The sequence below is a fragment of the Periplaneta americana genome, chromosome 15 (genome assembly GCF_040183065.1).
Source record: "Periplaneta americana isolate PAMFEO1 chromosome 15, P.americana_PAMFEO1_priV1, whole genome shotgun sequence".
Taxonomy (NCBI): Eukaryota; Metazoa; Arthropoda; class Insecta; order Blattodea; family Blattidae; genus Periplaneta; species Periplaneta americana.
The window spans coordinates 48761227-48904276 of record NC_091131.1 but is presented as its reverse complement, the minus strand read 5'-3'; the positions used below and the strand labels follow the sequence as shown (position 1 = coordinate 48904276).

At 35.9% G+C, this 143050-nt stretch overlaps 2 protein-coding genes across 3 annotated transcripts; both read right to left on the bottom strand.

Moving 5' to 3' along the window:
• Positions 1-41966: 41966 nt before the first annotated feature.
• LOC138714865 (proton channel OtopLc-like) lies at positions 41967-80203 on the bottom strand. Its single transcript, XM_069847084.1, has 9 exons — positions 80068-80203; positions 63212-63337; positions 62969-63083; positions 61428-61551; positions 52786-52863; positions 48729-48892; positions 46611-46758; positions 44484-44890; positions 41967-42774 (listed from the first exon to the last, which is right to left on the bottom strand). The coding sequence occupies exons 1-9, from the start codon at positions 80094-80096 to the stop codon at positions 42205-42207; spliced, it is 1761 nt and encodes a 586-aa protein (XP_069703185.1). The 5' UTR covers positions 80097-80203; the 3' UTR covers positions 41967-42204.
• A 13975-nt stretch (positions 80204-94178) lies between these two features.
• On the bottom strand, positions 94179-128537 carry LOC138714864 (proton channel OtopLc-like). Of its 2 annotated transcripts, none has more exons than XM_069847083.1 (11): positions 128402-128537; positions 119580-119748; positions 117677-117772; positions 113633-113747; positions 110686-110788; positions 106903-106989; positions 102850-103004; positions 101776-101908; positions 99770-100075; positions 97722-97964; positions 94179-95075 (listed from the first exon to the last, which is right to left on the bottom strand). In XM_069847083.1, exons 2-11 carry the CDS (start codon positions 119714-119716, stop codon positions 94600-94602), a joined length of 1851 nt encoding a protein of 616 aa, XP_069703184.1. In that variant the 5' UTR covers positions 119717-119748; positions 128402-128537; the 3' UTR covers positions 94179-94599. The 2 variants fall into 2 exon arrangements, with proteins under 2 accessions (XP_069703184.1, XP_069703183.1); XM_069847082.1 differs by having other exon boundaries at positions 94182-95075; positions 119559-119748.
• Between the last annotated feature and the right edge of the window lie 14513 nt (positions 128538-143050).

Here is a 143050-nt window from a genome sequence, read left to right as displayed (position 1 = left end):
TGTGTCTGTCTTTTGGTTGTGTCTTTCTTTGACTGCAAGGGAGTCAGTCATTTGTTTTTTAAATCACACTTTTGTTCGTAAGTCAGTCTGTATAATAGAATTGTCCTAAAAAAATTCAAGTAAATTAGTGTCAGGAACTGTTATTTCACTCATTATTTATTATATCACCCACAATGCACACTAACACTTCAACTGAACACAACTGACGAAAAGGGATAACTCGGAAATTAGTTATTTTAAATGTTAAAGCTAGCTTATTGCGAGCCTTGCGACTAGGGTAGTTTAGTTAGAAAGGGATGGAAAATCTGCGAGGTGGATTACACAGAAAAAACCAGTCTGCTTGGAAGCTGGTGTGTGCAGGCTTCTTTTTTACTGCTGCATCACAAATCATCCTGAGCTGCCGCATCACAATATTTAATGCGTAAATATAAATTCTATTAAAATTAATAAATAATTTTCTCCATAAACTGCAGGTTTATTATGAAATTATTATTAACTGGGGAAGCTAAGCTTTTTAGCTTACATTGACACTACACCACTGGTTCATATTGAGTTCATTGTGGAGAAAAGTTTTTAACTTAAGAATTACTGACTGAAAGACACGTGATTAATGACACTATTTTGAGAAGATTTTCAAATGAAATGGAATTTTTTTTTAAATGTTGAAAAACATCACACCAATTTTCACCTGTTGGTTTGTCACAAAACTTCTCATTTTTTAACTACTTAAAAATGGACACGTTGCGGCAGTTCTAATGCTTCCGTGCAACGCGAATGAAGACAGAGATGGTATGTTCTTAAAGAGTGCAGAATATCTCATACTGTGCTTGCTGGTTCTTCTGTCTCATACTGAGAACCGTAGAGAAATGTGCATGAATCGCAGCATTTTCATCATGATACTTAAATATTCACGTGTAAGATGTCATTGAAACAAAATCAAAACTTCTGGGGACAAAAAGGGGACATTTGCTCCCTGGAGACAGCAATTCAAAACTGGGAACTGTCCCCGATTTCAGGGATGTCTGGTCAGTCTAAGTACTTGGTTTTTTTCAAATTTAGTATAAGAATAACATAACAGTGTCAGTCCTAAGTACCTGTCACCTAGTACAAGAATTGAACATACAACATGTGGTAAGGAGTTTGAAGTTTAAGTTTCGTCCCTATAAGGTAAAGTGTTGGTGATTTATAAATTGAATTGTTACCGAAACTTGCATAAACACAACTACGACTTCTTCAATAGGTACATTTTAATGAGAAAAATGGGTGTATCTAACCATGTTTAAAACTAAATATTCCTTAGTAGGCCGACAGTTCAGACAACTGGAGATTGTCAATGTAAAGTAACAACAGAATTGGGTCATTAGCTTAGTGCAACAAGTGATAGGAAACCTATGCTTTGTGCCCATTTGTTGGGCTTAACGCAAACAAGAAGCTGGCAAAACCCAGTGCACTGCTCTCATGGCTTGATAAGAATGTCAGTAACTTAGGTTTGACTCGTTCTATATATGCCTAAGTAGACAAAATAATCTTGTGCCCAAAATTATTTGTTAAACTACAGGTTATACTCGATGGTGATGACAATACTTACTGATTTCTTTTGTTGGATTGCGTGAAAAATCCATTTTTTACTCGTGTGACAAAGCTTTTCATCTTTGATTTTATGAAACCTCCTATGTGATAGGAAGGGTGCGAATTAACTGGGAGATTTCCCCCTACCCCTGTTGGACAATTATCCCCCTCTTCATGAATTCATATTAACATCCCTGTCAGGGATAACTTCTATCCCTCTCACAAAAAATAATTGTTTTAACACGAGTATGCTTTATAAAGTATACAATAAGCAAAGAAAATAATATTGATGTGTTATCACCGCAAGCTGACAACAATAATCTAGCAATTACACATCTTAAGCTTGTGCATGGATATAATTATTATTATGATCAAGATGCAAGACAAGCAACTCTGTGCGACCACGCTTTGAGCCATATGGAATGAGGTTGAGGTCGCCTCTGTTGCTCTGTTGTCATCAGTTTGTGTGTATTAAGATAAGAGGAGTGATGCAAATGATGCAATATGTAAATACATTTAGTTCGGAGAAATTCCGATACGGTTGGATGTTGTATTGTTCAGCACACTGCACTGTGAACTTTACCGAGGCTATTGTATGTATGATGATGAATAATGATGGCGAAATTAGTTCGAGGTCCAATGCCAACGAGGTATTCTCTATCTTACGATTCCATTTCCCCCCCTCATAAGAAATCTTAATTCGCACCCTGGGCAGTACAGAGCATAATTTTTCAGGATATCATATTCACCAACATCATCTACCGAATTATCTAATAATTATTCTTATGTAGGCTTACTGATATTTAATTACTTTTTCCTTTCTCCTGAAAAACTTATGCTCTATACTGTCACGTAGGAGGTTTCATAAAAAACGACGTTTTCTAAAATAGAAGGATTTTGTAGTGGCTGATGGCAGATTCATTGTTCAGCTGATGTATTTGTCAAATCATACGAATTGCTAGTTACTTGTAAATGAAAGCTTCCATAATTGCCAGAAAACAGCTCATTGCAAAAGTCTCACTATTGAGTTCTAAGGTGATTTCTTCTAGGTGCAGTTCGCAAAGCACAATCAGATGGCCTCACTAACCGAGGTGAGTCTGATGTCACTGTCAGTGAAATTCATGAAACAAATTGATGCAGTATATATATATATATATACTATCACTCTCACTTTCAATTTACAAATGTTTCAATAATAGCATGTGTGTGAATTGCTATTTTTGTACACATTTTGAACTCATTAACATACATATTTTGACATAGAATATGTTTTTCCCCGCACTGAGTATGAGGACCCATTTCAGGGTACATGGTGTAACAAAAACGGAGAATTTCAAATGCTTGCTGTTACAACAGTGTGAGTCACAGCCAAATGCTAATGTGACTTGTGGGACCATGCCTAATGACTTCTCCTCCCTTGCCTACAGACATGAGAGTGCCAAAGTTGCGTATAAAATTAGCTGTGCTGCACATATTCTTTCATTAATATCTCGATATTAAGAGTAGCTATAGGTCATTTGTTACCTCGTGAAACCAAATGCTAGTGTGCGCTGCAGCTTATTGCGAGAATCTTATGGTGGGGGCAAGTGAGCTAGCTATCTGCAAGTGGAAGTGTAGCGAGGAAGGCAAGCTTCCCAGTCCATTTTTCTTTCCCCTTACGCACAGGTAGCTTTCACGAGATACTGAATGGCCTATACAGTTCTGTACGACCACTCATTTGATTTGTAATCGTGAGTTCTGCAATATGAAAATGATGAAAGACATGTACAATGCTCTTTGAGTGAACCATTGTGAAAAATTTGTTGTGAGCTGGGATTATATGAAAGGAAAACATATTGCATTTTCTTCATTATTTGCTTATGTTTTTATAGGTCCATACTTCCCTTTTGTAAAAAAAAAAAATCAAACCAAGACAACTGTATTGTCTGAGCATCAGCTCTGAAACCATACGGTATGAGGAAGTGAAGAGCAGGGAGATGTGACTCAGCACAGCCAGCTAGGGAGTGTGTGTGGGTGTCACCTCTGTAGGACAAATATTAGCTCTTGAGTCTAATGCCATTACCATCTTATCACTTCCATGCCGCATTTCTGCTGCCATGTATATTTGTAGCCTAATATGGTACAGTCTTCTGTGATCACCCCCTTATCGGTTCCTTGCCATGTTCCTGCCTCATTTTCAGAGTTGCTGCTCAGGCAGTAGTTTCATACCCGAAACTGGGTAATGTATTCTATATGCTGTTGTGGCCCTGATACAGTGCAGAATTTTTTTCGATAGAATTCTGACATTTTAGCTGTGCACTCTGATGACGTCATAGCGGTGGAGGTGTCTCGCTAGAACCCCAGTTCATATATAACAGATTGATCAACCTTATGGCCTTTGAAGGCAACAATTTTATCATGCTGCCATCTAGTGACTGCCAAAGAAGTTACATCTCCCATTTGAATTGCATGGAACAACTGTACCTCCATCTAGTGGTCGTTACCAATTGACAGTGGCGATCCTGGTGGTTGTTCTCTTCTATATGTTACCGTTTTTAACATGGGGATGGCCAAACTGTTATATAATTATGTGACCAGAACTACAAATCACAACAAAAATATATATTCACTTTAGCGTTGATTTCAGAAGAGAGTTGAATTATTTGTAAGAGGTAAGTAGGCTTTATAAATTATTATTATTGTTTCTTGCTGTACTCTAATTTTATTTTAATATACAACTGATATTTAAAAATATAGCTACAATTGTCTTTTTAAACAAATCTAGTCTTTCAGGTAAAGCTTCCTGTAAAGCAGATTTGAATAATTTCAAGGGAAAAATTGTTCCAGGGCCTGGTATCGATCCCGGGACCTCTGGTTGAACGTACCAGGGGGAAGGGTTGAGACGGTGTCGGGTGGAGTTCCCGGGTAGCTCAGTTGGCAGAGCACTGGTACGTTCAACCATAGGTCCCGGGATCGATACCCGGCCGGAACAATTTTTCCCTTGAAATTGTCTTTTTAAAATTTTAACAACAGATATTTCAGGACTCCTTCCATCCAACTCTTTCTTTCTTTCTTTCTTTCTTTCTTTCTTCCCCCCTGGAAGGAGTCAACAAAGGGATGAGAAGGCGAGGTCTGAAAATCAGTGGATGGACAGGAAAAGATGGAGATTTGATTGCTGAAAACGTCGAAGAGCGCTGTGAAACCGACCTGATGATGGTGATGCTGATTCTGGAAATGGGATGTAATATAGAGTGGGAGGAGTGCTGTTCTACGCATGCTTACAATCTTCCATTCCCGTCTTACATAATTATGCACTCTTTTCTCTCCCGCACTAAAACGGTTTCAGGAGGCAGATGAAGTATCACAACTCTAACAAAAAATAGCGTAAAAGTATGTGAATATTATCTTTTGAGCACATTTTTAACTTGTTAACATATTTTATTTATTTGGGGGGGGGGGGAAGAAAAGCAATACGTATTGCGATGGTGGCAGAGTCATACATTCAAATAGCAATAAACACTGGTATAAAATTTTGAGGCACTTTTTTTAAATCAAGAATTACATAATTATAAGATTAGGCTACTTTTAGTGACATCAACCTAATACCGAGGAAAGAATCAACTTTATTTGCATGTGATTGCAATGTATCGTGACGTCTTCCAATGACTGCATTTCCCGCGCTCTCTCTCTCTCTCTCTCTCTCTCTTTTTTTTTTTTTTTTGTAATACAGGTTTGATAGTCCTGTCTGTTTGGTTTATGTTGTGTGTGAATGTGAATCATATTCCTTGTTCAGCTAAAATAACGAAATGTGAAGAGCAGAAACAAGACGCATCGTTCATGTGAGTAAATACGATAAATATTTGATTATTTGTTTGCTAGTATTAAAAGAGAGTGAAACTTTGTATATGAGGATAGCTGATCTAGACACAAAATTAGTACCAGTATCTTGTTAATTCTCTCTCATCAGAGTACTTCATAGATATAGAAATAGTACTGTACTTTCGAGTATCGTGACGAAAAACAATAGGTTAAGTTACGAATTAAAGCAGCATCGTTGTGGGTTTGGGAACATTCCGCGTAAATAAAAGTATTACCTATTTACAGATTATTTAGGTTAGAATTGAGATCTAGTAGTGCTTAGCTACAGTGCTGTCAATCTGTTACCTTAATCTTGTCGCATTCGTGCGTTGGTAGTACTATCATCACTTGACATTGTAACCTAGACATGCTGACAATCCTCCTGTTTTTGTCTTTAGTCCTGATGGCCGTATCATAGCTTTATTATAAATACCCTACTAAAATAGTGGTACTTGCTTAACAAATTTAGGAATAAGACTAGAATACTGCGATTTCTTTTATTCTGTCACTGCGGTCCAACGCACTTCCAATGTTAGACGTAATGAATAAAAAAAAAGTACAGTAAAAACAGGTCCTACGATAATTATGTACTAAGCATCGGCTAGGCCCTCTTTCCGCGACAGAGGTCCAGGACACATACTCGCACATTAAAAAATATATAAGACCTATTATTTTAATTAAATTTCCAAAGTTTCCTTATGATTGACATATTGTCAGATTCTACACTCCACGAAAGTATGTTTCCCTAGACCTCTATATGACGTGAAGATGCCGCCCGCTACTCACTTCGTATTTTTCGTCACCTCTATTACTTTTAATAAAGGTGTCTCAACTGCTGTTAGATGCTTTCTGGATCACTTACGTATTCATAGTAACGGAATGTAGGACATTACGACTAGATCCCACAGATTTAACTTACTCAGTTTATAAGAAACACGTTTATATGATACCGTACATTTTTGGCTATTACAGTCTTACAAGATTTGTTTGTTATTATTAACTAGGGTACAGTATGGTAATTAAAGTTAGTCTTGATTTTCTCTTTCCTTATCACGTTTCGCTTCCTCCTTTCATACTGTCATACTGACTCGGTCCACTACGGGAAGGGTATGTCTTTTGACCAATACTAGTTAGGCGCACATTGTGAACCTCACTAGTCTTGTGATCAGCACGGCACAAGGCCCATTGAGGCAACACACGACAGCATATGGCAAGGGACATTGTACCGTGGACGGAAAATAAATCTCTTTCATTGCGCACGTCGGGAGTGGAACCAAGGACTGCTTGGATGGGAAGTTTATGTAAACATACTAATTTTCAGTTTAGGGTTGATTAATTTCGGTTGGTCGAGGTTAAAACTTCGATTTTCAGTCTGTGTGTGTGTGTGTATGTGTGTATGTATGTATGTATGTATGTATGTATGTATGTATGTATGTATGTATGTATGTATGTATGTATGTATGTATGTATCCAATGCCCACCCACTTTCACTTGCGTGATTCGGGTTCCGCATATTGCGGATATGTGGCGGGACTGCGATTCATTTTTCAAGTTGCACACCACTTCAGCGGACCACGCTTTACATGATATGTATCTGTGGAGAGTTATGTTGTGTAGGAGGGTGACTGTATGTGTAAGTGTTCGTCTAAGTGTAGTGTGTGTAATGGGTGATAATAAGATGAGGAAGGGAGAAGGGGAAAACCATGCCGTCACGTAGCCTACTACTGTCGAGTAGCACCAAGGGGCCGCCAAACTTTAACGCCCCCGTCCGAATCACTATCAACAGTGACGTATGGTTTCTCTTCATCACTGCGAAGAGATTTGGGATTTAACCCAGGGCTACTGGTGCATAATTTAATGATTACTCCTGAGGTAGAAATTTTACACGAAAATACCTTATTCCTCCGGGAATCGAACCCGAGCCGACTTATCTGGAGGTAGACGCGCTACCACGGAGCTAACTCGGCAGACTTTTATCGAAAGTAATATTATACATAATGGATTTTTATATTACCATATAGGTGATGTGATAACATTGCAGCATTCCACAATACGGTAACTTGTTTCTGCTGACAGTTACAGTAAACCCCAATTTTCCGTCACCCTATTAACCGATTGGTGGATTATCCGACTGTCTTTCTTTCGCGCTCTTTTTTTTTCTGCAGAAAAAAATATGAAGTACTGTACTCTACATTACATTAGGACGAATTTTTTCTACAGAGTTTTTTTTACACAAACCTTTACCCTTACACAGTATGATCTAGTCTTCGAGTGGCCGTGGCGTCTAACTTCTATGCAAAATGTCTTCCACAGGTGTCAAAAGAAAACGTGTTGTGCTACGAAAAAGTAATAGTGGTTTGTGAAAAAAACCGTGGTTCACGTCGTATCAGAATATGAGATAGGAATTGCAATTGTGCGCGATTTAATGAAAAACAAATATAAAGTGTATAAAGTATGTAATTCTACTACATGAGACCTGTACTATTCCTATCTTTCCACAGACAGCCGTCATAAGGAATTTCCTTGGCCATTAAAAACTGGTCGTTGAAAACCAGACTTAAATTAGTGAACTTCTGATCCACTACCTAGCGTATTAAAACAAAAGACCACGGAGAAAATTACGAAACTGTATTATGCACTTAATTTATGAAAATCTTTTATGGTACGGATTATCCGATTTTTTCGATTAACCGTTCACTCCGCCCCCTTCATTACCACGGGTAATAGAGGTTCTACTGTACTTAAAAATCAGTCTAATTTCTTATAATCATAATATAATCATTAAAAAATTTGAATATAGCCTGTGGTAGGCTATTTAAAATTTTTGTATAATGTCACGAATGATCGATCTATTTACTCGTATAAAACTTACTTACAAATGGCTTTTAAGGAAACCGAAGGTTCATTGCCGCCCTCACATAAGCCCGCCATCGGTCCCTATCCTGTGCAAGATTAATCCAATCTCTATCATCATACCCCACCTCCCTCAAATCCATTTTAATATTATCCTCCCATCTACGTCTCGGCCTCCCCAAAGGTTTTTTTCCCTCCGGTCTCCCAACTAACACTCTATATGAATTTCTGGATTCGCCCGTACGTGCTACATGCCCTGCCCGTCTCAAATGTCTGGATTTAATGTTCCTAATTATGTCAGGTGAAGAATACAATGCGTACAATTCTGCGTTATGTAACTTTCTCCATTCTCCTGTAACTTCATTCCTCTTAGCCCCAAATAGTTTCCTAAGAACCTTATTCCCATACACCCTTAATATCTGTTCTTCTCTCAAAGTTAGAGTCCAAGTTTCACAACAATACAGAACAACCGGTAATATAACTGTTTTATAAATTCTAACTTTCAGATTTTTTGACAGCAAACTAGATGACAAAAGCTTCTCAAACGAATAATAACAGGCATTTCCCATATTTATTCTGCGTTTAATTTCCTCCCGAATGTCATTTTTATTTGCTACTGTTGCTCCAAGATATTTGAATTTTTCCACATCTTCGAAGGATAAATCTCCAATTTTTATATTTCCGTTTCGTACAATATTCTGGTCATGAGACATAATCATATATTTTGTCTTTTGGGATCGACTGATATGCACATATACAGAGTGTTAAAAAGTATCCAATATTTTGGGAGGTGCTAGTATGCATGAAAACAAGAAAATAATGTCTAATAAACATGGGTCCTGCAACACATACTTTCTGACATCTGTACACTTGTTCATAGGAGTTGCTCAATGTGACGTCCATTCATGGCAATGCATTCCTCTGCCCTTCGGGGTAAGGAATCACGCACTCTTTGAAATTGACCTGGTTGTTCTTGATAACCAAAAATCTAGGGGATTTAGGTTTGGGGAACGAGTAGGCCAAGGTGTGAGGCCTCCCCAATCAATCCAGCAGTCCTGAAATGTCAGCGTCAGGTGTTCACGCTCATTGCGGAAAAAATGTGCTTGTGTGCCATCATGCATGACCCACATCTGTAGTCTTTGCTGGCATGGCACATACTCCAGCAAGGTAGGCAATACGTTAATAAGAAAGTCCTGATAACGAGCCCCATTTAATCTCTGTGGTAACACAAATGTTCCTTAATCTATCGCCAAGAACGCCTGCCCATATTTTGATTGAGAATCGGTGCTGATGCCTTATTTCTTCAACTGCATGGGGATTTTCATCAGTCCACACATGCTGATTACGAAAATTCACAACACCATCTCTGCTGAACCCCGCTCATATTCGCAACCATACTTTTGTTTTCAGTATTCCTTGCGACGTATCATTATTCCATGCCAGGTGTGTCAACTACGGTATGATTATCTGGTAGTCTGCTGTATTGTAGGGCAGAAAAATACATTGCCATAAATGGACGTCACATTGAACACCTCCTATGAACAAGTGTTCAGATCTCAGAAAATATGTGTTGTAAGACCCATGTTTACTAGATATTTTTTTCTTGTTTTCATGCTTATTATCATCTCCTAAAAAATATTGGATACTTTTTTAACACCCTGTATTATCAGCCAGTACATCTCACTTGACGATATGTGTAAGAGAAAGAACAATTGTTTGTATGCATCTGAAGTCTGACTAATGCAATGTGTAGCTAGTCGGCGATGTATGCAATGGAGGGGAAAGGAACTGGCCACCCTACCCCATTACCGCCTGCTCTAGTTTCCTCATAAGTGGTGCCTTCTTGGTATCACTTGTGAGGTTCAAATCTGTCTTCGGACAGTTGACTGAACATCATCAATTTTATTGTAATTTTAAAATTTTTTAATGTAGCTGTGTTCATAGCGTCCATTTTGATGCTTATGATTACAATAAAGAATGAAGAATTCATACAAAATAAACGTCAGCAGAATAAGTTTTTACTTCATATTCTGGGCTGATAGATGGCAGTACAGTTCGAATTCCGCCGTGTTGGAAATGCGGAAACCAGGCGAGCTGCTTATCGTAAGACGAATGGACTGATCTGCAGCAAGAGATGAGTTGGGGGGCCGCACTACCGAAGAAATGGAGATTAGAGGTAGTGAGGTTGAGATGGGAAAAAGCCAGGAGGAGGAGGGATGAGGGAGGAAGTGTAATTTTCTGGCTTGTATAGTGGGATGATGAAAATTGGAATTCATCCGCCATTGTGTTCAGGTAGGAAGACCTTTTTATATATATAAAAACCCACGATAATCCGATCAGGTGGGCTTAAAGCCGACATGTTGACTGGCAGCGTTCACACGTCAGAAGGCGGATCGGTAAAGTGGCTGCCTGCCATCACATAGGTCACAAATCACAGTTATTAAAGCCATTTTTCTAGGATTTGGTTATCGAAATTGTGAGATAATACGGACGAATTAATGCATCTTCACATTATAGTCCCTCTAACTCCTGATTGAGCACTATGTGTGTTTTGGTACAGACGATACGTTGAGAATTGTAGTAATCTGTTGCTTTAGTTTTCTCCTTGGCAGTGTCCCCTTAAGAAGGCCTTTCTGAATATCATTCACCCGAAACACCGGAGTTCGATTCCCGGTAGGTATTCTAGGATTTGTTATAAATTAAGCAAAGTTTGGATGAGTTATCTTCTAATATGTCGATTGTCTGTGCACTTATCATTTGTAATTTCTGTAGCTTGAAGAGTGTCTTGAAAAGAGTTGCATGTCTACCTATTTACACATAGATTGCCCATCTGTCACACGACATTTGAAGGTTAGACGTACTCGAAAGTGGTTGGAAGATGTATTGATAACACAATATTTTGCCAAAGCCCTGTTCGGAAATGAGATCACAATAACGATAATATTCGACATTTCTTAATGCACTGTTTCCCAAAATGTTTCCGTAGGTGCCTCACGGGTTAGTTAAATAATGTTATAGTCTCTGCTGCGAAAGAACAAAGTGATGTAAGTACAGCTGTCAAAAGAAAAAGTGGCCCCTCTCCTGAAACAAAGTTCCCTTCGGGTATCTTCGCTACAATTCGGAGACAGGCGATGTTACATGTTGTTGGACCACGTTGCCTGATATCTACAGTTATAATTGAAGTATACTGTGTGTTATTCGATAGCATAATGGTAGCGTTCACGCCTCTTATTCGTGAGGTCCTGCGTTCGACTACAACCTCGTGCTTTTTATGTCCTTTTTTGTTCTGTTTTTGAGAGAGACAAACTAGACATAATGGCTCCTTTCTCTTTTATGATTATTTTAGTAATTAACATCAGGTTCATTAATATATTATGCCATGACTTTATCATTATCATTATGATATTGTGGCTGCAAATGGAAAGAAAAAAGATTTTATTCTCAATAAAATATCTTTCGTGGCATAAACATAACAAATTTACTGGCGTCGGCCTTAAAACATTCAAACAATTAAGCGTTCAAAAAACAAAACAAAAAGCCACAATTCAATATTTAGTCTATCTTCCTCTTATCTCGATCATCTTGTAGTCGAGTGGGCATGGAATTGACTAGTCTTTGCAAATAGCGACTGTTCTTAGACACGATATTCCAGGCATTCTGAACATACACACATAAATGTTCTGTCCATGGGCAGGTCTTTCATTGCAAACCCAGCAATCTCAAATCTTTCCTATTTTCTGCCTTCCTCTTAGTCTCCGCATATGATCCACGTATCCTAATGTCGTCTATTATTCTTTTCAACCAGAGACCCAACCAATTCCTTTTTCTCTTTCTAATCAGTTTCAGCATCATTCTTTCTTCACTCACTTTTTCAAACACAATTTTATTTCTTATTCTGTCTGTCCACTTTACACGCACCGTTCTTCTCCACATCCACATTTCAAATGCTTCAATTCGTTTCTCTTCATTTCGTCGTAATGTCCATGTTCTTTCCCCGTACAATGCCACACTCCACACAAAGCACTTCACTAGTCTCTTCCTTAGTTCTTTTTCCAGAGGTCCGCAGAAGATCCTTCTTCTTCTATTAAAAGCTTCCTTTGTTCATGTTTGCAGTTTTCTTGGGAAGGATAGGCCTAAATGCGGTAACATCCCGTTGCTTTCCGCACACCACTATCTCTTTCGCATCTTATTAAATTCCAGGGGGCCCAAGCGTGGAGATGAGGAGAGTGGATTTGACTAATTGGGCCCTCCGGACTTCACCGAAAGTCACGGCAAGGGTTAAATATTAATTCTATCAGGATGTTTGACCCGGTCAGAGACCGAGAAATCTCAATTAGCCTTTGCCCCCGCATCCTGGCAAAAAAAACCGGAGCTGATTTCAGAGCCATGTTCACTCCAGAGCGTCGGTGCATATTCCTTGGACCCGAAACCACCTGTGCAGTTGAACAACAGCCACGCAGCTAATTACTGTTTTCGTCCGGTTTTTTTGCCACTACTGACAAAATGTTCATACGCGGCAGTAGTGGCGGTTGCGAGAGTCGTTAAATAAACCATAATTAAGATACTAGGATTACTTATGCAAATTATTGTATTTAGCAATAACATGAAAATGCAAGAATGTACACAAATTCTCGACAGCAATTCGACGGGCTGTAATGTTTGATACATCTTGGTACAGGGACTCGAGGCTTGTTTGTTCGTCATACAATGCAAGTAAAGAGAATCCGCGCATTCCTAGTGGTGGAGAGCGGTTTGTCGCAGTGTACCTTGGCATTACGCAGGCAGCCGGGCGGCGTGCGACCAGTAATCCCGACGTCTACTTAATTTAGCCTCGCTTTTATGTACTGTAATGCCAAAATTGAATTACGTCACAAAACTAGAGCTGCCCCGTGAACTAATTATCGAGCCGGCAGTGCCAGGCGAGAATCGAAAAAGATCGATATACTGAACTCGTTCTTTGTTCGAGTGCTAGGCTTGTGATCTTCTATTCTATTGAATCACTTTTTTCCTGTCTTACTACCTACATAACCTCAAAACAATTGCCTAATGCGGAATTCAATTAAAATGAATCGTACAGTATTCCTAGCCACTATGTATTTTCTCGACCGTCCTCTTATAAGTGAACAATACTTCCTTCTATGTCCTATATATTCACGAACATGTAAATGTCAAAATGTTAAGTCACTGCTATAAGTTGTAGGTCTGTTGTTTACTGAATATTGAAACATTTGTACGTGAAAATATGACTCGAATGTTATTATTTTCTGAATATGTATGCGTATGACTACCGAATTTCAATTGTATTCTGTTGTATGCTGAATACTTTATCTGTAATTATCAAAATATCGTATTTTATTGCCTCGTAAATAAATTTAAGCATTTTATCAACAGTAATCTCACTAGAGGTTCTGATTTATCTAGAGAAAATCAAAACTCGAATGGGATTTAATTGACTGTTACACAATTAGAAGAAAGTATATAAAGATTAGAAGAAATAAAGTAGGCCTACTCTAATACAATAAAATATTAATTGACTTCCTGAAATTTTATTTCACTAATGTTATCTTCACCGAAACGTTTGAATGGGGCCGCCATTTTCAGTTGATTATCTATGCTGTAACAAATGACGATCGCAAAGCATATTTTACAGTACCGTAAAGAATTTGCAGTTTGAAATATTGGCAAACAAAGAAACGAATGGTAGGGAGATAATAAAAACAGAAGAAAGTTATAAAGATTAGAAGAAAGAAAGTACTCTAATACAATAAAATAGATATTAATTGACTTATTAAAATTTTATTTCACTACTGTTACCTTCACCAAAATGTTTGAACTAAGGCGCCATTTTCAATCTACTATCTATGCAGGAAATAAATGACGATCGCAAAGCATGTTTTATAGTACCGTAAAGATTTTGCAGTTTGAAATGTTGGCAAACAACGAAACAAATGCTACGGTAGTGATAAAAACAAACAAATGCTAGGGAAGCGATAAAATTAAACAAATGCAGAGAAGCGATACAATTGTGCGATTAGCAGCCATGATTGGTTGAAAGACGTCCTTTCGTACCGCTTTATTGGTGAAAAGTAGTGTGACGTAGTAGAAGTGAAATAGTCATCGTAATTTAATTTATAGATCCCTATTCAGTTGTTCATGCTTTAATGAACTCTCGACCACGAGGGTTTCCTCATACGGGGGTAAATTGTTTAATTTATATTTCTGTTTTATGTATATCATAGTTTTTAAATATATCTTGTTATATATATATATATATATATATATATATATATATATAATATAATAAAAAAATATATAATAATGAAATGAGTTATGGGCATGTTTGTAAACTAGAAGATTTTCGTTAACAATTGAGAAACTAACATTTTGACTGTGCTAAACGTCAAAAACAACTTTCTGAAATATTGATCAAAAACACACAGCGCATTGCATGTTGGGATACCTACAACACTGTCTTTTGGCACATAAATGAGTTACCTACAGTTGAGCTACGACAAACATAATTTAGTATGATATTCTCATATGGATGATCCTTTCTTAGATTAAATAAAGTGAAATTAAAAAAATTGGCATTTAGCACGCTTAGAATGTTAGATCTTCAATTATTTATCATATGCCAACTTCTCATTTTCTGCGACAGTTCGGCCACCTATCCGAGAAATATCGAAACTGGCTGCATATGTCCTCCTTTGTCGAGATAAAAAAAGTCGGAGTGTGGCTGTGTCAAGGCCACGGCCGTGGATTTTGCGTCAATATGTCTGGCTCAAATTAACAGATCTAGACGAAATATTTCGTTTGGCATTAAAATTAGCGTGCTAGCACGTCGGAGTTGCGAGATATACTGCCCGAAAATTTTCGCCTACTCCCAAAATGGCCGCCAGTCGCCACTCAAGGACATCCTCGCATCGTAGTCGTACACCCGATCGAACGAGACCACATTGACTTCAAAACTTTGGGTGGACGTCAGAACAATTGAGTTTTTCTACTAGCGTCATCCATATTAAGGCACACATTTTTATATCCCTTCATCGAAGCAGTCTGCCACCAAAGTTCCCATCTAGTCTTTAACATGATATTTCACTGTATTATCGCTGTAGATCACTATATCTTCACATTATAATGGAATGGATCTTTGCTCCCAAGGACTTCAATATTTTCTTCCATATGAACGAATTTTGAACAGATGAACATTTAAACAAAATTCACTTCCTGTAGAAAGAAAATTATGCTTTCATTTCACTAAAGTGAATGCAAAAATTTTGTTTGATTATATTGCAATCTAGATAGTAAATTCTAGTTGTCTTGAAGTTGTGAAGCGACTGCAGTTGTAATTTTATTTTATTATCACAAGATTATACAAACTTTCAACTGCTTCTCCATATATTTACCTTTTAAATTGAGGGATTTATCATATCGAAGCACAAGGTTCCGTATTGTCTCATCGAAATACACGGTTTTCCATTCAAACTTCCCTAATTTCAATTAATAATTCCTAACTAGGTATGCGGATTTATGAAATGAGACTGGTACTAAAAGAAAGAGAAACTCAAAGAAATTGTATTTCGTTTGTTTGAAGTTGATTGTTTTGTCACTACGTTGCGCAACAATCGCAAAAGGAAAAATGGCGACTCCACAGCAACGCGGGCAAACGGTGGTGTGGTATGCGGAGACGAAATCTGTGATTTCAACGGAACGAAATTATAGAGTTGTTGGAAGCACATTGAATTGCCTTGATGCCTAGCGAATGGATTTACTCGGGCTTCTCTGAAACCCCGCTCGAATTTCTTCTACCTTTTCTTCTGTCAGGGAACGCCGAGCTCCACCAGATTGTTTTAGGACACTGTAAGCAAATTATTGAACTAGAGCCTAGTTGATTTTGCAACAGGTGCAACTCCTTCGTACACTCGTCTGTAATTTCGTTGCGTTGAAATCACGGATTTCGTCTCCGCATACCACACCAACCTTTGCCCGCGTTGCTGTTAAGTCGCCATATTTGCTTTTGCGATTTTTGCGATTGTTGCGCAACGTAGTGACAAAACAATCAACTTCAAACAAATGAAATACAAATTCTTTGAGTTTCTCTTTCTTTTAGTACCAGTGTCATTTCATAAATCCACATACTTTGTTAGCAATTATTAATTTAAATCAGGGAGGTTTGAATGGAACACCGTGTACTTCGTCACCAGCGTTTCTACCCAATATTTCATGATGTTCTTCACATCTTCATGCTGCTTGTCGTCATAGACTCACGCCTCCACAAATCCTATATTGTGCCCAGATACCTTAATCTTTTTCCCCACTTTCGATATTTAGCGAAACAAAGATCAGAAATACCGGTAAAATCTAATGAATAGATAGATAATTGCTTACAAGTGACATTTTGCGTAATGGTAGTAATAATGTTGTTATTATATCGCATATGTTAAAGTCTTTCCGTGTGATAGCAGCAAGCACGTAATTACCCCACTAAAAACCACGTCCAAGCTCTCTAATACAGTAATGCAAAACGTGCCACGTTCTGAATCCAGAGTCGGGGTTTAACTCTACAGTCCCTTGGTAAGACAACACACGTTCCCCCCCCCCCCCGCCCTGCATAATTTCTTGCAGTTTTCCTTCGCATAACAAACATAGGCGGAGTCTGTTCTTGTGTTAGGGGTAAGTTTCATATGTAAGGCCTAGGGATGTATTGCTCACTATTAGCCAAACGGCTAGAGTATCGTCTTTTTAGGACATAAGCGAATTCATAACCCGACGAGTGAAGTGGAATTTATGATTGGCGAACTTGGATTAGAATTTCTTTGTGTACTTCAATTTCATTGCTGTCGTTTTACAATCTTCATTATTTAGACCTTTCGTCAAGAAGGAGGAACTTCTACAAAGAAATGAAATCCACGGGAGGCATCCATGTTAAATGCTTGAAGATGGCGCAGACACCAGAATTTTCGTGTATAGCACAGTGAAAGCAAGAATATGGAATAGAGAGTTAGAATTTTTATAATGAAACTTGACTTATTGATGTGTGAAAAAATCCTTCTAGATATTTTCACTTCACTACAGAAAGAAAAAAAAACAGTTTATTATTTTCTTTCAATAGGCCTACTTCATAGTCCTCTCATATTTTTATCAAAACTAAGGTAGGATTTTCTCAAGATTTCAGTTTTCTTGCCATTATTAGGTCATGACTAAAGGTGGAAATTTATACCACAACATGAGGATATAGGTTAGTTGTGCTTAGACTATCGTTACGTCATGAATGACATGAAGCCTGAGGTATGGCCAGGTTACAACTGAAATGTATTTTGTATCGCAGCAATTGAATGGGGATATGTTTCTCGTGCGTACAACGAACACTCTATGCATACCTAACCTTGTAGTCTCTGTGGGTAAATTCCTATCTTTAGTCATGATTAAAATAACCATAGTCTCTTGTGAAACCTTTCTTCAGAAATGGGCTTACCACCTTTCCTTTCCCCATACTCTTTGAGTATGTAGTTTCTCATGTGCTATATTTCATAAGTCCTACAAGACCTCGAGTAGAGAGATCGTGTACTTCAACATCATATCACTAGGATTGCATAAGGTCACTTCATTTGGAGTTATTGTATTGGATCATTACAAGGTAACATATCGATCTTCACGGTTGGTTTGTTGTCGTTGGCAGTACAGTGTTGATATGGATATATAATTAGATTATAACAATTGCTAGATAAAGACAAATCTAACGAAACTTGTTAGAAAAAGAATAAATCTAATTTTGTCGACGGAAAAGTCTTTATTTCTGAACCATGTATAGATAATAGGCAGAGGAAATCTAATAACTTGACTCTAAACTAAATATTTCATTCATTTCTGACGGTAAGAAGCTATGATCTTAAAGTCAAATACCCATCTAGGCTCCTGATTGATAAATTCTGATATCGTAGGTCGTATTTTATGGCAGTAATTTCCTTAAAATTTCGCGTGTCAATTTTAAGATTATTTTGTGTGTTTAATAAAATATCAACATTTTCGCGATAATGTCGCAATACAATGTCTGTCATCGTGTAATAACCCACCACATCTCCTCTACCAAATTTTCTTGGGCGCGAAAATCAATTTAAACACATTTACATAAATAGCCTATATAACTTATTAAGAAATGTTTATATACATTATTATTATTATTATTACTCGACGGATTTAATGTAAGATTATTGTAATATTTGATATGCCCTATTATTTAGTTCAAGGACATTATGGATGATAAAATCTAGTGATATTTAACACAATTATTACTTTACCTTACTGTTATCTCCAAATTAATGAAATGGACAAACTGCAACATAACTACAAAAAGTAGCAATATTTTCCGATTTCATCGAAGACCTCTTGTAATAATATATTATCAACAGTAATCTCACTAGAGGTTTTGATTTATCTAGAGAAAATCAAAACTCGAGTCGGATTTAATTGACTATTATACGATTAGAAGAAAATATATAAAGATTAGATGAAATAAAGTACTCTAATACAATAAAATATTATTTGACTTGCTGAAATAATTATATTTCACTAATGTTAGCTTCACTAAAACGTTTGAACGAAGCCACCATTTTCAGTTGACTATCTATGCGGGAAACAAATGACGATCGCAAAGCATGTTTTATAGAGAAAGAATTTGCATTTTGAAATGTTGGCAAACAAATAAAAAATGATAGGGAAGTGATAATAAACAAATGCTAGGGAAGTGATAAAAACAAACATATTCTAGGAAAGTGATAAAAACAAATGCTGCGGAAGTGATAAAATTGTAGCGATAAACAGCCATGATTGGTTGAAACATCCTTTCGTACAGTTTTATTGGTGAAAAGTAGTATGAAGTAGTAAAAGTGTAATAGTCACTAAAATAAAACCGATGACTACAGTATTGCAACACAAGAGAAGACCCACTTATTTCGGTTTTTCTTCCCATCTTCACACCATCACTTTACTTTGGGAACTAATTGCTAAACTTAGCAAAGAGAATGAAAATTGTTTGCAAAGATTCATTGGCTGGAGTACGGTATCGTTAAATTCCCTATTTTTTGCTGAAATATGCGGAGTTGATTGACAAACGCTTATTGTATGAAGTAGGCCTGCAGTTAAAATCCTTCTTTTATGTTCATATATATGCCAAAAAAGCAATGTTCCCAACGGGTAGTCAAGCTAAGTATTAACTGGCAGGCAAAAGTACTTTTTATTAAGTCTTAACGCATATATATATATATATATATATATATATATATATATATATATAATAAGGTAAAGTCAAAAGGTTTGACTATGTACCATCTATTTCTACCAAAACTAGATATCATTTGCTGTTAAAATAAAGAAAATAAGAAAGGCACAATTTTTTTATCACGCAAATTAAGACTCGCAAGAAATAATAAAATTCGCGACAAAAATATTATCATAGATGGACTGTATTTAACACTAAACGTGTACATATGTCTAACCTCAACTACAAATCATTTTATGCTCGACCATGCCGAAATGTAGTAATTATACACCTGGTAGCAGTCCTTTAATGCATGTAATTAAAGTACACCTACTCATTAAAGTACAGGTGTTCAGCCAATGACAACTCAGCTTACAGGTGTTCAGCCAATGACAAGTCAGCTTTGTACCGTTATAAAACCGCAAGTATCGATTATTCTCGGATATGCAATCGAAAGAGAATTAGCGAAAAGTCACGGAGGCTGGAAATCCAATACTGTCGCAGAAGGTTATGTTCTGTTATTATAATAATTAGCGTTAATTGTAAATAATATTCAAATAAATTCAATTTGTCATCTCGTTTTTCAATGTCGAATTCAATAATCAAGGTTATATCAAGTTTAACGGGATTACATCAAGGTCAATGACATTATTGTTCCTCAGAAAAAATCAATACTTTCGCGTCTGCGCACATCTCACAATTCACGACCTAGAACAAGGTCACTTCCGATCTTGTCAGGTACAAATAAAATGTATACATCTGAATAATTTCTAGTTAGAAATATGGTCGAGCATAAAAAGTCGTATGAAACTTGCCTATAATGGTAATTAAAACGCTCGTATGAATATTATGAAACTCGCTTGCTCTCGTTTCATAAATATTCATACTTGCGTCTTAATTACTATCATTATAGGCTCGTTGCATAATGTACTATTTCGAGTTTATCGCTAATAGAAGAAAAAAAAGTCTCTACTGATATCCTACTGAAATCATCCTCCGCTAAGCAAGTCAGCAGCGACGGTGTTAGATTAATTTTCTGGTCGAGAAATTCGTAGACAGCAATATGAACATGTTTCTTTGTAGACTTCGTTTCCTTGGAAAATAACCTGAAATAGATTCAATTCATACGTTTTCTACAAAATATACTCCTGTTTGTACGGAAACGTATTATTTAATTGCTAATTAATATTATGTTTGATCATAAATTGAAACATAATAATTATAATTCAGTTCGTAATTATAGTTCCGAGAGAACTTACGCTAAACTTAAAGGAGTTCTGAAGAAAACTCTGACAAGTTTCGAGGTTTGTAGAGAGGTCAGATTCCTGACGTAGCAGAAAGAGATGAGGTGTACAGGCACCTTCATCTGAGCAGGAATCAACTGTAAGCTCGGGGATTGTAGTCAGGATGAGGTATTACACGGCTCCCACCTTCCGCATTACAACAGCTTAATTACAGCAGAGAACTGCGAGATGTCTCGACTCAGTGGTAAGGTACTTACGCTTCCGTTATAATGCGCGTTTCCACAACTCTCATTGTACATGACGCCACGGATGAACCGGAATACATTGTGCTACAATTTTGTGTCAAAAATGACACGATATATACTTATAATAGGCCTAATACAGTTTTGGGGTACGGTATATTAAATATCCGTAATAAACGAAGAATATGAAAATTTAAGTTAACTACCGAAGAAATTCAGATTTGGTACTACAGTGGATTTATACGTGATATAATATACACCGGACTTTCATTTTAATACTTCCTAGTCTATATAACTTTTTATTTGAATTAGATTTCATTTAAACAAATAATAGTCAATTTAGATATTGAGGGAGAAGTTCAGTGTCAATTGCCTTTTTAAGTTTCACCCCAACACCCCTCATATTTTCCCCTTCGAAATTTCAAATGACACCCATAAGCGTTTAGTTAACTCCTTAATAACAGCAATGTTTCAGTTGTTACCCTTAACAACACGCTAAAACCACGATGTAAATACCAGATCACTTATCTGTGGCACGCTAAGTATACCTCTTCATAGAACGTCTTGTTATTCATCATCTTTTACAGTATCCACCTAGCGTCAATGGAATTCCTTGTCACAAAGTATTAGGGGCTGCAAGACAATAAACACCTTTAAGAACAGTTTAAAAGATAACCTTATTAGCATTTCACTCCAATCATACTGATTTAAACTATCACTGACTACATTGTTAGGGACTACTTCTTTCTTTTAAACATCATCCTGATTGTGCTGTATTTTCAAAATTGTCTCATAATAATCTCTTTCTATTATCTAATATTATTTGAAATATATTAACATTCTATGTATTTTAGCTTAATTCTGCTACACAGTTTATTTCAGTGTTTAATTAATAGTTCATAATATTTTGCTGTTTAATTCGTAAATAACACTTGTATACATATAACTCTCATCTAAATCAAATTGTTGAATTCTTTGTAAGTTCATGCATATGTATATACTCTTTTTGCTGGTTGAGTGAGAGAGAAGGCCTTACGGCCTTAACTCTGCCAGCTAAAATAAATCATTATTATTATTATTATTATTATTATTATTATTATTATTATTATATATCGTCGGTTTACAGGCAAAACACATTAAGTAAAGGCGTGTAGAATGCATATAATGTATGTAGGGTAAAGTTGCTTAATTCCGTGATACTCCTAATTCCGTAATACGTTTTTTTTTCACTGAATGTCATGGAGTAGGGTATTTTGCTAGGAAGTTCAACGATGTCTCAAAAGTAGGCGAAAGATACACTCTTTCGAGAAAGATGTCAGGCGCTATGGTCGAACGGCAAAGCTTTGACTGACATCAATTTTAAAAAAAGTATCACGGGATTAGGGGTATCACGGAAACAGGCATCTTTACCCTACATGAACTTAGAATTGGAAAAATTAAATACCTACACATAAAGAGAAGTAACTTACTAAAAATTATATTTTGAGGATTCAGTTTTGTTAAGAGCTTTTCTCAGAGGTAATATTTTTGACTTAATATATTTTGCTTGTAAGCCGACGATATTTTGATTCAATTGTTTAGACAGTTCATTCATTTTTTTCATATTTTTTTTGTTTTTTTTTTTATCATTGCCTGGCAACCTGGATTGTTGTTATTGTCAGTTGATTATAGAATTGTTATAATTATGTATAAATAATATTGGTAATAATAACAATAACAATAATAAAAATCATAATACAGAGCAATGCAGCTTAAAATTTAAAATACATTTACAGTGGTGTCAAGAAATTCACTAATACTATAGAATGGATGATTGATTAACCAGTTACACAAAACAGATTTAATTGTAGGCCTATATACGTAACTTGCATCGTATGCCTTTTGTGATAACTTATTAAACAATGCTTTAGCAATTGAATTGAACCCTTTTTTTCGACTTACATAATCTAACTCTTGGTTCTGAAAGACAGTCATTATTGTGTGTGTATATATACATACATAAATGCGGTCAAGATAGCGTTCTTCTGATCTCCTCCCACCTGGTACTCTTACACAGAATCTGGACTCGTCTGTAACGAGTACACGGGTCCAGTCTTCATGTGTCCAATGTTGGTGGTTCCTTGCAAATGCAAGGTGATTTATACGTTGTTCTGAAGACAGCAGAGGACCAGTTGGGAGGATATATCCGATTTGCTTCAAGCCTTCTTCTAACTGTCCTTTCACTGATGTTGATGTGCGTGGCCAATTGAAGTCGATTACGGGCTTCCACAGCGGTGGTGTGCCGGTCCTGCAAGATCTGATGCAACAAAAATCGATCATCTCTGACTGAAGTTTTTCTCTTACGGCCTGAACCCGGTCTCCTATTTGTACAGCTGAGTTTCTCGAAAGCGATGCAGTGCCCTATGCACCATTGAGGAGACTGCATTCAACGTCCGGGCAACGTGTCGAAGACTGTGGCCGTTTTCAACGAATGCCACTAGAGCTGTTACTTCATGAGATGAGAGAGGCATATTTGATAAAAACACAAAATGGCTGTCTTATATCAAATGGAAAACGCAACAATGGACTCATAAATTTTACGTTATTAATTTCTTTCCTAGGTCTTCAATTTAACATATTCTGTGCAGAAACAAAGTTTTAATGTTATTATGTAGCAGACATCGCTATTAAAGTTTAACTTAATTTTTTGTATTGTAGAAGTTTAAAATTGACGTAGGCAATTTTCTTACCATAACTGTTGGTAAATGTACAATTGATTTAGTTTGTACTAAAGATTTAAAAGTGTTCATATATATATATATACATATATATATACAGGGTGTATCAAAAATACGTGTACAAACTTCAGGCATGGGTTCCTTACACCAAAAGAAGGAAAAAAGTTCATATGAACATATGTCCCATAATCCTGTTCAACACATTGGTACACTCATAATATGCCAACACACAAAACTCATAACCAATGCTCGAAATGTCCTCCTCTTGCTTCTAGACATGCATGCACTCATCGAATCATGGACTGTCGAACCCTTTCAAATACTCCGGTATGATGTTGAATGGTTTCGCAGGCTTCCGTGACACGTCGATGAAGAGTTTCTTGATCCGGGATGTCTGCTCCATAAATCAATTGTTTAAGGTGCCCCCAAAGATAAAAATCCAAAGGATTGAGGTCGGGAGAACGTGCTGGCCATTGAACTGGTCCTCCTCTGCCTATCCATCTGTCATGGTAGACACCAGTCAGTGTATCTCGAACAAGGCGACTAAAATGTGCTGGAGCCCCATCATGCATGAACCACGTGTTTTGTCTTACGTTCAGAGGCACATCTTCGTACAGTAATTCTGGAAGAGTGTTTTGGATAAAGTCCCTGTAGATAGCACCTGTAAGACGTGCTGGTAGAACGTATGGACCTACCAGACAGTCACCTACAATTCCAGCCCACACAATAATCCTAAATTGTTGCTGATGTCTAGCCTGAAATACAGCACGAGGATTACGATCTGCCCATACGTGTTCATTGTGGAAATTGGTAATTCCATCTCTCCCAAACGTTGCCTCGTCTGTAAACAAAACTGATGAGACAAACAATGGATTGGCTATTTCTGCTAGAAACCATCGGCAAAAGTTCTCCCGTGGTGGATAATCGGCAGGCGAAAGGCCCTGCACACGTTGCGGATACAAGAGCTGCTCGTGAAGTACCCTCCATGCTGTACTGTGTGATGTACCAGTTGCCACAGCCAATTGTCTTGTACTGATACCTGGATCGTCTTCGGCACAGTGTAAAATGTCTTCTTCGAGGTTCGGCGTACGAACAACTCTTGGTCTTCCTCGATCACCAGTCTGTGGTGCAACGGTTCCTGTCTCAGCAACGCGACGGTACACAGCAACAAAGGTTTGATGATTCGGTTGTCTTCGGTCTGGAAACGCCATCTGATACAGCCGTACAGCCTCGCGTCCATTACCATTCGCGCGACCATACATAAAAATGATGTCAGCCTGCCCACGAAATGATTATCGTCCTGCCATGGTTGAACGAAACACGTTAACTCACTCCACGTTCACAATTGCAACGTTGAAGACAGACTAATGACAAATGATACATGTAAACATGTCTCCATGGCAACACTTCGCCATCTGCAGTCCATTTCTGATACAACGAGTCACAGCCTTCTATGAATGAGTGCATAAAGAAATGAAGTTTTGAGGTTGGACCTCGAAGGCCGTTGAACGCAAACTTTTAGTAATAAATGAATAACGGGGAAACAAAGGATTATGGGACATATGTTCATATGAACTTTTTTCCTTCTTTTGGTGTAAGGAACCCATGCCTGAAGTTTGTACACGTATTTTTGATACACCCTGTATATATATATATATATATATATATATATCGGTGATGTATGCATGATATGAATATTAAACCAGGAAGCTGATTCGTGTATCACAAATGTGTTATCTGTCGGAGAACAAGCTCTTATCTGTGTTTTCAAGAAACCATCACTTACTTACTTACTTACTTACTGGCGTTTAAGGAACCCGGAGGTTCATTGCCGCCCTCACATAAGCCAGCCATTGGTCCCAATCCTGAGCAAGATTAATCCAGTCTCTACCATCATATCCCACATCCCTCAAATCCATTTTAATATTATCCCCCATCTACGTCTCGGCCTCCCCAAAGATCTTTTTCCCTCCGGCCTCCCAACTAACACTCTATATGAATTTCTGGATTCGCCCATCTCAAACGTCTGGATTTAATGTTCCTAATTATGTCAGGTGAAGAATACAATGCGTGCAGCTCTGCGTTGTGTAACTTTCTCAATTCTCCTTAACTTCATCCCTCTTAACCCCAAATATTTTCCCAAGAACCTTATTCTCAAACACCCTTAATCTCTGTTCCTCTCTCAAAGTGAGAGTCCAAGTTTCACAGCCATACAGAACAACCGGTAAGGTCGACCTGGTTGGCGAGTTGGTATAGCGCTGGCCTTCTATGCCCAAGGTTGCGGGTTCGATCCCTGACCAGGTCGATGGCATTTAAGTGTGCGACAGGCTCATGTCAGTAGATTTACTGGCATGTAAAAGAACTCCTGCGGGACAAAATTCCGGCACATCCGGCGACGCTGATATAACCTCTGCAGTTGCGAGCGTCGTTAAATAAACCATAACATCTAACAACCGGTAATATAACTGTTTTATAAATTCTAACTTTCAGATTTTTTGATAGTACACTAGATGACAAAAGCTTCTCAACCGAATAATAACAGGCATTTCCCATATTTATTCTGCGTTTAATTTCCTCCCGAGTGTCATTTATATTTGTTAAGTTATTGTTGCTCCAAGATATTTGAATTTTTTCACCTCTTCGAAGGATAAATCTCCAATTTTTATAGTTCAATTTCGTACAATATTCTGGTCATGAGACATAATCATATACTTAGTCTTTTCGGGATTTACTTCCAACCCTATCGTTTTACTTGCTTCAAGTAGAATTTCCGCGTTTTCCATAATCGTTTGTGGATTTTCTCCTAACATATTCACGTCATCCGCATAGACAAGAAGCTGATGTAACCCGTTCAATTCCAAACCCTCTTTGTTATCCTAAACTTTCCTAATGGCATATTCTAGAACAAGGTTAAAAAGTAAAGGTGATAGTGCATCTCCTTGCTTTAGCCCGCAGTGAAATGGAAAAGCATCAGATAGAAACTGGCCTATACGGACTCTGCTGTAAGTTTCACTGAGATACATTTTAATTAATCGAACTAGTTTTTTTGGGAATACCAAATTCAATAAGAATATAAAACTTCTCTCTTAACCGAGTCATACGCCTTTTTTAAATCTATGAATAACTGAGTTATTGGGTTATTTTACGACGCTGTATCAACATCTAGGTTATTTAGCGTCTGAGTGATATGAAGGTGATAATGCCGGTGAAATGACTCCGGGGTCCAGCACCGAAAGTTACCCAGCATTTGCTCGTATTGGGTTGAGGGAAAACCCCGGAAAAAACCTCAACCAGGTAACTTGCCCCGACCGGGATTCGAACCCGGGCCACCTGGTTTCACTGCCAGACGCGCTGACCGTTACTCCACAGGTGTGGACTGAATAACTGATGTACTGTACTCTTATACTCCCATTTTATCTCCAATATCTGTCGAATACAAAAAAATCTGATTACGCCTAAAACTACACTGAAGAAAACATCACTTGATTGACTTTTAGTTACACTTGAGCATACGTCTTGGACGTATGGTGACGACGGGCTTTTGTAATAACGTTGATGAACAAACGAGTTGCATATCGCACAGTAACATAGGGAATGCGGAGGCAAGAGAAGCCACTGTTAGCTTAAATGTCTGCGTATCAGCCAAGATTGGGAAGACTGTAAGAGGACTGTGTCCATAGCAATCAAGAAATGAACTGATGACAGTTGTCAAGTGTATTGGCTGGGATTCCCTGGGGACCAGCTGGGATTGCCAGGGCCTCCGCCACAAACACAGAGAACCCAATTAGAGGATAAACCAGGAATGCGAAGTCCAGTATTGTGATTTCAATTTACCTGTTCTGATGACACAGAAAATATATTGCAAAATTGATTATGCTAGTGAAATTTGGTTAATTTTTATCATTTTCTTCAATTTTTTTTTAATTGTGCCAAAAAATGTACGGTTTCTTCGGGAATACTATAGTGGAGATTTTATCGCGATATCTTTATTCTCAGTCAGAAATTCAGTTTATCCCATGTAAGTGGTTATTATATCCAGAATGCATATTTTAAACTTTAAAGTGATTTTACCGCAAATCAGAGTTTTTACATTTTAACTTGTTTCTAATAAGATATCTACTGAATGGTTATACCTAGAGGAATGAAACTTTGCACACATATTCACAACAGGTCAGTGCAGTGTAATGTTGCATTCATTGAACACATATGATTATCATTAATAAAATTTATTATTATTTTTATTATTTTTTATTATTTCATTATTATTATTTATTGTTAATACAAATTAATAAATATTATTATTAATATTATTATTATTATTATTATTATTATTATTATTATTATTAATAAAACTGTGACTTTTTGTGTCGGGCAGTAAAGTTGAAACTCCAAAAGAGAAAAATCAAATGTTCAAAGTGACTATTTTTACTAATGGAGTATATTAACAAGAGAAAATCCAATGCACCTTTTTGTTATAGAGAGTCGTAGCTGACCTGTCAAGTAGCCTATTTAGAATGTAAGTGTAGTAGGCCTAAAAATTAGTTGCTCTTTCTTGCAGCCGATGCTCGAACAGGTAACCTTTGAATGCGGTCTTCCTGATTGAAGGTCTTGTCTCTTGTTGATGTAGAGAAAGAGTCGGGGTTGGGTAGTAGATGCCTTGCAAGAGGAAGTGGACGAAATTGATCTCACCCTCCCACGTACCTCCTGTTACCCTTTGTCCAATAGAATTAATGTTATCGCGAACGCTAACCTAATTGTGCATGTATACAGAGGTCAAATGAAAGGAGTTTTTAAAAGCTTTTATGCAAGAGTTTTTTAACAACATTTTTAATTAGATTTGCGGCCGGGAACTCCAGAGTTGCCCCGCAAGATTCGAGAGCACGCAAAAACTGAGCGAGGTTTTCATGTTGAAACTATCACCAGAGAGCGATGAGTAAGTTCAACTTTCAGATAGTGCTTCACTCTATTCCCTGAACCAATTATTTCTGTAGTGATACTTTGTGTAATGCAATTACGTATGTTTAAATCACAGATTATATTTAATCCTTTACTTCATTATGTTTTTGGAGCAAGCGAACGGTACATATTGTCACCTACTTTAATATTTATATTGATTGCATCGTCAAAGACACATAAAGGAAATGTCATCGTTTCATATACGAAATATCTTTTAAATACAAAGCTTATCACTACAGCCCGGATGTTTAGGCATTTATAACACTTAAAATCGGTAGAAGAGAGGCAATTAAACATGAAAATGACACTGTATATTAAAAAAAAAGACACGATAGACAGACAGAAAGGCATCTAAAACATGAAAAAGCACTGTAAATTAAAAACAGCATAATATATTTTATAAGGTAATTTATATTTATTAATGCAACACACCTTGGTTGCATATTACTACAAAGTAGGCCTACATATTTACATTTTCTGATATTAAGCTGTACCTTGTAGGCCTATTGGTAGAACAGTCATCACAGATAAATATCGTTGTACATAAATTAACGGAATTGGAGAATGTCCAAAGCAAGCCAGTTTAGACGGACCTCTGCCTACCACAACTGTAGTATCACATTATTTGGCAGTTTATTTTGTAGTAACAGTTTTCTTGTTTGCAATATAGATAGCAATTGTAATTTATTTAAGTTATGACTTCCGTTATTGATGCAACTACAAATACATGTTAATGATGTAACAGGTTTTCTTTGTAAAAAAAGAAGAAGAAAAAAGAAGAAACTTACTTCCATTCTCGGCTTGTTAGTTCCCAAGGTTGTCCAAGGGAGTGATCTATGCCAGAAATGCGTAAAATAAAGGAAATATATTTTAAGCTACGTGTGTGTTACTACTGATGCAAAGTACCAAACGGATATAGCAGTAATTAATATATCAAGTGCCGTTGTATGATGACACTATATTGAAGCTTTTACGAATTTTCAGTTCTCTCTGGCCGCCTGAAAATCATCACTGACGCAGATAGTGTGTCTCACTGTACATTTGTTTGTAAGGTGATTTACTAGCAAGTAAAGTAGGACAAGGACAGGGGTTTCTCCGTTTCCCTCCACTACCCCTTCGTGCCCAGGGCTGAGCTATAAAGTATAAAATATAAATTATTTCATTCTACGAAGCCGAAGAAACAGAGAAAGACTTGCTAGAAGGCGGGGAAAATAATTAGACATGGAGTTGGTGCACACCTAAGGGCATAATCTATGGATAATGATAATGAAAGTGATGATGATGATGATTATTATTATTATTATTATTGTTATTATTATTATTAATTGTTCACAGTTATATAAATAAGTGTTTGTTGTCTGTAGGCTAATTTTTATTATAATTATTTTTGACATCTCTATCAACTTACATACTCAATATGCAAGGTTATAAAATTTTAGACCTAATGGGTGGGTTCATAAGAAGCAATTTGAAAACGAAAGCCCATGTTTGGAAACGTCTCTATTGGAAATTTTTGACTAATACACCAGGAAACTAGACCAACAATGTTGCACACATGAAAATTGTGAATCATATCGCAAAGGCAAACTTTACGGGCAGTTCAGTAGATATATCTCTACCAAAATACTCAAGACTATTGGTGGCATCCCAGCGAGAAACTTCACTCTTTTGCTAGTAAAATCTTTAGAATTTTGGAAGGGTATTCCGAATTGTAGGGAATTTTTCCGTTGCACACATACTAGGGGGTCTGTTTGGATTTCTGATGTGCTAGTGAAAATAAAAATTGCAGGTTGTAAACTCGTAGCCGAGGGACCCTTTTCTTAAATTGCTTCTTGTTATTCTATCTACTAAGCAGAAAAGTAATTACTGTTACATTCTGTGTAGTGATGGCATAATGAATGATAGGGAAAAATACGGTTGCATTGAGTAGGCCTAAGTCACCGCAGTACTCCTTAAATTGAAACTGACGTAATGGTTGTCTTGATAATTATTGTGACAGCGACGTGAGATTCGAACTCACGACCAGCGTCCCGCAAGAGAGCAGACCGCACGTGAGCCGACGCGGGCTTCACGGAGCACTTTGGGATGGCGCGCGGCGAAGAGAAGTAAGGGGAAAGGGCCTACGTGGCGAGGGAGTTCGCGCGCATCTTCTGCTTGCCTAGAGAGGCCGAGAAATCCGTCGAAGTGGAAGAATCGCGAATTCGAACTTTCGAGGCTACGTCGCTGTGGTTATAAATTACGGACGCGAAGGAACGACAGCAGTTTTCAGTTGATTAGTCAGCCAGTCAGTGACTAAGCCAGAGCAAGCAAGCCAGTCTTGTGTACCGGAGTTCGACTCGAGTGTGCGTCCGCGACTGTGTCAGCATCCGAAGGCCTGAGTTCGAGTGCAGTGGACCGCAGTTGGAGGGACCTGAGTTCGAGTGCAGTGGACCGCAGTTGGAGGGACCTGAGTTCGAGTACAGTGAACTGTCTCTGAAGGTCTGTGGTTCGAGATACTGTGAACTCGAGTGACTGAGCTAGAAGAACTGTAAACTGAGAACTGATAGTTCTGATCTGTAAATAGTGCTTTGTAAATATTAGTTAAGATTAACAGTTCATTGTTGTTCGTACTAGTCCAAGTAAATTGTCATTGTCGTCGGTGGAGTGCTATAACGAATACTGTGTTGAGTGAAAATCCAATTGTTGACGAGAGCGTTTAAGGTGAATTGTAGAAAGGAATTATTGTTGGAAGAATAAAATCCATTGTTGTGAGTTAAATAAATTTACAATATTGACTTTTGTGAAAGTTTTTTTTTAAATTACTCCAAAGAATTCGCATGTAGATAACTCGTGCCACTCGCATGTCGGAGAAGTTGCCGTCATATCTAGGCGGTAAAGTTTTTATACGGCACGACTGCTCTTAAGCCGTCGATGACTTCATGTCTTAAGAGTCCTGTTGTGTACGTCTGTCAAGTTGAAAAATCTCAAGAAAGGGGCGAGATACTGCCAACAATAATTTCTGAACGGATTCAATTTGAAATCAGTCAAATATTATTTCTCTTGTTACTTACTGTATTATGTAAGGGGATACTGACTTTTGCGTCATTCTCTATTTATGTAAAAGTACTAGTATGTTTTTTCTTTATTCATATTTTTATATAGGCCTATTCATAAATTATGGATATATGAGTTTTCTGTTTCCACTTGTATATACTTGTAAGCATTTACACGGGATCAAATAATTTTTCTTTTCTTTCCACTTGTACAATTTTAGTTATGAAGTAGAAAATTTACGTCGTTATCTTTTGTTCCCATTTTATTCTAACAGACGTGAGATTCAGGAACACTCTGTACCACACTTTTAATGGCACATGTACATGTGCACTGTTTCTGAGCACAATCCAGACATTTTGAATGCTCTGAGCGCTGCGTGGGCCCACCTAAAGCCATTACCTGCGTCGCCTGAGAGTGCGTCGACAAACAATGAAGTTAATAATGTCGTGTAACTTGTTTATAATCTCATCTCTGCCATTTCCTTCCCTCGCCGAGCTCTCGAATCTGACGTCACAACCTTATTTCCGCTTCCGCGCGGCACAAAACTTGAAAATCGATCAGAGCAACACAGACAGCGCGCAGGTGGGACACTTACCTGTCGTCCTTGGTTCGAAACTTGTTCGCGCGATCTTAATATTCTCACTTAGCATCACGGCAAGCTAGAGCGTCTTACTTTTTGTTCTGAATTTTGTTTTTATAGTACGGAAGTAATTTTAGCTTGATTTTTTCCTGTAATAATTTCATGAATAATCAATTGTATAACACGCGTATTTATTTCCTTCTGACCATCTTACAATGAAAATCACTTGTTCTACAAATGTGAAATATTTACGTCCTCTTCCTTCGGAGTGTTCAAAATGAAAGTTATTTTGGAAATGTTCCATTACGTAGTCATTTTTCAACCATACGAAATTTATTTACGCCAGTCACTATGAAATGTCTTCAAATGGCATTCATTTTTTCAGAAAATTACAAGTGAAAGCCATTTTAGTAGTGGTATATAATATAATTTATAACTATGTTCTTGAAGAAACATGATGTAATTGTTAATAAAAATACAAGTAAAGATTGTAACAAATGAGTTCACATATAATGCTTGCTTTATAAACAAGTAAAATGGACACATGCAGCTACCATGTGGGGCTCCTATATAGGCAAAAGAGGGCAAGGAGGACGGAGACACCGGCGTAGCCCAGTCGACTAAGGCGTTTGACTGCCGATCCAGAGTTGCGCTCGGGAGTGGATTCGATTCCCGCTTGGGCTGATTACCTGGTTGGGTTTTTTCAAAGGTTTTCACCAACCGTAAGGCGAATGTCAGGTAATCTATGCGAATCTTCGGTCCCATCTCGCCAAATACCTTTTCGCTATCATCAATTTCATTGACGCTAAATAACCTCGTAGTTGATACAGCGTCGTTAAATAACCAAGTAAAAAAAAAAGACCGAGGTTCAAATGGGCGGACACGTTTGCTAAGGAGGTAGGGAAGCAGTGATCAAGGACAGCGAAAGGCAAAGGGAAGTGGAAAGAACTAGGAAAGGAACAATATTATTAAGTGAAAAAGTGACTAACAGTTAACATTCCTATACGTATCGTAAATAGTGAAAGTTTAGTGGGAACGTTAAACAGTCATGTAAAAGTAACTATCAGCTGACATAGGTATATATAGTGAAAAGTGCTAGATTAGTGTGTGAGTTAAGATGTCATCTACCTATGAGAATACAGTACAATATTTTAGGAAGTAAGAACTCTTAACCGATATGGCCCAGAGAGTAAGTACTCTAGGGCCACCCCTATTTAGGGAGCCTTAGTTCTACATGGAACACTCACTCACTCACTCACTCACTCACTCACTCACTCACTCACTCACTCACTCACTCACTCACTCACTCACTCACTCACTCACTCACTCACTCACTCACTCACTCGGAGTAATGACGGTTGGAGTAATATAATAATAATAATAATAATAATAATAATAATAATAATAATAATAATAATAATATGGGCGAATCCAGAAATGCATATAGAGTGTTAGTTGGGAGGCCAGAGGGAAAAAGACCATTAGGGAGGCCGAGACGTAGATGGGAAGATAATATTAAAATGGATTTGAGGGCGATGGGATATGATGATAGAGAATGGATTAATCTTGCACAGGATAGGGACCAATGGCGGGCTTATGTGAGGGCGGCAATGAACCTCCGGGTTCCTTAAAAGCCGGTAAGTAAGTAAGTAATAATAATATAACGGGTGACTATACTATTATTAAAATTAATTTACACATATTTCACAGTTAATAATTTACTAATATATATATTTTTTAATTGAAGTTAAATGGGTTATTCTAAGTGGAGCCTTGTCTTCCCCTTAGCGTTAGACAATTGCACATCGACGGATGTAGGACAGGTTGGCCGTGTAGTGTAAACAGAGACCTGACTGCAATAAGATCGGTGTCGATCTTGCTTCTAGACAGCTGCCACTATTCCGAGTTCAAGTGGCCTTGAAGAGATCCCTAATTGCGATGTTACGTCTATCAGGAGGCTGTGGTTCCCTTCTCCGGTAGTAGATATGTTTAGGCGCGGTCACATCACAGAGAATGGACGATTGGATTAATCCCTGGCTTTATATGACGTTACACTATCTATAAAAGGTTTAATATATTTTAGTAGTTTCTCAGAGTGATTTTTAGGAGCCATCTTCGGATATTCGAGAGTGTTTTCTTAACACTTGCTCGCAAAAGCAACGAATGAAGAAATAATATTGAATGGTAAAGTGGGCTAATGCACAACAAAAAATAAAACTAATTGACTTTATTGTTGTTATTTAGTCAACTTCCCCCCGAAGACAGGTGTGAACCTCACAAGTGATACCAACAAGGAACTGCTTATGAGGCAATTAGGTCAGGAGATAACTACTACTGCAATATTTTAATTAGACATGTTCAATGTTCTTTATATTTCTAAATACTCTCACTGACAAAAAAACAAAAGCGAAACATATGGTCTTACTTTTTATTATAAGGTCTAAGTTAATGCTACTAGTAACCAAAATATTTTGGTTACCACAGTAATATACCGATATTGTACAGAAATTTAGTTTAATATTAAGAGGGTTGCGCTAGGGCGTGGATTTTAATTCCACTCTGGCTGATTACTTGATTAGGTTTTTTCGAGGTTTTCCCAAATGTAAGGCGAATGTCAGGTAATCTGTGACGAATCCTCGACCTCATCTAGCCAAATACCATCCAATCATTATTTTGCTCGTTTCATTTCCCTTTATCTTTAATGTTTGTTAATTCCGGATCCCAGTGGTCAACCTCACTTGAGGACGGATGATTTAAAATAAATCTTAGTAGTCACCAATACCATCGAAGCTGAATGACATTGCTGTGAAGATAGATAATTTGTATAAACAAAAGCCGCCCTAAATAAGTGTTCGATAGATCGGCCTACTAATCAATTCATAAAGAATAATAAGTAAACAAAAGAATTTTGTGACACTTGGAAAGAAAAAAAAACATTAAGATAAGAAAACATAGGAAATCATTTACAATAAAAATTTTGTTGGGTACAAATGATTACTAATTTACAGCTAAGGATGATTTTAACACATGAGATCCTATGGCATCAATCGTTGCATCAGAAATTTTATATTGTTTAAGTTGATTTAAAGTTTCACGTGGGATCGTGCCACGGGCACCGAACATGAGCCCAAAAACTGTCCAATGTGTGATGTGGTATTGTGCTCCAAGATGCTGACAACAAGGCTCATAAATGACTTGTTTTTCACGACACACCTCTTGTGGCTGTTGCTCATGCATCTCGAAACGGATTGTGGGATCAAGAATGACACCCTTATCCTTCTGCCGATCAATTATGATGATATCAGCACGTCTAGTAGAGCCATCAGAAGAGATGCAACCAACCTCCTCATAAACCTCATAGGAAGCATTCTGACGGATTGAAGCTGCGATGAGAGAACGAACCGTATTATGTCTGTTGATTTGGAGCAATTCTCCATGATGGCAGAAATCCAAGACGTGAGGAAGCGTTTCTTGCTCGTCGCATCTTCTGCAACGGGTTGAGTCAAGAGTTCTACCAGGTAGAGTACGTAGAGGTATTGTATTACAGTTCATCTTAATGGCTTGCGTCCACTGACTGCTCGAAAGTCCCTTTTTGGTTGAGATCCACGAATTACCTTTCTTCCAGTGAGAATAGAAAACAACTCCCAAACCTTTACTTTTCAATTTGCTCCATTGATGAAAAGAATCTTCACGCAATGCTTTTCTTAGTTTTTGAGAATTTACAATTAACCTTGAAATTGGCAAAATATCATTTCTCACACTAGTTTATTAAATCGTGTCGGACTGTAAAGAAAACAACTATCGCAATGTCCATATTTTATATGTTGTACAATATTATAGTATTGTGAAATTTTAATTTGTGCGAGATCGTGCGTATTTGCTTGGTGTCCGCACAAAACCAATCCGCGGTAAGTCTAAAATTCCACATTCAGTATTCCCAACCTAACACACACAACAATTTCGCTCTTCTTACCGCTTAAGTGACATATTGATTTTACTGCTTTAGGCTTTTAACATATTATTTTTAGAGACGTTCAATATAGTAATAATTATAAATTGGAAACTTACCACTGCAATTTCACCTAAATTGCATTGCTAATTATTGTGTTTAAATATTTGCAAAAATTAAGTAAACTCTACAACTCCACTAAAGTTACTGCATTCGTGATGCAAGTAATATTAAGGAAGCCGTGAAAAAATCAACAAGATTCCAGATGCCGATGTTATTACTGCAATGTGTTATATAAATAATATTGTTAAAATGTTAAAATGAAAAATAAATCATTACATAACCTTACAGTTTGTTTTAAGTTCGCATTTATAGACTGGGGGAAAAAAAAGACAGACGTATATCACGGCCTGCTGGAGTATAGTAAACACAGAAAACATTTTAAAGCAACAATGTTGAAGATAGATATATTTGTTTTGCAAATTTGCCGTCATTGGACAGAAACCAAGATGGAGATTTCATTGCAACTAATTAGAAATTCCTCTTTCAGGTAATAATAAACGATCTTCGCACAAAATAATGTACGATACACGAGCGGTATGTTTTCTTTCAATTCTCGGAAATTAAAAAAGCTCAACTACGTTTCGCTTTTTCAAACCTTTCCTCGAACATGAAAACTTCAACATACCGCTCTTGTAACGCATATTACTATTTCCTACCATTTTTTTCTATTCTATTAAAATTATAGCATATAGCCTATTAACCTGTTGTATCCTATGGGATACTTTGCGAATATAAGGATTAAATTACATTTTGCTCGCAAGCATACTGCCATTTTAAAGAATACTTTAAATTAAAAAATAGAAGTGTTTCGCTTTTTTTTTGTCGGTGAGTGGATAAAAAATAACTATGATAATAAGGCGTTTTATTTTGTAAATCATCTTGCGACCCCCTTCAGCACTTTACACAACCCCTCAGGAGGTCGCCATCTACAGCTTGGGAACCACTGTTATATGCAATGCTCTACTGTTTAAATAAACCCTAATAAATAAATACTATACTACAGCCATATACATGAAGAATATGCAGATTACAGAGTAATCGTAATAGTGGCAATTTTTTTTACAAAAAAAAATAAATTCAGAATTTGTCAATAAACTAAATGGATCTGAGCTTTTATTGGATGTTTAATGAGTAATGGCAGTGAAATGCCGCCTGACAGACTCACAGAAATACTTCACAGTTTTCATACAGTCGTTCTGGTTCAGCTTTCTAAAAAAGTAGAATTTGATTATTCTTCTATTTCCTCTCCTTTCATTTATCGCACTGGTAATGGCTCACCTGTTTCACGGTTTTAAAAATAGATTTGAGCTGTCGGAAGACCCTATGGAGTAGTTTTTGCTAGTATTTTAAATGAGAGCCATACCGAGGGATGAGACTCACAGGCTGCAGTTGTTTCAAGCTATATACTGTAATTATATCGACAACATTTTCGGTATAGTTTTCGTCTCTATTATTAATTGTGAAATATAGAATATATTACAGTAAAACCTTGCTAAAACGTACCCTCTATAAAAAGAAAGCTGCACAAACGAAAAATAAATTTGGGAACGGAATGATTTCCTATGTAGGCCTAAAATAATTCTTTAAAACGGAAAACTTCCTAACGCGAAAACGGAACCATTTTTAGGCACCATTTAGGTAAAAAAAACCTGACAAAACGGATAATTTTAAGCGTAACTGTTGCTAAATTCTTCCAAACCATTTTTAATTTTGCGATAATACTGTACGAATCATGACATAATTTTTTGTGTGACTGCACATAATGATCTGGAAGACTTTCGGTATTCTTTGTCAGGCATTGGGAGTGAAGCGTCTCTAATCATATCACTATTCTGTACTTATTGTCAAGGACCCATATAGGTTACTGACCTCCTGTACCGTTACTTCTTCCAACCCTCTTTCATTTTCGTTCATTTATTTTTAGTTTTGTGCTAACAAGCCAATACAATTATAAAGGACAGTGCGAGTAGAATAAAAGTGTGAATGATTGTAGTGTAGTGTCAATTTAGTTTCATATTTCCGTTTATTTATTCTGAGTTTTGTGTTAATATGCCAATACAGTGTTAAATAATAGTGCGAATAAAGTAAAACTGTGCGATTTATTAAAAAAAACCTAGATGACCAGTTCTATCGTGAAAGGATAGCTTCATAATTTTAATGGAGCAATGAAACGTCAAGGTCATAAGGTCATACGTTTTTAGATAATACTACATGCCATCCAAGGATTAATTTGTCTAACGTGAAGTTAATCTATGTTCCATCAAACACAACTTCGGTTACACAACCGATGGATCAGGGCGCAATTTGCACTCTGAATTTATGCAGGACGCAAAGGAAACCCTACAATGTTCTCTTCAAAAAAAGTCGCGGTAATGCACTTTAAAAGAAATGTGGGGGCCAAGAAACTAGGCCGCAGAGAGAGGGAGAGAGAGAGGCTACAATTACTTAAGTTAATAATTATGAAAATAAAATTCACGTTGCGTGTATTGTAGTAACTTTCACTTCATATTATTTCTTCATTGTGTTCTTCCTACAGTGAACATATTGCAGTAGTCTATTCTTAGTTTTGCCAAAACTCAACCCTTTGTAAAACGAAAACCTGTGAAAACGGAAAAAAATTCTGGAACGATCGCGTTTCGTTTTAGGGAGGTTTTACTGTATAACTATGCTGTTGTCTCGTGTAACATTTAAATAATGATAAAGGAGCAGTTATCGCTAGCATTTGAATTTGAAAATATAGGCCTATTGAATGATACAACTTTACCATGCATTGGATTTTCAAATCGTACAATACATTGACAAACTCAATAGATAAGCTTGGCTCAGCTCTACGAGGGCTGGATCCGGGAAGGTCCTTTGGCTCTTTGGTGGATCCTATATATGCGATATTGTAAAATTACGACAGGTGGCCCGAGTGGTATTGTTTGAATACATTAGAATAATTTCCTACAATTCTCAAGGTCAACTGCAGGATACGTAGACTCTAAAAGCATAAGTCATATGCTTCTTCACATCAGTGATCTGAAGATTGCCGAACTCATACCGATAAGACAGCAAACTTACACAGCTCAAGCGAATACAGAGCCGTTATGTTCTGTGTTTATACGGTAGCTTATTTTTTTCTCACAGGACATGTTCCAAACATTTGACAACAGTTGTAGGTCACTCATTATCTGTCTATAAATCATAGATGACAGTAAAAATAAGAGCTCGCTAGAAGACAAAATTAGATTTATAAAAGAAATTGAGGCAAGAAAACAAAAACTGAAACTGCAAGATTAAATGAATGATGTAAATAATAATAATTAAGATATCTTGAAGTTTGAGTTCATGATTGAAGAAAATATTTCATAGTAAATGTAAGTACCGTAGTATATTTTACGAAACATTGAACTTCTAGTTACTTTATATTGATTAAAATATATTTTGATAAGTTAAAAGAACCCTAAAATGCTCCCAGTTATCTGTGTTCTGTTAAAATGATTGCTAGTCATTACTAAGTTATCTTAATATCGTCGATATACAAGCAAAACACATTAAGTAAAAAATAATACTTTTGAGAAAAAGGTGTATGTAATGCACATAATGTATGTGTATAAACTTAGAATTGGAAAATGAAATGTACACTTAAACAGAGACAACTTACTAAAAATAATACAATTTTGCGGATTCAGTTTTGTCAGTAGAAAAATAATAATATGCGTTACAAGAGCGGTATGTTGAAGTTTTCATGTTCGAGGAAAGGTTTGAAAAAGCGAAACGTAGTTGAGCTTTTTTAATTTCCGAGAATTGAAAGAAAACATACCGCTCGTGTATCGTACATTATTTTGTGCGAAGATCGTTTATTACATACCTGAAAGAGGAATTTCTAATTAGTTGCAATGAAATCTCCATCTTGGTTTCTGGTCAATGACGGCAAATTTGCGAAACAAAAATATCTATCTTCAACATTGTTGCTTTAAAATGTTTTCTATGTTTACTATACTCCAGCAGGCCGTGATATACGCCTGTCTTTTTTTTCCCAGTCTATAAATGCGAACTTAAAACAAACTGTAAGGTTATGTAATGATTTATTTTTCATTTTAATATTTTAACAATATTATTTATATAACATATTGCAGTAATAACATCGGCATCTGGAATCTTGTTGATTTTTTCACGGCTTCCTTAATGTTACTTGCAACACGAATGCAGTAACTTTAGTGGAGTTGTAGAGTTTACTTAATTTTTGCAAATATTTAAAAACAATAATTAACAGTGCAATTTAGGTGAAATTGCAGTGGTAAGTTTCAAATGTATAATTATTACTATATTGAACGTCTCTAAAAATAATATGTTAAAAGCCTAAAGCAGTAAAATCAATATGTCACTTAAGCGGTAAGAAGAGGGAAATTATTATGTGTGTTAGGTTGGGAATACTGAATGTGGAATTTTATACTTACCGCGGATTGGTTTTGTGCGGAAACCAAGCAAATATGCACGATCTCGCACAATAGTAATATGCGTTACAAGAGCGGTATGTTGATGTTTTCATGTTCGAGGAAAAGATTGAAAAAGCGAAACGTAATTGAGCTTTTTTAATTTCCGAAAACATGAAAACAAACATACCGCTCGTGTATCGTACATTATTTTGTGCGAAGATCGTTTATTACATGCCTGAAAGAGGAATTTCTAATTAGTTGCAATGAAATCTCCATCTTGGTTTCTGTTCAATGACGGCAATTTTGGAAAACAAAAATATCTATCTTCAACATTGTTGCTTTAAAATGTTTTCTGTGTTTACTATACTCCAGCAGGCCGTGATATACGTCTGTCTTTTTTTTCCCCCAGTCTATAAATGCGAACTTAAAACAAACGGTAAGGTTATGTAATGATTTATTTTTCATTTTAATATTTTAACAATATTATTTATATAACATATTGCAGTAATAACATCGGCATCTGGAATCTTGTTGATTTTTTCACGGCTTCCTTAATGTTACTTGCATCACGAATGCAATAACTTTAGTGGAGTTGTAGAGTTTACTTAATTTTTGCAAATATTTAAAAACAATAATTAACAGTGCAATTTAGATGAAATTGCAGTGGTAAGTTTCCAATTTATAATTATTACTATGTTAAACGTCTCTGAAAATAATATGTTAAAAGCCTAAAGCAGTAAAATGAATATGTCTCTTAAGCGGTAAGAAGAGGGAAATTGTTATGTGTATTACGTTGGGAATACTGAATGTGGTATTTCACACTTACCGCGTATTGGTTTTGTGCGGAAACCAAGCAAATACGCACGATCTCGCACAAACATCTTTTCCTCAGAAGTAATAATTTTGACTTAATGTGTTTTGCTTGTAAACCGATTATATATTCAAATTTCTGTACTTATACTTAGTCCTGATTTGTGCGTAATTTAAACCATTCCTCTTCCTCTTCAGTTACGTAGAATCCAGGGTTTTAGTGTATATTGTATTCTTCTGCACAGCTGTTTGGTGTTACAGCAATAATCTTTACTATTCTTGTTGATGCGCAATTGTTCGATATACGTATGTTTTTGTTGTAGAGCGGATTGTTGTTTTTTACAGCTATGCGCATACAGATATACTGCATTCTTTTCACCGAGTTCTTGGATGTTCTGGAAATAAACCTACAGTATAGTCTTGTTACTGAAAGACTTTGTAGCGATGCAAGTAATATATTGTTTTATTCTTAATGCACAATTCTTCGACATTACAGCAATGATAGCCTATATTTGTGTTCCTATTCTTTGTTATAATGAACGTCCATACATACTATGTTCTTGTACCTTTTCGACGTTACAGCGATACACCCATAGGCCTACTATATTCAGTTCTCTGCTCAGTTTTATGTTGTAGCAGTACAACTATACTTTATCACGTGATGCAGGTCGAACTATGAATCTTCTTCCGATTTCGTCTTGTACACATGCTTCCATATCTCGTACAAACATACTGATGACTGGAAACGGTAGCATACTACAAGTGGCATGGACGTGTGTGTGATTATTGTCCATGCCCACTCCCCGTAGAACTCTACTTGAAGGGGATAGAACTCGGGGCGGTTGTTTTTGAGCCTGTTGACTACCCACATGGCGAAGTTGGTAATCAAGAGAAATGTTATGAGCTGTTTTCCCGGCTTCCTGGCCATCTGCTCCTTGGTGTTGCAACGTCTCTTCCAGGCGTCTAGCACTAGTATAGTCTGGGCCATGCTCTGCACCAGAGCGGACATCAGAGTCACAATGCGCATTGTGGACCAGCGGGGGCCCTCATCGAGCGAGAAATACGCAGCGACCATCTGGAACAGGATGAACAGGAACAGACCTCCCTGCGTCACGAATAGCAGGATGTGTTCCAGTTCCAGTCGCCTGCCACCTCTGATCAGTCCCACGTTGCGGACTGAGATGATGCACGCCACTGCTGCGACGGTTGCAGAGGCGTAAAGAACTGTCTCCCATATGTTAACCTGAAATAAAATTACATTAAATAGGTACAATTTATTCCTGGTGTCAGTATAAGACACAGCAAAAAATATCGATCGTCCAGTTCAAAAGTGCGACAACTCTAAAATGGCCATTTTTTAGTTATTTATACTACTGAAAGCCCCTTTCGGAGCTCTTTCCGATTCAGTATTGAAATAAGTCATATTTACAACCAAAAAGAAAAAAAAAATAAACTGTTTTAGAAATAATTATAACTATGGACTTTACTAATTCATTATTAGTACATTTCGAAATGTATTAATAATGAACTGGAAGATTGTGATAAACTCGTCCTGAATACCGACTCATTTCTAATTGTCGTGGTTATGAACCAGAACTCTGTTGCTTTCTAAGTGATTTATTTGAAACTTTCAACTGAAGCTATCTCAAAACTTGTTTTTTTGAGTTGTCGCACTTTTGAACCATACGATCGATATATATATATATATATATATATATATATGTTGTAGGGAATGTAGTTTTGAAATTATCACTTTATGTAGGCAGGACAGAACTGTGAATTCATCTTTTCAGTACATAGTAGCAGATTTAATATAGTGATATTTTCAACATTTCTGAACATTTTATTTATGCCCTTAAAAATCCATTGCAAGGTAGTGGGCCCTTTTACCCATAGTATAGTGAAGAAGTCATAGAATCTACAGAAAAGTTTCTGGGCAAAGTTTTTAAATGGATTTCAATCTGTAACGCAACTGTCATCATTAAGGGAGGAGATGGGAGAAAATTCTAACTTCTGCAATTTTTTAACTAGAGACTTCATTTTTGCACTTTTTGGAATAGGCTACGTGTATAGTTATACTACAAAATTCCATTCGTCACATAAGTACAGTAGAATCCTTATTATCCGGACTATAGGGGCCGAGGGCAATCCGGATAAGCATGGATTTATTCCTTTGAAGCTTTTCAATAAAATGGACGGTTTTCTTACAAATTAAATAAAATGGTTAACACGTATCTTTATTTCCTGTCATTAGGAAGTCTGGCAACCCTGCAGCAGTGACTAAAGGGTGGAATGCTGCTATTCAGATCTGACTTCGTGCATTCGTAGGTGAGCCTGCGATGCGCTGTTGCCAAACTACGTAGACTTTTAGACTAATTTTCTAATTAACCATGCACTTAATTATAAAACTCATACCAGTTTTATTTATTTTATCGTATTATATTGGTCACTATAATCTGCAGAGTTACACCACTTACACCCTGCTTATTACATGCCTTTTATTAATTACTACTCTTATAGACCCTTAGGGTGCTATGCATAGACATTTCGCTAGCCCTCACTACGAGCGTGCTAAACTAGCCCTTGCTATCGAGTGATTACTTGTACAGGATTCATATCATATCATGTCGCTGACACTGGTTTATGAATACGAAAAACGTTAGTTCGCTGATCATCCACCGGAAGTCCGCACTAAGTATGTCTATGAATATGGCCCATACTGTCCATTTGTAAACCGAAACAAATATAAAGCGTTCAAACCAACACAAGTGCAGTTCAATTCCTGTTATTGAGTGACGTATTCTAAGTGTCATTGTATCCCTGATACAGAGCAGTACTTTTCCCTAAATGGAGAGTTACATCTACAGCGAATTTCCTGAAAAAGAAACTCGTAATCTCTGTAGAAGAACCATGGAACATTTAGGACACCAATATTGTACCATTGAGCGTTACCTGCAACACAGCCTCGTCGACAAATTCGGGACGTCGTACCAGCTCGAAGAACAAAATAAGGCTAACGATGGAGAGCACCAATACCAATATGCCAGCGAAAAGGCCCTTATGAGCGTTGGTGCAGTCCACCGAGAACTGGCTAACGGAGCGTGAGTAGATAATATTGACGCCACTCTGGCGAGCGTCAGGCGTGATTGGAGTGGTCTGATGAGTTCTGGACGCGTCGGAGCAGGCATTGAGCCACATGACGCCCAGGATGACGGCGCACAGCAGGCTGTACTCCACCGTGCACGGGAACAAGAAGCGGCTCGCACTCCGGACGAGAGGCGCCATGATGTCAGACTGCCAACAATCGGGAGAGATGTCTGGCACGTAGGCTCGCGCCACGTCCCCTGTCTCATTTATCACTGAGGAGAAATGAACAATAGACGATATACTGACTCTGAAATCGGCAAAGTTACTTAACTAACTACATGCAAGTTTTGTCTTCATTATATAGCCGCGTTGCCAAATCTACCGATTTTTGGGGTGCAATGCGTTTGCGCCAGATTTTTTTGTTTATTTGCAATTGAAAAGTACGGTCATATTTAAGGGTACTAATGGGTTTGCGCCAACGACAGTTTTGGGTAAGAATTTTTATTTTTCTTAAGTTGGTAGAGCACGAAATCTACTAGTGCACGATACCCAGGTGGCGTGTTTTGTTTTAGTAGTACCATTGAGTGGGAGGACGTAAACATTGTGAGGGAGACTAGTGATTAGTGAAGGTTGTCATGGAGGTAGTCCAAAGCTGCAGCAATAGATGATAGGACTTATTTGTAAGAGATGGTTTTAATTTTCGCAGCAAGGCGTACACATATGTAGATGGACGTATACGTTGGCGTTGTACAGTGAAGAATTGTCCTGCCAAAATAATACTCTTAAACAGTGAAAAGAAAATTTTAGGCGGCCATAATCACCAAAGTAATGAAAGAGATCTCGTACGGCAAAAAATACGTGCGTCGTGTAAAGGAAAGCGACTAGTGACTTAAGTGAAAAACCAGGCATCATAATAATCTACGACATTCAATGAGAATCCAGAGTCTTGTGCTAGTGTACTGCATTTCACTGACGTTAAACTATTACGAGAAACAATCTACGGAGAACCACGTCACCATATGACGAAACTACCAACAACCTTACTTGAAGTTCACGAAGCTGTAACTGAATTGCAACCAATGTCCTCCACTAACGAAGATTTTGTATCGTATCGTAACATCTTAAATATTTTTTTTGTACCAACCTATGAACAAAAAAGTTGCATATTACGTTTGAATCACTGGCGCAAACGCAATACGGATAAACAGCAACCCATTTGGCGCAATTACAAGTGGCGCAATCATGGTGGCCCGGATTTTTGTGTAGACCTACCGAAATCTCAGTCCACCGCTGCCTACTTCCTGTTGCTCAACAATGCAAGTATTAGATGTATTACATTAACAGAATACCCTGAAGGCTGTTAGAAATTAGACACGATAAAGAATTGGAAGATTGAGAATGAGATAGTCCAAAACCACACTAAAAAAAATGTATCTTTGCCCGAGTTCATTTCTTACATACATGAGGAAGCTACTAGTAAAATATTATAAAAATTACTCAACAAATTATATAAGTATACGTCGAAGAAATTATGATACCGCACCTAATAGCATTGAACTCAAAATCTTTAACACCCTCTCCAGTAAAATTTTGTCTTTGTGGCTTAGGACTATACCATTCTCACCCCTTCAATTGTTTAGCGCAGCCTTAGGCAAAAAGGAGAAGTGAAAGGAAGTAAAGAAACCCCCACCCATGTCCTTTTCGCTTACACCGCCTTAGAAACAAACGCACAGTAAGACACTGTGCATCAGTGGTGGATTTTATACGACCAGCGAGACTCGAAAGTTCGTTAAAGCTACGATGCCTGCCTTATACAACCGTCACTGAGCAATGCTTACCTTCCTGTCTACTCGTACCGACCAAAACATTACTGTCTCAGCCGGGGAAGATGGAGTGGGAGTTAAGGGGTAGTCTGCAGTGACTCGATTGAGTTATTAGCGCCCAGACCCTGACCAGCGTGAAACGCCGATCTGCAGCTAAGTAGAGACTTACCGACGGATATCACCGTGGAATTGAGGACCTTCATCATGTCGTACTTGGTCTCCTCCACTACCACGTAGAGCCACTCGCACACGTTTGTGGCGATCATGTGCATGAGGCCGAAGCGCGCCAGTTCTCGGTAGCTATACTCGTCCAGCAGCTGCAACACAAGAGTAGATTCAAATGTGGAGATTAATGACCGTTTATCGAAGAATGGCTTGATTTATACTTTCTAATTTGAAGAGTATACTACTTCCAAATAGCGACAAATTGCGACAAGTTGCTATCAGCGACTGAATCACATTCATTCAGAACCCGGGTAGCAAACATGTCCAACACCAAACGCTGTCTAAGCCAGAACCATCTTTCACCTCTGGTCAGAATATCAATATTTTCCCCATTATGCCCTCAGAGTTGATCGGGCCATATTTCATAAAGAATCACCATATAACTAATTGGCTAATCTCTAATTGAGAAAACTCATCCTGCCTGTGGTTTTTCGTGGTTTTCCTAAACAGTGAAGAAACTGCTTCTATAGACTACTATCAATTAAATAATGTAGTTCAGTATCTTAACTTCTTGAAATTGTTTCTGGTTCATCTAAATATAATTAATATTATATAATCCAAGATCTTGCTAGTATTTTTTTATATATTTCATTTCTTATTACTATAATATCTACAGTATATCATCTGCTCGAACGGTAACCTGCAAAGCTCGATTATACAAAATGTGCGGAATATTACTTGTAACTTTATTATTTTTAGTTTCACTATAAAGTGTTAGAGATAAATGATGTTGGAAATACATCGAGTTGTATTATACTAATATTAAAAACATATTCAGGTACATTGGTTGTAATAAAACATATTTCTAAAATGATACTCTATACATTAATTTTTTAAAATTATATTCGGAAGAGTCCGCCGGGTTAGCTGTGTGGTAGCATGTCTGCCTCTAGACTAGCCGGCCGGGATTCGATTCCCGGCAGGGTCAGAAATTTTCATGTAAAATTTCTACCTCGGGACTAGGAGAGATGTCGGTGCGCAACTTCTAATCACCAAATTTTGCACCAATATGCCTGGGTTAAATCTCAAATCTCTCGGCAGTGCATATGAAGAGAAGGCATATGTCACTGTTGATTCGTCCGTCGGACAGGGACGTTAAACCTGGTGGCCCCCTTGGTGCTATTCAACAGGCACCGGCACCGGGTTTCCCCTTCTCCCTTCCTCATCTTCATCATCATCACTCATTCCAGACACTACACTTACACGAACACTTACACATACACTCACCCTAGTACACGACATAACTCTCCACAGATACACATAATGTACAATGTGGCCCGCCGAAATGGTGTACAACTATAAAATGGGTCACAGTCCTGCCATCTATCCGCAATGTGCGGAACCCGAATCACGTAAAGTGAAGAACATACATACATACATACATACATACATACATACATACATACATACATACATACATATATGTATTCAGAAGATTGACACATTTAAACACAATGTTGCCTCATCTGAAAATGTGATATGCCTCATAGGATTTAGGTTTTGATTTTTGTTCTAAATTAATCGCTTTGCAGACGAAGAGACGTAAATCCAAAAAATCGATTTTAGAGGTAGGACGCCGGTTTTGAATACGTTCGTATGTAGTTTACATACGGAAGTATTCAAGACGGGCGTATCTCTGGAATCGATTTTTTTACTTACGTCTCTTCGTACGAATTAAGAAGAACTCATTTTTTTTTGTCAAAATCGTCTCCACTTATATCCTGCAATAGCTGAATTTTGTATGACTACTATTTCTCTGATTTCAAAACTTTCTCGCTCTTGGAAGAATAGTGGAAGACTGATAACAATTACAAGGCGAGAAAATGTCCGCATAAATCTACTAATCCAGACAGGTTGATATTTCTGTTTTTTCGGTAAGACGTGGGAAGGGCTTGCATTAAATAAGTACTACTTACGGTTTGGACGTTCTATTTCAGGAGAATAATCTTCGACCATGAATTTGAATCCACGAATCTCAATTTTAATTTGCAAGCTGTTGTAATTTATTATACGCTCAAATGTAAAAATAAAAATATACAAAATAATGCGAAAAGGGACTTGCCTTACTGTTGTCGGAGAATATGAAAATCATTTGCATGATGATGAAAGCAGCCTGAGCCAGGGGAGTTACAGCCACCAGAAAGTCATTGCATTTGTCCGTGTTCTTCAGTTCGAAGTACATTCCGAAGTGGAGAACTGCATGGATCATGGCCCCCACTCCGAACCCTGCACATACACTCATTCTAGTAGCTGTCGAGTAAATGCAAGTTACATTGTTCTGTACTGTTAGTTATTATTTTAATATCGGGAGATACGGCGACAGATTTCCAAAATTATTTATGCCTCTTCATTGAGACAGCGAACATTATTGTCTTACATTCCAAGGGAATTATGTTAAAAAGTAATGTTATTTTCTATGTGATTGACAAGAAATATTGTACACCTCCGTATGTTAATGTTACTTCACAGCTTTATGTAAATATTGTGTATCAGCATTAGCAGCCGGGTTAGTACGATGTGTGTGACAAAGCGGTAATAAGATTAGATTAAGTGATTCTACTAATGTATAATTTTAATAGCTGGTTGAGTGGAAGAGAAGGCCTTAAGGCCTGAACTCTGCCAGCTAAAATAAATCATTATTATTATTATTATTATTATTATTATTATTATTATTATTATTATTATTATTATTATTATTAAGGGAAGGCAGAGGTGAATATTTCAAAATCCACAAAATTTATTCGTTTTGTTTGAAATTGATCATGGATACTAAGTATGTTATTAGCAGGGAAAGGATTTATATGTAAATACATATTTACTTATAAAGCTAATATAATTTATATTTTGCATTATCTTTATGTTTCACAATGTGTAGGGTTGAAAAATCCTACTTTTATTTTCCATATTTTTCCATATTTTAGAGTTTAGTACATATTTTCGTTAATTTCCATATATTTTCCATATTTCATATAAAACAGTCCATATTATATTAGGTTTAACAATAAAACAAAACAAAATTCCATTAACTTTTAAAAATACATTTCAACAATAGAGATTTAAACACATGTTCAGTAATCCCTTTAACATCAGAGTTATTTGAAAATTAGCAGTCCTATCAACAATGGGAAAGTAAGTTACAAAACTGTATTAATTTAATTTAAAATTTTTAACAGACTTCAGTTGTGCAGCTCAACAGTTAAATGCCAGTCAGAGTACACATAGGTTCAGTTTTGTAAATCATACTATAAAGACGGTAAATATGCCAAAAGTACGTCATTCAGTCAATTTAAAATCAAAACTAACAAGTTACATTTCAGAATTTAAAGAAGATGGTTTATCAACTGACAATAAAATATTATTTTGTAATTTGTGTCAGTGTGCAGTATCATCTACACAAAAGTTCCTGGTGCAACAACACATTACAACTAGTAAACATCAGGCCAACAAACAACTAAATTCCAAGCAGAGACAATTGTTTTTAACACAACCAACAACATCGAATGTAAGATCTGAGTTTAACATCGACCTGTGCCGTTCTCTCATCTCTGCTGATATTCCTCTCTACAAACTAAAGAATAAGGTCTTCAGGGAATTCCTTGAAAAATATACTCAACATACAATCCCGGATGAGTCAACACTTAGGAAGACGTATGCTCCATCCATCTACGATGAGACAATACAGAAGATAAGAGATGAAATTAAAGATAGTTCAATTTGGGTTTCCATTGATGAGACTCCCGACAAAGAAGGTAGACTTGTTGGTAATGTAGTTATCGGTTTGTTAAGTGAACAATATTCTGAACGAATTCTTTTACATTGTGATGTTCTAGAAAAGTGCAATAACAAAACTATAGTTAAACTGTTCAACGAAGCTATGGGTATCCTGTGGCCAAAGGGTATTATGTACGATAATGTGTTATTCTTTATTAGCGATGCTGCCCCTTATATGGTCAAAGCTGGACAAGCATTATCTGTTGTATATCCTAAATTGACTCATTTTACTTGTGTGGCGCATGCATTTCATCGTGTGGCAGAAGTGGTCAGAGACAATTTCCCTAAAGTAGATTTGTTGATTTCATCAGTGAAAAAAGTATTTCTCAAAGCTCCCAGTAGAGTTAACGTGTTGAAAGAAATGTACCCTGAAATTCCATTGCCACCAAAGCCAATTTTAACTAGATGGGGTACATGGCTAGAAGCAGTTGAATATTATGCCGAACATATAGACTCTATTAACAATGTTCTCCTTGCATTGGACTCTGAAGATGCAGTCTCAATTGATACTGCGAAAACAGTTACCTGTGACATAAGTGTGAAGAATGACTTAGCTCACATTCAGCATACATTTTCATGCATCATAAAAACGCTCAAAAGTCTCCAAAATAGGCACCTTTCACTATCTGAAAGTTTTGAAATTATAAATAGTAAGTTACTGTGGAACAACTGAATCGTGGTAGAGGTAAAGTTGCAGATGCAGTAAGAGCTAAGGTGGACACTGTACTTTCAAAAAACCCTGGATATGAAGAACTACAAAAGGTTGTTGCTGTGATGAGTGGTGAATCAACAGTGAAGATTAACTTGGACTTATCCCCAGCAGACATTGTGAAATTGAATTATGTACCAGTTACTTCTTGTGACGTCGAACGCTCTTTTAGTCAGTATAAATCTATCCTCAGAGACAATAGAAGAAGATTCACTTTTCAGCACTTGAAAGAAATGTTTGTAACCTATTGTTATGGTAACAGACAATAAAAATTGTGTTTTGTTGAAACTACATTGGAAGATAAGGTACGTCCATTATATTTTTTGTTTAGTTTGATTAAAATGTACCAATATTTAACGTACATAGTCATTTTTTTATAATTTTAAGTCCATATTTAATTCCATATTTTGGTAAAAATCCATATTTAATTCCATATTTTGGTAAAAATAACTACATATATATTTACATATTTCATATATTTTTAGTCCATATAAATCCGTTCCCTGGTTATTAGTAATGAACATACCAAGTTTCAACTTTCTAAGTACAATAGTTCTGTAATTATTAATAATTTTATAAAACTTTATATCGTTTGATATAAAATGCTCCATGCACCACCATATTGTAAGAAATTTTCAATATTTATTTTTATTTATATGTTCATAGGAGGTATATAAATAATGATAAGTATTAGTTTATTATGGGAATAATATAGTAATACAGTTATCTTGGTTTTAATTTCATACTTTTAAGGGCACGAAATCAAAAACTAACGTCGGAATATCAAAATAACGATAATAAAAATGGAAAAAACCAAATTTTCATTTTTTTCTTCAGTTTTGTTCGAAAATTTCATCTCTGTCTCCCCTTAAACAAATTAAGGGGAGAACAAAGTGATTTAAGAGTGTGACGGTCATGTCTTATTAAATTTTGCGTCAGACAACAAGAGAACATAATAAAGAAGAACCAAGAATTGCAATGGTTTCATTGATTTGGAGGAGGGATATGATAATATCACTTGAGAATTATTGTAGTCGGCAATGAGGAATATATCTATACACTATAAACGGATTCATATTTAGAAAATATACACAAATACGAAAACAAAAGTGAAAATTCAGCCTAAATTAACAGAAGAATTTCTTGTAAATAAAGACCTTAAATAGGGATGTGGCCTGTCACCGACCCTCTTCAACATTTACCTATAGGCCTACCAGTCTCTCATTGAATGTTAGAAAAATAACCTTCAATGAGTATTCAATAGATCAGAATATATAACTTTCTTACTTACTGCAAGAATTTGTGTAACTTTTGTTAACTGTTGGGCCAACCACTGATAATTTATTCTACAGGACAATATTTGGCTAATATTAGTAAATGTCGGATGACAAAGTGATAAGCATAGATTACTGCATAATTTTACCTCGTTAAGCTATTACCAGAAAAAGACTTAAGTGCAGGTTAGATTACTTTATATACTATTTTACATTTATTTTATCTGACTAACTTTAGTAGCTGTCTGATGGTTGAATATATTTTTCAATTTTTATCTCTTTCTTTCGCCCATAATAAAGATTAAGGGATGAAAACTTTACCAAACTGAAAAATGAAAAAGCGAATGAATTATTTTCCCACCTACCAGCAACGCCCATTCTCAAGTAGAAGCTGCCATACTGAATCTGTTGCTCAGGATTCGTTCCCGCGCCTGTCATTCGTTCTGAAACATACAGAATTTGGCTCCAATATCTGGACATTTGATAGAACAGAAACATAATATATTAAATTACATTGTGATTCGAGTCTGTATTTTCTTTCAGATATATTACATGTTCATTTTATTTTATATTTTGTGTTCAATTTAAATACCTTTTACACAAAATTTTCAAGATGAATGTAAAATGGACGTACTCACGCACGTATATTGTTCGGTTGTGGCTCTCAAGTTGCGTCCCTTCGGCTTTCTTAATCTTCCTGCATTGTTCGGGTTGTGTAATTGAGGACCGTTTTTGCAAAACTTGCTAACTGCAAAATTTGCAAAATTGAGATTTTGATGGATTCGTTAACATAAGGCAGGCCTCTACATGATGGTCAAAGCTTCTTAGAAAAATTGGGTTATTTCTCTTCATTGTAGTGTGTCAAAGTGTGATCGTTTTTTCAAAACTTGCTTTCTCCTATAAGTAAGACATACAGCAAAACTTGCTTACTATAGTGTTTTATCTCTCCTGTAAAATTTAGTTTTTTTTCAGTTAGCAAGTTTTGCAGAAACGGTCCTCAAGTTTGGATTTAACCGATTCCTTTTGAGCTTTTCTTACATCTGACATGTATTTCTTATATTTCGACTTTGAATTTAGCTATAAATATTTCGACATTTCGATTTTAGCCACTTATTTCTTTTTTCGAGATTCTCACTTATATATTTTCACTATCCGTTTAGGAATTGCACGAGTAGTGATGTGCATTCAATAACCTCTCCTACTCAAAACACACCTCACCTTTCAGTGATGCAATCTGTTTGTAACTAACGAGGCTCTGGGGACCAAGTCACAGCGATATAACTGTTCCATAAAAAATGGTGGAAATGTCATTTCAGCACGCTGACCTGCCGTGGTGTGCATAAGCGTCCCCTAAGTGGTGGAGACGGGATATGGTCCATGGAGTTGTCTGACAATCCTCCCTTCTAGGTCATATGGATGCGCTAACCAACGGCAGGTGTGGTCATTCAAACAGTTTGGTAATTGTGTGTAGGTGATATGACCGCCATACCATAAAGATATGGTGTCTACATTAAAACGGTTGAACCTTTTGCTACGCCACTTTCCTATAGTGGAGAGCAAGAGAAATGGCTTCATTGCCAAGTACTCAGTATTGGTTAACAACAACAGCTGCTGTCATTTTAAATGCTTATGATTGAGCTTTTATGGTTACAAGAGAAAAATTCTCTCCGACGCCTGAGATCAAACCCGTGTTCTTGGTTCTACGTACCAAGCGCTGTAACCTCTGAGCTATGCCGAAGTTCAACCCACATCCCCGGATCGAATCTCCCTCCTCTAGTGTTTTTCCCTTTGTGGCCTTACTCCATGTTCGACATACATGTTGACATTATGTTAAGTCAACTACCATTATACAAGGAGCGCACTCAATTGAGTGACTTGGTAGCCGTGATTCCACACACTGTTGGGCGAAAAATCTACGTAAAGATTAATTTTTGGTCCTACAGAATTGATTTGTTATGGTAAAAATAGGTTATCAGAGGAGAAAGATTCGCTCCAGCACCGGGAATCGAAGCCTGGTCCTTGGTTCTACGTACCAAGCGTTCTAACCACTGAGCTACCCCGAAGTTCAATCCAGAGCACCAAAAATTAATCGTTATGTAGATTTTTATGGTTAGATCTCGTTCAGACGAATCATCCTACCGCGCTGCAGTCTGGAGATATACTGACTTGAGCGGTATGAGAAGTAACAAATATACTCGTATGGTTTATTGCCCTGTAATTCATTTAGTTCCTTCGTGTTATATTTTCTCACATTTTTCTTGAGGTCTGACCACGTTTATTGGCTCGATATGTGTGTTTGCTCCTAGTGAATTGTATTCAGTGTCCACATCCATTGGTTTACACATACCCACGGTAGAGGTGCTCTCCGAGTTGTGCCACGTCAGCTATCTTCCTCTGTCTACAAGCCCTGCATTGTTCGGATTGCGTCATTTTGCGCTTAATCTATTCCTTGTGAGCCCCTCTTTCATAAGATATGCGTTTCTTGTATTTTGACTTGGACTTCAGTCACTTTTTTTTCTTCGGAATTCTTATTTATAACCTTTTATTATCTGTTTAGATACATATTATATAGTGTTTTGTGGTTAGATCTCGTTCAGACGAATCGTTTGTGACCCATATCACTATCCTACCTCGTTGCGGTCTGGAGATATAATTTACTGATTTGAAGAAGTGTGATTCACAGCGAAAGAATCAAACATGGCTGGCGCTTCCCTAGTTCCTTTCTCATGCGCATGACTTTGAACTACACTCTATACCAGATGTCTTTGGAGCAGACCATAACAAGAGTCTCGATGCATCTCATGTTATCGCTGCGTTCCCATTGGTTGGCGAGTCATTACTTAGCTGAGAGCGTTGTAGACACTAGCGCGTGCATATCCTGGTTACGAGACTGTATTCAGAGACGCGTCCACTACTACAGTTCTATTGCTCTAGCATCTGTGCGGTGTATGAGCAGACGACAGCAGTACAACTAGTGACTGATGCCAGAAGGTATGTTCAAAGACACATTACTTTAATTTTCACTTTTCGTTATATGAACGTAGTCAGTCACTTAATTCATACACAGACATTTAGTATCGTGTGAACCGCGCTCTCTTGCATTTCGTTCCGTTGTTTATATCTGCTCCAAATACATCTGGTATAGAGTGTAGCTGTTGTTGGGTGCTTCTATCCTTTGATTATCGAAGTCAATTTTCACATTTTGCTTATAGGTTTTAATTTTATGAGATATTGAAATGAGCGAAATTTCTATTTTTTACATTTTTCAAGCCATGTCCTTGAATTGTTGTACACGAAATCACGGTGTGATAGGTAATGATGTGGTGAAGTTTCATTTTTGCGAGTCAAATAGTTTGAGTTATGAACAAAAATATTTTTAAAAATTTACATATTTCAAAATTAAATGTGTCGCTCAATTTTTCAGTAAAAGTGTGGATTTTTTTTTGCAAGACCAGCGACATATTTAGAAAAATATCACTCATTAGTTTTCCTATATCTTTACTATAAAACGGGAAAACATTTTTTATAACCACTATCTAAAAATAAAAAAATTTCCATTGCCACTATAAATATTTCACTTTTTATTTCAACATAAAATCCATGCGTTATTTTGTTAACCACAGTGTATAGAACATGCAGTAAAAATTTCATGTTTGAAGCATCAAAATTGTAAGAGCCTTTACACTTCGAACCTGACGAAATGTACCGAAAAAGAAAGTGTGAGAAAATAGCTTGTAAAATTTGCATGGAAATAAAATTCAAGGGTGCAGCCATTTCTATATTGCGTAATTTTGACGCTTCTGAGCGCCACAGAGCGTTGAAACTTGCTTAACATATAAATAAGATATTGCTGATTCATTTTTCACAAGAAAATGAAAATGCGAATTTTGACTGAAAATGACCAAAATTTCACCTTTTTGATTTCACCCGTCACCACCGACCGATTTTAACCCTCAAATTGGCAAAACTTTATTTCTCACACTAGTTTATTAAACCATGTCAGACTGTGAAGAAAACAACTATTGCAATGTCCATATTTTATATGTTGTACAATACTATAGTACCTATTGTGAAATTTTAATTTTCCTACCATTTTTTTTTCTATTCTATTAAAATTATATAGAGAACTAGCCGTACCCGTGCGCTCCGCTGCACCTGTTAGACATAAATATAAAGTAATTACATAATTAAAATAGGACATTTGATCCAGGGAAGATTCGTGTTTGATAGAAGGATAAATCGTTTAATATGTTACTTAATTTAAATTGTATTTAAATAATTAAAATGCGATCATTTTGGCCCAGAGACCACTCATTTGGTGCAATGACAATTTCTTTAACATGTTTCTTAATTTTTATTACATGCATCCATACTTTAATGAAGACTGACATATCATTTAGAGTTAATGTGTATACTTTATTTTACTTGCTATATGTTTCCATTGAATTATGATAATAACTTAATTTTAACCCTTATTTTCTACGTATTCAGTAAATGGCGCTTGGGCCACTATGGTTCTGAACCCTTCAAATAACTTATACTATATTATATTATATTATATTATATATAAAATGTGTTGATAACGGATGTACACCGATAAGTAAGTTTTTAATTTGTTATGGGGGCTCTTGAATCTCAGGAGGAACAAATTTTATTTTACAACAGCGCAACATAATCTGCTTGGCTCATTACCCAATTTTTTTGCATTGCATTTAATGCATATGTATTTATGTATTTTAACACGATTCAATTGAGCATAGTTAAAATTTGGATTATAAAATAATGGAATGCTAAGCTAATATATTATTACTGCATACTAAATCAATACACTCTTGTGGTTCGTTAATTCTCTGAGCTAGACATTATTTTAAGAAATACAGGAAACGAATACACAGAATAGCCTATCAAGTTGTTTGTGCATAAGAAGCTATTTTAATCTTACCTGTCCTCACTTCACTCCGAAGTTACTGTAATAACATTATAGCATTATGTCCATCTAGAGAAACTACACTTTCAAATGGTGAAATAATAATTAATTACACAAATCAGTTAATTTAGCTTCCGATATTACTTCATACAAACACAGAAACATTCTCTGTAGGCTATGATTCATAGCTTTCGATTGTTGTTGACCAAGGCCCCTTATAGACGAATTCATTTGTTTATTTCATTACATCGCCTTAGATGGTAGTTATTTTAATTTTGAAACTCATCTCATTAAATATCAGTCCTATCAAAATTTTGCATAGAATAAAACTTATCGGAAGTGATTTTTAAAGAAATGCTTGTTATGTAACATTTTTCACAAAAATCAATAATAAGCGAGATATTTCGATTTATTTAATTCAGACCCCCTTATAAGCCCCCTTTTAAATAATGTATTTTGAATGCCATATAGCCTAGAATCTAAGTTAGAACGAACTTAATTTATATTCCAATTTTCATCGAAATCGGTTCAGCCATTATTGCGTGAAAAGGTAACAAACATGCAGACAGACAGACATACAAACAAAAATGTCAAAAAAGCGATTTTCGGATTCAGGGTGGTTAATTATATATATTAGGACCAATTATTTTTGGAAAATCGAAAATTACCAGAAAAAATTTTGGCTACAGATTTATTATTAGTATAGATTCCACGTTAAGAAAAAAACATTAGTTTTATGGTCCTTGCCTCATACATTGTACAAACTATGTGATAGATAGGCGTTTCTATGGCAACTGGTCATTTGTTGGAATACCCATTATATGCTCAATGCTATTTTCTTAACGTGAAATCCTCTACAGCAGCGTTTCTCAAACTTTTCTTTCTACGGAACCCTTTTAAAGCTAAAATAGAACTGTGGAACCTAGCGGAATATTAGTGATATATATATATATATATGTATGTGTGTATATATATATATATATATATATATATATATATATATATATATAAAATTACCAAATGTATTTTTACCACTAACATTACACATTTTTATTTTATTGGTCACATATTATACATATTTAAAAATGATAAATAATATTGTTGAACTATATTTGCTATTATTACAAAGATTAGTAATCCTGGCTTAGTTTTACCACTAACATTAAACATGTTTTTTGTCAGTAAATATATAACAAGTATAAATGAAATTAAGTCCACTTGCATTGTTAACACTATTTTGAAATTCACACTAAAATTCAGGTACTTATTTTTTTTTTCAGACAAAAAAAAAAACACCTATTTGAAATAGAGCAGAGGAACGAGTGTTTTTGTTGTTTACGCCTGCATATTTCTTTAATACCGGGTTTAATGTTGTAAAGCTAAAATATCATGTCCGGTTCTGCATCCAGTCTGTTTCGGTATTTAGTTTTGATAGACGTATACACTGAAAACCCAGTTTCACATAGGTAAGTACTTACAATAGGAAGTAGAATTGTGATAGCTTTCTTTGATAAAACTGAGTACTCTCTTCTCAGGCTGTGCCAAAAATCCACCACAGGGAGATTCTTAAACCGAGGTTGCAGGGATGAATCAGACGTCACTTCCAGTAATGCTTCATATCCTTCAGAAGCGAAGGAAGAAGGTTTTTTTCTTTGATATCAAATGGATTTTTGACTCACAAGTTTTGAGAATTGTTTCCAATTTCCCGTTCTGGAAAATACTGCTCTACAGTGTGGCCCATATTCTCCAAATGCTTTACAAATTGTTCATTGATTTCATCAAGTTCTTGGGAGAGTTTCTTCGTTCTCCTCACGGAAATCTTTCAAAGCAGGGAAGCTCTCAAATTCACGGCCGGCTAGAATTCTCATCCAGAGCTGCAATTTTTTCTTGAAAGCCCTGATTTTATTTTCTCCATTGAATATATTAGCACAAAAATTCTGCTAAATAGGCAAATCTCAAGAGCCATTGATCGTCACTCAAACGCTCGTCCAACGCGAAATGGTGATCAATGAAGAAAGCCATCACCTCAGCCTTAAGTTCGGAGAGTATACTTAAAGTTTTTCCACGAGAAACTTATCTCACTTCTGTATAGAGAAGCAGAGATTTATGAAGGTTTCCCATGTCGTTACAAATTATTTTGAAGAGTCTTGAATTTAGTTTTCTGGACTTGATAAAATTAACGATTTTTACTGCTTCATTAAGAACATTTTTGAGGGACACTGGAATTTTTTATATGGCCAAAGCTTGACGGTGCAAAATACAAGGACTGATTTTGCAATTTTTGCAACTGACTTTTTGCACGATACTTCACCAACTGTTTTCCCAACCATTGCCTTTGCACCATCCGTGCAGACATGAACATAATTGTCCCAGGGTATATGATTTTCTCCAAAGTACTCACTAACAAGTCTGAAAATTTCAGATCCTGTTGCATTAGCTGGCAGCGGTTTACGTATTAGCATATCTTCTTCAATAGCACCTTCATAATGTTAACAGACAAACACTAGTACAACTGCCAGATCTTCACTTGACTCGTCTATCTCTAGTGCAAATTGACATGATCTCAGCCGACGGTTTAATTCTTCCTTGACGTAAGCTGCCATATCTTGAATGCGACGAGCCACTGTGTCATTTGAAAGCGGCACGGAAGATAATTTTTTAGCTCCTTCTCATTGAGCATGCACTTAACCATGTCAATCGCGCAGGGTTTTATTAATTTTTCGGCTATTTTGTGGGACTCACCTGCCTGAGCCACTCTGTAGCTTACAATGCAAGATGCCTCTGTTGCTTTTTCATTTGTACTATAAGATTACTGAGCTAAGAACTTTTGTGAATTTAGTAACTCACGACGTTTTCTATAAAAGAAAGCAATATTCATGTCATGAAACTGAGTATGGTTTGTTTCAAAATGGCGACGTAATTTTGAAGGTGCCATCGAATTATTAGGTAAAATTCTTCCACATATTACACATTGAGGGCAATTTTTAGCATTCATGAAGTCCAAGACTAAGTAACTCTCATTATGTTTACGTCTTTTAATTACAGGTTCATGTTATGTTTTTGATATTGGCTCCTTCATATTTTCAGGTGACGAGAAGCTATTTTGTAAACCTGGTATTTCCATTTCGCCTTCATCAGACCCACATACTTGTTTAGGGATAGTTAAAGTTATAGTGGCACACTTGGATGTTGATTGTCTTAGTGATCCTGTTTTAAGCCACCGATCCATGATTCAGTGTCACTCTGTATTAAAAAGAGTAGAGTTAAGATCGGTATCACTCTGTATTAAAAATACGATGTCGTAGCGCGCAATAACCGGTCTTTCCCCCTATTTACACAATTCTGAAGAAGGGCTGACAAAACTCGCACAATTTTTCTTTAAACATTGGCCTTTTTCGAATATTATTAAATAAACGTTGAGACACAAAATTAATACGTAACTCACCTTGAACTTCAAAATAATGTTCTTTCTTCTCCAAAAAAATTTACTGTGCTTTCTTGAAGGAACGTCAAAACAACTCTGCGAAATATCCTTCACAGAACTTTCAATTAATTTCGTATACAATTTACACCTGTGCATTATTGTTGAAAAATGTGTTAGCTGCAGACACTTAAGTTATTTCAAGCGCACCTATTATTATTATTATTATTATTATTATTATTATTATTATTATTATTATTATTATTTCAACAATGTGCATTAATGATTAGATTGCCGTAAACGGTACCCATTGTTGTCTGATTATTGTCAATAGATTGGCTGAATAACAGTTATAGTTCTGTTCTTATTCTTTTTCATGTTTTTATAACATTATATTTTAGAGATTAAAAAGTAAATAATTTCACATAAGGAATTGTGCGGAACCCTTAAGAGTTGCTTACGGAACCCCGGGGTTCCGGGGAACACACTTTGAGAAACGCTGCTCTACAGCATATAACCTATTAACCTGTTATATCCTATAGGATACATTGCGAATTTAAGGGTTAAAGACGTGTCCACGTCAATAAAAGCAATTTTCTTGTTATTTGACCTTTTAACAGTTATGCAGCACAATGTTATTCACACTGTTTCTTACTCACTGTTGGACATTTCGAATGCTGATGTCTTCCTGCTGACGCTAAGCACCACCTCTTCTTTCATAACCCCCGCATACATGTAGCAGAGGAAGAGCAAGCTGCCCAAATACAGGTATAGGTAAAAGCCCTGCAATATTAAAATATAGTGAAAATGAGTAACGCAAAGATGACACATACTTTGTCATTATACGTTTAACGCGTTTTACAACAATTCATTGCCTTTATTTTCTTCAAATGTTATTCAGAAGGCAGTAAATTAGATCGTTCAATATGCACATAAATAAGATGAACTTTCTTTTTATGGATAACATACAAAATATATTGTGTATGTTCCCAGAAGTGAGGTATTTTAAGTCAGTTGATAAATTGTACTGTTTAAGTAAGCCTAACTACATGTTGGGACACTCTCATAACTGGTGTATTCTAGTGTGTCTAAAAATAGCTTTGAATTTTATGTTATAATGCTAACAAAAGCCTACTGTTTGGAGTAATTGGCATTTTGTGCAAAAATTCGTAACAACACAAAATTACTATTATTATTTTTAATGGGATCTCCTATATTTCATTACATACAATTGTTTCACTCTTCATCCTGATTCATATTAGGTCTATATAAACATGAATTACCAAAGCTTTGTATTCAGACCATTAACAAAAAAAAAAAAATTAAAATCCTGTGAACATGCGGCTGAAAGGATTGGATCTACGCAGGAAATCAGTTATCTTTTAGAGAATCGAGCCAAGATTTTTATTTTGAAATTATCTGTTTTACGTAGTACTAGCCTTAGGAATATTTATTATAATTTTTCCTAGAAAAAATAATGTAATGTAGTTTACTCTAAATTAACCTTTGATCTTAAGCTTTGTTTAATAGCATACAAATTTGACATTTCAGTTTTTTTTTTGTTTCGTGTTTTTACTGTAATTATTATAAACGTTCTTGTTTTGTGTCTACGTTTTTGTGTAATTTAACATTATTAATTAATTTCTTCGCTTCTGTCCTGAAATGTTGTATGTGTACAGTAGTGGGGGGGGGGGGAACCGGACCGATCCTTGTAGCTGATTTCAGAGTCACAGATTCAAATTTTGCTAGTCACAAAACACATCCATCTTGTATAATTAATTGTAACAAAGAAATTTATTGCATTTGTTCGATTCTTACCGTCTTGCCTCAGACTTACAGACGAAAAAACTTTGAGTTTTATTTTCATCTGGCATCAATATTACATTTCTACCTCTATTCGGCAAAGATAACTGCGTATTTTTACATTAAATAGCAGTAAATACCTCTGGCTTCACTATCCATATTGAAATTACCACAGTTTGACACAATACACAGCACAGGATTCTTTTGTATCAGCTACAAGTGTCGGTCCGTTTTTTTTGCCACTACTGTACATATTTCTGGTGGTGTGGAAGAGTACGCCTGTTGATCTTAACGCCACAACAACAACAACAACAACAACAACAATAATAATAATAATAATAATAATAATAATAATAATAATCAATCGTTAATATACTGTGAACCATTCTGTACTTACATCGTAAGTAGTGGCCGACGCTCCAGGAATGATGGCCGCCGTAACTGGTAGGGCCAGTCCCAACACCACGAGCAGCTTTCCGTAGAATGCTGATAGAATTACTGTTGTTGTTTCGCTGAAACAATAGAAGAGAGCTTTAGAGCGGAATTATATCTTTAATTATGTGTTGTGTAATAATAGATTTATGAAATAATAAAAATGTTATATTTCATATGAAAATATCTGTATTTTAGATGATAATACTCGGGATTATTGCTCCAACTCTTCCTTCTTCTGCAATCTGGTTGCCCTTGCTCGGGATCTTTCTCGCGTTTTTCAGGTTCTTCATGTAGAGTTGTAAGTCTAGTTTCCTTTATAGAAATGCAGGCTCTGTAAACAGAGGTGCTGATGTTAATAATTTAAACTTTATAGGTTGAGCGTATGAACAGAAACATGTTGAGGCTGGAACATATACATTCGGATATAAAATGTTTTTTTTTTTGTTTTATTTATATGTGTAAATTTATTTAATAAAATATATCTTACTTGCAAACATTCTCTTGGGGACAGATAAAAAAGTTATTTTTTTTCTTCCATCATGTTAACAATGTCGAAACAAGTGTTTATACAAATTTTGACCATTCGAACGCAATTGCGAGGGCCGTAAAAAATAAGTTTCCCTGAGACCATTTACAGAAAAAAACACAATTTCACTGATAAAATTTAGTGAAACAGATAAAACAACTGTTGAACTATTTTTCAACATATTCCCCACTGGAATTGAGACATTTATCATATCATGGGATCGACAGGGAGGTGCAGACGGCTGTCACACACTGGTTCCGATCCCAGGCTGCAGATTTCTACAACACAGGGATACAGAAGTTGATCCCATGGTATGACAAATGTCTTAATTCCGGCGGGAAATATATTAAAAATAGCTCAACAACTACTATATCTCTTTCAATAAATCTTTCCATAAATTGTTTTTTTTTTCTGTAAACGGCCCCAGGGGATCTTACTTTTTTTAAGGCCCTTGTAATTGCGCTCGAGTGGCCAAAATTTGTATAAGCACTTGTTTTGACATTATTCACATGGTGGAAGAAAAATTATTAAGTTTTTATCTGCCCCCATTAGAATGTTTATTAGACTCGTGTTATAGCACGTAGGCCTAAATGTTTGTTTTGGCGCGATCTGTACTTTCTACAGCTACACGCCTCCTGATCAAAACATGGCACTGTCAGGTAGAAAGATCTTTAGATTTATTTAGATTTATTTATTTATTTAACCTGGTAGAGATAAGGCCGTCAGGCCTTCTCTGCCCCTCTACCAGGGGATTACAACTATAACATGAACAATAAGATTACAATTAATATTAAATTTACAATTACAATTACAATAAAAATTAAAGTACGACAAGAATACCTGATTAATGAAAGCTAGACATTTTATCATAGAAGTTAAGAACAAAGAATATTTTTGTATTTACTAAATTACAAATTAAACCTACAATAACAAAATTCTATAGTGATGAAATTACCGGATATTGAGATATTTTGTGGTAGATTAAAAGAACTATTTACAAGAAACCATGTCTGAACGAGTCTCAATTACTGACCAAGTGCCTAGTAAGTTTGCGTTTGAATTGAATTTTATTTCGACAGTCCCTGATGCTAGCAGGTAACGAATTCCAGAGTCTTGGCAGGGCTATTGTGAAAGAGGATGAGTATGAGGAGGTGCGATGGGATGGTATTGTTAGTATTGTTTCATGGCGAGAGCGTGTGTTCAGATTGTGGTGGGAAGAAAGGTAAGTGAAGCGAGACGACAGGTACGAAGGAATAGAAGAGTTCAAGATTTCGAAGAGAAAGAGAAGTGAATGTAAATTTCTTTTCTTATCTAGTTTAAGCCAACCTATTGCTTCCAGGGATGGGGTAATATGATCATATTTACGAACATTGCTTACAAAACGTACACACAAATTATGAGCACGTTGAAGTTTCATTTTGTTGTCGCTGGAAAGGTCAGTCAGTAAAATGTCAGCATAGTCAAAATGGGGAAATACAAGGGTCTGCACAAGGGACTTTTTTAAGCAAGAGGGAAGATGAACATTTATCCTTTTTAGCACATGAATAATAGAATATACTTTTCTGCAGGTTTCTGTGATTTGCATGTCCCAGTTGAGATTATTATCCATGTGAATGCCAAGATTTTTTACCGAAGAACTGAAAGGGATATGCACTGTACTTACTTTAACGGGGGAAATGTCGAGGTGCTTTACAGCGTCGGTTTGCCGTTTGTGTCCTAATATGATTGCTTGTATCTTTCCAGGATTGATATTAAGATGGAATTTTTTTGTCCATGTCACAATCGAGTCAATGTCTTTGTTCAATTTATCTATAGCGTCATTTATTCGATCTAAGCGGGAAGAGATGTAGCATTGAAGGTCGTCAGCATACAAGTGATAGTTACAATGCCTTACACGAGATGTAATATCACTGACATATATCGTGAACAACAATGGTCCGAGTACCGAACCCTGTGGTATACCTGATGTTATGTTAAACCAGGAAGAGCTTCGATTCCCGGATACAACACATTGTTGTCTTTCCCGTAAGTAGGATTCGAACCAACTCACAGCAGTCTTTGACAAATGCAGATTTCTCAATTTATGGGTGAGCAGGTCGAAATTTACAGAGTTGAAAGCTTTGCTAAGGTCAAAAAGTGTTAGTATTGTTACTTTATTAGAGTCGATTGCTTCACGAATGTCTTCTGTCACTTTAAGTAGAGCAGTGCTTGTGTTGTGTCCAGCTCTGAAACCTGACTGATACTTGTCGAATAGTTTGTGTTCGTTCATGTAGTTAGTAATTTGTCTGTGTACGATTCTTTCCAGTGCTTTTGATATGGCTGGCAGGATACTGATTGGTCTATAGTCGTTCGGGTCGGTGGGAACTTTGACTTTTGGAAGAGGAAGAACGAAAGCTTGCTTCCATATTTTAGGGAAAGTTGAAGTGATTAAGGAACTATTGAATATGTGTGCAATTGTAGGTATTACTATGTCTTGTATTTTCTGTATGAGTAATATGCTAATGTTGTCTGGCCCTTGAGCTTTCGTCTTGATGCGTCGGATGGCTTTCATTACGTCAATAGGAGTGACGTCAGTAAAATAGAATTTGTCTCGAGTTGGGGGAGCTGAGTCAGGCAAAACTGTGTCTTGTTTCGTTGTGTTGTTTAAGGTCGGGTCCTTTACAAAGTGTTCGTTCAATCGGTCAAGTGGGATGGGTATGTCTGCTTGTTCACTAGCCCTTCCAAGTCCAATGACCTTCAGATTTTTCCATAACTCGGAAGGGGTTGTGTTGGGCTCTATAAGTTTGTAGGAGTATTTGAGTTTAGCGTTTCTTATTAGTCGAGTCGTTCTGTTTCTTAGGTGTTTATATAAGTTAAAATATTCGTCGTTTTTATTGCGGGTGTATTTCCTATAGGCTAAGTCGCGTTCGGACATCAGGCTACGTATTTCAGTCGTCATCCAAGGGGCTGGGGTCTTTCTGGTACGTTTGGTCTTTAATGGTGCGTGTTTGTCATAAAGTTGAAGTATTAACGTATTTAATAAGTCTACTTTCTCGTCTACAGTTCGTAATGTCCAGATCATGTGCCATGGAAGTTGCGCAGCGTCTTCTTTCAGTGCAATATCATCTATTCTTTTGATATCCCTGTAAGTAATTACTCTAGGAGTCGATTTAGGACACTGCAGATTAAACGATAGATAAATGATATCATGCCCTGATAGTCCTGGTGCAGGCAACTGTCCATGCGTCAGTATTTTGTCGGCATTGTTAGTAATTATCAAGTCCAGTAATGTGTCTGTACCTTCCGTATGATGTGTGGGAGCTAGGGGTAGGATTACCATATCAAGGCACTGAAAGAATGATTTAAGTCTTTTAGTCGTACTAGAATGTAAGTCAAGTAAGTTTGAATTGAAGTCACCCATGATTATAACGTTCTCATATTGCGGCGTTACGTTTAGTAAGGCGGTTTCGAAATCATCTACGTCATATATATGTGGGGGTTTATATACGACACACACTAGACATTTTGTAAATAAGGTGCAAATTTCAATGAACATGAACTCGGGTTTGGCAGAGTACTGGCTTGGAGAATGATGAATAATTTTAGGTCGCAAATCGGATCTAATATAACCAGCCACCCCTCCGCCTCTCTTGCCCTCTCTGTCATTACGGCAAAGCGTATAGCCAGGAAGGTTTACGAGAGTGGAAGGAAGATTAGGATGTAACCAAGATTCGGAGATAAGAATAACGTGAATGTCTAAAGGTGAGAAGATAGAAGAAAATTCGTCAAAATGACACAACAGACTTTGAGCATTCACGTGAACAACATTAAGTGACAAAGGAGAGAAAGAAAGCGCAGCCTTGAGTATGTCTGCGGTACAGGGCAGTGGGCAGGTAGGATTGCTATTGTTCGTGTTAATAGAGGGGACCGGTCTCTGTACACTGACCTCAGGGTGAACATGCTGCTTTTTGTTCTCAATTGTACCAACTTATATGCAATTCAAGTTTTTAAATTATTTTCTAGCAATAATAACTTAAAATTACAGTACTAAATGATAAAGACTGCCGCCAACAAACATAGTGTATCTTTCAAGGTCGTATTCGTTGGGAAAAAAGAATGATCTCTGCAAATAATAAACAACCTTTTATAACATCTAGCCCATCTTCTAGAATTTTTCGCAACCAACTTTCTCTTGATCATAAACATAGTTAAACAAGATTGGAGGAATGAAAAAGATTTCGAAGGTGTTTGGAGTGCCAGAGACACATTATAAAATTCAGACAGACATTTAAACACAGTAAATCAGTTAGCGACCTGAGGAAGTATAATATAGATTCTGTCAAACACGAGTGTTCTGAACAACCGAGACTTAGAAAATAGTTTATATGTACTGAATTAAATAAGCACAGAATTAAGATGAACAGGTTTCGTAGGCGGATCAGTGAAACTGTCGTCGACCGTTACGGCGATAGACATCCGGAACATGTCGGATCTTTGGCGTATTCCTCTTACCCTCTCTCTAATCTGCCGTAGGCCATCCAACCCGCTCTAAATTACGTCCGTTTTGATGCCCTCACTCCCTAGAAAAAGATCTGGGCTCTGGAAGACGCACTTGAGATAATTTTTCGGTTTCTTGTTAAAATAGTAATTCTTTTTGTTGTTAGATTTGTTGAAGATACTACATATTTGAGACCTATCCAAATAATTCAACGTCTGAAGCCCTGTAACACTGGTAGCGCAGACGAAATCACAGGAAGGCTTCTTCAATTCGACTAATTCCCTTTTTCCTCATTTATGCTCGATCATAATATCCTTCGCAGCACCAAGGTGCAGTTCTTTGTCCTCAAAATCACTGGACGAAGCTGAAAAAGCTGGCCTGTGCTACTGGCGACCCGAAATCCAGAATGAAAAATGCTGCTATTAGCGGCTAAACTGTAAAATTCAGTCTGAGATCAGAAATTGTACCCTCCTCAGTCCCCTTTTTCTTCCCTGAATAGCATTAGACCCACCTGTATAAATGCCCTCAGATTCCCAATGTGTTAAGATAAATATCGGAATGCGCTCTAAAAGAAACTTTCCGTGACCTTGTTATATTTAGATCTATTCGAAGTATTTGAATTTATTTATGACAATAACGCCTTATTTGGCGGAGTGAACTATATAGGTATTCATTGAGTTTATTAGTTCCAGTACTAGCGAATCAGAGGTAAAACTCTCTTTGATTTCGAATTTAAACCCTCGTGAAAGTAAGAATCTCGCTGCAAGCCGTTAATAAATTTTGGGGCGGCCCTGCTCTATTGATATGAGGTTACGCCCTCGTGCTTAGGCTGGTATAACACCATCAAAGGTCTTTGACAAAGCATATGAAAAATTATTTTACCAAAGATCTGTGATAGAAAGTAGGATTTGGAGTAAATTAAAATATTTTACCGAAGAAGACCTAAAATCAAAGAACAAGAACCATCAGCCTCCATTTATAATAAAATAAAATATTTTTTTTATCATATATATGCAAAAATGATTGAAGAAAAGTGTTATGCTTGTTTAGCTACAATTAGTTAAAATATTACAATATGCATATTGCTGAAAAATAAACAGCAAAGGAAACGCCTGTGGGTTAATTCATGACTTGCAAGAAGAGTATTAATCAAAATTTACTAAATGAGCTACATTCCGAAAACTTGAAAAAAAAGTCATATAAATTATTTGAGAATGAATAAAGATAATTTTCCAGTCAGTTCAGACGTGGGCGTCCTTCCTGTATAGCAGTTATAATCCCTGCTATTTTTATGTACACTTCTCGCATTTTACTTCTGTTTTGTAGTTCATGTGTCTTTTGTTATAAAACACTTAATTTACTTCATACTAGCATTTTGGTCATATTAATAGTCCAACAATATTTAGGTTCAGCCATATTGGTTTAAAGCTAGTCAGATCTTTTACAAAAAGAAAAAAAAAAGATGCACTTGCATTTTAAAAAAATCTTTTATCAAATACAGTAAATTTTTATAAAAAACCAATTTTATAATATATATTTTATAAAAGATCTTTGACATATCGCACCCCTAGAACAACACTGCCACAACTCAAAAATTGGCTGTTTTGAGTTACGTCCATTTTCTGGTTTGTGAAATACTTAGTCCTCTACCACAAACTAAAACCGTCATATCTCTAACTTGATTCAATCAGAGGCTACGTGAGATAAATCTGTATTAAAAAGCATTATTAATATCACGAATTAAAACTTTAAAATGCGATTATCTCAAAAGTGACTTTTTTGAGTTGTGGCAGTGTTGTTCTAGGGGTGCGATATATATTTTATAGTGTATCTAATACCAGCCTCAGCGACGGCGTATTCTATAACATTATTCTACATTTCGGTTATTTGTATTCAACATTTTTTAAGTACATCACTGGAGTGATATCCTCTAGAGCAGCGGTGGCGAAAATATAATCGTGCCCCGAGCCACTGTGTAACCTGCAACGTGCATAGCACCTATGGAGGGAGGCGGACACCCGAAGGGTAAGTGAAGCAACTGTCTGACTTATTAACGGATTTTCATTTTCCTTACGTCAAGCACTTAAATATAATTTTATACAGTACAAGGCTACAAACTAATGTTTAGTATGTGTAATGAAGAAAGAAATGAACAATAAATGAACAATATCACAACCTAAAATTAACTATCTTCAGAATGTGACTGCGACAAAGTTTCAAAATCAGGAATTATGTCACTTACTGCCAGTCGTAGTTGATCACGAAGGTATTTATCTGTCAGTCGTGATATCAATTTGGTTTTTACTATTTTAATTGTTGAAAATAATTTTTCACAAACGTAAGTTGTAGCGAAACAACAGAGCAAGCGAAAGAACGAAGCTTCGGATATTTATTTTTTGGCAGAGATTTGAAAGTTCAACATTTGTCAAGTCCTTACATCTAGCTTTCATTTGACATCACATAGTAAATCAGTGAGTTCAAATTGAAGAGCTAACCGCATAATTCGTACATCTGCTGAAAAAGGATCGACGTACAGAGATGATGATGATGATAACTCTTAAACTTTTAATGTTTCATCACAACATGTAGTATAATGCCGTTTTATGTTATACAACCGTTTTCCTTGTAATACTTGTGAACAAATCATACATTTAATATTCTCATCATATTGACAGCAAAAAAATGCGTCCTCCCATCCTACTTGGAACTTTCGTACATGGTTTCGAGGGAGACATATGCCACTCGCAGGTCAGAGACAAATACGAATGGAACGGAGTTTGACTCCAGTGAGTGAGAGGGTGGGGGTTGGCGGAGGTTAGAAGCTATCACTGCGAGCCACAATGTCTCGCGAGTCACGTTCTCGCCACGGCTGCTCTAGAGTGAGTCAGCTTATGTAAATATTTACCAAAATCTCTTTGAAGGACGCGACACTGCGTGTATATTTCAGTTCATTTTCTCTCATGTCTCTTTACTGATTCATATATAACACGTAAGTTCCAGAAGAGCTCTCTGAACGAAGTCATATTATCTGTTCTTCCGAAATTCTGGTTGGCTGTGCTTTAAATAAGCACAGTTTATTGAGATTTACTCAAGCTGTCCAGAATGTTTTCTATGACTTTCTATTTTCTACTCAACATTGTTTTAAATCTCCCATAGTTGTCCTATGAACTATTTGATATAGAGTAATAGGTAGAGAGCACCAAGATTCTATAGAGAAAATTTATCTCGCCTTTGATAAATATTTTGGTGAACTGGGGGTTGAAAGATGAGTGAAAGCCTTCAACAAAATATTTAATTGTCCGCCGCTGCAATCGTCATCCACGATTCTGTATTCCGGGTCGCCAATAGCTGAGTCCAATCCCATGAACACAAATACAAATGGGTACGAAATACAAGTCAGAATGCATTGATAATGATATATATATATATATATATATATATATATATATATATATATGACTAGACAATGTGGCAGCAAGTTCTTTATTCCAGAGATTTAGCTAGAAGATTGAGATCTACTTAAACATATAGGATACCTTCTTCCTATCTTCCTGTGATATAGTGATGTAACGAGTCGTGCTAGTGCTATTTTCATATCCTACAATCATACCAGCAGGGACCGGATATGAGTGGATCAGAACCGGATCGAGCGGCCGCATACATCCGAGAAAATCCAGCGATGAACACGTCATTGTTAGACAAATTTAGTTCATCATGGAAACATTTGAGTAAATCCAGCGATGAACACGTCATTGTTAGACAAATTTAAATTTAGTTCGTCATGGAAACATTTGAGTAAATCCAGCGATGAACACGTCATTGTTAGACAAATTTAGTTCGTCGTGGAAACATTTGAGTAAATCCAGCGATGAACACGTCATTGTTAGACAAATTTAAATTTAGTTCGTCATGGAAACATTTGAGTAAATCCAGCGATGAACACGTCATTGTTAGACAAATTTAAATTTAGTTCGTCATGGAAACATTTGAGTAAATCCAACGATGAACACGACATTGTTAGACAAATTTAGTTCGTCATGGAAACATTTGAGTAAATCAAGCGATGAACACGTCATTGTTAGACAAATTTAGTTCGTCATGGAAACATTTGAGTAAATCCAGCGATGAACACGTCATTGTTCGACAAATTTAGTTCGTCACGGAACTTGTCTCTTGGGACAACTCCTGGTATATTAATCATGGTATAAATTTCCTCTTTCTGGATTACCTGGAGGTCTCATTATGGAAAATCGCTGCAGATCTCATGTATGTACAGCAAAGATAATGGCTGTTGCAATGAGAACCAGATTCTTAGGCTGGGTCTTAACGGAAAAGTAAAATTTCTGACACTACATTTCAGACGTTTAGTTTTCATGTTAAGACGGAAACTAGGGGTGCTATTCATAGACATTTCGCTAGCACGTGCTACGAGCGTGCTAAACTAGCCCCGGCTATCGACTGGTTACTTGTACAGGATTCATATCATATATCACCAACACTAGTTTATGAATACGAAAAACGTTAGTTCGCTGATCATCCACCAGAAGCCCACGCTAAGAATGTCTATGAATATGGCCCTAGGTGTCTAAGATCTAGTGCCAGCCTTAGGATTTATGGCCTTCCTGACCCCTGTTTTGCTCCGAAACTCAGACCAGAACCACATATCGTGAACTTCCTCATTGTCAGAAACAATACGTCTTGTTCATGCTATCGCATGAGCTAGTGGGAAGTAGAAACTTTATTGTATTGTATTTGCATAGTACATATGGGGCTGAGTTGACTCTATCCTTAGATAATATACTACAGACTGAAAGGACTTGGGTTTAATCCCCAGTGAGGACGGGATTTTTCACCACATGTACCAGAACTGTTCCTTTGTCCACTGAGCCTACTGCAAAATTAAGTTCCGCATCTCTCCGGAAGTGTGTCGATATCATAACCTTCTAATGAAAAGTTCTAAGAAATTGTATTCTTGCTTTCTTAACGCTTTAATGGCATATACAGAATATCCCATTTATCTTGGTCACCCAAAATATTTTTTAGGTATCAAATGAAAAATTGTTTCAAACAAGTTATTTAAGTACAATGTAAAATTAATAATATGGGCATATATTTCTTATAACCTCTTTCATTAAGGAGATACGAATAATATTCATTTCTTTAAATGGCACTATGTACATTTTATTCAATAAATCATTTAACCTCTTCAAGCCTGTTCAAAAATACATCACAATGTATCATTCTAATAACCAAAACACTGGGAGATACAAAGAATATGGAACTCATAGTCTACGTGCTTACTGCAAGTCCAAAGTAAAATGATACTTGGTAGCATTGCAGTACCGTTATTGGGTTAATTTCATTAATGATACCTAAATGGCAGACGATGTGTCAGATTTGTTTTGCAGGCCATACATTAGAGGAACAGAATGACAAGTAGTACTGGCATGATGGATGCCCAGCACATAACGCCTTAAGAACCCGTCGTGTTGTGTACCTAAAATATCCTTGTACGTGGATTGAACGTGGTAGACCAGTTAGTTGGCCTGTTCGTTCTTCTGACCATACGTTGCTACTACTACTACTACTACTACTACTACTACTACTACTACTACTACTACTACTACCACCACCACCGCCACCACTGTTGTTTCATCTAATAGCTCAATGTAAATATTTATAATTTTATTATAACTTACTATACCTGTATGAATAAAAGTGACTTACTTACAAATGGCTTTTAAGGAACCCGAAAAATGAAGTATTTCTTATTATTTTCGTAAATTTTACACCTTGTAGAGTTTTATGTGAATTTCATTACACATACTTGTATTGAATGCAGGGTATTGTTTTAAGAATTAAGAAAGTTGCTGTTGCATATCGCACTCCCAGTAAAATAATGTCGTAACTCGAAAATTCTGATTTGTGGAGATATGCTATTTCCCAGTAAAATACTGCTCTGAAAATATTTTAATAAATAGATAGGCCTACCAAATCCTTTGATAATTTACTATTTTATTATTAGAATTTCATACCTCCAACTAGTAAAACAATGTTGGAAATTATTTATAACGCAGTATTTCACCTCTGATTGAGGTTCTGGCTGATACATCTATTATCAGGCAGTAGCTACATGTCACTTGACGATAAGTGTCAGAGAAAGAACAATTGTTGCATACATCTCAATTCTGATTAGTGAATTATGTTACTAGTCAGTGATGTAGTCCACACTTGTGGAGTAACGGTCAGCGCGTCTGGCCGCGAAACCAGGTGGCCCGGGTTCGAATCCCGGTTGGGGCAAGTTACCTGATTGAGGTTTTTTTCCGGGGTTTTCCTCAACCCAATACGAGCAAATGCTGGGCAACTTTCGGTGCTGGACCCCGGACTCATTTCACCGGCATTATCACCTTTATTTCATTCAGAAGCTAAATAACCTAGATGTTGATACAGCGTCGTAAAATAACCCAATAAAATAAATAAAATCAGTGATGTATGCAATGAAGGGGGGAAAGAACTGGCCACCCTAACTCATTATCTTCTGGCTTAGTATAGTCATGAGTGATACCTTGATGATGTAAGTTATTCGGTTCCAACTAAACATTATATATACATAGGGCTATATATCTATATAATTTCAAAACTAGAACTTTTTCTCGAAGTACTTTATTTGGATCTATGTTCGAAACAAAATTCGAACAAAAACCATGGCTACCACACAGCATCAAAGCTGCACCTTTACCTTTGTATTACGTGGTTGTTCTATGATTTACAAAAATCTGATTATTCGCTTACGAGAAGTATTCAACTTTATTTTAGAATAATAAGTCTTTGAGTGATATTTAGGACTGAGAAATGGACTTTGAACTGTTGAAATTTTTAGTGTAACATACACTATTGAACAGCATTTTCTTTAAAACGGTTTGTACGTATAAACGTGTGTGATTGTTCAGCTGAGATTTACTTACGTCATTTCTACTAAACCATAACTATTGTGAAATGTGCGACGTGTAGTGATGGGCGAAAGAATGATAAGAAAGCGGTGGAAAGTGATAATTGTTGAGTCACGAAACTTGTGCAATGTAGTTGACACCTTTTGTGTAATAGAACGATTAAACAGTGCTAAATTGTATTTGAGGCGACTGTCCTAGCGTGCACACACACATGTACGCACCACGCACACAAAAATGGACAAAATATTCCAGTTCATTATAAAAGTGTGTAACTGGAGTTCCTCGAATTAAGAGCTGTGAATAAGATTTTATTAATTTACAACGGTTTGTGAAATATTAAATATTGCTTCTACAAACATTTTTGTTTTTGTGATATAGTTTTTTATTTTAAAGCTCATAATTGTTGACTAATCAGAATTTTATTCTACAGTAGTTGCTTCTGGGGAGAATAATATTCATTGAATATTTTATGTTTGTGTAAAAGTGGAATTCATACTCTTCCTTTTTGTAACATGTACGAGTATATTATAAGCTGGTAATGCCATGTTTTGCAGAAAAACATTTTCGCTGTAAAAAATATTCTTCAGGGATGGAAGGTAACATTTCGCCAAGGAAAATTACAGAATTTCTTTACCATAACATTAAAAAATAAGGTAAATTATTTGACATAATGTCTATGGAATAATTATCACCATCATCATCATCATCATCATCATCATCACTTTATCATCGTCAAGAGTGAATCCTTTGTCTCGTTCCATTCTTAACCTGATGAAGTGCTTGAATCAATATTAGATGATGATAATTAGCGAGGCTGTTTGGTTATGTGATAAAAATGGCGCAAATAAAGGTGTACACTCGGCGCAATGGATACCTGGAAAATGTAAACTCACGCAAGGTCACTTACTCTTTTTACCTCCCCATGTGGTTGGTCCGTTGGCTACGGCGTGTATACATTCTCCTGATATCTATTGCGCTGGCTGTACTTGTGGATATATTGACATCATATCGGTATATTTTGGATATGTTATCGATTTCGATATATCTGTAAAGGAGATAAATGTCGATATATCGATACCTTTGCAGTACAACAATGAGTATTATGACTTTATAAAAGACATATTGATAACATTTACGAAAATGCTAGCAAAACTAAACTTTTATTATAAAATGTTCATATCATTACTGCTTATTAAATATCTCTGTTTATGTTTATTTGTATGACAGTATTGACATGTTTCTGCTTCAGCTGGGAACAGCATGCAGACATGTTCGCCTGCTTTACAAAACAAACTTTCGCTAGGCACCAATGTTTCCGGAGCTACAAGATATTTCACGACTGTAGATGTGGGAAACAACTATTTTCTGTTTTCCACCATTAAACGGGAATAGTATTCCTCGAATTTATGGTTTATTTAAATAGCTTTCTATTTGTGCTGACTGGTAATACTAATAGTATAGTGTCCACACCAGTGGAGTACCGAGCGAGTCTAGCCGCGAAACCAGGGGCCCGGGTTCGATTCCCGGTTGGGGCAATTTACCTGGTTGAGGTTGTTTCCAGGATTTTCCCTCAACCAAATATGAGCAAATGCTGGGTAACTTTCGGTGTTGGACCCGGTCATTTCACCGGAATTATCACCTTCATCTCATTCAGACGCTAAATAACCTAAACTGTTGATAAAGCGTCGTAAAATAACCTACTAATAGTATAGTGTTTTTAGGTGTTTCCTCGAATGGAAACCACAAATAACACTTTTCTCTTGAGATTGTAAGCAAATAGTTCTGCGTAAACGAATTGTCAAATCACATATCAATGTATTGATATATCGATATTTTATTCGTCGATATACCGGTTTGGATTTCGATCAGCAGACCTCTAGGCGAAAGGCTGCTACTTAAGTCTATACAAGATAAGTGGTAGATACTTAGTTCTTACAGCAGAGAGATTCCCTGTGAACTTTCGAACGGATGTAAGCCAGATTTAGTTAGTAACACTGCCAATTGGAGCAGAGCTTCATCTTCTTATAATTATACTAATTGTAACAACATATTTGTACTGCAAAGTTTAGTAATACGTTGTGTATACGGAGCAGTCATATTTCAGTAGGCATTTGTTTAGCAAACTCATTTGACCTTCAGAATAGTATAAAGAATGTCTGTACAAGCTAGAAAAATGCTCAGTTTTCTTCTATTTTAAGTAAACTGATTTTTAGACTTTTCGGAAGACTCGGCAAAGTAACCACAGAAAATCAAAACCAAAGCCCAAAGTTACTCTATCATTAATGATCTCCATTTCCACTTATTTAACATGTTATTTCTAACGTTTCCTTCTATAAAAACGCAAATAAAAACGTTATAAAGAATATTCCACAATTTTAAACACACAACAACAAAACTCAATAACACACCTCTCGACCTCCTACACGCCTGTTTAGCGTTGACTCAATGATATGAAATCGTGCTCACATCAATTTCATGTTCATGTTTAGTAAATTAGTAAATTGTTTATTGTTAGTAAAATAACATGTACAAAGATACAGAATTAATTATTCCCTGAAGGAGTAAAAACTCGTGCTCAGAGAATTATTTAGTTTATGTTGATTATTTTTCTACAAATTTATTTTATTAGGCAAAGAATCGGTTTACGACAAGGAACGTTATGACTAAGCATAGGATTTTGGTACTAAAAGTTAAAAATGACACCGAGCATGGTTCATAGGATATGATATAGACTAGAAACGTTTTCAGGCCTTGTTCACAACACTTCGAAGTCTAACAAAAGCACAGAGCTGGGTCACAAAGAACGAATATCGTGAGACATGCTTGTTAACACCGCTTATATTTTAAGAAAAATTAAACGTAGAGTGAAAATTTTATTCTTAAAACCTTATTTTTCATTGCCTATCGACCAAAAACAGCCGTCGAAATGTCATGACGTAATCCGTGTTCTCGAAGTCTGATAATTATTACACAAATGCATGGCGTAGAATCGATCCAAATTCGAGCCTCAACCTAAGAACACAGGATGTTATATTGACAGTGGACAAAGATGATATGTCATAGGTGAAATTTAAATTTATGACTATGACCTTCATGTAGCGTCAAAGTTTTATTTAATCAATGTGTTGCGCAAGATCGGTTTTTAATACAGCATTTCCGACTAATGTTATATAATATCGTGGCGTTTGTATTAACTTTCAATTAAATTACATTTTTAACTAATAATTAATTTAATAATTCGCAATTTAATGAAGTTAATAATGGAACCCTGTTTTTGGGTAAATTAAATTTTTAAACTAATAATTTAATAATGCGTAATTTTATAAAATTAATAATGAAATTCTAATAATAATAATAATAATAATAATAATAATAATAATAATAATAATAATAATAATAATAAATTATATCTTTCGAGGACTTTCCATACATATACCGCAGTTCCCTGAGCCCACACTTTTTTGGATTAACTGCCTACAAACAGTGACATAAGGCCTAACCTCTACGGACAGCAACACTATATTTCTCATCAACAACATACAGACTTCCTTATTTTGTACGGTATTTTAACCCACTATAATGGCTGGTACCCTAAACACATAAATTGAAATATTATTTTCCAAGTAATATATATGTCCCTTTTACCTTCTACGTATTTGTGATTCATTTTGAGACTATCTTACGTCTGCCTCGCCCATGAAATAAGCAGATCAACAAAGAACTAGTTATTTTACCTTATATTGAATATACTGGGTGTAAGGGGTATAAGTGCCGTCCTTTTCACAGTTGTCGGGGACAGTCTACAGGATCAAAAAATGTCCATACAACATAGGGTCAAAACTTGATAGTTTTCCCAGAAAAAAATATTTCTTTTCTTATTTTATTTGCGTTATACTGCTTAGGCCTATATCATTAGTAAAATTACGAAAACAATTACATCAGTAGTTACATCTAGCAAAGAGTTAATATTAGTTTAAATAAATATTTGTGTTCTGTTACGTTTTCGTGAAATAAATAAAAATGCATGCTTAAATTTGTTAATATTCTGGAGTGAGAGATGTGGCAACGTGTTCACCAGATAGTACTCTGCTCAGCAGAGTTCAAGCTCCTTGTACATAGCTGCTGCAGAGCGGATGACAGTTCAGTACAGGGTAAACAACTTACAATGTCATTCACAGTTCAGGAATATTATAATTATGTTAGTAATTTATGGAGAAAGTCGTCGTAATTCAAGCGAGACAAGAAAGATGTACCGTCAAAGTTTTCCTCAAAGAAGGTTACCTAATCAGCAAACTTTTGTAGCAGTTTCTCAACGATTTTTAGAAACTAGGAGTCTCTTACCCCGTTTCGAAAATCAGACAACCAGAAATTTGTTTAAAAATGATACTGCTTTACGGAAGCGGGAGAGATAAAAATTTTGCATTAGAAAAAAGTTCATGTGATTTTGTGCAGAAAACCATTATTGTTTATTTTTTAGGCATACAATAAAAAATGGAGCAATATTGTTACATAAAATGTAAATTTACCATAATGTTCTATTAATTAGACTGAAAGTTTGTATTTGCTGCTCGTTTTATGTAAACAACAGTATTATCATGGTCCGCTCCTGCATTGGAACAGAGAATCTGTACCGGTATGTCTGTACCCGTTTGAGTTCTACTGTGTACTTATAAACCCACTCCTCTCCATCCAACAAGGTTGCAAAACGTCTAATATTGTATACTTTAATAATTAGTTAAATATTGAAATTAGAAAAATATTGTAAGGACATTTTTTCTTCCTTACGACATCAATAATCATCAGTTAAAATATTGGCACTTATACCCCTTACAGCCTGTATAATATGTATTGATTAGGTTAAAATAAATATGTATACCGGTAAATATACAGGTTGCTTTTCATTTTCTCGAAATGTCTAAAACCCTAATTTTCATTAAAAAAACATCTAAATATGTATTTCAGCATCACAATACTTTTATGTACTTTGTAAAATAAGTAATATGTTATGATGAATGGTATAAAACATATAGACTATTGAAGGAAGAACATTACGCAATTCTTTCCCAATCTTATGAAATGTTTACCGTGGCCTCTCTGAGCCGCCATACCTGTTCGAGTCTCGAGGAACCAGCTCCATGGCTCTTGCGACGTGAACTGAGCTGATCTAATGCCTCTTGTTTGTATGCTACTTGATTCGTTTAGCACATCGCTAACTCTATTTAGAACTGCGCCACCACATCAGTGTTGCGGGTTGCAGCACGCGTCATTCAGGAGAGACATTTATTATGAGACAAATCTTAACGTAATTCACTGTTACAACAGCAACGTGAAGCAGTTAATAATAATAATAATAATAATAATAATAATAATAATAATAATAATAATAAGTTCCCACTTTGCTCAGCAGAAAACATCCTACCTACAAATCTGTTGGAGTGTAATTATGAATTAAAATAACAACAACAATAATAATAATAATAATAATAATAATAATAATAATAATAATAATAATAGAGTTCCCATTTTGCTCAGCAGAAAACGTCCTACCTACAAATCTATTGGAGTGCAATTATGAATTAAAATAATAATAACAATAATAATAATGATAATGATAACAATAATAATAATAATAATAATAATAATAATAATAATAATAATAATAATAATGAGTTTCCATTTTGCTTAGCAGAAAACGTCCTATCTACAAATCTATTGGAGTGTAATTATAAATTAAAAAAAATAATATTTATAATAATAATAATAATAATAATAATAATAATAATAATAATAATACTAGGCGCATCTAGAAAGTCAATTTCCCTATTTTTTTTTAAAAAAAGAACACACTTTGAGGAAAACGTTTATTGGCAACAGGTACAGCAATGTTTTAGCTATTTTTCAACATACTCACCATCAGAATTGAGATACTTGTATCGTGGGATCAACTTTTGTATCCCTCTGTCGTAGAACTCTGCCGCCTGTGAATGGAACCACCATGTGACAGACGTCTTCAGCTCTTCGTCGTTGCCAAAACGCTCACCGGAGGACAGGAATTTCTTGAGGTGCAAGAAAACGTGAAAATCGCTGGGAGCAAGATCAGGACTGTAGGGTGGATGATCAAACAACTCCCAGCCAAATTCCGTCAAAACAGCTGTTGTGCGCCGAGTCGTATGTGGACGAGCATTGTCATGGAGGAGCACAACACCTGCAGTAAGCATTCCACGCCTCTTGTTTTGAATGGCACGTCGCAATTTTCGCAGTGTTTCACAGTAACGGTCAGCGTTCACTGTTTCACCTCTTGGAAGGAAGTCAATGAGCAGAATGTCCTTCCTGTCCCAGAACACCGTGCACATCACTTTCCGTACCGACAGCGTCTGTTTGAATTTCGTCCTGACCGGAGATCCACTATGCCGCCAACGCATTGACTGCTGCTTGGTTTCCGGGGTGAAGACAGTGCGAAATCCAAATCTCATCGCCCGTGACGATCCTGTCGAGGAACTCGTCGCCGTCATCGTGATACCGTTGCAGAAATGTCAGTGCTGCTCCTAAACGTGACAGGTTTTTCGGCACCCACCTGGCACACACTTTTTTGAACAGCAGGTGCTTAGTGACAATCTCATGCAACAAGGATCGCGATATGTGCGGAAAATGGCTGCTCAGCTCCGTAATCGTGAAGCGACGGTTCTCCATGATGCACTGCCGCACCAGCTCAACACGATCATCATTGATGAGGGCCGGTCGCCCACTGCGCTCTTCATCATGGACACTTTGACGACCTTCGGAAAACTGCCTACACCAGCGACGCATCATCTGCTTACTCATGATGTTCGGCCTATAGACCGGACAGAGCTGCCGATGAATTTCAATTGGCGCAATGCTTTATGCATTAAAGAACTTTATCACCGACCGAACCTCGCAGGCGGCGGGAGAAGGAATAAGAGCTTCCATTTCGGACCACTGCTGCCACGCTACTGGCATCAGGCGGGACCTGTCCGGCTGGCATATGATTGATACGTCATAGATCTGTTACACATGCGCAATTGACACGGCTAATTACGTTTACTTTCAAGGGGAAAAAATCAGGAAACTTACTTTCTGGATGCGCCTCTTAATAATAATATGTAAGTTATATCTGTAGCCTATGTATGTTTAATCAGCAGTTCGAGGTTCAAACTAGTCACTTGACAAGTCCCATTTTTCTACTTAACGCTAAAATTCTACAATGTTCCACGCAAGTGACAACTTCCATTTTTATATTAAGCGATGAAGGGTCGCTCATATAATATGGGAGCACTCTTAACTCGGATACTACCTCAAAATTGATGACAAGTCTCGTTTTTGATCTCAGCTTCTCAATTGTGAGACCACGTTTCGAAGCGTATAAGAGCAAAAAGCATCTTCTTCATTATTCTGTTGAACTTGGAGAGGAATTATCTACAATGCGTGTTTCTGAAGTGAACAGAACATTGTAAGAAATTTATTTCTTCCCAAATAATTTTCTTTGAAAAAGAGAATATCACACCACCACCAATTCTGTTTCTTATGAATGTAGTGAGTCCACAAAGTTCTCAAGCAGCCTAATAGAATAGGTAATATAATAATAATTTTTATTTATTTATTTACTAATATTTATTGTGCTATACAACAGCCTAGGGCCAATAACAGTAATAATAATAATAATAATAATAATGATAATAATAATAATAATAATAATAATAATAGTAAGTTAGTAGTAGTAGTAGTATCAGTAGCAGTAGCAGTGGTAGTGGCAGTAATCATCATCGCGTTACCTGCACTACTAAAGCAGCAACAGTATACAGTGCGTTCGGAAAGTCGTTGTGCATATTTATATAATAGTTTACCTATCCCAAAAATCTTACAATATGATAAGCCACTTCAATAGATTATGTATTGGAGAGAAGAGAATGTTGGCTGTGGAAGTGGGGGTAGGACAAATGGAAGAGATAGGGAAATGGCAATTACCACACGCACACACCACAGCCTGCACAGTTGTTCAGTTGTTCCAAGAATTGTGTACGATCCAGTTGTGGCAGTAAGGTCCTTTCTATTGCGGAAAGCGTTTCTCTCGTCGAATATGTATTTCCAGAAGGCAATAAATACACGAATATAATGAGGCAGCAATTTTTTTTAGAAGATCCTAGAAACATCTGTTCCACCACTTCGTAATGTAGGCTTATCGATCAATTCTGTGAACAAGCTTCATGAGAAATGGCAAACGAAGTGGGAGAACATCAAAACTGAACGAGGAGAAGTTGTTTGGTATTTCTGATGTTGTGTTGCAGAGTCTAACCTCATTTGACTAAATAATAAATATTCTTTAACATTTTATCAACAAACTTGAGAAAGCCAGGGAGCCGTAGGGACTTTCACAGCGGACTCTGGCAGACCGGGAACTGTGTAGTTACCTCGTACAGATGGCACCATGGTGAATCACGATATCTACGGTGTTGTGATCTTCGGATCAATCAAGGATGCAGCGGGACGTAGTACGTGATTTGCGAACAGATGCCATCGACAGTAGGTTAGGGTTAATAAGAGAGTCTAATTTTGAAGTGGGTGGGAAACGGCGATAATTCTTGCTTAAGCTTTCTTGTTTAGGAATTTTGCCCTTGGAATTCCATAGTCTTCTGCTGGAATTGAACTTGAAATCTCGGATGTATTGGCAAACATGTCAACTACTCTTCCACTAAGGACAAGGCTTTCGTAATAACCGATTTGTAAATAAGAGCTGTTAAGATGGATGCACGGAAACTGTAATGCAGATGAAGCGATCGCATAACATTTGTACCGCAATTAGCGGAATAGTTGCGCTAACAAAGAGTTCTGCATTATACGAGTTACGTCAAAACGAGCTAAGAGATTGTATTAGCATGCTGATTATTATTTGAAGGTCAGGGGCAGATCGAAAGAGGCATCGGCACTGAATGTGCTATACACATGACAGGGGTGGTCAACATGCTTCTTTAACCAGTAAGGCAGGGATGGGCGCGTTATGGGTAGCAGGGGAGGTAAATGGAGATAAGGGTTAGAGATACACGTCGTCTCGACAAGCGTATGCATAGACAGAATAGAATGAAGGAAAGAAGGAATGAAAGATAAGAGTGAAGAAATCCATAAGAGAAAGAGTAAAAGAAAATAAAACAAAAAAGTTTGTATGAAAAAGGTAGAAAAAAAGAAAGGAGGGATAAACGTACCCGTGGACGAAGAAAAAACGCAGAAACCAAGAAGAGAGAAAGATAAGAAAGAGAAATAGAAAAGAGGGAAAATAATAGAAAGATATATATTGAAATAAAAATATATAAAGGATAAAAGAAATAAAGAAAGATCGGAAAATGACAGTAAGAAAATTAAGAATTTGATAAATAATAGAAATGAAATGAAACTGAAGAAGGAGAAAGGAGAAGAATAAGCAATGGAGATAAAACGAAGAAAGTTGAGAAATAAATGGAAAGCAAGGAGAAAGAAAATGAAAGGAAAAGAGATATGAATAAATAAATAAATAAATAAATAAAATTAATAATAAAATAAATAAAAAAAATGAGGAAGAAAGAAAAAACGAAAGAAATATAAGCAGTAGGGGAAAGATAACTGGATATGAAAATAAATAGAGTAGTAGTGAAGAAAGGGAGAAAACTTGGTGCAGTGAGAAATCAAAAGAGAAGAAAGAATCTATAGTGAGGGAAAGATAAATTAATGGGTAAAGTAATGCAAAATAAAGGAATTCGTAAACTTACATTTGGAAAAAAAATGAGGCAAGAATGGGAGGATAAATTACACTGCTTTGCCGATTTAGTAGAATACGTTTGAATCTAAAGGAAGCAGAAAACAGTACAACGTGGTCTGTTATGACGAGAATCCTAGTCCCCGCATTCCGGTAAGGCATCATGTCACAAACACTTTCACGTCTGAGTATTTCTCACAAAATAATATTATTCAACGCCTCGAAAACGGCGAGAATATTAAGGACATTTCTGGAGAGTTTAATGTCAAATTTATTTATTTATTTATTTACTTATTATTTATTCATTTATTATTGTATTTTATAGATTAGATATATTCTGGGAAATTAAATTAATTTGTACTAACGTTGTATCAGACTCGCTCTCTTAAATGAATTAACGACACTTAAATACCCATTCCCGTAGGATCGAATTTTTACTCTCCTTAATATTCCTTGAGTTTCATGCTCTACATAAACATGATGCTTATCGATTGCAGGGGACTTATATCTCAGTAGTTAAACATTGGCTTTCTCCTATTGCGATGGAGCAGTGTGAAGAGAAATTTGGATAGGCAGGAAGAAATAAGAAAGAAAATGAGGATAAGTATAAGAAAGGAATTTAATTATGATTAAGAAGGAAGGCAGAAAATGAACAGACGATAGACAAGATAAGGAAAAGGATAGAAGGAAACAAAAGAAGGAACATTAATAAGCAGCATTATTACAATTATGTTAACAATGAAGAGAACAGAACATTAGAAGAAAAGAAAGACAAAGGAGAGCTGGAAGGTAGACAACCCAAGCGGCGCATAGGCCATCAGACTGCGTTGTGAAGTGTGTAAGAAGTTTGCGGGCGAGGTGCGCAATTAATTACTGCTAAGTGGACCGGGCTGAGAGCTGAGCTAACATCGTTATGACTTTGCATCTCGCCGCTCTATGCACAGGTCAGTTCGGGCGCAGTCTTACATCCCATTTCTATTTCCGCCAGCACGGACGTACCTCGTTCAGTAACGACTGCTCGAAAGGACACACTGGGGTTCAAGTACAAACAGATTCTGCGAGGTATGTGCTGGACACATCTAGTCTGGTGCAGATTTCCTAGTATTGCTTAAGTTTCCTGTGCCAGCCTCGTTCCACCATTGCTCTCATTTATCCCATCATCATATCATTGTTTCTTAATAGCTTAATGTACGAGGGGTAATCAAATTTTATTTATTTTTATTTATTTATTTTGCTAATAATTGTAACATAAAATATTATATATATATATATATATGTATATATATATATATATATATATATATATATATATATATATATACAGTAAAACTTCAGCTCACCCCTGAAAGAGTAGAACTCGTGCTCAGGAGCGGATTCGTGAATTGAAATTAAGAAGTATATAATACGATTTGTCTTATGTCTACTACGCAATTAGAATATATAAATTTAAATTTACAATTTTTCAATTTTTAAAAAATCCATACCTAACTTTTTAAATTTAATACTAGAACTATTAGAATTGAGAAGATTAGGATATTTAAATATAAATTTGTTATATATTCTTGGGCCTAAATTACTACTATGATTAAATAATGTAGCAGTGTTGCATTTTGGTTCAAACAATCTTCAAGAATTCATATCTTTTGTTTCATAACTATGAGAATACAATTCAAAATTATTTCGATTTTTATGTATGAATTTTATTAATACAATATAATAAATTTGTCTTATGTTAAGAACATTAAAGTCTAAAAACAATTTTTGAGATGGAAAATCAGTAGGTTTATGAAGACATATTTTGATTATTTTTTTCTCTAATAAATAAAGTGGATTAAAATTAAAACACGTTCCAGCGTATTTATAATTTATTTTTAATGAGGTATAGAAAAAGTATGATGGAAGCCGTTTTCTCACACTTTTTTTCTCAGCACATTTCGTCAGGTTCGAAGTGTAAAGTCTCTTACAATTTTGATGCTAGGAACATGAAATTTTTCTGCATGTTCTATACACTGTGGTTAACAAAATATTGCATGGATTTTATGAATAAATGAATATTTTTAAAATAAAAAATAGTGCATGGATTTTATGAATAAATGAATATTTTTTAAAATAAAAAATGAAATATTTCATATTTCATTAAGTCTGGAGAAAGTGTGAAGGAATAACATTTTGTTTTGTTAATTTCGGCCGAATTTAAGTATGACTTTAATATTATGCTAGAACAGTTTTGGCGGTATTTATATTCACCTTTCCGGAGTTTAACCACATCCATTCCATTGTCTCGTATATCCCCACTTATCTGTATTGATAGTTGTGACAGGTATGTTATCAATCTTAGTCATATATTCTTAAAAGATCCAACTATAATTAACGCAAACTCAGTTTCAGATATATTATTACTGTTATTATTATTGTTATTGTTATTATTATTATTATTATTATCATTATTTAAAGTTTTACAAGCCACTGGTACCCTTCTTGCTAAGTATGATTGTTCAGATTCTGAATCCAACATTAAGCATTCAGAAGTAGCGGAATACTAAAGTTATATAGCCCTACCTAGTTAGCATGACTGAAGTCCAAGAAGAAAGCATAGGGAAAATGGGGCAAGGAATACACAGCCAGTCCCTATGAAACACAGGTAAATCCCCATTATCCTGTTCGTAATCGAACCCGAGACTGTCAACATTGGAGCTACGTCGGAGTATATTGTGTGGAACTAAATTAGAGCGTCTGTGGGTTTTCAGTCTGTGAAGGGTTTTTATTACAGGTTTTTGAGCCATTGTGTTTACTGTGAAGTGATTTTTGAATAAACTTGTTAACCGAAGGCTTCCTGGTTAGCTTGGGGACAGAAATACTACTGTAACCTGGCAACCGGCGAGGCTCGGCGTAACAGCTCGATCGCTAATGAGTTCAGGAATCAGCGTTATTAAGCCCTTGAATGTGGAGTGAGAATTCTGCTTAATTTCGCGTAAGAGTTTTACATAACTTTCATTACAACCAGCATTAATTTGAACTGACTGATTAAGAGGAAGAAATTAGAATCAGATAAGTAAATTATTAAGTACGGTAATGTGGGATAAAATATCTTCCATTTACATTAGCATGTGAAATGGACAGACAGAATGAGAAACGAAGCTGTGTTGGAAAGAGTGGGTGAAGAAAGAATGGTGCTGAAACTGTTCAGGGAGAGGAAAAGGAATTGGTTGGGTCACTGGATGGAAAGAAACCGTCTGCTGAAGGATGCACTGTAAGAGATGGTGAACGGGAGAAGAGTTCGGGGTAGAATAAGATATCAGATGATAGAAGACATTAAGATATATGGATCACAATATGCGGAGACTAAGAGTATGGCAGAAAATAAGAAATACTGAAGAATGGTGGGTTTGCAGTGAAAGACCTGCCTTTGGGCAGGAACTATGAATGAATGAATGAATTTAGATTAGGCCTACTCGTATTATGAGAACATTTCAATGACACAAACTGACTACACTTTAAAATAAAAGCGAAATATTTTGTAAGTTGTCAGCAATGTTTATCATTTTAGTGTTCTGGCTACGTCAGTGTCATATCTGTCTTTATTGTTGATAGAAAATAAAATGTGTATTTTTATTACTCGACCAAGACCAGTTGAGTCCCGCAGCCCGGAGCCGTGGCGCTACTGCTCCTGCGTTCGTAATACAGCATCGCGATAGTTCACATTACGCCCACGGCTCCACTCGCCTTGGTCGAGTAATAATTTCGAAACCTTATCAGCTTTTGAGTTTTGAATACACTGTTATTCCATTTTATTTTTCTTTCCGATAAGTCGTAATGTAAATATATATTTTATACTCAAGTGTCTATTGATACTCATCTTACGTTTTTAAAAATTCATGTAACGAGCTTTTTCGCCTTACCCTAAGGTTGCAATGAAATATTACTGTTTTTACTATTAAAACTTTTAATATTTACCATTTGTTATTAGGACTAAAAATTAATCTCTACATAGATTTTAAAATTTAAATACCTCAAATTTAAAAATATAAAATTACATTCCTATAAGCAACATTTTACATCCAACATTATTTAGGTCCACCGTTGTGGAGTAACAGTGAGCATGCCTGACCGTGAAACGAGCGGGTTCGGGTTCATATCCTGGTTGGGACAAGTACCTGGTTTTCCCTCAACTGGTTAATAGCAAATGCTGGGTAACTTTCAGCGTTGGACCCTGGACTCATTTCGCCAGCATTATCACCTTCGTCTCACTCACGCTAAATAACCATAGCAGTTGATAAAGCGTCGTAAAATAACCAATCAAAAATATTTACAACACAGAGTTAATTGTGAACATTTTTTCTAAAAATAACGAAGTGTGTTATGTAATTCAAAATGTTTTTAGCCAAGTTCAACTGGATATAATATATACGTATCCCGCCTAGAGGTATCGAGAAATAAGTGCTAATTTAAAATATAAATAATGGTTTTATAACATAACTTTTTATATAACATGATGTAAAAACTCTCCGAGTTTCGGAGAATTGTCAGTGCAACTCGATGTGTGCGCCTCGAAGATATCTAAAAGGTACTCAACCTTCTGCCAATTGTTCCATAACATTTGTGAAGTGATTAGCGCAGCTGCATTTATAATGCATTGTCTCAGTTTTTCTAAAGTGTCAACTGTATCACGTTGGTACACAACACTTGTTGCAAAACCCCAGAGGAAAGTCAATGGGCGTCAAGTCGGTTAACCTAGGTGGCCAGGCAAGGGTTCTCCTCTTCCAATCAACCTAATTGGGAAAGTTTGCATTCAAGAAGCCACGCACTGCTCCATAGTAATGGTATGGATCCCCATGTTGCTTAAAAAACGATTCTGGGAGGAGTTGATCAACAACAAAAGCTCTACAACATGTCCAGATACACATTTCCTGTTACTGTTGCCTCGTTGAAGAAGAACGGTCCAATGACGGAATGTTCTAATGAATAGCGCCAGGCTTATTATTTTTATTCTGGTAGGTTATTTTATGACGCTTTATCAACATCTTAGGTTATTTTGCTTCTGAATGAGGTGAAGGTGATAATGCCGGTGAAATGAGTCCGGGTCCAGCACCGAAAGTTACCCAGCATTTGCTCATATTGGGTTGAGGGAAAACCCCGGAAAAAACCTCAACCAGGTAACTTACCCCGACCGGGAATCGAACCCGGGCCACCTGGTTTCGCGGCCAGACGCGTTAACCGTTACTCCACAGGTGTGGACGCCAGGCTTGTTTCCACAATAAATGTTAGTGCACATGCGCAGGAACATGCAACTGTTTTTAAATAAACCATTGGTGCATAAACTTGGACAGTTCCTGCATCTTGTCAGAGGTAAATCACAACGATATCTTCATCTGATTTTAAATGGTGAGCATTTATTTCTCGATCCCTCTAAGCGGGACACGGTGCATTACATACCGATGACTACATTGCTATTGTATGAATAGTTATTAATCTTTGGGTTACTCAAGTGTCATGTATATAGAAACTAACAGTATACATTTTCTTAAAATCCAAACGGTTTTTGCAGCCGGTGTCAGTTTTTTTCGGTATAACATATCGCGGGTTTAATACGATAACTAGGTAACTCGGTTTTGAGTTATCTATTTCAGTGGATTATTTAAGTAGTAAACATAGAGATTCATTATGATCTCTTAAGCTAAATAATTTTAAAAAATCTCTACATAGCATTCCTACACATGGAAGCAATAGGCTGGATGCACAAAGCTATTTCGTAATTATTTCTAAATATTAGATTTGCAGTTACTTAGTTATAGTACATACTAGACTCGAGATACTATTTAGAGCAATTGTGTGCGTTTTCTGTAAAAAAATATATTATATTCGTATTCACTTTATGAATGAGCCGATATGACTTTTATTTAATTACGTTTGCCTTTAAGTGTATGGATTATGTGAACAAACGTACTTACGTATTTGTCAGCAGATTTATTTTGCGTCGTGTATGCCGAACGTTGGTCCACAAATATCTCTCCGCAAAACAGAAGAGAATAAATCTTTGACGGGCGATCATAAGAGTACAAGTCAAAAAACCTTATTTTACAGGAGAGCAAAAAAACTGTTTAACATCGTACATGATTTTGAAGATACTGTTATGTGCATCAGAGAATGCGGCGTTCTACAGCAGGTTTTGACTTGTTCTCTTTTTACCAGACATAGATGATGAGCTGATGATGACAAAACTGTACATATCTCAATTTCGCCAAAAATTGACTTGTACTCTTATGACAGCCCATCAAAGAAATTTTATTTGCAGTTCTCTCAATCAGGGAGACGATTCTTGTACCTTCGTAAATCTGTGATACAAGACTTACTGCTTCAGTTTATAAAATAGGCCACTTTGTAGGCGAATATTAAAAAAAATAAAGCTGATATTAACAAGTTATTATCATAATCATCATCATCATCATTATCATCATCAGAAAATTGTATCCAGTTGAACGGTGAAGTGTCACATTTTTGGTTAGGGTATTTCTTCTGCTGAAAATATAGGTTTATTCTAGCAAAAAAATTTATCAAAACTTATGTGAACCTAAGAAATATGAACATGTAAATGAAACATGAAAAAAATCGGTCTGCTCTTGGAGCAGAGCACTGTTCTTACAGAATAATTGCAATTTCCATTTTAGATCGTGTGTAAATATATTTGAAAAAGTATTTAGAAGGCAATGGAAATTGCCTTGTGACAATAAAATTAGTGAGAAATCACTTACTATTCAAATTGTCAATAAAATGAGAAATTATAAATATATATTTTCTCATTATCATCTAGTAAATAAATTTATTATATTTTGTTACGTTGACGTTATGTCGATGTTTTATGACATAACAACAACAGCAACAACATAATAATAAAATGCTTTACCACATTAGTATGGAAACTTGACACGTTACCACACTAGTGCGACAAAGTGAAGCATACGTTTAAATAGATGAAAATAAATTTATCTACTGTAGACATTAACTACAGTTTTTTACAATTTGTCGAAGTGAGTCCCGATGTCGGATCTACAGAGTTGATACTCTCATCGACATTTGAAATATTATGTACTTTTATTTACAGTGATGCAAAAATTAGGACAAATGAAATATATTATTTGCTTCCTGCTAATTTGTTTATAGTGACTTAGTTACTCTAACTATTATAGATTCAAATGTTTAATAATTGCATTATAGACAAAATTCTGTCGCATCTCTCCCCTCAGAGACTGTCAAATCTAATAAAAGTCACAGTTTCAGATTAAATAGTGGAAAATGAAATAGTTAAATCTAATTAGTAATGAAATTTAAAAGCGGATAAAACTATATACGGTATGCATATTGTAACATCATATTACCAGCACTATACTCGATGTGTTATCAAGCCAGCCATCGGCATCGTTTGACAATTTTTCCGTCTCGTACTGTAATAAATATGATGTTACAATACTTGTATCGTGAATGACTATTTCTGAATGTAACTTTTATAATTTTATTATTGTACATGTAATTAAACTTCCATTTCTTTAAATTTTAATGTGTTTATAGTGAACACTGTTTCATTTGCGTTGTTTATATTTTCACTTATATGTGCTATGTTAGAGCAGTTAGAAGTAGATGGCTCTGGTCGTGTTTGCCTTTCTTTATGAACAGAGTGTATGTCGTGACAGCACGATATCCGATACGATGTAAATAAATCAAATGTCTTACCCAATAAATGCATTTTTTATTTATTTTTATTGGCAAAACTTACTAAATGTCACTTTAAGCTTTTAATTTGTTTTTTGATAAATTCACGGGCGCTTCATTCGACGAAATGAAACTATATTAGATATTACCTATGAAAACACAATTTTTTATCTTCAGAATCACGTTACTTTCCCTTAATACGACCGTATATAGAGTGAACAACAAGTATGGAATATTGCTGGTAACTTTTTAAATTTTAATTTTACAAAAATAGAAAAAGTTTTAAACAAAAGCTGTTGGAGATAAAGCATACAATAAGCTACTCTTGTTCGAAAAAAGTTATTCAGGCTTACAGGGTATGACGGTAAACTTTATTTTTTTAAATAACACCCTATATTAAAATTTACATATTACAAATTTACATTAAGTTTTACGTATGAATGCGTAGAAATTTGACCGATTCACCCGTTTCATGTTTTTTACTATTTATTATACTTGTTTCATGGACTTCAAACTTTAGACAAATAAGTAATATATCAAATAATGTTGAGTAGACTACAAAACAAACACAATGACTAACCAAACTTTACAACATATGCTTAAAATGAGAACATTAACAGCAAAACTATATCCCAGTCTACAATGAAAAGAATCTATTATAGATATGAGATGGAATAGATCAGTCATGTAAGTGTGAGAAAGACAATGGACTGTTTCCGTGATAGATTGGGACATAGTATGACTCTGAATGGTTCCCATTTTGACCATTTGTTGTCAAGTTTAGTTAGGGTTTTAATTACTTTTATGACTTACTCAACATGATTTTGCAAACTTACTTGTCTCAACGTAAAGATTAATTTTTGGTCTTACAGAATATATCGGTTATGGTAATAATGGTTATTAGAGGAGAAAAAGGAAAACACTAGAGGAGAGGGATTCGATCCGGTGCTGTGGATTGAACTTCGGCGTAGCTCAGTGGTTAGAGCACCAAGGACCAGGGTTCGATCCCCGGCGCCGGAATGAATTTTTCTCCTCAACCATTATTTGTCTCAAGTTTAAAATCCACGAAACACGTTCAGTAAATAGTTAAGATGTGAAACGGGTGAATGGGTAAAATTTCTACTCATTCATACGTTCACTGCAATGGAGGTTCGGAATATGTAAATTTCAATATACGTAGTGTGCCATTTAAAAATGAAGTTCATTGTTACCCTGTATAACTAACTTTCTTCGAATACTAGTATATTGTATGGCTTATCTCCAACAGCTTTTGTATAAAACTTTTTTTTTCTCTATGTAAAATTAAAATTTAAGAAGATATAAGTAATATTCCATACTTACTGTTCACCCTTTATAAGATAATGGAGACATAAAATTAACCAGTACTTCAATTCAATTTATTATTAAGTGATGTATTGACATTACAACACGATTAGTTTCTTGATAACCAATGCATTATCGTTAGTTTCGAGTAAGCATTCTGGCATTGTGAGAACTTAGGGCAGGAATGCAGAACTGGGGAAGATAGGGGTTGAAGCATGGGGAAAGAGTTTCTTCCCCGTCCACATCTCCCGGCCTTGAATTACGTATCTATGACGTCCGCAAGCACACTGAATACATACTTCTTCTCCCCCTGCCATATCCAATGACGTGTGGAAGTGAAAGGAAGGGATGAGTCACGTGTTGTGGCTTATGACGTGTGCCACAATTATAGCACACTTTTGCAGCCATGACTTAGGGTAAAAGATAATATATATTGATTGCGATTTTGGCCTCGCATGATGCCGGATTTTTTATATTTTGTTAATAATTTACATACTTTGGTATCTTACATGTAAATAGTACAAATTGCAATATATTTACAGAAGAATTTTGTAGTATAAATCATTTAAATATTATATAGTATATAATTACGTATAAAATTACTTGCTTAAAATTTTAATATTAGATATAACAATAGTTACGTTACATTTTATACTTATTTACTAGGTCGATAATTATGAATAGATACTCGTATTTATGTGAAACTACAATAAATAACACGGTTCATTAAATATTCTTTAACGAAATATGGTTGTACCAAACAGGAAGATACTCTTCGCGAGTGTGTGTCCAGCTTAATTGGTGTCCTCTTCAGAATCTGATGTCATACCTTAGCTCTCCTTACTTGTATGACGTTATTTCACCCTAGTCACTAGTGGTTTTCGGACTTGAGTTTGTAGGCTGATTTCCATATTTCGAATAGGCAGATGGTGGAGTGAAATCTGTAGAAGATGGCGAGGGGCATAGATACGTGAGTGATGACAATCCAATGCCACGCGCCGAAGAACTCAAGATGGGACGGTCTGAACATGGCGTGGCCCTTCTCGAGTGTGTTAACCATCCACATGGCAGCGTTGGCCACGAGTAGGAATGTCACCAGCTGGCGTCCCGGTTTGCGGCGTTTGTCCTCAGTACTTCTGCAACGACGTCCTGTAGTACTCAATACCAGAAATGTTTGCGCTGTGGTCTGTGTTATTGCGATGATCTCGGTGATCATGCCCCCCGGCACTTCAGTATCTTTAGCGTAGTAGAAGCCGATTATGGAAAAAATGCAGTAAACATACATCCCGGCCTGCGATATCACCAGCAGGCTATTATCCAGTCCCCGTCCGTGGCTCTTCTGTGTGTCTGCAAAAAATTCAAGAGTATTCAAGTATTGTATTTACTCGCTTATTAGATACCCTCACATTTAAGACTCCTCTACTTTAAGAATAAAATATGTAAAAAAATATATCTGCATATTAAACTCCTCTGACATAATCTTAGCATGCAGACTTTCACGGCCATTGTCTAGTTGAAACGGAGCTTTCGGGCTAAGATGCCGTGGTCTACTGGTGCAGATGTTACCAGACGTTTCGTCTACTACTGCGGCAGACATCTTCAGTGGTGAGGTATCCTCCCCTCCAATCCCCGGCTCTATAAATAAGGACAAGCAACCAGTCAGGTTATCCCCCCCCCCGCGTATGTGGTACCTAAGAGGTTACGTCCAATTTCGGCTTCCCCTTCAAAATTTTCTAGAGCTCCCTCAGGGGAGCAGCGTAACCCGGAGTGAGACTAGTGGCCAACAGGCTTGGAGCTCACATATTTAGTTTTGTACAGCCCCCAACCCATTGTAAGGACGCGTTTTGCGTACCTTTTAAATTTTCCTCCCAATTCTCCTTCGATTTTTCGATTTCGAGTCAGGTTATCAGTTGCCACAGGTATCCCTAGCAGAAGACTTCGACCGAGGATACCTAACCACTGAAGATGTCTGCCGCAGTAGTAGACGAAACGTCTGGTAACATCTGCACCAGTAGACCACGGCAGCTTAGCCCGAAAGCTCCGTTTCAATCCTCTGACATATGTATAATACAAGGCTCTAGGTTCAGAATTCCTGCCTAAAACATTTGCACAATATCAATCACAAATGCTCTTGGAAAGATTGCAAGGTAAAATCCGATTCTGTCCCGTTACTTTTCCAAATGTTTTACGTTGACAAAGAGGAACAACATCATTCTCTTTCTTTGTTTATCCTCGAACTACCTACCGCATTCTCTGTACCGTCAGTTCTTCAAATGTCACAGCACAGAGACAAATTCCCTTTCTTCTTCTACTGATGATATTGGTTTTTGCATACCGTACTTCCGAAGTCAGTCGTTTACAGAAAGAGATCAGTGTCAGGTGTTAATGTGAAAATGAGCAACAAGAGTGCGAGTTATTTTGTGACATTTGAATTGGATGTGATTGACTTCGGGGAGAAAATATAACTTATTGGCATTTTAAAAAATGTCTGTATTTTGGTTTACTCTTACCTAACGTTAAAAACTTTATTTCCTTACAGCTTTTGTATATATGGGTATATACTGCCTCTCAAACTTTTTTGGATTCATAAAAAATGAAAAAGGAATCTAATATGCGAGTAAATACCGTAAAAACTTTAATTAAGAAAAATAACACAGTAGTGCCTCCCAACATTTTCAACTATGTGCAATTCCTTAGAAAATATAACCTCTTCGAAACATAACATGGGAGCAGACTGGTTTAATTTTTTTAGTTGGTTATTTAACGACGCTGTATCAACTACTAGGTTATTTAGCGTCGATGTGAATGGTGATGGCGAGATGAGGCGGAGGATTCGCCATATATTACCTGCCATTCACCTTACGGTTGGGGAAAACCTCGGAAAAATCCCAACCAGGTAGTCAGCCCAAGCGGGGATCAAACCGCGCCCGAGCGCAACTTCAGACCGGCAGGCAAGCGCCTTAACCGACTGAGCCACGCCGGTGGCTCTGGTTTAATTTATATCTTCATCTTGTGTAATAAAGGTAAAAAAGATCGCTTAGCCTGTTTCGAGCAAATTGTCATTTTGTGCTTTTGATTTCAAATAAAGATTGTTAATTTTCCACTAAATAACTATATTTCCTGTGCATAATTTGTGCACGAATTGACTCTTAGATACTGAATATGAAAAATATCAATCTACTAGTTTAGGAGAACTCACTGTACGAAGATAGACAAACGGCGTGCTCAATATTTTTTTATGAGGGATGCTGAAGATCTACCTACTTTCGCTAAACATTCAGAATAGTTTTTTTTTTCAATATTACAATACCTTCTCTTCATATTTTGTATAATGAGAAAGTAATAACACTCCCCCTGCGGTTGTGCTTCTCCTACTTTCCATATTTTTCGTCAGAACATTATTTTTCACCATCGTATTAGTATTAGTAGTATTTATTTATTTAACCTGGTAGAGATAAGCCGTCAGGCCTTCTCTGCCCCTCTACCAGGGGATTACAACTATAATATGAACAATAAAATTACAATTAATATTAAATTTACAATTACAATTACAATTAAATTTAAAGTACGACAAGATTACCTGATTAATGAAAGCTAGACATTTTATCATAGAAGTTAAGAACAAAGAATATTTTTGTATTTGCTGAATTACAAATTAAACCTACAATAACAAAATTCTATAGTGATGAAATTACCGGATATTGAAATATTTTGTGATAGATTAAGATAACTATTTACAAGAAACCATGTCTGAACGAGTCTCAATTACTGACCAAGTGCCTAGTAAATTTGCGTTTGAATTCAATTTTATTTCGACAGTCCCTGACGCTAGCAGGTAACGAATTCCAGAGTCTTGGCAGGGCTATTGTGAAAGAGGATGAGTATGAGGAGGTGCGATGGAATGGATGGAATGGGTCATCGTGTGCAAGAGATTGAATATAATATTTTATTAGTTGAGATATTTCGAAATGAAGAAGAAATGTTGATGTGCACCTCGAGGAAGCATGCCCAGCTTGCGCAGGCAGGCCAGAGCGGCGAGACCAGACAGAATGTACAGGGTCATCTCGCAGAATCTGGCTTGAAGCTCAGCCAGCTGCAGGTACCGCGCCTCCTGGCGCAGCACGAAGAAGAGCGCCAGGCTGATGATGGTGAGCACCAGCACTAGAATGCCACCGAACAGGCCTGTGTGCGCGCTGTGACAGTCCACCGAGAAGTGGTGCGCCGACCGCAAACCACCTGCGAGAGAGAGAGATCGCAAATTAATATTCTTGAAATTGAACTGCAGTGGGTTTCTATTTAGTTATCACTAGGGAATGGATTTCTAGGTATTAAATAGAGACATTTAGGACTTTATAAAATCCAGTTTAGAACTTTTAGGCGTTTATGTACAAAGAACTGGTGCTGGCAATGAGTGCTACTGAACTGAAGACACAAATTGTATTAGTGAAAGAGACTGATTGCTGATTGGTCAGTTTCATTTCACATAACGGGAGTACATCGACGCGAAAACTAATTTGTAAGCTCTCGCCTAACCTGAACAATCTACCACCCCTTTAATGCTAGGATGAGCTTTCCTAAACGAACTTCGGTTCTAGAAAATTAGGTAAAATCTTCTTCCCTCCCCTTCTTGGACCAATATGGGACGAACTTTCCAGACCAGTGTTGTCTATAAGATAATTATTTTACATTTTAAATAGCATTATTGTAGTTATTTGGGCATTTTGCATTTTCAGTACTACCGGTATTTGTACTGTCCAAATTTCACGAGAAGATCCTTGCGAGGGGAGTATGGTCCTTGCGGGGTAAGAGGAGAGTAAGCCAGTGACTCGGCGTTCTTGAAGAAGCAGGTGGATTGGAGTGATATCATTGGCCGGCTGATACAAACAAAGCTCGGTCAATGGCCGGCCGGTTCAGGTTATAAGAGTGGGGTAAAAACTCGCATTCCATACTCGGATCTTCTCGTGATATGCGGACTGTATTTCTAATATTCGAAAAATACTAACAAGGCGCTTTTCAGGCACAGACATAGATTTATTCATCTATAGGAGTTTATTGTTCATTTAGGCGTTTTAGGTTCTATAGAATTGTAATAGGGGGATCCTGTGTGTAAGAAACGTACATATATCTGAATAACACAGTCTAGGACATAGCAAACAAAATAGGTACGGAACTAGAAATCAGTTCCCTAGTCATCAATCAATCAAGTTTTGCTTTCAGGAAAAAATTGTAAATGGATCATCATATATTGAAAAAAACTAGTAAGTTGGTGTAGCGAACTATGGCACCTTTAATAGTAGATTACGAAACTAGTTTATAATGTTATACTTTCATTGCATGAGTCAATGTTCAGGAAACGAGCTAGTAACTTTCATTTCATGAACGTTGGCAGCTTCCTCATAGGCAAACGATGCTGTCAACATAACAGTTAGAAAATAACTGCCAGTTGCATTATATATCAGTAACCAAATTCTAAACAAAGTTGGCAAAAGAAAATTTAACCTGACAACTAGAAAATCACTACAATCCACTAGCTTATACTCGTATATGAGGTATATGAGGAGTTCAGAGCTAAAATGGATCAAGTCACAAATTTTCATAAATTTAACTTAATTCATTTTCTGATTATCTAAAGTTGGATCTTTTCCAAGTAGTACTGGATCAAGCTTAACTCCAAGCATTTGCCGGTAGGTGACACCAATCACTTTTGGCTCAGATTATTTGTTCACGATGTTCTTAGCCATAGTGGATCAAGTTACCAAAGCGTTGCATCAATTAACATCAAAATTATTGTTTATATTTTATAAATCTAGAATTTTAGAATGCAGAAATAAAATTATTGCTAGTGAAATTAGATAATCCACTAGAGCAAGTTAACTTTACGTCCTATTATCTCAAAACTACGTCTCATGGACTTGATTCACTTTAGCTCTGAACGCCACATATGTAGTACTAGGGGCAAGTGGTTAGGTTTCACTCTTATGAATTAGGAAGACTCTGGCTACAGTTAATAGGTATAGACGCAGAGTGTCCAGACGACATACCCAGACTGAAGCCACTTCCCATTCCCTGGCGACACACGTGGCGGGCGTGGTGGCGTGGCTCCTCCGTCTTGATGTGCTTCCACATCTCGTACAGCGTGACTGCGCAGATGAGACTGTATTCGATGGTGCAGGGATACAGATAGGAGCTGGCGTTCTGCACCAGTATGCCCACGATGTTGGTGCGGGAGCAAGAGAGTTCAGAGCGTCGCGGGCGGTGGAGCCCTGTGGCGTTGTGCATCGTCACGTTGTGTTCTGCGTGTTCAGCGTGTTCAACATGGCCAGCGTGGTCTGAATGTGCAGACATGTCTGTGAACATGTGCAATATGCTGAAAGTGACTCTGCTTTTATCATTTTATCTCGCTAATAGAAGTTTCTTTCGATCTTGAACACTCTGTTTCATATCAACTGAACTGGTTTAATAACAATGTAATTTAAAGTCTTTGCGTGTACCAATATCCACCAAATTCGTGAAATATTCAGTGAAACAATCCTATAACTCTGATTTAGATGCGGTGTTTAAAATCGTCGCACATTTACGAAGTTTTGTTGAATCTTACAGTTAATTTCAGAGTAGTAGTTGTGTACATAGACGTCATTTAGGGCGGACAGTGGGACAATTATTGTTTCTCCTCTGAGTTTAAGATTAAAAGAAATTAATAATTTAGTAGTACAGGAAAGAATGTAAAAACTGTACTTTTACAATTAAAAGATGCCACCACGGTAGTTCAGTGGCTAGAGCGCTGGACTTATAAGCCTGTGGGCCCGGATTCGATCCCCAGTATACCCCCCCCCCCCGATTTATAACCTGTGTTGGGCAAGCCTGTGATCCATGTAACACAGGGGTTTTCTCCAGGAGTTCCGATAGCATCCCAACAAATCTCAATCATCTCATTTCATTGTGGGTGTAGCATAGACCAGCGTTCTATGTCACACCATGAGCAACGATCTATCAATAAATTGGTTTACACAACTGGCTTCATATGGCTGAATGACGAAAAGTCAAGTACTCGCAATTAGAAAAAAAAACAAAAGATTCCACTTTTATAAACGTTTAAGAAATGAAAGACGAGCTAGTTATTGGTTTTGCCCAAATGAACCCAAGACGTTACCCTTTGCTACATTAGTGGTTGTTACTAATTTTAAATGAATGTACATTTTTCTGTTAATTGAAATTTACCAATAAAATTGTATGTTCATTTGTTCGCACCAAGGTAATGTTAACAGTAAGTACATGTAAAATTATGTATCGCATGAGTGGGATAAGAAGGAAAAACTGGGCCTATGTGTTGAAATAATAAGCCATGAGATCAGCCCTATTTTCGACTTAAAATAATAAATATGCTTAAGAAATGGAGACAAAATAATTAACTTTAAAAATATGCTTAGTGCATCTGATTTCATGGTCTAAATCCTTTCTTTATAGTAAAGTTAAAGTTTACCCCAGTTTACGATATTAAAAATAATTCATTCCAGAGGAAATTGGAAGCGAGTGCGCCACGCTATATGCCCTATAAAGTCTTTCTTTAAAAACCCTTGCCTCAGCAAGTAAAAACTGAAATGACGCTCCTGGTTGTCTCTCATTCTTAAAATCCTAATTTGTTTTTTATTTTATTTTTTCACAATATTTTCCTTAAAATTGAAACTTTGTATGTAATAAATTATGATAGTGGCTAGTATTGTTATGCTGTTCAGAAACCAGGGGCTGTGATTGAATAAGATAACAGAATTGAGATTCGTACGAAACTGAGGAAGCGTAATTACATAAACAGGATTCAAAGTGAAACATTATGAGAGGCGTAGGAAGTACTAGTATGTGGTAGAAATAGATCGTATCTGGCTTAAAACATGTGAACGAGAGAAAAATCCCAAAAGATGTAGAAAATACAGAAGCGGGGCATTTACGTAAACAGATATTGTATTTTTGAGAACTGAACAGGCTTCATGCCTAATCCATCGTAGAAGAGGAAAATAACGAAGGACAACATTTTGTTAATGTGAATACTCACTGTAATGACTCAAGTGAACAATCTCATGTTTCGTCTCCTCTACTAGAACGTACAACCACTCGCATACGTTCGTAGCAATCATGTGCATGAGGCCAAATCGGGCCACTGGCATGTACCGTCCCATTTTCATGTCCTGGAAACATTAGTAAGTGTTGATTCTCCAAATTTTACAAAAAAGTGATAATTGTAATTCAAGCAATCTTAAATGAAAGTAATTAGATAATTATTTACATTAGCAGACGGCACGTTTTCTGGATAAAATTTATTCAGAATTCCTTGATTTGACTTGGGGAATACGTAAAAACTACTACAATTGAGCGGAAATCAATAATAAAATATAACTCTAACCTGATCAGAGTTCTCGGTATCCTGTCAATTATCTCGTCATCTGTCCCACACTAACCTTGTGACGGTCCTCGGTCTCATTTCACTTAGTTATCTCCTCATCTAACCCATTCTAATCTTGTCACAGTCCTCGGTCACCTATCACGTCACTTAGCTGTTCCCTCATCTAACATAACCCAGGCTTTCACTCGTAATATTTACGAAAATTACGCCGGCGGAGGGTAAAAAACAGTGCAACGCAATCTACAAGACCAGACACTAACACTAATGCACCTGTCTCCATGATATCATAACACAAAACGACAGACCAACCCATTAAAACATCATAATAGCCTCTTTATTACTCGACCAAGGCGAGTGGAGCCGCGGGCGTAATGTGAACTATCGCGATGGGTATAACGAACGCAGGAGCAGTAGCGCCACGGCTCCGGGCTGCAGGACTCCACTGGCCTTGGCCGAGTAATACAAGGATCATCAAAACAAACACACCAACTTCAGTCACCCCCGTGTCAACTATACCGTACACTGAAGTCTACCCAAGATTACAAACCTTGTAGTCGTAAGTACTAAAAATAAATGAAAATGCTTTCCGCTCAATTTTAGTAGTGTCTACTTATTTCCCAAGTCAAACCAAGAAATTATGAATACATTTCGTTGAGAAAACTCTCCGTCAGCTAAATTAAACAAACACATAATTTTATTAATTTGTAATGTCTTAATTTTTTTTACCTTATTGTTGAGAAAAATAAATTTTATTTGAACTAATGTGAGCAGCATTCTGGTGGCAGACCGGATAACTAGAAGATCGTCATCACAGTCTGTTTCTCGTGTAAAATGCTGTCCGAATTCCAGACCCGAATACACCATGCTGCCGATACCAAACCCTGCGAGAATACAATAGCATTAATTTGCATAACTATTCAATATTAGCATATATTACATTGTAATAACAAACGTGATTGACAAAACTGAATATGCGAACCTTCTCCGGCCTCGAGTGGAGATGAGCCAGTATTGTGGGATTTTCATATTCCGAAGAACATGGTAATGTTATAGTGAACGTGAGTGGAGTCTCGGGAAGTATTGCACTTTAAGAAAATATCGTTCTAACGAATATTAAGAAATTGTAGTAAAACGTGACGTCGTGAATAGTATTATAAAATTCGTAATAAAAACCATAAAATTCTGGAGAGAATTATTAGACAAATTAGAAATTCTGTTGTATAACATCATGTTCTCCTGTAGACCATACATGAAATTAGTTGAACACGAAAACTTTAGGAGCAGTACTTACAAAAACGTAACAAGATAAAAAAAATATATAAGTTAATGACAATAATTATTAATTGAATTTCAAAATGCAATATCGAATTGTTTAGAAAAAACGTTTGTACTAGTGAATGCTCGTAGCTGACAAGTGAAAGTATAGAACTGATCATGTAAACATAATTAATAATTTCTTCAATACATGCGTTATAAAACTACACAGTCTACTTGGATGGATTCAACTTGTTTAAAAGAAGCATGACCTTCTTGAGATTAGTATTGAAGCTTGCATAAAATAACACAACTTGCTGCATTGCTTTCAACGAATTATTTGTTGACAGCAAGCCCTTCTGTATTATACTCATTACGCCGTCACAAAATATTATGTTACGCTGTAAAGCATTATTTGATTGGCGTAAAGAGGATACGATCTTGCATAGAACACTGATTATACCACAATCCGTCGACATGGTCTCCGCAAGTCACGGACTGGAACTACCGTCTTCTGCCACAGCCAAACTAGATAATACAACAGCCTCGTAAAATTTTTAGTTTCCCGTGTTAAGCGATGTTTTCTAATGCATACTTTTGCCGCATTGGAGCTTCTTACCATATGACGGAAGTTTTAACGTTTGTTGTATCGTTGAACGTAATCGAGAAATATTGTCTGAGATATTCGATTACAGTATTTATGTTATGCGTCAAGATTATCTCGGAAGGTTTCGAAAAATCGTAATGTTTTGAATGTTACATTCTACGATAAACAAACATAATTATACATGTACATCTTTATATGATTTTTTATTTTGTGCTAATTATGGTAGCCTACTAATAATTGTTTCCTCAACTTTTAAAGAAAAGATAAATCTGTTGCCAGTAAAACATGTATATAATTGTAAACAAGAATTCATTACTCCACAAGCAATCTTCACATATTTAAGAAAGATAGACAAACAAGGAGGATTTAAACTTTAATTTAAATTAATATAGAAATAGCACTATTTTAAAATGTATAATTTTATAAAATATAATTTTATTATTCTAATAGTATATTTTACATTATACATTTGTTATTATACATTTTGTTATTTAAGTTACAAATAACATCAGAGTTTTATAAAATCCACAGCAGGTAAAATACACAAATAAGTCTACAATAGACTACAATGGAATAGTAGGAGATAAAAATTAAATATCTTATCAGTATTACAAACATCTCTTTATTTAATTTATTCAACTAGCTAGCTAGCTAGTGAGTACAAATTAAAATTATAAAATAAAAATGTTTCTAGCCACTACCGTAAGAGCCAGGCTCGTGTACGGTGTAGTCTTAGCCAATAATATAACATAACATTTACAAGGACAGTATACTGGACACTTGCCATATTACTAGGCCATTTAATATACTAAATTATATCTTGTACACTTTTAATGGAATAATAAATGAATCTTATATAGTGTATCGAACATTTTTTTTTATAATTTATTTGTACGTCGTACGTTTAAGTAGATACATGCAATACTTAGTATAGTAAATTTATCAACAGTAATCTCACTAGACGTTTTGATTTTATCGATAAATCTGCGAGTGGAACACGAGCAGATTTATCTAGAGAAAATCAAAACTCGAGTGGGATTTAATTGACTATTACACGATTAGAAGAAAGTATATAAAGATTAGAAGTAACGAAATACTCCAATACAATAAAATATTAATTGACTTACGAAAATACAACTGTCTTCAAATGTATTATTGTACCATCTCAACATTACAAATATTACGCTAGATGCATTCTAGATGGCAGTAGTGTCTTTATACAGACACTGTAATGATTACTATTCAATAAATCTTAATATTAAACAATCTCTGATACGTGACTATCCATAATATCATATAGCAGAAGTTCTTTTTATCCTCTCAGAGCAGAAGCTATAACATAACCTAACTAATATACACAAGTGTTACAAAAGTTTTAATTAACGACGATAACATAAAAAATAAACATGAATAATTTTAAAAGGAATAATTATTGAATATACAATTTTCAAATTTGAATGTGGTTGGTGGTTCAATTGATGTTATTTTGGACGTGTGCGTAATAGAAGTGGAACTCTTGATTTAGGCCTACATGGTGTATTCAACTTATTCAGAATTTCCGAATGAATAATTTTAAAAGGAATAATTATTGAATGTACAATTTTCAAATTTGAATGTGGTTGGTGGTTCAATTGATGTTATATTGGACGTGTGCATAATAGAAGTGGAACTCGTTGATTTAGGCCTAAATGATGTATTTAACTTATTCAGGATTTCCGAATGGTGCTCTTCATTTATTTGTAAATCGGATTTCAGAAGATGCATAGGTATGATCAGTGATTTTTATTAATTCTTGTTCTTGAATGCCAATGCGAGTCATATTTGAAACTGCTGTGCATCGACTGGAGTGGTTTGTAATTTTATATATATTTTTGACGTCCAGACCAGCGCAGTTTCAAATGTTGGCAAACAAAGAAACAAATGCTAGGGACGCGATAAAATTAAACAAATGCTAAGGACGCGATAAAATTAAACAAATGCTAGGGACGCGATAAAATTGTGCGATAATCAGCCATGATTGGTTGAATTACGTCCTTTCGTACCGTTTTATTGGTCAAAAATAGTATGACGTTGTAAGAGTGTAATATTCACATAAATAACAAAACAGTTTTTAAGAATTTACATACTGACGCGATAGTACGGCTATAAATTGCCACTAATCGTGGCGTTATCAGTCACAATTCTATTACATATATTAACTGTAAAATTAAAAGAAGAAATTATATCTTTCTCTAAGAAGCATACCAATGAGGAAATTAAATGCAGCACATATGGTCGTGAACTTTTAGCAATTTACAAAAGCCTTAAATATTTTCGTTGTATGGTTGAAGGACGAAGAAGTTAGTGAAGTTAACTACTTAGGCTACACATCAATAAACATGGTGTTAGGCCGCTTGAAGATATTATTAAGGCAATTGCAGACTATCCTAAGCCTAAAACCATTGCTGACTTATGTAAGTTTCTCGGTATTATTAATTTTAATTATAATTTCACTTATGCAGTTACAAAAATGCAAATTAAACACATATTCTTTAAAAATAATATTCCTAACGATATTTTTTAATTTGCTGACACATATTTTGTAAACTTGTTTATTCTTTTTTTTATTATTTCGTTAGATATGCTTGGACCAAAGTGATTAAGAGCCGTGCTTGTGAAACATTTCGCTTCCTTCAGTCGTATTAAATCGTATCTTTTACTTATGTTGATACAACTTTAATATTTATTACAATTTTTGAGTATAATGTTTAATAAAGAATTATAATAAATTTGTATAAGTTTAAGAACATTGAAGCCAGTAAAGTCTCAGTTTATTATTCTGAACAAGTAAATATCAGTGGAGTGATATCCATATTGGAGAAAAGATTCACTAAACTAAATAAATAAATGTCTACATAAATATATATATTTTTTCTTACCTATAGCTCCAAGCCGCAAATAGAAACTGCCATATCGCACCACATCGCTCCTAGACATCGGGCACTGACATACGACTCCGGTCCGTCCTAAAAAATGTTTGTATGAAGTATTATTTTAAGTACGAGTGTAATATTTATGTACAGGATAGAGTCAAAATTTTCGCAACTAAGGCTACTGTGAACACCGATGACTATGGCCACGATTTATAAGCAAATGCTTATTTTTTACTGATCAGTTGGAATTCATGCAAAAACATTTTTATAGGCCCGAAATTCGTACAAAAATACTTCTATAGATCCTTTTGAACGTCAATGATGACGAACACGCAAAGTTAATATTGCATATTTTTGCATATTTCATGCATTTATACGTATAATACACTATTGTACTTAATATTGTAGCAAATTTGCAGTATTTTGTTGCATAAACCGCCAAATTTGCACATTTTGTAAAAAAAAATAACCACTCCCTGCTTTTGTCCCTTTTTTCCTTGAGACTGGAATGGAGGACACTTGACTAAAATGCAACAAGAAGCTTTCTCAAACGTCCCTACCTATCGGACCCTAACATCCTCTACCCACCTTTTCTCTATTTCAGTTATTCTCAATTGGTGCGCCAGCAGTTTGAATGTCAAGTGCGTGATATTATTGCTGTATTTTATCTGCGGTTTTTGTGAGTGGTTCGTTGGTAATGTCTCCTGCAAAATTACTGAAAGTAGTATAATCCCTAACAGAACACATTTCCCACTCACAAGGGTCCATTGTTGAGGTTGTTAACATAAAAGTAGATATGGTACTATCAAAGAACCCTGGTTACAGTACTGTGCTCAAAGTAAAGAAGGTCTTATGCCAAGAAAATCTGTCACAATTTGTACATTAAAATTTTGTCCAGTAACTTCATGTGATGGACTATAATTTTCAGCACTCAAATATATCCTTGTAAGTAAACAAGATATGACAACAGAGAAACTTGAAAGAGTTATTGGTTGTATTTTGTAACCAGATAAAGTAAGGCAAACAAAGAAAAATCTACATATTGAACCTTAATAATTGTCAAATAAAAAGATATATATCAACCTGACATATCATTCACATTTTGCTTTGTTATTTTTTTTATAAATATAGTAAACTCTATGAAAATGAGATTTTGTGTATTTTTTGCACATTTCCTGTTTTAATATGCATATTTAAAATTTTGTTTGTGCATATACGGTCTGGCCCTTCCGAAGGCATAGTTGTGTTATACTAAATACAGTAATATTTTCCAAATAAAATGTACTTCTTCCAGCATTCATGTAGGCTAATTAATAAAATATTTGTAAGGATTGTTTAAGATATTTTATCCCTTAGTGATACAGTGTTAAAAGTTGTGTGATCAAATGTATTTTTGAACTTCACCAGTCTTGTTTTCTCTTCTCCTCGTTTTTGGTGACTAATGTGCAAATTATCATCACCATCATCATCACCATCACCATCATCATCACCATCATCATCATCATCATCATCATCTTCACCATTATGATTATCCTAACCTTCAGCGAAATGTTTGTACCACTTACATATTGCATTATAACCCATTCATTGACCATAGCCTGTATACATGATAAAGGGTTTTTAAAGTTCGTGTTAACATACTGTTTTTTTAAGTATTAAAAAACTTTGCATTTGCGCATTTTTAATGGACTTGACCACTACTATTTAGCGTAAACTAACGTAATCACAACCCGCGCCTAATCTGATTACTAATCGTGATTAAAGAGCATATGAGCCAGAGAGTATTCGTTCGCTATTCGCTGGCTAGTTTGAATGCAGCCGTATAAATTCGCTCCGTGTAATAAGGCTTCGCTATCAAGAAACGAGAGCGACCAATCTGCTCTACTTTGTATACATGAGCAGATAAAGTAGCCACCAGGTGGTAGACAAAAATATCGAAATTTCTTGTGAATACGAGTGTTTTGTTACTAGCGGCAATTCTAAGAAAACATATAACTAAAAAATAGGAGATTAGATAAAAAGAAAAGAAAATGGGTACCGGTAAAGAAATGAATTGTTTGTTTCGATAAGTCGCTAGAGCAAGAGTCGCCACGTGTGATTACATCAACGACTTCATCCGCTATTCTCTTATTCGCCGAGCTTTCAAAGACGCTAAAATACAGTGAATGAATACCTTAACAATATATGGGCAATGCTTGTACATACAAAGTATCCAAAATACAAAACACAGCACCGACGCATGGACGTCAGTTCACGAAGTTTTTTTTTACTATACTGTATATGAAAGTTAAAATGTTGTGGAGGTTCCTAGTGATATTAAACAAATCATCTCAAATAGAATGGTATGTAATTTGCAAAGAAGCCTCGTGAAATGGTTTCACGCAGTCAGTTTCTGGATCTGGTCTCGGTGTCCTCTTAGAAGACGACGAAATTCTAAATTTTGGAAGCCCGATCTTTCCATTCGCTCGAAATGATTTTTCGGATTATGATGTTATTCTTGAATTTCACTGTAGGAATATTTCTCTCACGGTCGGATCTGGTAGGACTAGTAATGATTTCAGGAAGAGTATTTGTGCTGTTTTAATTTTTTGAGAATTTTATTTCCTTAAATTTCAAATTTTACTTTCATATTGGAGTATTGTTTTTGGTGTTCTATAATAATAATAATAATAATAATAATAATAATAATAATAATAATAATAATAATAATAATATCATTATTATTATTATTGAATTTCCAAGTTTATAGAATCCTATTTAACCCGAAGGTATATTAGGGCTGTAATTAAATCGTATATATTATAGCTCTGTACAAATACTTACATAAAATATATACATAATTATGACATAAAGTACACATATTACATTAAATGTATATGATATAATAAAAATCATAGTTATATTATAAACAAATACGTAGATATTAGATAAAATAGATATAATACATACAAATAGATACACATAATAATAATAATAATAATAATAATAATAATAATAATAATAATAATACTTTATTTCCAGAACAAAGATACATATTGATTTTTTATATAAAAACACTCTAGCACCCCCAGAAAAATTAAGTTACATACTCATGCTCAGGAGGTATTCCACATAATGTTAAGAATTTTATTAAATAAGAGTAAAAACAAAAAGAAGAAGAAACACAAATATCACAATAATTGAACTTTAAATTTTCTCTGTAAACACCAACTTTTTAATTGATTTTTTGAAATATGGAGCAGTAGCAAATTGTATGTAACCATATTTTTGGATGAGCTATCATTCGATTCCCGAGACGTATTTTAATAACTCCGTTCTATTCATATTTTTATAATCGAATACCTAAATCACTTCTATAATCAGGAAATAAATTTTCAAAGTATGTAAAACCAGACTATTATATTTCTAAGCTATTAGAATAAGCCGACTTTTTATTCACATCCAAGTTCTTGCTGAATATAATACTACAGATAGAATTATTGTTTTGTAACACTTTAATTTTGTTGTACTGGAAAGTAGTTGGAACTAATAATAATAATAATAATAATAATAATAATAATAATAATAATAATAATAATAATAATAATAATAATAATAATAATCGGCTCTATAGTGATTTCTTTTAAGTAGCAATATATTAATGCTATCATTATTACCGTAGAATTAAAAAAAGATGTACTGCACTTTTACTACAAAAAAAAAACTCCTGGACAATCTGATGCAACGGATAACATTGAGCTATTAATTTAAATATTTACTTTGCTGTGTTTAATATTAAGTATATCTTACTGTGTCTGCTGATAATGTTCTTGACAGCTCTCTCCTTAAGCATCATGGCGTACATAAAACACACGAAAGCTATGCTGCCCACGTACAAATACAGGTAGAAACCCTGAAACATACGAATTCCAAAACTGTTACTTACTTACTTACTGGCTTTTAAGGAACCCGGAGGTTCATTGCCGCCCTCACATAAGCCCGCCATTGGTCCCTATCCTGAGCAAGATTAATCCAGTCTCTATCATCATATCTCACCTCCCTCAAATCCATTTTAATATTATCTTCCCATCTACGTCTCGACCTCCCTAAAGGTCTTTTTCCCTCCGGCCTCCCAACTAACACTCTATATGCATTTCTGGATTCGCCCATACGTGCTACATGCCCTGCCCATCTCAAACGTCTGGATTTAATGTTCCTAATTATGTCAGGTGAAGAATACAATGCGTGCAGTTCTGCGTTGTGTAACTTTCTCCATTCTCCTGTAACTTCATCCCTCTTAGCCCCAAATATTTTCCTAAACACCTTATTCTCAAACACCCTTAACCTATGTTCCTCTCTCAAAGTAAGAGTCCAAGTTTCACAACCATACAGAACAACCGGTAATATAACTGTTTTATAAATTCTAACTTTCAGATTTTTGACAGCAGACTGGATGATGAAAGCTTCTCAACCGAATAATAACAGGCATTTCCCATATTTATTCTGTGTTTAATTTCTTCCCGAGTATCATTTATATTTGTTACTATTGCTCCCAGATATTTGAATTTCTCCACTTCTTCAAAAGATAAATTTCCAATTTTTATATTTCCATTTCGTACAATATTCTCGTGACGAGACATAATCATATACTTTGTCTTTTCGGGATTTACTTCCAAACCTATCGCTTTACTTGCTTCAAGTAAAATTTCCGTGTTTTCCCTAATCGTTTGTGGATTTTCTCCTAACATATTCACGTCATCCGCATAGACAAGCGGCTGATGTAACCCGTTCAATTCCAAACCCTCTCTGTTATCTTGGACTTTCCTAATGGCATACTCTAGAGCAAAGTTAAAAAGTAAAGGAGATAGTGCATCTCCTTACTTCAGCCCACAGTGAATTGGAAAAACATCTGACAGAAACTGACCTATACGAACTCTGCTGTATGTTTCACTGAGACACATTTTAATTAATCGAACTAGTTTCTTGGGAATACCAAATTCCATAAGAATATCATATAAAACTTCTCTCTTAACCGAGTCATATACCTTTTTGAAATCTATGAATAACTGATGCACTGTACACTTATACTCCAATGTTTTCTCCATTATCTGTCGAATACAAAATATCTGGTCAATAGTTGATCTATTACGCCTAAAACCACACTGATGATCCCCGATAATTTCATCTACATATGGAGTTAACCTTCTCAAAAGAATATTGGACAAAATTTTGTACGACGTCAACAAAAGTGATATTCCTCGAATGTTACTACAGTTAGTCTTGTCCCCCTTCTTAAAGATAGGTATGATTATGGACTTCTTCCATTGAACTGGTACAATTTCCTTTTCCCAAATAGCAAGTACAAGCTTATAAATTTCGTTAGATAATGCGCTTCCACCCTCTTGTATTAATTCTGCTGGAATTTGATCGATACCTGGAGACATAATTTTTCAGATTTTCGCAATTTCGACTTCAGAAAGTGTGTGTTCGGGTATATATGGCTCCAAAACTGTTGGAAACACTAAAATGGTGTCTGTATTGAGTTTTGTTTTATTAGCGTTCTCTTTAATTGTATAAAATGGAAAATAATTTAGGAATTTCTATTTTTATAAGAAATAGCAAGATATCGTAGTATTCCTTCCATGTAGAGTGAAGAGTACTGGAAACCAATTGTAGATTCATAGATCTTGTTGAAAATCTATATTTTTTTGTTTGGAAATTTGGGATATTATAAATATAGAGTGAAAGGTAAGTAATGTCTTTAATTTTAGGCGGTTATTCTTTGAAATATTTGAGACAAAAGTTGAATACAATTTTGCTCATTTTTGCTTCCTTCTCGAGATAAAAATTGTTTTATATATGAAACACCTTATAGTGTGTTTTGGGAAAGCCATTGATTGGATTTCCAATATGTTCATTTAATTTAAGAGACCAGTGTATTATGATAATAAACGATTAAAAGAATTTTAGTTTTATTCTTTAAATGTGCAGAAATTTGATCCGAACAAATATAACTTTTCGTTCTACAAAGGAATTTTAATGTTACATTTGTTCGGATCAAATTTCTGCACATTTAAAGTACAAAATTAAAATTCTATCAATAGTGTATTATCATAATACACTTCTCTCTCAAACTGCCTGAAAATATTGGAAATTCAATCAATGGCTTTCCTAAAACACGCTATGAAATGTTTCGTATAAAACAATTTTTATCTCGAAAAGGAAGAAAAATCGAGCAAAATTGTAGGCCTATGCAACTTTTTTGTTTGAAATATCTCAAAGAATTATCCCCTGAAGACCTTTGGGGAGGGCGAGACGAAGATGGGGGGATAATATTCAAATGGATTTGAGGGAGGTGGGATATTATGGTAGGGACTGGATTAATCTTGCTCAGGATAGGGGCCTATGGCGGGTTTATGTGAGGGCGGCAATGAACCTTCGGGTTCCTTAAAGCCATAAGTGAGTAAATAATAATAATAATAATAATAATAATAATAATAATAATAATAATAATAATAATAATAATAAGAAGAAGAAGAAGAAGAAGAATAAGAATAATTTAAAGCTCAATGCAAAGCTGTCATTAGAAAGACATAACGAAAAATAGTTGGAATGAGTAGAGGACAGACAATTAGAGTGCAATACACTATAGAGAGAAAGAATATTAACTTAGAAATTAAACCCTTACTTAAAATCTATCAGGAATGTAGCATGATTTTTCTAAACTTGTATTTCTTCATGAGGCTTTGTGGTATACCTGATAGAATGACCCTGGTACTTGAGGCGCCAATCCTTCCGTCACAGGAAATACAGTGCCTAGGACAACCACCAGTTTGGCGTAGAGAGCTGATAGGGCAGTGATAAGAGCGTTCCTGCAACAGTCGTGATTATTATTAAGGTGTTTTTTTTCCGTAACATTAAGGGAGAACTATTATTCTTTTCATGTTGCTCGATATTCAATTAGTCACTTAGATAGTATTTTTGATGTATTTGCTATAGAATTTCAGGCTTTCACAGGGATTGATTTGTGAAGAGATTATAAGTTTTCAACCGTTTGTTGAGATCTAATTTCTTCAAAGTGTCGGAACTACTTACAGGTTCCATTATCAGGTTATCGAGACCTGGAAGGGTTGTCTACTGTATTGGGTCCGTTATGCTTGACTACTGTAAACATCTGAACAAAAGAAAACTGCGCTGAATGAGATGATAGATGGGCATACATCGCTATAGTCAATCTGGTATGACACAACATTAAATGTATCTTATGCAGATATTCCACTGATCTCGGTTGTCTTTATCGTATGCTGTCTTGTCATGTTAGCGACACCTAAACAATCGTTAGAAACTACCGCGTGAACACAGTTTGGGCAGATCAAGAATGTATAGGTAAGTGGTTTGAAGATAGCAATCAGTGTTCAGAGATCAGTGGTTATTCAAATATTGAGAAGAATAAAATTTGCGACGTTAAATGGTCATGGGATTAAACTCAAATTAAAAGTATAAAGAAGAAATAATTTATTCAGATTCAAAAATAAAGTCGACGCAAGTGTTGGGTCTGTACATATGCGTTTCTCAATTCCATCTTATCAGAGTCAGTTTGTGAACAATATTTCTAATCATTAGTACTTGAATAACGAGTACTGGACCAGATGTTTCTAAGGCTTCAACAGCAGCTGGCAAAAACAAAAATTTCGACCAAATATATTTTATATTATATTCAATAGCTACATTATTAAATAGTTTTTGGTATCACTTGAATCAAATGACTGAATTAACGCTAAATAGTAGTTGATATAAGGCCGTTAAATAACCTAAATAAATGACTGAACCACTATATTTACCGATTGGAAATTGTCACAATAATATTATTGCATGCTTTCAACAAAGTTCGCCATCGGGTAATGATTGAAGATGGAGAATTAGGTATTCCGGCACACAATTTTTTGAATTCAGAAGTCCACTGCTGTGGAGTAACAGCATGTCTGACCTTGAAACGAGAGGGCCCGGGTTCAAATCCTGATTAGAACAAGTTACTTGGTTGATGTTTTTCCAGGGTTTTTCTTCAATCCAATAAGGGCAAATGCTGAGTAACTATCGGCGCTGACTCTGGACTCATTTCGTTGTCATTATTACCTTCACCTCATTCAAACACTACTTAACCATAGCAGTTGATAAAGCGTCGTAATATAAGCAATTAAAAATAGAAATCAGAAACACGATACGGTGCCTTAATAAACACCTTTTGTGCGAGATCGTGCGTATTTGCTTGATTTCCGCACAAAACCAATACGCGGTAAGTGTGAAATACCACATTCAGTATTCCCAACGTAACACACATAACAATTTCCCTCTTCTTACCGCTTAAGCGCGACATTCATTTTACTGCTTTAGGCTTTTAACATATTATTTTTAGAGACGTTTAACATAGTAATAATTATAAATTGGAAACTTACCACTGCAATTTCACCTAAATTGCACTGTTAATTATTGTTTTTAAATATTTGCAAAAATTAAGTAAACTCTACTACTCCACTAAAGTTATTGCATTCGTGATGCAAGTAATATTAAGGAAGCCGTGAAGAAATCAACAAGATTCCAGATGCCGATGTTATTACTACAATATGTTATATAAATAATATTGTTAAAATATTAAAATGAAAAATAAATCATTACATAACCTTACCGTTTGTTTTAAGTTCGCATTTATAGACTGGGGGAAAAAGAAAGACAGACGTATATCACAGCCTGCTGGAGTATAGTAAACACAGAAAACATTTTATAGCAACAATGTTGAAGAGAGATATTTTTGTTTTCCAAAATTGCCGTCATTTTACAGAAACCAATATGGAGATTTCATTGCAACTAATTAGAAATTCCTCTTTCAGGTATGTAATAAACGATCTTCGCACAAAATAATGTACGATACACGAGCGGTATGTTTGTTTTCATGTTCTCGGAAATTAAAAAAGCTCAACTACGTTTCGCTTTTTCAATCTTTACCTCGAACATGAAAACATCAACATACCGCTCTTGTAACGCATATTATTATTTTAACATTAGTCATTAGTCTGTCAACGTCAGGAAATTGCACTCTCACCTCTTCTGCAAATCTGCAACAAGAATGTGCAAGACATGTCACGAGTATTATAGTTTATTGTCTATTCGGATAATGCTGTTGAAGAAACATTTTCGATCTGTTCGTGTAGGTTGCAGCACATGTGACAGACATTTCCATACATTATACACATAATGACACCTTCTTTATTAATGTATACACAACTACATTTAGCAATTTGGATTTTGAATCAGTCTGTTGTTTCATCAATTTTGATATCCAAATTTTCTTACCTTTTAATTTATTTTCACTTGAGTTTATACACAACTTACAAAAGAGTTCATTGTCGTAAATGAAAAACACATTCGATCCACAGAAGGGGGGGCACTATGGGTCAGCACTGCACTGCAACCTGTTACTGACCCTCAAGCTAGGCGCATTCTCAAAGTCACAACGGCTGAGTACACTAAGGTTCACTGCGTATCCAGGTTTCGAGTAGTCAACCCCCTTCGTTCCTAGGTCAGCCCTCTCCATGCGTCGCCATCCGGCGTTCGCGAAATGCTATGGAATGATGAAATGGAGAAATAGTGAAGGAATTATGTAGATGCCTAATATGGGGAGACGGGAGAACCCCGAGAAAAATCCCATACCTGACCGAGACTCGAACTCGAGCCGCCTGCGTGAGAGTCCGGAGGTCTGACCACTCAGCCACCGCAGGGGTACATTTTGTCCTTACTGGCCATCATATTTTATTAGAACGTTTTAAAATTTAAGAGGCATATTGGTTCGACAAGTTAGCATATAAATGAAATAAGTATAATAATCCTTCATTAACTGTCTTATTAACCTAATAAATAATACAAACGTTTACTGTAGGTCATTACACAATGAAACATGACTAGCGCTTTCGCCAATTGATTGTGTAATGACCTAATGTAAACGTTTATATTATTTATTAGGTTAATAAGACAGTTATTGAAGGATTATTATACTTATTTCATTTAGAACGTTTTAGTTAATTTTGCTCGCGACATTCTAACACATATAAGTCAATAGTTTGACAGCTGTACTACGCTGTGCTCTTGCATTTTGTGGTCTGCTGAGTGACTCATTCCCAGGTACTCTTGTAATCATTATCTGTAGTACATCACAAGACTAACTTTAAGCAATACTTCTTCCTAACTCTACATACTCAATTAATTGGATTATAAGCTAACTAAACAAGTATGTGCTTTGGTTTCAAGTGAAGTGGCATAGATCAGGCTTATAGATCCATAAATACAAGCTTGTCTGATGCGCATTCTCGACCAGATGTAGTAAATCTGAACTCTCTGTATTATAAATAATTTTGCTTACAATTCATGTCGAAGACACCATTCAGAAAATAAAGCTCGCAATATGGCGATGAAAATTTGGTGCCAAATAAGGTCTTGTAAATCGGTTGTGAAGTTGGCTATTTGAATATATTACTCAAAATTCAAAATTCCATGTAGAGAATTATACTTTATGAAGATATCCAAAGACGAAGATTCGAGTTATGCCTGGGAAAATGTTGTCATTATGGTGTCCAATTTACTTCAGGTGTAGATACGGCTTCGTCAAGACTCACTCTTGCGAGTTTCGTGTGGCATCAAATTGAAAAATTCTGAAATTGGGCTTAGGCCTAGAGGATAACCGTGACATACTTAAGAAAGTTTCTCTGCGTGGTAGAGAGTATCGGATTTGAGAATGGGTACCTCTACTTACTCTGTCATTCTCCATGTCCGCCTCTTTGTGGCCACTGATCGCTCTTCATCTTCCCTTTCTACTGCATTGAGGCGGCACGCCGCCTGTTCGACTAGACTGTAAATTGAAACAAAAGCTTGATAGATAGCAAAGGCTTAGATTGAGTGAATTGCTTAGCTGTGTGTTCCTGAATTCTACAGCCAGAATTTAAGAGGGTGTCCAGAAAAGTATCGGGCTAAAAAATCCATAGAGACTCCTTGGAATGGGATGGAATTTACGGGAGAGAGCACTATGACGCAGCACTGCGTCTAGTCAAGCTATGCGCATTCTCAAACCCACACCGGCTGACTACACTAAGAGCGTATTCCGAATCTCAGCGCTGAGCAATCTGATGGCATCACGGTGTTCCGAATTTCACCGATGGCGTGACTGATGCTCCACCGGTGTCGCACCGGTGTCATCAGCTTGCAGAGGTGGTGGCAGTCTCCATCAGCCGCCATCAGTGAATCTGATTGGTTCTTGTATAGGGCGGGAATTAGCAGACGAATGACATCGTGCACTGTTGTGTCATGGCGGTGTGTTCTGCTTTAGTTCTGCTGTATTGTTTGTAATGAGCACAGCATAAAAAATATGTTAATGGCTTATGAGCGAACATGTCAACGGACCAGTTATTACTACCGGTTCAAGGAATAAGTTGTTTATGCTCTCTTTTCTTTGAACGTGATGGCAGTACGGAAATTTCGCAAAATTTTGCTAGCCTAGCACAGACAACTTATACAGTCGCCATGACAGCCATCGATCCTTCCAGCAGTTTTATTCCTATTTCGCTGCAGCGTGACGTCATTGTTGTCCACCGGTCCGGTAAGATTCGGAATACGCTGTAAGGTTCGCTGCGACACAGGTATCGAGCAGGCAACCCCACTCGTCCCTAGGCTAGCCCCCTGCGTCGCCAGCCGGCGATCGGGGAATGCTATGGAATGATTACGAAATGGAGAAATGTTGATGGAATGATGATGTATGATTATGTTTCAGACTTCTGACATATTTTAAGCTTGTTTTCTTCCAAACCAACACCAATTTCTTGTCTTAAAGTTTGTTTTATTTTTCATGTCGATTGAAAACTCGCTCAGTCCGTAGAAAAGATGAATAAAAAAACTAGCCCAGTCCTTTCATAAAAATGGACTTAACTCAGTTGTTAAAACTTTGAGACAGGAAAGAATTTAAGACTAATTATATTGTTAATAATACATCTTGAATCTTGCGTACACTACTTTTAACACTTAAATATAAATGATTAGTTGATTGGCAAACTTACTCGTGTTAAATTACATAAGCAACTGTGGCTTACAGCTGTTTTGGTGCTTTCACAACATCCCCAGAGCCTACTAGATCTCGGCGTCATCTCGAACTTCGCTGCCTGTTGTGGGGGTGCGTTTGCGTGTTGAAACGTGGAGTCAAATAGTGTGTGTGTTCTGATAAATAGACATGGAAATCCTACACATACAACCCAAAAACTAAAAACTCAACACACTAGAACAATATGAAATATATATACACACACACACTAAAACACACCCTGATTAAATTCTCAACACACAGATCAATTACAGAACACACACACTATTTGACTCCACGTTTCAACACGCAAACGCACCTCCACAACAGGCAGCGAAGTTCGAGATGACGCCGAAATCTAGTAGGCTCTGAGGATGGTGTGAAAGCACCAAAACAGCTGTAAACCACACTTGCTTACGTAATTTAACACGGGTAAGTTTGCCAATCAACCAATCATTTATGTTAATAATAATAATAATAATAATAATAATAATAATAATAATGATAATAACTTTTATCCATATTTTAGTAATTGATTTATTTCTTCATTATTGAGTAACGAATATACCTTGTTAGAGGTACTACCGACCCCACGACGTAGAGGTGTTGATTATTGATAGACACGACCGCTGCTGACGTCCCATCTGCGGGCTGCACGGCAACCATCGTCATATCGGGCTCATCCACAAGCGGAACCGCTACGTGGGAATCTTCGTTGTCAGACATTTCACGTGAATCTTAGTGACTGTCCACCAGAGCTGTTGTAAAAAGTGAAGTAATGTAATGTCTATCCTTCATATCTTCATTAGCTTCTGAAATTGATCCTCATTCAAGTAGGCCTACAGATACTGCATTTATGGTATATTATTGCTTCAAAGTAGACTGATTACAATTTGAGATTAAGCAAACTACATGAATAATTGATACTAAATTGAAAATCTGAAGCTGCTTGCTGGTACTTAGAAAATGAGCAGGGAGTATTTCACACTGGAGTTTCGGTGATTTAGATGCCTGTTTCTGTACAAATTTCCAGAAGCGCTGAAGTAGATTGGCTTGACGCACTTCTTGATTGGCATAATTATTGTTCTGAGTTCTTGTCTAAACCAAATTTTATCTTAAGATTAATTAAATGTAGGCATTAAATTGAATTTCAAATTAACCTAGCCTAACCAAACTTAACTTAGCACAACCTATCCTATCCTATCCTATCCTATCCTATCCTATCCTATCCTATCCTATCCTATCCTATCCTATCCTATCCTATCCTATCCTATCCTATCCTAAGACAACAACATATTGCGATACAGCAAAATTCAATATTTCTTTAAATTATTACAGACTATATGATTCTTCTAGTATTATACAGAGTGATTCATAAATACCTGTAAACACTTTGTGGGTGTAATGTAAAGGTAAAAATAAAACTAAAATGTTCTATACAACTTTTCCCGCAAATCCTTACTTTCAGAGTTATGATGGATAGTGTCATATCTTGCCAGACATAAAAAACATGGGTCAGTAAAGCCTTCGGCTGTGTCACGTTCGCATATATAGCGACTGCGGTAGATGTTTCTTATTCGTACACCCCACTACAGTTGATTCCGACCTGATAGAACTTTGTTTACTGCACGTGGGTATGTTTGGTTGTATGTCACTGTTGCAGTTCCTACAGTCACCACGTCCCGTAGGTACACATTCATTTTGTCGTTAATTCAGTAGGCTTCAGTTGTGTACAGTAAGATAGATCGTGCAACACCAGTTGCTTGGCCAGCCAGATCACCAGACTTCTACTTTTGGGGTCATCTGAAGGCGCTCGTTTATGCCACTCAAATTCTGAACGTAGCATAACTACAGCAGTGACATCAAAATAGCTATGAAACATTTCAGAATGAGTTGAACGGGGTCTATAAAATTCTAAGATCAGTACATACCTACGTACAGTAAACGAAGTCTTATCAGGTCGAAATCAACTGTACGTAATAGGGTTGTACCAATAACAAACATCTAACGCAGTCGCTATGTAGGCTAGCATTACACATCCGAAGGCTTTACTGGCTTTTTGATACATAGCAAGATAGGACATTTTGCATCATAACTCTAAAAGTAAGGATTTGCGGGAAAGGTTGTATAGAACATTTTAGTTTTATTTTTATTTCTACATTACACCCACAAAGTTTTTACAGGTATTTATGAATCACTCTGTATAATATTCATATAAATACACTTACGCTTCAGGTGCAACGAGCTGCTGCGTGAGGAGGTATATATATATATATATATATATATATATATATATATATATATATATATATATATATATACACAACACAGAACTGCACGCATTGTATTCTTCACCTGACATAATTAGGAACATAAAATCGAGACGTTTGAGATGGGCAGGGCATGTAGCACGTATGGGCGAATCCAGAAATGCATATAGAGTGTTAGTTGGGAGACCGGAGGGAAAAAGACCTTTAGGGAGGCCGAGACGTAGATGGGAGGATAATATTAAAATGGATTTGAGGGAGGTGGGGTATGATGATAGAGACTGGATTAATCTTGCACAGGATAGGGACCGCTGGCGGGCTTATGTGAGGGCGGCAATGAACCTTCGGGTTCCTTAAAAGCCATTTGTAAGTAAGTATATATATATATATATATATATATATATATATATATATATATATATAGAGTACATAGCCTATAACTTACTCATTTGTAACTTTCCTTAGCACAGTTTACCAGAGCTGAATTCAGAATTGTGACACCCGTATACAGATAATTCACAGCTGATTGATAACTCGAGAATCTTTACCATACATTATTGAATTTTTATGCTTTTCCTATGCTGTTCTGTTTTCGACGACAAAAATGGAACAGCGTGAGAAAAGTAAGGGAAAGTGCAATTATTTACATTTACATTTTTGCTGATATTTTTTTATGTTGGTTTGCACTGCGCTTGAGCTTGAGTTCGAATCCAGTATGGGTTAATTACTTTGCTGAGTTTTCTCAACATTTTTCTGTACTGTAAGGTAAATGTCAGATATTGTAATGGTGAATTCTCGGCCTCATCTCGTCAAAATATCAGCTCTTTATCACCAATTGTCCCGATGCTAGATTACTATATTCGATACAGCATCCTTAAATTATCGATAATAATATTGTTTTTCAGAATATAAATGGAAACTTATCATATATCCTGATTTTCTTCTTATTTAGGGTATAGATTTAGCTATTTTCCGGAGAAATAATTTTAATGCAATTATTACTCTTTTAATTTTGAAACCGCAAAACGACGATTTAATGATAATAATAATAATAATAATAATAATAATAATAATAATAATAATAATAATAATGATAACAGTCTCTGATCTCGCGCGGGAAAGAATTCCGAAGTCGGGGAATTGCAACACTAAATGATGAAGAATAAGCAGAGGTTCTATGTTGGGGAATCAGAAGTAGACCTTAATCACTTGCTGTTGAGATTGACAATCTTTGGAAGCGTGAAGCAAGATACTGAGGAGTAGAGGAATGTGGTATTTTTAATAATACTGGTGGATTGTGTAACTCAGGGCTGGGCACCGGGAGCGATTCCAAACTCTAAACGGGGACGCTTAATATTCATCCGTTATGGCATCAATGCTGCGCGGCAGAAAGGATTTTAAGAGAGGGAGTAGACTCCGCTCTTGGTGCCCAGCCCTGGTGTGGCTGACGACGCTGTTATAGACGCAACCACGATAACATAATATATGGAAGCATGGCGTGACATGGTTTCGTCGGCGAGCATTACTGACAAAATGCACACAAGCATTATGATAATATGCATTTTTGCATTTTGTCAGTAATGCGATTTGATTGTTTTCCATATTATGGAAAAATCCAAACAATCAAATCGCTCAAGTGTGTGTTGAAGTTGTTGACGATAATGATGATAATTATGTACAATTATATGTTAACACACTCTGTAAGGCATTCAGTGATTTACTGTTGGAGATGATAAAGTTGCAAGCAAGATTTGAAAGAAGATTTAGGGATGTAGGCAGCGGAAACGGAGAAACGTCTTGAAAAAGTGGCGTTACGAAAGTCTTCAGATAAAATATGTATGTGTTCACATTAGAGCTGGAGACGGAGCGAGTAGAACTGTTGAGTTACTCGGTTCTATCGGTGTATGTGCTTGGCAGCGGAGCATCGAAGTTACTCGGTTAACCGTAGCCGTTATCGGTCAGTTCAAACGTTCAGAGTTCACGTGTTTTACTTAATTCTAAGCAGACAACAACATAGGTACAGTTGTATTTAAATATTTTCTGCTGCAGGACAAATTATTTCCTTATCCCCAAGGCGGGCTGAAAGGTCTCTAGTATTGAAGAGGAGTTCATCGTATTATATGACCTGTCAAGTGGGCCTAATGAACACTGACAGTCTGAACATATTACTGTACATAATAATAATAATAATAATAATATTATTATTATTATTATTATTATTATTATTATTATTATATAGAGTGTTTGATTAATATTAAAATATATTAAAAAAGAAGTGCATTATATTTTTCTTCTATTTGTGTTTATTGGATTTGTGTTACCTCATCAGTCATCATTTTATTTGTATTTATTTGTACAAATTATGTTACCTAATTACTTTAATTTATCAATAATATTACTCTTCACTAAAGAGAACATGGTTGTATTGAAGGCTAGTAATGTTATAAAATAAATAAACGTTATGTTCTTCAGTTTAAGATTCCACGTTTTATTGATTATTTTATCCACTTTCCGTAATAGTAAATAATTCTGTGTGTTATTTTTAAGTGTTTTAGGCAGCGCTTCATGGAGCCTGTTTCTATCTTCTTGTTTACTTAGCTGGAGCGTTTAATGTTTACCTCACATGTTAATTTATTAGCTGTTAGTATTATAAATTATTTTATCAATTTTATTTCGTCTGTCATATATAACAACACTGAAAGTTAAATAGGCCTTTCATACAAAATAACTCCGCAAATAGTTGTAATCACGCAAACAAAATTTGCAACCGCCATTTTGCAATGAAGAGAAGCACTTTTTTCTCGTCAATTGGCAAAGCGAAAGCGCTTTACTGCAACGCTTTCAAAACATGCTTGGTTTCACTTTCAAAGTACGTTCTAAAATCGACTCAATCCATCTAAATTTTAAATCTGCCGCCACAAATTTGTACTCGGTTCAACCGAGCAATGACGTCACAGTAACTGCTCCGAACCGAACAGCTCCGTCCCCAGCCCTAGTCCACATTGTGAATATTCACTCTCAGCGGCATTGAAACCTAGTCCTCGATTTAGGGACGATGTAATACTGTTATTATTATTGCTTGTGGAGATTTTGTCTTGTGAATTTCGAATCCATTTTTTTTATTTGTAGTTTATTTGCTGATCTCTAAAGTAACAAAATTTAGAGCGTGTAATGAACTCCACTCTTGAGTTGCCTTTGTGCTGTTACATACTGTACCAAGTTAATATGTGACACTACATGATTTCAACATCTTGTCAGAATTAGCTCGATTATACTGTTTGATGAATTGATTTAACTTGTGTGTACTTTGACTAACCGACATGTCAGCAAATATTATTTTGTTAATAGTAGCTTGGTTAACATTTATTAACGTCAGGGATGAAATTTGTTTTGTAAACTTAGCAGAATATACGTAGTTTTGATAGAAGAAGACACAGATGTTTGACACAATAGCAATAACTTCTTTGAAGAAACGAATTGATTAAAATAGCCGTTGATAAGTGCAATATTTATGTTTAGTTAAATTATAAAACTACTTACAATCTAACAGATAAATGTAATAAAGATTATTTATATAGCAAACTATCGCCTCAGTTTTATTATGCCTTCTGTTATTTTATTTGTGAATATAATTTAAGTTATTACATTCATTTTAAAGTAGTCTGAAATTTAAATTTATCAGACTTTTATTGTTATTATTACGCCTTTACCATTATTTATGAGTCCCGCGCCATGGCGTCGTGGTCTAAGGCCTAGAACTCGGGTTACGGAATGTGCGCTGGTTCGAGTCCTCATGGGAGAAGAATTTTTTCATGAAATTTCGGCCAGTGTATGGGACCGGTGCCCACCCAGCATCGTGATGCACTTGGGGAGCTACGATAGGTAGCGAAAATCCGGTTTCGCAAACCAGCTATAACGGCTGGGGGGATCATCGTGCTAACCACACGATACCTCCATTCTGGTTGGATGATTGTCCACCTCTGCTTCGCCATGTGAACGTGAGGCCAGCAGCTTGCTGGTCGGTCTTGGCCCTTCATGGGCTGTAGCGCCACGGATTTACTTTACTTTACTTCGGCATTATTTATGAACGTGAGTGATTCTGCATGACGAAAACCTAAAACATTTTAGAAGCTTCTTTTCAAAATGTTTGTAATTGTGTTAAGAATGTATTATATATCTTCTGTACCAAATTTAACTATTAACCCGAAATATCAGTCTGCTAGGCAGATATGCTATTTTGTTTCTTGAATATTTGCAACACTGCTTAATATTATGTCTTATCATTTCAGCTAAGTTTTCTTTAGTCTTTCTTTAGATGTGCTGTAGTATGGCTGTAATCTAAATCTGTTTCGTGCATTGTTGTCGCTCTTTCTTATTAACGTACGTAATAAAATTATTGTCTGCGATATTTGCCGGTCTTACAGACCGGTATATCATATTACGTAGTACGTCAATTTCAATATTGTTGTAAGTATGTTCTGTGTTTAATTTATTTTATATAATTAGTTTTTATTATGTCTCATAGTTATTGCAAACATATCCCACCATGTCAGTTATGCCCACTGATCCTAATTTTCGAAAAATAATTCAGCATTGGCTAGAAGATGAAGATGAAGTTGGTGATGAAAATGAAGTAGATGAATATTCACATTTTGATAATTTTGCACAAACCTTGGTTTTATCATCCCTAGTGCTAATCAGACTAAAACATCAGATTCAGAGTCAGATGATGAGTTGATAGAAAGAGACATACAAATCCCTAGTGAAGTCGCCAGATGAGAATAGAGATAAAACAGCCCCACGCATGCGAACCGACGCATGCGAGTTGCGAGGCCCTCATCGCACAAATCCGGACTATAGAAAAGATGGTGAGTGGTTTCTATAATTGCGAGGTGCGAGGTCTGCTTACCTCGCAGTATAGAAACCACTCACTATCTTTCGTGTAGTCCGAATTTGTGCGATGCGAGCCTCGCACCTCATATGCGTCGGTTCAAAAAAACCAAGGCTTAATACCTCCCCAACAAAAGACGTATATCCTGGGGAAGAGAAGTCTGTATTGTATAGCCAATCCCAACGAAAAACCAGAGAAACGCCTTCACACAATATTATTCGAGGTCTGGTTACTACATCCGCTAGAGACTTCGGTAGTGCAGCTGCTCCTGTAGACATCTGTTACCTGGTTCTGGTTAATTGATCAAAATAAATTATCCTGAATTAAATAATATTAATTATATTTATTGTAAAATATGTATTGATGAAAATATATTATAACGTACTTCAGTTAAATGTATATCAATTACTCACGGGAACACTTGAGTTAAATGTGTATCAATTTCTCATGGGAATACTTGAGTTAAATGTGTATCAATTACTCATGAGAACACTTGAGTTAAATGTATATCAATTACTCATGGGAACACTTGAGTTAAATGTGTATCAATTACTTATGGGAACACTTGAGTTAAATGTGTATCAATTACTTATGGGAACACTTGAGTTAAAACACGATTACTCATGGGAACACTTGAGTTAAATGTGTATCAATTACTCATGGGAACAATAATGAAATATGTCCGGTCTCCTAGACCGATCTTTCTATAAATGTGATTTTAGTAGGCTATATATTTCGGATTAAGGGTTAATTAATCTCAATCAGAAGTAGTAGTAATATCGTCGTCCACTTCAAGGATTGATCCTTTTGGTCCATTCCACCCATTTGCATTAAAGTGCGAATTTTAACTTTTGCGAGTAGCAGAAATTCCATGGCATACGGTCAGTGTGGCGCATTGCTTCAACTTGTGATAACATAGTACAACATAAGAGAAGTGTCACACTAACAATACAAATGGAGAGAAGTAAAGTCTTCCCTTCTGAAAACCGAATCCTGTTGTGTTGTATTTATAGAAACACTACTGCTTGAGACACAGCAGAAGACTCAAGTTGATTGATATATTTAAATGAGCCGTTCAGATTAGAAGTGGTGTAAGTCAAAATTCGGTAATGAGGTCTAAAGTAAAAATTCTGTAAACTACAGCGCAAAGTAGCAATTAATATGTCCTTCGTGCTGTCCACTGACTACTAATAGTTTAAATAAATTGAATATTAATTGCTACTTTGCGCTGTATTTTACAGAATGTTTACTTTAACCCTCATTACCCATTTTTGACTTACACCACTTCTGCTCTCAGCGGCTCAGATGTTTGCATTCTGTTTTGGACACCAATATTAGTCTTAAATCATAATATAAATAGTAATTATTTAGACAAAATTATCTTCAGTTTGTTATTTTCTGTAATGAATACATAATAATCACCGAATAACTTTGTGATATCTTTAGTGTGTTAACTTTTTGCAGTTTAACTGGCTGACTAGTTTCGAGGTGGTATTCTTCATTATCCGAAGCCTAATACAATTGTATTTTAAAAGAATCATAAAATTAAATTTGTGATTTTTAATCCTTTTTCTCTCTTTAGATTCTCATAATAGTCTATTCCTGAACGATTTTTTATCCTTCGTTCCATTGTATGGGATCAATGGTTTCGTATACTACGAACTTAGAATAAAAACAGGTTTATTATGAACGATTAAGATATGAAATTAATTTCAATAAAAGGTTATTACGGCCCGCCTCGCACAAATCCATACTACACGAGAGATAGTGAGTAGTTTCTGTTAGTGTCTTGCAATGTTCGAACGTGAGAGATGCAACCAAGACATTAAAAACTTCATCTTATTTCATATGAAAAACTAATCGCAAAATATGTGATAAAATTCTTAAGGGCTTAAAGCATGAGTGAAAGACAGCGAATATTTCTATAACAAGATGGAACAAACACGACAGGCCTCGTTCTGCGGAGCGAACATCGGCGAATGTCGAACTTCGCCGTACTCGACAAACTTGAACCGAACATAGCGACACTAGTTTCTATAGCTGCAAGGTGCGCAGACCTCGCATCTCGCAGCTATAGAAACCACTCACTATCTCTCGTGTAGTCCGGATTTGTGCGAGGCGGGCCTCGCACCTCGCACGTCGAATGCGTCGGTTCAGAAAGACCAAGGCTTTAGGGTTCCTTGGCCAGTTCATATTGATTGTCATATACTCATAATATATCTAATTTATAAAACTCTTTAAAGAACTACCTACCAATTTCGCTTGTGCAATTCGCTCGTTTGTTGTAATAAGAACTTGCTCCCCACTCTCAGCTCACTTCTTTCCCGACGCTGATTCAGGAGTCCGACTGCACATGTAGATCTGAAGTTGAGACCTTAGCATATCGACCTTGTGTCGCCATTTTGATCCTCTAAGTGAGATAATTAGAAGAACAAACATGTCTAAAATCAGACCCTAAGCAACTTACAGTAACGTAACGTAAAGCACTTTAAGGTAACAAGGTAGTATAAATCTACTATAAAATACAGCAGCTCACATTTTCTTCTATATCTCATCAACTTTTAAGACTATACATTTGAAATTTCTATGTAAGAGAGATTAAGACAACTCTGGTAAACATAACATGTAAATTTTAATATTCTAGCGAAGATAAAGTAATTTTAATAAAGGAGAAAGTCTTGTTATAATAAACTGAGTCATTAATGCCAATTTTTTCCATAAACAAGTAGAAGGATTTGATTTAATTATTGTTTTATACAGAGTGAGTTTTAAGTCCACCGACGAACTTCAGGGGGTGATTCCTGACTGAAAATGGAGCACAGAAGTTCATATCATCTTGTGTCCGGAAATGCATAGTTTCCACGTTAGATGGCACTGACGACATTCTCTCATAACTTGCAGTGTGCGTTTTGTGTGTTGCAGATAGTGTGATTTAAGTAACGTAGAAGCACAATGGTCCGGTATTCATTCCAGGAACAAGTCGAGATGATGTTCGTGCATGGCCAAGCAGGTGGAAACGGTCGAGAGAACGCACGGATGTACCGAGCCACGTACCCTGACAGACACCACATTACACAACATTTGGAGCCATTTTTCGGTACATCATCTTGTTCCTGGAATGAATACCGGCTTCTACGTTACTTAAATCACACTCTCTGCAACACAGAAAACGCACACTGCCAGTTATGAGAGAATGTCGTTAGTGCCATCTACCGTGGAAACTATGCATTTCCGGACACAAGGTGATATGAATTTTTGTGCTCCATTTTCAGTCAGGAATCACCCCCGAAGTTTGTCGGCGGACTTAAAACTCACCCTGTATGGTTTACAGACATAATTTAATTTTGGTAACTAGAACTATTTTCCTATATTAATCTGGAAATGAAGTATGATTTTCTTTAGGAAAATTGAAAAATTACTATAAATAATTAATTGGACCTCGGACTCATTTCGCCATCATAATTACACTTCCCCCCTTTCATCATTATCTCCATTTATTTCCCGTATTTGAGGCTTGCTCCGATGTAGAGTCGGCTACAGGTCACCACGAACTTGGGCGTTGTGGTTTATGATCATTAGTTGCTGGTGGTAGTGCTATGTACCGTGGGCTCTCTCCTGGATGTCGTAGTGCTAGTGGGACCTGGAGTTAAGGGACCGCGGTGATGCCTACGCGGAAAGATAAATTGTTCCTGTAGCCTGTAGGGGAGTTCGAAGGCTGCTTATAGGGCAATCTGTAGCGCGGGGGGCCTTAGGACATGAATACCTTTCCATTTCGAGTAGTAAAATGGGTCCACTCAAGCGGCTTACGTGCGAGAACTGTCTTCAGCCCGTGCCCATCGCCTCAAAGGGGACTAATAGAATAGATAATAGGTACGCTTTATTATTAGCACAATAAGTCGGTTTTACAGAATTCCGACGGCGAAAAAATAATCAGCGGTGATCTCCATAATTGATGCGAATCAAGTATTGCAAAACTCGGAGCATAAAAATCAACATTATTATTCAGTTTATTGATCTAAGTTGGGTTACTTGTTCTTCTTGACAGGTTACTTAGTGTCATTTAGTGACAGCTATGATTTGTTTAAATAAAGTAAATACATTTCCAAGTATCTTTGATAAACTGAATGAAGTATGTATTCAAGTCAAACTTCTTAGAATTAGTATTTCTTTCGTACTCAACTCTACAGCCAGGGACCAGTGTCACCAACTTGGTTGTTTTTCAACTAAATATGTTTTCTAGTGACAGTTCAGTTGAGAAAAGAGCCATTTAAGTGATAGTGGGAAATCTACAGTAAAATCCTGTCTCGTTGTAATAGTTTTTTTATGTTTGTCTTTAAGTAAGAATTCTGTTGGTTTTTCTTGTGAGGTATTAAATTATCGTGATTCCAGTGGTACAAAATCAATTTAAAAATTAATAGAATTTGTGATGTAGAAGTTAGTTCTTCTTTGATTTCTGCATCGATTCTTTGAAAAAAAAAAAAGAAAGAAAAAAAATATGTAAACAACTGTGGCATACAAATTACAACCAACACCAAATTCCACTGCAGCTTCAACTTCTACAGATATACCTGCTCAACTTTTGGAAGTCATAAAATTATATACAATAACTTGATAATCATTGATTTTTAGGTTAACTTAGAAACTACCTTTAACATCTAATGTAACTTGGATATTAATTGCGAATAAAATGTATTCTAGTTATTTACCGCATGAATAGATCTAGCATAGGCTATAGTTGTTTTTTCACACTGGTTCAAGTCTTCATGGGGAAGAAATTTTCTCATGAAATTTCGGCCAGTGTATTGGGCCGGTGCCCACCCAGCATAGAGATGCATTTGGGAAGCTACGATAGGTAGCTAAATTCGTATACGACAACCAGCTGTAACGAATGAGGGGGTCGTCGTGCTAATCACGTGATACTTCCGTTCTGGTTGGATGATCGTTCACCTCTGCGCGATCATGTGGACGTGAGGCCAGCAGTGGATAGTTGACCCTAGCTCTTAATGGTCCGTTGCGTCGCGATATTTATTGTATTTATATTTTAGCTGGAATTTTTGTGTTGTTGGCAACACTGCTCGGGACAGTTCTTGGAATTTTTCAACTTGAACAATTCGAACAGGCGGTTGGACTCATGGAGCGTATTCCGAATCTCACCGGTGAGCAATCCGATGGCATCACGGTGTTCCGAATTCCACCGATGACGTCATTGATGCTCCACCGGTGTCGCACCGGTGCCATCAACTTGCAGAGGTGGTGGCAGTCTCCATCAGCCGCCATCAGTGAATCTGATTGGTTCTTGTATAGGGCGGGAATTAGCAGACGAATGACATCGTGCACTGTTGTGTCATGGCGGTATGTTCTGCTGTATTGTTTATAATGAGTACAACGTAAAAACAATATGTTAATGGCTTATGAGCGAACATGTCAACGGACCCGTTATTACTACCGGTTCAAGAAATAAATTGTTTATGCTATCTTTTCTTTGAACGAGATGGGAGTACGAAAATTTCGCAAAATTTTGCTAGCGTATCACAGACAACAACTTGTACAGTCGCCATGACAGCCATCGATCCTTCCAGCAGTTTTGTTCCTTATTTCGCTGCAACGTGACGTCATTGATGCCATCGGACCGGTGAGATTCGGAATACGCTGATGATATGAAGCACTCGCGACACCGAACTTGACCTAAGGCAATAGAAGGCATCACATTAACAGTGAGCAAACGTAAATATAGAATTCGCTATTAAGAGTGCATCCATGACTATACCCAGATTTCTCCAGTTCGTAAAGATGATAAAAAAGCTGCAAAATATCCTATGTCTCTGATACTACAGAGCGTCCCATTCGGCTGTTTCATGCTATGTGACCAACCTAGATTGTTCCATTATCGATCCATAACCTCCCGCGTATTTTTAGTAATTTAACTGCGATTAATAATGATATGCACACAATTATATTTTCATTTTATAGCGAATAATAATCTGTGTTATATGAATTGTTTAAAGAAACGTCTCTCTGCATTTAAATATTCCCGACATCTTTTGATAGAATTTTCGTAATATATATTTTTTTTCAGATGAATATGATTTTATTTACATGGTCTTGTTGCTTCATAGAACAATAGACACTGGATTACAGATGAATCCCGATTAGCACAACAGGTTCTGTTGCATAATGGAAAAATTAACATGTGATGTGCTGCAGCTGTAAGCAAACAATGCGGCGAATATTTTTTGAAGATACAGTAAATTCTAAATACTGTATGGCAGTAGAACAAGTGAACAGCTTCAAATACTTGGGGTGTACTATAAGCAATAACATGAACTGCTGCCAGGTAATCAAAAGGAGGATAGCAATGGCAAAGGAAGCTTTTAATATAAAAAAGCATCTTCTGCGGACTTCTGGAAAAAGAACTAAGGAAGAGACAGTAAAGTGCTTTGTGTTGAATGTGGCATTGTATGGGGCAGAAACATGAACATTACGACGAAGTGAAGAGAAAGGACTAGAAGCATTTGAAATGTGGATATGGAGAAGAGTGGAGCGTGTGAATTGGACAGACAGAATAAGAAATGAAGCTGTGTTGGAAAGAGTGGACATAACGCCAGTCCACATATTGCGAGGTGTGTCGAAGGAATTGAGTGTTGCCTTGGCCAGCACAGTCTCCTGACTATAATCCTATTAAGCATGGGGGGTCCACCTTATCTCGACGATGTCCATGCACATGGGTAGCTGAGATATTTGCTTTCACGTGAATGGAATCAGATTAAATAGGGGGATATTGATACTTTCGTTATCTTCATGTCCAAGAAGTGCACAACGATTGTAAACTCAAGAAGAGGATTTACTTTTTTATTGAATAATGTTTTTTCTCTATCATTAGATCTTAATGTGACACTGTTCGGTCTATTAATATTGAAGATTATCTGTGACAATTCGATAGTTCCCCCTGTGACATCCGAATTCTTTTTCCATCATTAAAATTCATTACGAATTTAATGTGGGCGCACCGCCTGTGGTGCACTCTGAATAATCCCTGACGAACTAAGTGGTCTATGCTTCTCAGCACAAGTGACATCTATGAGCCCACTGGTAGAGTCGGGGCAATTTACGACAAGTTAAGGGGTCTTCCATTGGACAATTTTTTTTTCCGCACTTTAAGTTGTTTAAATAATAGTCTCAATTAATGTAATTGTTTTTTTTGTAGGTAAAATATCTCTAAATACCTTTTAAATTGCGTATATTAATGAATAGGAACCTCAGACCATTTTGTGTTTTGTATATTTTAACATGCTATTTAATACGATCTTATTACATAATAATGACCCTTTTGAAAAATATGGTTGATTACATTAACTTTTCTAGTAAATACTCTCACAACAATTTCCAAGTTCGATATGTTTTAAAGGAGTTATAAAGTAAAATATATTCCGTTCAAAAATAAATGGCATGGTAGGTTAATATGTTGACAGTTTAGTTCGAGGAAACATAGGCCTACCTATTACTTAACTGTTCACTTCAACATGCTCTCAAGTTGACTACAACTAAGAGTTGTAGCTCTTTGAACCACAGGTGGAGTTATATATAGAATTTGCGAATTAGTAGTTTGTTGTAGTATTTAACGTTATGGAATTCGCGAACTGCAAACTAGCTCTGCGTGGGTTATGGAATAAGTGATAATATCTTTACAATAAGCAGTACTTAGCGTTCAATTAAATAAAAATTTAGTGATAAATCGTTCTGAATGCCGCGATAAATTTACTTAATCAGCTTACTTTGTGAACTGGAAGATAGTGTTCTCAATAAATAACCCAATGCAGTGATATTCCTTTGGTAATTATTTACCGTCTTGGAAATCAGTTAACACAAAAAAGTAACAAACCAAAATAAATTATGTAAAAGATTTTTCGTTAGTTTGTAGTCATCTGTTGTTATGGTCATGAAGGTTTTATCTCTGCGAATGACATTAGAAAAGTCAATAACAAAAAATGAACTTAGGAGTAAGAAAAATCTGTCTTATTTTCTTACGAAATTTCGGCCAGTGTATGGGACCGATGCCCATCCAGTATCGTGATGAATTCGGAGAACTGCGATATGTAGTGAAACCCGGTTACGAAAACCAACTATAACAGCTGAGGGGATTATCGTGCTAACCACACCATACCTCGTTCTAGTTGGATGATCGTTCACTTCTCCTAAGGCATGTGGACGTGAGACCAGCAGCCGCTGGTCGGCCATGACCCTTCATGTGCTATCACGCCTTGAATTTTTTTCATCTTTGGTCTTATGGTACATTTTTATGAACTCCAAGACTAATGGTCGCATAGCTTATTCTGAATATGTCATCCTATTTGAGGGATTTAGGTTGAAAGAAATTTGTGTTGTAGGATATGTAACCTACAGTAACGTACAGTGGGAAAAGTCAGTTGTTAAGCAGTAGTTGTGGAGGTTGCGAACAAAACCGACCATTTCCAAAATAGTATTTTTTTTTTTAAGGAAGTAGAAAAACTTTTCGAGTCTTCACTTTACCTCAATTTTCAATTTTATATGTCGAGTATGTTACGTCATTTGTTCTAATAGTGTCAATAGTCATGATTTTAGTAATTTTCTGTGCATTTTATAGACAAAAATCTTTTGGAAATATCCGGTTTTGTTTGGAATTATGAGGAAAATATTTACTTTTGTTCGGAAAAAAGCTATTTGACATTTATAACTGTAAAACATACACGTCACTTACATCAACCTGTATCATGAAGTAGGCCTAACGAATATAACATTGCATGGTAATTATGTAGTAAGCATCGACCAGGCAATCTTCCAGCAATAGGATTCCAGAACATATACAGTAGGCTTGCAATACTAAATACATAACTTACATGTAATGTAATTAAATTTTGAAAATTTTCTTATGACTAGCATATTGTGAGTTCCTTTACACTCTAACGGGAAAATATATGCCAGGACCTCTATTGTGGAAAGATGGCGTCCTGGCCGGTGCTTACTACATAATCATCCGTATCGTAACACTTCTACAATAATTTCAATTAAAGAAGACATTTAGCTCAATTATGTGAATGTATATTGCATGAAAATAAAAATATGAATTGAATAGCTTATCTCCCTAGATAACCTTCACTTTCATTCTACTGTATCATGGAAAGATGAATATTTTTACAATAATTTCAATTAGCAATAAGATATTAGCCATTCTTTCACATAGAAGTAGAAATGACCGATTTTGAATGGATTGGTAATTGACACACATACTGAATGTTGTAAATGCCCGTTTTTATACAAAAAAGAGAATTAAAACATTGGCATTACTATGATATGGAAATATCTGGTTTTGATTGAAAATACTGATTTTACCATAATGTTTCTCACGGAAATGACCGAGTTAGAATAAAAAAACAGTAACATATTCAGAAAGATGACTCTCTAAACATACCGAAACCGTAAAAAACTCATTTTTTGTTTTCAGTGGAAATGATCGGTTTTATTCACAGCCTCCGCAGTTCACAAAACTGTGACATTTATTTGAGCATCCTCAGGACCGCACGTTTTTGCTCTCTGTCCATTTGTCTGTTTGCCCCCCTCTCTTTCACACATACTGTTGAAACTCGGAGGCAAGACTTTGCCTCGTTCAGACGGCATTTATTCGAAACGGGCATTTTTTCAGTTCAATTTTTTTTCAATTCAATTTTATTTATTTCAAATATACAGAATAAAGAAATATAATTACAAAACAAACAAATAGATTTCGTGCGGACAGCAGTATACACACGATTCGATTTTTTTCACGTGCATAATGTTAATTTCATCAGATGCTTCGTAGACAATGAATATGAATACGTTTCTGGTTCTGTATTGATTGGTGATACCAATGTTGAGTTTGCACCAGATTCGAAGATAGCCATCTTGTCTTCTTCATACAACTTATCAGAAAGAGAAAAAGAAATTGGTTGGGTCACTGGATACGAAGGAACTGCCTACTGAAGGATTCACTGGAAGAAATTGTGAACGGGAAAAAAGTTCGGGGCGGAAGAAGATATCAATTGATAAACAACATTAAGATAAGTGGATCATATGCGGAGACTAAGAGGAAGGCGAAAAGTAGAAAAGATACTGGGTTTGCAATGAAAGACCTTCGTTGGGCAGAGAACTATTTATTTATTTATTTATTTAATCTGACTGAGTTAAGGCCATCAGGACTTCTCTAGCACACCAGCAGAATACAAATAGACGTATACAAAAACAAATACAGAGAGAAGAAGAAAATAGGAAATAGAAATAAAATTACACAAAAATACAAAAAGCACAAATGTGAAAAGAATGAGAGAGAGAGAGAGACAGAGAGAGAAATACATTATATATTTACATATATATCACAAGATAAGATCACAAAATTGGCACAAAAGATACTAATACAGTATATATTTTACTTAATATATTAGTGATAAAGAACAATGATTAAATAGTGTATATAATATAAATTTGTTCCCATTGTCAAGATTTATATCACTTTTGACATTATTTTAACACCAATTACTGGTTACGCGTAACACATCTTACAGACACTTTTTGATACAATGCAAAATTCAAGGTTACACACACTGCATATTACCACTTCCCCACTTCTTGAATTAATTGGTCCAAATATAGCATAGGCAACAATACCACTAATCGGTCTATCAGCAGTATAACAGTAATCAATACGAAATTACCAGAATGTTCAGACGACTTTCCCTAAGGATCTAGTTTTGGAGTCATTCAGGTGTTGCCACCGAATGTTTTGCAAGTTGCGTAATCAAGTTAGGAACAAATTGCGCATTCCATCAGACTATCATGTTCTTTTCGATGACAGTGATCAAGACGAACGTGTTTATTAATGTTTGTTCAATCAAATGGATTAGGTTTTGAACAAGTTCCGGATTTTGATCATATGTCTTTTTTTTTTGTCGGAGACATTGCTTTGTCTAATTATAAATCCTATATTCTGTGATTTTCAAATTATAAAAATCTGTAATTTTTAGACAATTTTTGGTCATTTTTCTACGTTTTCGGAGTTTATGCTATTTTTTAAGTTCTAGGCTTTTTTCAGATTTTTTTTTTTAAGTTTGACTCAACATTTATGTCATAATCAGGATTTAACAAATGTATTATCTATTTTTGGATATAGGTTGCTGATCTGCTAGGAAGAAACAAGCAGGATTCGGTTTCAGGTATTGCTCATGACATCATATATTCGTGGGTACTAAGAATATCTGGCGGTTATCAAAACTAACAACAGCGTATTTCACTCATATCGCTGACTTTACAACAAAGAAAACTTATTTCTCTTGAAAGTATTTTAATGACATATTTATATAATGCTGGTCCGGTATGATGAACGAGAGTTGTGATGAAGATAAACTTCCTTTCTGTCGAAGAATGAGTCAATCAAAACAAGGTTCGCGAACACGAGTAAAACACCACTAGTTGCTTGCTAGTTTTCAGTGAGGAGAGTTTGTTGTACATTTACTGCGTTTCAATTACTGAAACAGGGCGATTTAGGTATTTTTTGTAACTGTTCCATTATTACAGGTAATTGAACCACATTCTGCCGAAAAGATGTAACCCACAAACAAATTTAATGTCTCAATAATTAAATAATTCCAAGGATACATATTTTGAACAAAGATACTTCGTACAATACGCTTTTGGTTAAGCAATAAGTATGTAGTTTTATTTGCTTGTGAATTTATCACTCACGTTTAACTTTTCAGTGCATTTTTCTCAGTTTAGGTGTAATGTGAGTTGGTTTCTTTCTGCAAAATGTGGTCCAATTCATTATCTCGTGAAACCAAATGCTTACGCCGTAGCATAGAGGGTGAAAAGTAATTAGACCGACAAATTCCGAAAGGTTGCATGGGACACCAAAACAAACGGTTTTCTCTCTATTATATTTTCTTCAGAAGCTTTATTATACCGGCAGAATACGTATGAATTCTTCAGTTCATGACTACTCTACAAATTCACATTTTGTTGTACGTCTTGACCCAGTGCAGTGCTTTATTAAACCGGCAGAGGGCATATGCGTTCTTCAGTTCATAACTACTGTACAAATTCACATCGTGTGCGTGATTACTTGAACAATTTCCAGGGAAGTGGATTGACAGAGGCGATCTTGCGCCTTGGCCTCCCCGATCTCCTGATTTTACCCCTCTGGTTTTGTGTGGGAACAGATGCGTAATCTTGTTTACGCAACCCCAGTTGAATCAGAAAATCTGGTGGTCCGGATATTTGCTGCAGCAAGGGAAATAAACGATAATCTTCAATCCACTTTCTTCTTCTCCTGACGAGCAGAAAGATTCACGAGATGACGAATGGCCTGTAAGTGACGATGTTTAAGGATAAACGTTCTAAAACGATATTTTAAGAAAGCTAGTCCATATTTTGGCGGGAAAAATGATTACTGTAGTTTTAATAAAACAATTCGACCCTCCCAAATACTAACATTGTAACTCAACTTTTTATAGTTTTGAGTTATGCTAGTTAATATGGTCTTAAATTGTTTCTTTTTCTTCCAGTATTATCATTGTAGCTCTAAACCTTCCCAATCGTATGTAAAATCTTATTGTTACTATCTGTATACACTGATTTACATGATCATTTTAAAAATTCATTTGCTTCTCCTGAAAAATGGAAGAAAATGAGTTACAATGTTAATACTTGTGAGGGTCGAATTGTAGATCTGTAGGGCATTTCTTAAATATTACGTCATTTTCTTTAAATTTTTTAATGTCTTTTACATATTATTTTGCAAACATTTTAGGTCATCATAATCCGAGCTTGGTTATGAAGAATAATTGCTAATAATGCGATATTGTTTTTTTAGTTTATACCATGCAGATATGGACCTCATAATCAGAAAGATAAAATCCGTTGGATCCGTTACCTAGAGCTGTTCTCCTGCGAACGGATCCTTAAACAACTCCGAAAGTTTGAATATTCCTATATTTATGACACGATGCAGGAACCTAAAAATCCAACACCATGTTGAAGGTCTTCTTAAACCATATTTAACTATTTTCGTTTATCTACCATGCTTTGAGATTTACTGTTGACAAACCCCGAATTGCTCTTCGCACAGTATGTACTCAGCTTTTGAAAGTAAATGAGGCTAAAATTGTCACATAGACATGGCAGTTATTCATCGAATTGCGTGAGCGCGTGGCTGTAAATAGATCTGGTATTCATTGTCGTGGGATCCTCATCTTTTCCAGTGATGCGTCAATTCACTTACTCTAATGAAATATTGATATTTGCCAATACTGTCGACCGCAAATAGATGCAGTGTTGACACGACGTGGTTAAATAACACTGACGGGAAAGTAGAGAAGCTACACAATTAATTAGGAGTCGCAAACTCTTGTTTGCCCTTAACTTTGCATTTGTTGAATTGCACAAGGGCCGCTTCCAGTTCACACCTCAGCAAGTCAACAAATAATTTGACCAGGAATTCCTGTGCTTTGTTCACACGTAGTAGAAAACTAAGTACAGCGCTAGGTTGACGTAGGAAAAATGCTATGGAGAGAACCTGTGAACTTAACTTCTTTAGAAATTTCACCACACGTTACATTTACAGTATCTCATTGGCGTCTTACATATAAAGAAGTGACGTCAGTTTTTATCATTTTCAACATTAGTGTTTCCTTTTGACTACATAATTGTATTTAACCTAGTAAGGAGATTATGTAACGTCCAATTTAGGTAATAATTGTTTAAACAATATGTTGTTACTTAACATTAATAAATGTTTTGCTGTTAGCTTTAGTAGATTGAGAAAAGATTGAAAACACATTACAACATGAATGGAGAAACATTGGCAAGATAATACTCAGAGATTTGGATGTTAATTTTACTTTTAACTTATCATTAAATTGCACATTAATAGAACAGTAAATGAGTCTTGTAGGAATTTAGAGTTTATATTTAGAAATTCTATAAATTTTATAAATACGAATACAATGGTTACTCTTTTCAAGTAAGTTATTTAATAAGATAAAAATTGAAATATTCTTCTGTTGTTTGATCACCAATGTATAAGTCTTACATACATGAAATTATAAAGTTTCAGAAAAAGTTTATAAGATATATTGCATTTTAAAAAGTATGAAATATCACCTGTAGGTAACAATATAAGTTTTATGTTCATATTAAGTGAGTTGAACAAAATATAATTAATTAATCGCAGGAAATAACACAATTAATTAATAATTACTTTATATAAAATTGTTAATGGAATAATAGATAATATGCAGTTTCTTAAAGAAATTTATTTTAATACTAATTACGTACGGTATATGATTATATCTCGTGTCCAGAACATAGTACGAAATGAAATACAAAAATAGGGAATTTATCCTTTGAAGAGGTGGAAAAATTCAAGTATCTTGGAGCAACAGTAACAAATATAAATGACATTCCGGAATATTGCACGACACTAATCTACATCGTCTTTGTGAAGCAAAACATTTAAGATGTGGTACATGCTGCTGTTTGTTTAAAAATTGTGTCTTATTGTGTTTACTGATTAGTTTGAACTTAATCATAATTAATATCCTTCACAAATTTCGTAGTTCATTGCCCGTTTGGTCCAACAAATTAATGTAATTTGTGAATTATTTCTCGCTTTTTGATATAGAACTACAGTATATATTTCTTCTCACTAAGTATAGGGTGGGTAACTGGGAACTGACTGTCCCAGAAAAAATATAATCCCCTCCTTGTCCCTACGTTCTCCTTTTATTTCCCTTGTTTTCCTCATATTACGCTTGTCCTTGTACTTCTTCCATTCTTCTTATATTCCCCTTGTTATCCTTGTATTTCCGTTATTATTCTTGTATTTAATATAGTACTCATTTATTCTTCAAAAAGGGATATCTGATGTATCTTGAAATTGCGTTAATGTGGTCTGAAAATCATTTGAACCTGTTATGATATCTGGTATCTGATAATTACAAATATTTCTTGTTATTATGTCTTTTTTTATTAAAATCTTACATGTGGAAGTTACTGTATTATTCCAAACAAATAGTTGTAGATTTCGCGGATTAAATCGTCATGTTGAACGTTTCAAAGTTAATGTTTAAATGAAACATTCCTATTTCTAAGTTTGTCTTTACTGTTTTTAGCGTTTTCGTTACAATTAAAATAACAAAATATTGACAAAATATTGTGGATACAATATTGATTGAATTTTGAGCGGCCACTGGTTCCACTACGACAAAGATCAGAAGAGTAATTCTATTTCATCGTTCGCAGTGAGTGGATTGATACACCAAACGGGGTTTTGCATTCGATTAATAAACTAATATTGCATTATATTTCCTGTGTACTTCAATATTTTCATAACCGTTTTAACTTTGCAGTGGTGTGGACCTTTTTACACTGAATAAAGCAAACGATAAAAATAAAAAAGATTTGTTTGAAAACTCTCCTACCTTTATCCCTTTCTAAAAGCGTGCTGTAATAATGACAGTGTTAAAAATGTTTCAGTTTGAAACTTTTGCCTCCAGACTTTGAATTATGAACTTTCAATAATTTGAATTTCCGCCAGCTTACCATACTGTAGATATTACCTCCAATAATTCTACTGTAATTTTGAGTCGGGTTACAAAAATGAATTTATATTTAAACACTCGTAATTTACATCATTAGATACTTAGTTTAATAAAGATTTCATCTGTTGAGACTTCTAGCTAGAAAAATATGAGAAATGTTTTCATTTGGTTGGGAAGGAATTGCTAGATTACATCTTATTCCGTTATCTTTGCTCCAAAAAGAATAATTAAAATTTGTTTGTCAAAATTTGTTGATTACCCAATACATTTGATTTGTTCCAATTTCTGTGTTCAAAATATTGAACTTACTTACTTACTGGCTTTTAAGGAACCCGGAGGTTCATTGCCGCCCTCACATAAGCCCGCCATTGATCCCTATCCTGAGCAAGATTAATCCAGTCTCTACCATCATATCCCACCTCCCTCAAATCCATTTTAATATTATCCTCCCATCTACGTCTCGGCCTCCCCAAAGGTCTTTTTCCCGCCGGCCTCCCAACTAACACTCTATATGCATTTCTGGATTCGCCCATACGTGCTACATGCCCTGCCCATCTCAAACGTCTGGATTTTATGTTCCTAATTACGTCAGGTGAAGAATACAATGCGTGCAGCTCTGCGTTGTGTAACTTTCTCCATTCTCCTATAATTTCATCCCTCTTAGCCCCAAATATTTTCCTAAGAACCTTGTTCTCAAACACCCTTAATCTCTGTTTCTCAAAGTCCAAGTTTCACAACCATACAGAACAACCGGTAATATAACTGTTTTATAAATTCTAACTTTCAGATTTTTTTACAGCAGACTAGATGACAAAAGCTTCTCAACCGAATAATAACACGCATTTCCCATATTTATTCTGCGTTAAATTTCCTCCCGAGTGCCATTTATATTTGTTACTGTTGCTCCAAGATATTTGAATTTTTCCACCTATTCGAAGGATAAATCTCCAATTTTTATAGTTTCATTTCGTACAAAATTTTGGCCACGAGACATAATCATATACTTATTCTTTTCGGGATTTACTTCCAACCCTATCGCTTTACTTGCTTCAAGTAGAATTTCCGTGTTTTCCCTAATCGTTTGTGGATTTGCTGCTAACATATTCATGTCATCCGCATAGACAAGAAGCTGAACAAATTTACAGTTTAACTGTGTTGAAATTCTTTTATAAAAATCGTTGTAAGTATAAAGATGACATAGAAACATTTCATAATGCTAGGCGAAATACTTGGACCAAAATACAAAATCTGGGCAAATTCATTCTTCATATTTGGATCAAGATTATTCAATCAGTATTTT

Bases quoted from the DNA above. Each gene is read 5' to 3' on its own strand.
- LOC138714865 (XM_069847084.1), bottom strand. From the start codon at position 80,096: ATGGAGCTGGTTCCTCGAGACTCGAACAG. The intron at 48,893-52,785 runs GTAGGTGGGAAA...GTGTATGTGCAG, and splicing joins CTTGAGAATGGGCGTTGCTG to GGTTCGGAGTGGGGGCCATG. The intron at 44,891-46,610 runs GTAAGTCTCTAC...ATTTCTCCTCAG, and splicing joins TTCCACGGTGATATCCGTCG to TGATAAATGAGACAGGGGAC.
- LOC138714864 (XM_069847082.1), bottom strand. From the start codon at position 119,716: ATGTCTGACAACGAAGATTCCCACGTAGCGGTTCCGCTTGTGGATGAG. The intron at 103,005-106,902 runs GTAAGAAAAAAT...GTATTCTCGCAG, and splicing joins TTTGCGGCTTGGAGCTATAG to GGTTTGGTATCGGCAGCATG. The intron at 100,076-101,775 runs GTGAGTATTCAC...ACATGTTCACAG, and splicing joins TGTTCACTTGAGTCATTACA to ACATGTCTGCACATTCAGAC.